Source organism: Gallinula chloropus (assembly GCF_964237585.1).
Source record: "Gallinula chloropus genome assembly, chromosome: 3".
NCBI classification, from domain to species: domain Eukaryota; kingdom Metazoa; phylum Chordata; class Aves; order Gruiformes; family Rallidae; genus Gallinula; species Gallinula chloropus.
Genome location: NC_140087.1, coordinates 53,157,321 through 53,295,520, shown reverse-complemented (window position 1 = coordinate 53,295,520; position 138,200 = coordinate 53,157,321). Strand labels below are relative to the sequence as shown.

General features: G+C 41.6%; 1 protein-coding gene and 1 long non-coding RNA gene across 2 annotated transcripts; both read left to right on the top strand.

Moving 5' to 3' along the window:
• Positions 1–71,195: 71,195 nt before the first annotated feature.
• KCNK5 (potassium two pore domain channel subfamily K member 5) lies at positions 71,196–102,573 on the top strand (the record flags this gene model as incomplete). The annotated part of the gene is made up of 5 exons (XM_084262454.1): positions 71,196–71,381; positions 97,997–98,108; positions 99,444–99,610; positions 100,740–100,908; positions 101,762–102,573. The coding sequence occupies 5 exons, from the start codon at positions 71,196–71,198 to the stop codon at positions 102,571–102,573; spliced, it is 1,446 nt and encodes a 481-aa protein (XP_084118580.1).
• A 10,898-nt stretch (positions 102,574–113,471) lies between these two features.
• Positions 113,472–122,207, top strand: LOC311190412. Its single transcript, XR_014617209.1, has 4 exons — positions 113,472–113,642; positions 117,438–117,522; positions 119,492–119,654; positions 121,555–122,207. It is a non-coding gene; the product is annotated as an uncharacterized lncRNA (long non-coding RNA).
• Positions 122,208–138,200: the final 15,993 nt, after the last annotated feature.

Below are 138,200 nucleotides of genomic sequence, written 5' to 3'. Positions count from 1 at the left end.
TGTGTTCTTGTTATGACACTCAACTAAAACTTCAGCAAGTTTGGAACCTGACAGGGAATTTCTGCATGGTTTCACAAATAAGGACATTTACTACTCTATCTGCATAACCCCTCTATAACCTCTAATTCTCAGGGTAGCAGTAGAATATTCCCTGCTATGCAGGAGTACCTAACAGTGGGATTCACTCAATCCAGTAAATAATTAAAGAGCTAACTGAGTAAGTAAAAAACAAAACAAAACAAAACAAACAAAAAAAAAAAACAACAAAAAAACCCTACTCAAAAAACCTCCAAACAAATGGGTTGGTAGGACCTCAGTCTTACTCAAGCATAGTGAAGTGCCTTTATCTGGACTATATCTGGATGTTAGATGCAAAGCCAATGCTTTTGTCTTGGAAAAATGAGATAAAGTTCTTGTGGCTCATACCTCTGAGAGAGGCACCCGTTTTCATGTCTCTGTTCTGACTCAGATAGGGCAGGCCAGCAGTATGACATAAATGCCATCTCCCTAAGGTTCATGGGCAGGCCATCTGCAGCCACTCTTGAAACTGGTTTCACTCTTCATAAATTATTAACTCGGCCATGGAAGGGAACTATTACCTTCTCTCTCCTTTGCTTGATGAATCACTACCTGTGTAAATCTGCCTGTGGATTTAGCCCTTAGGGAATGACTATAATAGGAAGAGAAATAATCGTCCAGTGCTTGGATAGCAGGAGCCAGCGGTATGAAGAACTGTTGTCACAGATGCCATTGAGGCAGATCTCATGGGTCTAGATGCTTGCTGGTTCTCAAGCACTATAACATCTTGGTATTAGATGGACTTGTCCCATAGTGCAGCCCTTAGCCCTGAGAAAGATGAGCATGTTTCTCATGTGTCTAGAAACGCTTACATAAGTAACTGGGAGACCTCCCTTGTTCTTTAGCAAGGAATTGTTCATGTGAGATTGTGAAAGCAAAAGGAAATGAAAAGAGTGAAGGATAGAGGCAGAAATGTCTGACTGACTCAGACAGGCACCTGTTTCCACACAGCATTCGGCCACGGTTCCTTTAGCAGAGACAGACAACTACACGGTTCCTTTAGCAGAGACAGACAACTACACGTGACTTTTCTGTTTGTGGAAACCCCACAGAGAAACCTCAAAACAGCCAGCAGCCAAATGGTTAGGGAAGTCATTTAGGTCAAATCAACGAACGTTCATGTTTCTGTGTGATTAAAATCAAGGGATTTAAATCTTTATCACAGCAAAGGCCCCAGGCCAAACAAAAGTTAATCTTTCTCAGCCTCCTGAGCTAAGTATTTGTTGCAGGAATAGAGAGGAGAGAGCCAGTGGTTGACTCCATAGCTCACTTGTGAAGGTATGAGGAGATTGAAGATGTGATGGTTAGGATCCATTCCCATGAATGTTAAACAGTTACACAAAGTGGCAGAAGTGTACCTGCAGAGGCTGAAAAAGACTCAACTGAAGGCGCGTAGCAGCTCCAGTTCAGGAGGGGCAGAGGCTTCAAATCCTGGCCCCAAATCCCAAGTGAGGACCTGCTCAGTAGCTAGTAGCAATTTTAAGGTCACCAGTCCCTGTGAAGGGGTGCTGCTCCTACAGAGCAGTTGCCACTGGAGAGCCCTGAGGATGTCAGCTGTGATGCAGAACTGCAGAGCATGGTTCAGCTCTGCTGAGCTTGGTTGAGTTACACCAGACCTGAATTATGTGTTTTAAAGGATATAGGTGTGAATGCAGCTCGAACGACTGTGCAATGCTATTACACAAATAAATGAAACGCAGAAAGAAAGTTAAACTGTGGGTAGGTGAGCAAGTTTCTCACCTATAATCTTCCACACCGTTTGATTTGCAATAAAAGAGAGCTGTCAGAGACTGCCAATAGGAGCTGCAGCTCCCAGCCTTGCCCTCCCTTATCGTGTTTCTGAGCAAAGCCAGCTGATTAAGCGGGGTCTGGTATGACTGACCTTAAATCTGGCTTGAGACTTGCACAGCAATCTTATTGGTTCACTCTTCACAACAAACACAGGTACTAACTTTCAGGTTTGCAGCTCTAGATTCCTTCACTCAGCTCAGCATGGGAGGATTACTTTAGGTCTTGGTTTAGGCGTCTGTTAACTCACTGTACACTTCAGCAAGCTGCTGTGGGTCAGGGTGTTTCTAACCTGAGACAGGACGGATGCTGAAACATGCAGAGATGTACACAGCAATAACACAATAAGGTAGGAAGAGGGTTTTGAATGCAATGTTATGCCTATGAGAAACGCTGAAGTACAGTAGAGGGGAAATATACGATCATGTTGTAGGAGCGTGTGTTTTTGGAGTAATTCAAACCTTATCTGCACAAGGAAGTATTTGCTAGTTGAGTTCAATTGGTATTGCTCTGCCAGGAAACCCTCCTAACAAGTATAAAGCTCGGATTGCTTTCCCTGAGGAAATAAAAGGCTTATCTTGTTGGAATGACTGCTGCATTCACTCTCTGGACCAACAGCTAGGTGGCAAATCTTGGAAGGATGAATAAGACCTCTCTAGCTTTTCACTTGTCTGTGATTCATGTTTGCCAGTGGTAAGATAGAATTAGTGTTCCTTATTCTGTAGCTCACAGGAATACTGAGAGGAGTCACTACCTAAGATTTGTATGATATTTTCAGAACCAAGATCTCTGCATTAGTGGAGTTCTGTTAGCATGCTGTGAGCGCCCACACGGTCCCTTAAACCAGGTGCTGCCTAGCTGGTGGCGGCAGCATCCGTGCCGCTGTTGAGGAAAGTGAGATGTGGTCTGTGTGGCTGCCAGTCTCTCAGAGGTAACCTAGAACCCATTTCTGCAGGAAAACCATGTCTGAGTGCCCCTGAAGCTTCAGCAGGCACATCGTGCTAAGCTCTAGCTAGTGTGTGAGGCTGCAGGCACTCAGGCCCAAACAGCAAACAGAAGGTAGCTTTGGTGAAATCTTTTGGTGTACAGGAAAGCTGAGGAATCACCATCACTACACAGATACCACAGGGAAGTTCCAGCCTTTCTGTATCACATCCATCTGTATAATCTTGCTCTTGTTTCTGCTTCTACTCTGCTTCAAAATACTTAGCCTGCCTGAAAAGGGCACTGTAATGTTGCAGATTGATTTGTGAAAGATTAGGCAAAGAATTAATCTCACCCAATATTAGGCATCTATGTAAGTAGCTGAAAGGCATATGCATTGTTCAAGTGAGAGTCATCTTAAAAGTGGGTCAGAAAAATCATACCCTTCGAGTCCTTTGAATAACTTTTATATGTATTTATAAATTAATGTATAAAATAATATATTCATGTAGAAATTTTTGTGTTCTATATTTATTTATTGTATTTATTTAGACTTAATTTGTATATTACCTATAAAATAATATGTAGATTAATATAATTAATGTATAAAATAATGTATTGATTTGTATAGAATTGAATCAAAGGACTTCAAAGGTATGATTTACCTGTCTTACTTTTAGGATAAGCTGAGCAGTGCCTTTCAGCTGCTTCTATAAGAGGCCTTGGTATTATGTACATTAAGATGCAGGATGAATCACATCCTAGAGGTCTTTACTTGCCCTACATCTAGGCCTCTGATTAGTTGTCTTCTGTGTTGATAGAAATAAAGCAATCACTTTTGCTTTTATTTTAGGTCAGTTTCACATTTTGGTTTTCAGGCACTTGGCAGCTGTGCAATGTTTGGTTTGCAAACACTCCCAGGGAAGGGCTCAATCCCAGCCAATTATTTTCTTTACAAAGAGATAAAAACTCAAACATTTTTCTTTACTCTCACATTTTGTAAAAAGAGTTCTGTGGTTTGAACTTACATTTTGGGGTTGAAAACTACTTGTTCCTATACCCTTTAGATGTTTAAAGACATCTTTCTATGCTTCACCTGGGATTTTTGTGTGGATCTCTGCTTGGTTTTAATAGAGGTAGAAGCTTTTTTAAAACTCTTCTTTAACAGCCCAGTCATTTTGGCAGCTTGAAAGGCATGGACATATCTACCCTGTGCAACACAGTCACAGGAGCTAACGCTGACCTATTCCTACCTAAGCTGGCAGGTCTGAATGATGCATGGCAGCTGTCTGGAGGAGCTAGCTTTGGTTTAAAAGCAGCAGGCTTCCTTGGAAAGACCCTCCCTCCTAGAAAGATCTTCCCTCTACACAGCGGCCCTCTTGCTTGTGCTGCTAGCTCTGAAGCTGCTGGACAAGGTGTGCCGGCGCCCATGCTTTGCTATCTGATGTAGAGATGCCAGCGTCGCATCATACTGCTGTCGTCCCTGCTTCATTACCATGGAACAGACACTGCTGTTCTCAAGGGCCTTAGTGTGTTCTTGGGAGCCTCAGAAGAGGAATCATAGGGAGTGTTTAAAGCCAGCACTGGCTGTCAGTTGTTTATAAGAGCCAAGTCTCACTTCAGCCATTTTCCCACTGAGAAGTTCTCAGCTAAACTGATGACCCAATCTGCATGCTTCCTCTCATAAAAGCCTACAGATAATGGAAAAACACTCAATATACACCAGATACTTAGTGGGATACATGAGCATATTTTGATTAAAGACAGTGGATCGTATCTCTGAACAGTGCAAATTTATACAACCTTATCTCAGCCAAGAATGTAGGCCCATGGTCACATTTTGTGACTATGCAAGCTGGAGCATAGGAAGTTCCATGTGAGTATAAGGAGGAACTTTTTCACTGTGAGGGTGACAGAGTGCTGGGACAGACTGCCCAGAGAGGTTATGAAGTCTCCTTCTCTGGAGACATTCAAAACCCACACAGATGCGTTCCTGAGTGATTTAGTCTAGGTGATCATAATGTTCTGTGGTTCTGTGATTTTCAGCTTGAATTGAATGTTAACTCAAAAATGTAAGAGATTTAGATAGCAAGTCGGTCAGGGTTGTCCACTCTTTCTCGTACTGGAGGCCAAGTAGGAGCTCTGGGTTCCTTCCACTTGAGTCCCAAGTCAAGAATAGTGGTGTCTTATATGTTCTTGGTACAGGAGGGACACCTGTGGTTTCTACATTTTTCCTTCACATTTGTGGATGCAGCAGCTGCTACATCCCTTGAAGCAAAGTAGGTTCCTAATGACGCAAAGCAGGCACTGGATCTGGCCAAGACCATGCACCTGTTAGAAATAGTTTGGTTGGTCTACGCTGTTCTTGGTTGAGAAACATTTTGTGTGGGATGTGCCCATTCTCATTTGTACAGTATAACCTAAACATAGGGGTGCTCGTAGGCAGCCCAAGAGCCACTTCCAACCCAACAGTAAGTCCATCAGTATCCTGAGCAGGTTTTCTTTTTAATCAAATGGGTTTAAATTATATGTCTATCTGACCATAAAATTCAGTACCCAGCTGTTAAGAAGCTGGACAAACTCACTTATAATGTTGGTTTCTCCAATCTCACCGAGGGCAGATATACAAGTTACAAGAAGACATCTGTTCTGATTCTTTCTTAGTTTTCTATGTTCCTCATAGAGACTGTTGGAAGATTTTACTACCATGTATCTTTTGAACATGGACTACTTCTGCATAGAATGATCAAGACTGAGGAAAGTACAGCCTGCTGGATTTCTCCCTATTGATAAGAAAGTCATATCAATTCTAGTGCCACCAGAAATGAAGAAAGTAAGTTAGAAGGAATCAGCTCAAAGATAACACCATCAGACACTTAAAGCAAATATCATCATCCGCAGGGACTTCTTTCTTTTATATAGATGCATTAAATGGTTTAGCTGCTTCTATTTCTTCAGCTAAATTGTTTTCAGTCTTTAAAGATAATTTTCTATGGTGTTGAGAAATGCAGAAATCAACAAGTTGGACTTGTTTGATTGCTACTGCACTTAAAAGGAAAAACCTCTGGCATTAATGGAAAATGGCAATTTAATTGGAAAGATCTCATTTTCCATTTCCTGGATCTGTGAAATGTGATTTTAAATATAAATGAGGGTCAGACCCACAGGGGATGAGCTAGATTGATTCATTTAAATTAACATCAGTGTCTGAGCAGATGCTCTTGTGTCAGTTTCTAAGTGATTTTTAAGGTGGATAGATTGGGAAGCAGACAGATAGATTAGGCTAGTGAGTGAGATGTGAGCATAGCGCAGAAGTCATTGTTCCCTGAACAGAAGAGAGCACAAAAGAAGCGAGCTTCTGGATGCAGGGATGTCAATTAAATCACAGCGGGCAGTGGTGGTTTTAAATCCATCTCTCCTCTCTTTTTCAGCCCTCCAAAATATAAGATGCCCCTGGGGCCTGAGATAGGTTCCCTCTCCATCTCCTGAGGTTTCAGATGTGGGAATTGCTGAGAGCTCACTCACTTGACACTTTGCAGGGGAAGACCTCTCCCTCAGGGCAGCTCAGGGGTCACAAAGCCATGCCTACAGGTCTCAGTAGAGGATGGTCTCTGTAACAGGACTCTGGTAATGGCAGAGTAGCTGGTCAAGAGGGGAGGGAAAGTAACGCCAGTGCACTGAGGTTGATGTGGCAGCGATGAAATCTAATTCATCCTGTCTTCTCACAGAGTTTACGAGTGGTGTGAAGAGAGAATGTGCGGCAGCATTGTCTAGTGTTAAATGAAGTAGGTTATCCAGGCCGTAAAATCCTTCATTTTCCTCTGAATGGCTTCCATACAGCAGACATAAACATGCCCCTCCTCCCTCACTGCTCTGTTTGTTGCTGCCAGGCTTGGGCCTGCTGTTATCCCACTGCTTGTTGTTACTGGTCTCAGCAACCCTGAAACAAGGACCAAACACCCTGCTTATTGAAGCAAGCATCTGGGTAAGGATTTTCCATTACCTTCAGTATTGCTGTCTTCTGTCTCTCTTTAGACATAATCTTTCACAGCCTTGAAGCAGAAACGTTACCTGAGCCAGGCTTTTCCCCATCTTTGGTGTGAATTTCTTGATACTCTGGGATTAGAGGGGTGCTTGTGACAGTCAGGAGTTGCACAAGCTCTCTTGCTGTTGTTGGGGAAGTCATCTGTACTAGGTATTTGGGTTTATTACCTTAAGGTGATTTGTGAGTTCTGGGCTATGCCTGTCCTTTCCTTATTACAGAGCTGCCATCAGGAACTGGCTTGTGTGATGGTTTGTGTTCTACTGTTGTTGATGAACACTAAATTATGCATGTGTTGGTTTATTGTTCCTGTGTCAGTCATCCACACTCGCACAGATAATCCAGGTATCAGTTTGGATCATACTTTCTGTTATAAAAGCATGTGTGCCTATATGTAAACCTACACTAAAAGGATCTGCCTTCATACACTAAACCTTAGTGTTTTCTTTGCCTGTATTACTTGATGCAGAAATGTCTTGTGTTAACCTCAGAGGTGAGCTGTAGGAAGATGAGTGCAAACCAGTGAACTGGATGGTTAGCTGGTGGTTTAGAGGTCTGGATTCTCCTCTCTTTTCACTTTGACCTGCTACTTGGCCCTGGGAGCTTTGTTCATCTTGCCTACTCAGATTGATGTGTTTCACTCACAGTCTGTACTGGACTCAAGTCAAGGGAATCAGGGTTTCAAGATACCATATGTCTACATTGCAGTCTTAAATTGCACTTCTGCCTGTGCCTTTGCCTAAATGACTACTGAGTCTGCAGAAAAATGTTGCTTGTGAGGGTTGGATTAAGTGATAAAGTTCAAGCTGTTCCCAACTGCTAATCAAGGGAATCCGGAGAACGCCTTTTGTTACGTATTCTTGGGCTGACAAGAACTGTTGACTAAAATCCTTTCTATCCCAGAGCTCCCCCACATCACCACCACCCCTGCCTCACAGTACATACACAGTAGCTGCTGGTTGTATCCAATCAGGAGCCACGTAAGCACCACAGACAGCAAAATCATTTGTAGGTTACATAACAATCTCCCATTTCCCTGCAAACCATACAACGTTCCTCATCCAGATTAGACACTGTATCTCACTCATGGACCAAAGTGAAGAGTCTTGATGTGAATGGCTCTGGGAATTTACAAGCTGTGTCCCTTTCTCCTGCCCTTTCTCACTTGCAGGAACGATGGAGGGGCTGCACTGGGGCAGGAAGCCTGCAAAGTCCTTCCAAAACTCTCCCATCACACTGGGACCCACCTCACATTGAGTCTTTTCCTAATTTCTAGCCAACATGTGTTATCTAATACAAATTACTTCAACTGTTAGCAAGGATATCTGTTGGTTCCATATAAAGGCCTTCTATCTCTTAAATTTTGGGACAGGTGAGTACTGTGAGAGTTTCACACTCTGTCTAATCCATCACTGGTGCTGGTTTGAGTTGCTTTTCTTGGCAAGGCAGGACAGGAGTTGCTGTTCTTCTATATATTTCTTAAGACTCCAATGAATAGGCTTAATCACTCCCACTACTATGCAGTTTTTGCTGATAAATATTGATGGAATATATCAAGTATTTCAGGTCTGAAAATTAACATTTTTGCTGCCTCGTATTTCTCAGCTAGTGTATGAGGTTACTCACTATGCCTGCTCCAAACCTGTGGCTGTTGATGAAGGTTCTACTGATGAGCTGGGATGTAGGAAGACCCACCTGAACACTTTTATCTGTCTACAAAGGTTGCAGTTTCCTGACACCATTAAGTAGGGGGCTTGGTAATTCAAGATACAAATCTGACCATTGCTGTGTTCTGTCCATGAAGCAAACATCTGTTATTCACTAAGCAAATCACCCTTTTCAAAGTCAATTGCTCACTGGATTATAATTTAACCCTTATCTGGAAAGTGTAACAGGAACCTGAATGATGATCGGGTGGTTAAGGAAAGTAAGTGTCGTTTCCTCATTCCTCCCAAATGGTCGTGCAGAAAATTGATACTGTAGTTTTCATTCACCTTGGTGTACTCAGAAACCTCTCTCCCTTTCCTGTTCTGAACCAGAGTTGGTGTGATCCTACTACCACCATCAAAAATTACAGCATCTGTGAAGGACTGCCTCTGCAGAAAAGGGTGGGGAGCCAAAATCCTTTACCTTAAAGGCAACGGGCTCCTGAAGGGTGCACGCTTGGAGCATGGCAATTTGCACATGGATTGGGCTGCTAAGTTCTCCCAAGAAAGGAACATACCTATCGAAGTGTCCCTCAGGTGCCTTGCATTTTGGGGGGGCTTGGAATGGCAGATAAAAAGAGTCTGGAGACTCAGATCATCCTTCTGTCTATAACTCTATTGGCCCCGGTGAGATTAGGCCTGATGGTACTATTTCTTGTCTTTTTCAAAGTCACAGAGCCTTCTATGGCTGTGATAATTAAGCCTCAGATCAGTTCTTTGAACTGTTTTTCATTACAGTTATACACTGAGTCTGAGACTTTGTTAAACTCATTTTCAAGATGCTGAGAATTAATTTTATTTCTGTATTGTTTCTGCTGCAAGTACAAATTATTTCCTGGGAGACTGCCTGGATTTAAGTGACCTGAAGGCCACAAAGCCAATGCTACAGGTAAGAGGAAGACTTGGAAGTCCTGTCTTGATGACAGTTCTTCTAGTCTTAAAGTGCTGCTTACTCAGCAATATGGTTTTCAAACACATGTGATCCAGATTTCTTTAAAGACACATCATGACAGTTTTTTTAAAAAACATTAGCCCTCTCCCATGCCTTGAACACCCTTTTCATTCTGCTTTGTAAGTCAGATTGATTCCAATACCCAGACAAGTTCGTCACGGGGAGAAAATTCCTCATTAACCTCAAACTAGAGCTAACTGATGAGATTTTTAGTTGCGATTATGTCAATGAAAACTAAATTACAACCAAATGACATTACAAACACCTGGCAGAGGGCGTCACATGGGGTGAGGTTCACCCAATGTAGGAACTCACATCTGAACAAGATACTGTGTGCCCCTGATAATTAATTGAGAGAGAAAAAAAGACATGGCTAGGGCATGATTCATTTCATTCTCAAGTTGCTGATGAAAAGACAGCAGAATAATCTCACTGTAAAAGTATCTATTTCCTTTAGCTATAAAATGAGATTTACATGACTACCTTAGGTAGTGAGTCACATCATAGATGTCTAAAGTTAATGAGATAAGCTCCCCCAGAGGATGAGACCCCACAGATGTGAGTACAGATGTGGAGGTCACCCTGTGAAGTGAACTCTGTAGCGCCAGAGCCCACAGTCAGAAATTCTGTTTGCAGGATGTTGGGGAACTTGCAAGACCCACAGTCAGAAGCTCTTGTCCTTGCAGGAGACTTGCACTTAAAATGCCAGTAACAAGATTTGTGAGGTACCTGCCAGAAAAGCAAGGTATGGTGTAGGCTGAAGAGGGTCTGTTATTCACCAAGTTGGTTAAACTGAAGGAGAACAAAGGTCAGCAGGATAAGGCCATGCAGGAGCCTAGCAGAAAAAAAGCCCTTTAGTCAGACTAAAGCATGTTTACGAGACTGATACACCCAGCCTGTAAATGCCTCCATGCGAGAGGAGCGGACAGGAAAGCCCCGTGAGCTGTTGCATGTGTAAGGGTGTGATGTTCCCAGTAACAGTGCTATTTGCTCCCTGTTCACATGTGAGTTAGTCTTATTCCAAGGGTACTGGGACAGATTGAATGGAAATTGAGGTTTTCAATGGAAATCAAGGTTCTCATTGATTCTTCTGCTTCATTTCCATCTCTCCATCACCTCCATATCTCAGATTTCCATCTCTGCTCCATACAGTGATTTCTGTGCCCCAGAGGGAACAGATGAGAAGCAAATATTTCATCTAGAAAGAAGCTCCTGGATTTCTCCCTGCAGAACAGAAAGTCCCCATTTGTAGTCACCAAAGCTCTGCAGCCAGTAGTGGCTGTAACACTTGTGAGGCTGAATAGGTGCTGGCATGGCTAGCTTGTGCTGAGCTCTTTCATGCTACGACTACACTGCCAGCATCCGAGCTAGTATCTACCTGCATCCATGTTAACAAGTCTGAAGGTAGTTAAAGCACTGCTACTTGAGTTTGGGTGACTACACCTCAGGTGTGTGCGGAGGTTGCTGCCCATAGATTTGCAGATATTGTCAGCACAGCCCTGGCCTGGTGAAACAGCAGCAGGTAATGTCACAAGAACAAGCCAAGCTGTGCCAGTACAACACAACTCTGCTGCTAAACCTGCATTGACTCCTGCTGGCATGGCCATCTGTTTCAGGGACTGCTGCTCTCTCAGCCCTGCCACACCAGGCAGAGGTGTAGGGCTGAGATCTGGCTGCTAACTCTGGTGGTTCAGTAACCTAAATAATCTTGCCCAATGTCTTCATTGCCAGTGTTAGCTGAGTTTCTCTGATATCTGAGAGAAATTGAGCTACTTTAGCAGGCCTTTTATATACCCATGTAAGGACAAGGAGTAGTTTTAACAGGCCAAGAAACGTCTAAGCCAATAGTTCCCAAATGCCAGACTGGTGGACCACGCCATGCAAGTAAGGTCTGTCACAAGGTCTGCCATGCAAGCAGAGAAGTGTCCACTGAAGCTGTTCTCATGGAGGGAGACAGGCACAGTGCCAAGCACGCTATGTGCGCGCTACGTGACTGGTGAGCCAGCTGCAGACCAGGCACCAGGGGCCCAATCAGCTGGCTTTGATGCCATTTTTGGGGCATCGATGTAATGCTTCCTATCCTCAAGTTTTGACCCCTCTCTCTGATTTTAGCTCACTTCTTTAAGTCATAATTAAGAAAAAAAAGAGCGGAAAGGAAAAAGAAAAGTAGTAGATAAACCCCCATGTGTATTCCTTAAGTACATCATTACTTCAGTGAAAGACTGTTAATGCTATGAGAGACTTCCTGAGCACTGGAGAGATTTGTCTGTTAACAAGAACTTTATGAAATGTTCATTATCACCACCTACCTACCAGGGGAGCTAGCAATTTCACACCCTTTTTATTCTTAGCTGCACATTATACCCTCTTAACAACATTTTAAAAATAACTGCAGGAAGAACTGAATCACACATAATTTGAACAATTAGAAGTGACAAGCTGTTTTTCTCATCTAGTAAAATATGCCCATTTGGCATACTTTACTGTCTAGCAGAGCTCTTTTATTCGCACCACTCTGGTCTCTAAGGAAGACAAGCTATTATTATTATTCCATTGAAGAAATGGACATCTGTGCTTTCAACAAGATTAATAAATTGAATGCACCAGAGTTATTTTATAGACTCTGAATTTATTGTTATGAAGCAGAACCGGAAAACTGAAGACACCAGGCCAATCCTCCTTTTGAAAGGTCTCCCACCTTGGTCCACAAAGTTAGCTGGGCAAAATGAATCATCCCTCTTGCATGTAGCTTCTCCTATTTATAAACTGGGCACTGTAACAACATTTAGTCCTCCATTTAATAAACCTTTTAAGGAGTTTGGGAAGTTAGTCTGCTCCATGTCAGAGGTAGCACAGCTGTTCTCTAGACAAAGCAAGGGTCCTGAGTTGAGGATGTCATGCAGTCATCTTTATACCGCCTAGATATCTTTTCGTTCCACCTGAGAACAGCCAAGTTCAGGTTTCTTGCTGAGAAACTAGCTTGACCTACCAGGAAAGCTGAAAGTCGGGACCCACAAGGGTCTGCAAAGACCTGGATACCTAAGGATGCGTACAGCCTGATTCATATGACCTTTCTCCCTGGAAGTCTAACATAATGCACAGACTTAAGCTTCTATATCGCTTTTTGAAAGGAGTTACTTGTGTCTCATTGTTAAAAGTACATAATGTGCCTAAAAAGGTTGGTGGGTATTTCGGAACTCCTTTCATACCTGAATTCTATTGAATCAAACAACAGTTAGCTGACTTAATACTTTGAAAAATCCTATAAAGTGGATTTCTGTAGCTGAATACATTTACATCTTTAGCCTGTTACCCTGTAACTGCTCATCTCCTTAGAGATGATGACAAGATTTTGCTAGGAAATAAAAAGGAGCCTGAGCATTACTAAAGAAGGTTAAATAAGCTGAGGAAGTTGTGTCTCTTGCTACAGGGAACAGAGGAGTCAGTCAGTTGAAGCATTTCTTTTTACTGGAGCCTTATTTCTTATTTTGGCATACTGGTTAGCTTCTTTCCTTCAAAAATTTCTGATCATCTTTGCTCTACTCTGCTCCTCCCACCTACCACATACACAGCTGATCTCATCCCACCCTTTTTGGTGGTAATGGGAGGTTAATTATCCAGTGAGAAACAGTATGACTCCTTTCTTCTATCTCTGTGGGCACTGACATAGTCCTCATAATTATCATGTCTACTTCAAATCGCATGCTAAGTGCTTCAGGACCTGAAAAGTGTTATCTGATGCTATCAACAAATCCCATCCCTTCCTGCTTGATCCAAATCTTTTTGTTTTCTTCCTCTATTTCTATAAGTAAATCTACATATTTTCATTCTTCACTCTATTAACAGAAAAGCAATGTCTAATTCATAAAAATGTCATGCTGTTTTCCTGTCCCCTCTGTCCCTGGAGGCTAAGTAATCTCTTGTGTAAAATCTGACCCTACTATGACAGAAGTGTAAGCTCAGAAAAAAATCAGTCTGTCCTCTCACTGCTGTGCCAAACAAATCTGGATATCAAAAAGATAAGACTGATTCATTTCTGTGGGCACAAAGGGAGAAAACTTAATGTGTCACTGTGCTTCCTTGCATAAACTGTAGCGACTACAGAATCGGGGATCTGCCTGGTACCCAGAGTTTCTCCTTTCTACATAAGATTAATCTTACTCATCTCATTTTTTCACTGAGGAAATGTCTGTTTGGTAGTCCAGCAAGTAATACTGTATGTACTTTGGTTCCGTCATGTAGTATAGCTGGAGTCATGGAACGGTGCTGATCCTTCACTCTCACTGGGAGCAATGGGGACCGATGGTCCCTACTACTTTGCAGGATCAGACTGCAGAGAATTAATTCCAACAATAATAATTTGCCTCCTTATTATCAAGTGTCGTGGTTTCACCCGGCTGAGGGCCAAGATCCACGCAGCTGCCTGCTCCTTAAAGGAAAAGAGCAGGTTAAAGGGAAGAGGGGGGGGGGGGGGGGGGGAATGAGGAGTAAGGGAAGGGAAAAGGAAGAGAAAGGGGCAAATAACCCCAAGATCAAGAAATTAAGAGGCCCGTGGGTTGGGATAAGGATAGTTTACTAAGATAACAGAAAGATACAATGTAACAATACTAACAGGACTTCAAAGCAAAATATATGAAGCTATTGATACACAATGCAGTTTCTCACCAAACCACACAACTCAGGCTGTGCCACCCAGAGCCGTCCCAGAACCCGACCGTTCCCCAAGAACCGCGCGTCCCGGAGCCGCCCCAGGCCTTCCTCCCATCAGCCCCCGATATCCTGGGCAGGACGTAACTGGCATGGAATACTCTCTTTGGTCAGTTCGGTCACCTGTCCTGGCTTCGCCCCTCCTTTCTCATGAAGAGCTGAGAAAGTCCTTGACTGTCTGACAGCAACTAGAAACATCAGGGTGTTATCAGCACTACTCCCATTTTACTCTCAAACACAGCATTCATCCGCTGTTACAAATGAAATTAACTCCATCCTGACCAGAACCAGGACATCAAGGCATCTTTTTTTCTGGTTTTTGTTTTGTTCTGGTTTGGTTTTGTTGTTGTATTGTCTTTTTTAGTTATGAAAAATTGTATTGAAATGCAGGTAAACTTGAAGTGAGGTTTTTGATTCTGTATGTGGTTTGGAAGAGGAGGGATGCAGGCTTTGCATCCAGTAAGAATTGGCTGCAGGAACAGGGAAGTGAAGGAGGTTACATGCTGCAGTTGTGGAATGGCATAGATCTGGAAAGTGATGCATTGTAAAGCAGTGAAATTCTCAGTCTAGTCCCTGAATGCATGTAAGGAAGCAACCCTGTGCTGGGCAGCCACACTGTGACTGGGTATACCTGCCTCCAGCAAGGCATATATGTTAACAGCACTATTATCATCATTGTAAACAGGAATGATCAAGGCAGTTTGCCTCAGGAACACCATTTTGGACAATAGTTGTCTTCCTGCCCTCTCTTCCCTTGAAGCAAGTCATAATTTAGCAGCTATACCAACAACAGTCACTGCAGCCCTCAGGCAGCTGGGTCACAACTAACTTTCAAAGGATTGAGCAAAAAGCTACACCCATTCTCTACCATGAACATCCTACAAATGGCTTAAACTGGTGACAAACCCTACAAATTCTATTTCCAATTCTAATTAGAAATACCCTATTTCTAACCTAGGTAGCCTGCACAGGGCTGTGAAGCCAGTGTCTACTGCCTGTGTAGTTACAAATGATTTCAGATTTTGTGGGATAACCTAAGCATTGAAACCTGTGGTGCAAACTGTCTCAGGTTCAGTCTCCATTGAATCCTTAGAGCTTGTGTTGGTGGAACTCATGTTTACCTCCTGATCCTTACTGCAGCAGCAGAGTCAGGGCTGCATGGAGAAATCTGCTTGTCACATCCAGAGTAAGGACATCTGCCCTGAGCCATTAATCTGGGTCCCAAAGAGGCAGGAGGGTGCCAAATTCACAAACCTGGAAAAGCTCACCCTACAGCTGTGTTATGAAACATCTGTGTTTTCTTTTTGTGTTGAGCTACAGTCTGGAGAATGAATTAAGAGTTGTTGGGTATGTAATTTTTTTTCCCTTGTATAATGATTTTTTTAATTTTTTTTTTTTACAAACTGAATTTAAGAAATGGGAAATATTTGCCATTATGTGAGGAGTAATATGACCAGTAACAGCCTAGCTGTTTTGTTTGGGTCCATAACTCTCTTTTACTGCAAACATTCACATTCACAACCTTCTGCTTTCTTTTCTCTCACAAAACCTTTTTATTGAAAAAAAAAAAAAAGCCCAGAGTACCAAAAGTGAAAATTTATTATGGAATTCCGACACCCCAACTTCTTCTCTTGAAAGCATCATCAGCTCAGAATAATCCCTAATAGAGCAGGAGACCTGGTTATGGGGACCCAGAAAAGACAGATCTTCTCTCCTTTTCCTCAGTCTTTACTGTCCAAGTCTGCCTTCAGCCTCACAGAGCTGTGTGCCTTGTGGCAAAGCCTGAAGCAGAAAAATACCACTAATGATAAGGGAAGATTAAGTCAGGGACTGCGTAAACAGATGCATCAGCATAAGCATGGGGACGTGTGCAAGTCCTTGGGATGGGATGGCATGGATCCAAGGGTTATGAAGGAGCTGGCTGGTGTCATTGCAAGGCCATGTTCTATCATATTTAAACAATTATGGTAATTGCATGAGGTCCCCAAAGTCAAGAAGAAAGGCAAGTGTCACATCCACCTCCAAGACAGGCAAGAAGGGGGATCTTTCTTAACAGTAAACTTGCCAGCAGGATAAATCCCTCAATTTTGTATTCATGAGGCAGCATTTGGAGAACTGTGTCTAGCTTATGGGAGGGATTCCAGCAGATGACGGGAGAACAAGACATGGGAGGAGACACTGAGACAAGAAGGTTTGCTTAGCCTCACAAAGAGAAGGGGAAGGGGAGAGGGAAGGCTAACTGCTATTTTCTGCTACCTGAAGCAGGGGCTATAGAGGAGACAGAGACAGATTCTTCTCAGAGATGCACCAGGAAAGGTACAAGAGGCAATGGACACATTTTACAGTAAGGCAAACTCTCATTGCATATAAGGAAAGAATATTTAATCCTGAAAGAGATTATGCACTGGAACAATGTCCAGAGAGTCTGTGGAGTCCCTCATCCGGGGAGATTCTCAAAACTCAGCTGGTGAAAAATCAGGTGAAGAACACTGGTACTGTCACTTACTATAAAAGTGTGAGTGTTTTGCGAGGCACTGTCTGGCTAACTTTAATCGCAGTGACTGGAATTTCTTCCAGTGCATCTGAGTGCTTTCAAATGAGGGGAAGTCTGAAGAGATGCTGCTGATGGCTCAGTGAGGAGATCGTGACTTCTAGTGCGTGGAATGCAGTGTCATCTGACACATCTGTGTGCTGGCCTTCTGCTGGGATCTTCTTTTCCTGCAATCCCAACATTGCATTGCATCATCAGTCAAAGCTGTTCTCTTTTAACTCCTAAATTTAACAAGTGTCTAAAACCTCCAAATCCACATGAAAGATGCTAACCTCTGAAGATTCTTCTGACATCTTCTTTTGATGCTGGGGCTCATTCATCTTAGGGTCTTTCTACTATGAAAGTGAATGTGCTGGAGAGAATAAAATCAACACGATAGACAGACAAACACTGATTGATTAAAAACACTGCTTCTTATTGTGTCATCAGTTCGGTATGGACATTTACCAGCAAGCATAATCTTACTAATGTAGTGAATCCAATACCAGTCTATAGTAAAGACTTATGGAAAAACCATCTGTTTGCACAATATTTCTATTACTTTCATGCAGCACACAGTAATTTCACCACTTTCAATTCCACTTTCAAATTTTCATTCTACAAGAATCTGTAGGAACATCTTGTATGCATTCACCACCCACACAAACACATGCATACACATGCACAGCGTAAAATAGTCCGTTAATGATTGTTATTCATGTGCTGTTTGGTCTCGCATTTACAGTCTCGGTTTTTCCAGCTGAGATGAGCAGCCTAGTTAACACAGTGGCAGCACAAGTGTTGCCACACAGGTATGCCCTTGGCCACACTGACATTTGTACCCATGCTAGTGCAAAAGTGAGAAGTTACCTCTCTAGGAGCAGCCTGAGTATCTGAAGGTAAAGCTAACTATCCCTTTCCCTCTGAATGTGAACCGGGACCAAACTTGGGGGTAGACTAGATGATCTTCAGAGGTCCCTTCCAATCTCTATCATTCAGTGATTCTGTGTCTTGGTGTGTTTTGCTTGTGTTTCAGCTCCAATTCCAGACTTAGAGGAATTGGAGAATGGAAGGTACAACAGGGATATTCTTAAGGGTCTTGAATACCCTGAGTCCCTCTCAGCTAGCACTCTGCAAAGCACAGTAATGTCCTTAGGACTCTCTCTTATGATAGGTCAGATCTGTGTGAGGTCCCATGCCAGGTTTGTCTTCTGCATCTTCTGTGGAGCAGTGCCATACACAGAGTCCTTGCAGCAGCCAGCTCATTTCAGCTCCCCCATGATGTCTGAACACCATCCTGTTTGCAAGGCTGATTTTTCCCAACTCCACAGTTCTTCCCCTTGGCCAAATTCATCCCTCACTGAGCAGCCTCAGGTCCCACGCCTTCCCATGAAAAAAATCTGCTCCCAAAATGTTGTTATTCTTTTGTCATATGAAGAGCCACTCCCATGCACCTCCCCTGAGAGCCTTACACACACCCTAACTCATGCCTCGATTCGTCCTGCTTTGCTGGCAGGCCTGATGATATGATGCTGTGTACTCCACCTTATATTAATACCCAGACTTTGTGTCCCAGAAAAGCCCCTTCAGCAGCCTCATGGACTAGTAATGATTAATGTCTCTAACAAAAGGTTAATTCCATTTTTTCTCGTTCATCTTATCTCTTGGCCCAGAAACAAGCTACAAACATTTTTTTTGCATATAAAGTTGCCAAAACCCAGACATCTTACACAAGAACAGCTGCTCAGGACTTTGTCCCTGGCTGGCTGGCAGCGCAATGCTAGAGCAGAGCCCAGTTTCCTCCCCTCCTGGCCACAGCACAGTTTTGATTACACAGGCCCTTGAACCTGCAAGTTCCCACATAGCAGTGAGATCTCTGTTTTGACTCCAATTGGGTCATCAAAGTTTTGGTGATATCATTGCGGTGCACCTAATCTAGGAATGCCCTGCAGCCCTGAAAAGAAAGCTGTTCAGGGGGGATACCTGTATACAGGTACGTCTGCCAACAGGACAGTTTCCTCACACTTAGGGCAGAATATCCCTTCTGTAATTAACTTCGTGCTACAAACAAAAGTTGTCTGTTCACTTACTATGTCCTCACTCTGTTGATTGCCTTGATACTACATGTTCCATAGGTTAGAAGTTTGCATTCTTTGCAAGTTTGTATTGGGTTTTTTTGGCCCCTGATTTATAGAAAACATCATGTCTCACATCCTCTTTCCCCATGTACCTTTCATGCTTTATACTACTTCTTGGCACTTATCAAACCTTCATCAGCCTGTGCATAACTAGGTAACAGCTTCATTGCTCACAAGTGTGAGCACAAATCCCCCAGAGGTAAGTTTGCCTTTGGGCTCAGCTGACAGCCTGCTGTGCAGTCCCCATGGCCAGCCTCTCCAGCCTTGTGCTGCTTTCTCAACTAAAGGACAACAATTCTTTCTTCTGCAGTACTGTACAGAGTTTAATTTAAAACAAGGTAAGGCATCAGCTTACACAGGCTAGGGGACAGATGTAGAAAGCAATATTAAGCCAAACGTTGTTTGGCTTAATGTTGTAGATGTTCGGCTTAATGTTGTATATGTTTGGCTTAATATTGTAGGTGCAGATGTAATCAAACATGTATGTTTCAAGAAACAGAACCAACTGTATATGCAACAATTTCTTCTCTTCAGTGGCATTCACACTTGGGAGTTCTTTGCAAATTGAACATTTGTTATTTGATTACTGTAGGAGCTGTTTATGCAAAAATATATATTTGCTTATCAACGTACTTACACAATCACAGTAACTCTGCTGTGTTCTGTGTGGACATTCTTGTGCTGTAACAAGGCCGTAAGCAACAGGAGCTGTGCTGGACAGCATGTGCCTGTATTCCTTGCATAAACCTGGGAGCATATGAGCTCACAGGGAGCTTTTGTATCCTGAAAGAAGTGAAAGTGCCAGGTCTTACGCATCCCCTATTATCTTATCGTTATTTTCAGTCCTTGATACTACTGTGGATACTCTTCATAACAGACTCTTCAGCAGTTTCTGCACTCTAACACCGGCAGCAAGCCCCTATATCAACTAGAGCCCACAGGCTTGGATGGCTGCAAACATAATACACAAAATTCATCTCTCAGGATTGGAGTGCTAGTAAGAAATGGGTTCTTTGAGCAGGTCCACCCTAATATACATTCCTTATGAGGCACCATGCTGTAGGAAGCCAAGAAACCCTCATAACATTGAGTAGGGATTAAGCCAGTAGTATAAAATTAAGCAGGGTCAATAAAAATTGCTTTTAGAGTAAAGGAGAAAGGAAAGGAGGAAATGGTAGTCATCAAGATGTGAGGTGACTTCAGCTGTGTAACTGGAGATTTTGTGGAAGTTGCAAACAGTATTCAGAGGCAAAGTTTTAAATACCAACAACAAAACCCCTTGCCTTCAAATCAGTCTGTAATTCAACAGCCTGTAAACATGGATGTAGAGCTCTCTGATGGGAGGAAAACTCTGGCAACAGATCTGCAGAAAGAATGCTATGATGTGCACCTTCTCTGTTGCTTAAAACTGTCCCAGCATAAATAGGCGTGTAGCAGGTGCCAATATTCACCCCATGACAACTTATGGAGATGTGTTAAAATGCATGTGGAAAGTGGAGGAAACGGGCGAGTGAGCTGCAGTCACCTTTGCGAGTCGGTGTCACTTGACTGGGAACTTGCACACCAGGCTGGACTGTGCTTATGGTGAGAGCACACACCTGCACCCTGCGGCAGTTGAATAACTCCTCTCCACCAGTAGCCGTAAAAGAAGAGCAAACCTCCCAAAGTGGTCTCTGTTCAGTAGCGGGAATTCTATTTTCTCAGGCTGAATGGTGAGCTCGCACAACTGCACCACTGGCATTGCAAACAAATTGGCAGAGAGTACCTTCTCTGTGAACATTGGCTTAGACTCAGAAGAAGCCATTCAGAATTTGTAGGAATCCTTGATGCAGCAACACCAAATTGTCCTCCAGCATTGATTGGCTTTTTTCTTTTTCTGATGTATGAGTGGGAAGCAAACGGCAGATCTAGTCACAGAAGCATCAGCATTTAAACAACCACACTGATGACCTCTTCTTCTTTCATTCTGAAACAGCAGCATTTACCCCAGGGAGTCGGTTCATTGCCACACTGCTGTGCAAAGCTGCTGCAGACACGCAGTGCCCACCAGGAAGTGACCACTTGAGTGTAGAGGACTGGAACATGATCGAATCCCTGATGATTTCTTTTTTTTTTTTCCAACTGAGCTTTGGCTTTTGATGTCTATCTGGCATTTTAACCTTATTTAATCTTAACTAATATATTGTATCTTTTGCCTTAATTTATAATTGTGTAATATACCATTTGGTCATAGTAGGCATGTAATCTGATCATCATATGAGGCTGGTTAAATACTGTTCGTGGTCCCTTCCGTTGAGGGAGTTCAATTTTCTGTTATAACCTGGTTCGTTTGTTCTGATACATTTTGTGCCTATCATCAAACTCAGGCCATCACTCCCCTTCTTTTTCTGAACAGCCCAGCAAACTTTGCTTCTGGCATTATCTCAGAGTATGACTGCATAGCAGTCATAGTTGACTCCCACTACTATGTTACCCTTTCCAGCACATAACTTGTTTGCTGTTGAGAGGGTGATTTTGATTTTCACTGCCTCATGTGCCAGTGTGCAAGTCTGAAGGGACCTTTATAATTGTAGTTACAACTCTCAACAAAATCAATGGCACTTTCATTACTGGTACGAAGCATTAATTTTCTTTTGCCCTGAAGGAGTGGATGCCTTATTGCAGAATAATGTTACAATAGAGGCTGACAATCAGCAGTTACAGAAGAAAGCCACATCACAAGAAAGCTCTGTCATGAGGCTGCCTTTAATAGGCAGCCAGCAGAATTTGGCTCTCACAGTGAATTCTGTTATCAACAGATTTGGCATCAAAGGAACTACAGTCTTCATCTCAATTTTCTGAGCTTGCCTGAACTTCACTGATCTGGTGGCCTCTTTCCTCATAGCAGCCCTTGCTATGACTTGGAAAGTTAGAAAATTGTTATTGTTGCAATTTGATATGGGCAAAGGAGGTTCTCAAGCAAATGCCTAGCCAAGGTGACACATCAGTCCAAGGATTGAAATTGCTCAACTTAATTTTTAGGCACTTGACTTGGCTTACAATAGATGCCTGTAGATTCAACAACAGGTGCCTCTGCACAATTGCACAGGATCACACCCTTGCTCTGGTCTCAGCTGTGCTTCTGGGTTTCTTTCCCATGTACACAAGGACAACAGGAAGAGAAAGAGAAGAGAGCCTGGTGCATGCTCAGGCTTTACCCTGTTAAGGGCCTTGGCCACATGGGATATGCCCCAGCCCCACTGCAATGTGGATGTGTTTTCCAGAAGCACAGAGGCTGATTAAGATGCTGTGGGACATCATGACTGCCAGTGTTGTTGCTTCCTCCCTCCGCTGCTTTATCCTGTCCCTGACAAGAGTGAAGTAGTTGTGCTGATAAAGCTGCCTGTGTAGTCACTATATGAACCAGATTGGAAGACCCCATCCAAAAAATTATTTCCTTTTTGTTGTTGTCTCACAGGAGTAGTTGCACAAGGCTGTTTTACAGCACAGCTGCATTACTGTGGGATAGAGTGCCACTGGACAGACCGTGAATGAGAGAAGGTGCAGGGTCTGTAAGTAGAGGAAGGAGATATTTTAAACCAGAATAGCTGTGAAGCTCTTTGCAATGTAAAACTGCAGCGGTAGCCAGCTAGTTCATCTTCTTGGGCTTTCTTTGTGGTCACTAGGGAGAGAGATAAGCTCTTTCAGAGTGATGGAGAGCAGGAGTCCTTATCTCCCTTCATTGACTATAGAGGGACCCCAGACAGCAAAATGCTCAGTGTTCCATGATACAAAAACCCCAAAAGCAAACAGTGAAGCCGAACATCCAACGTCTCAGGCATGTCTTCATATTAAGGAAATAACTTTCATTCTTGTGCCAAGAGCCTGCCAAAATAGCAGAACCACGTTCCTCAGTGTAAAACTATTTTGCAAATCTGATCAGCCAACAAACAGGAATCTAAATCCTAAATACAACTATGAGTCCTGACAGTCCTCATCTCCAGGTTTGGGTTGTGGTTTTTTTTATGTTCAAAAGTTATACAACATTTAAGACAGGGCCTATTCCCATTCCTACTTACTACAGACAGTTTGTTAATGTCTGCCTTGACTACTTTTCCTCTGGGTAAGCCTTTCTTGGTCTGAGAGCCACTCTTCACTTCTGCAGTTGCTGACCCATCTTCCCCTCTGCCCCGAATTGTGCTGTGAAATGTTCCTTTATTAATTTAGATGGAGTCTGGGCTAAAAAGGAGGTGCAAATTCTGCACTATACTGTCTTCTACCTGACCTGGAACAAGGAGGCTGCAGTTCCCTGTCCATCAGTACCAGTTTCTGTGCTTTGTAGGATCAGGTGCACGTTTGTTATGGACAAGTCATGAAGTCAGGATGGGCAGATTAATTGCAGAAGAACAGATTTTACCTGCTAAGCTAGTCCTTCAAAACATTTTGAACATCTTTGAGATCTTCCAGCTAGCAAAGAGATTCAAGTATTAGTTCAGCACCTTGCATCCTGAGACTGCAATGGTTTTGATCCATGGCTGTGTACCCTGAAAGTGGAATTACCATCTCAGGGAAACTCAGACTGAAAAATGTCTGCTAGCAAAGCAAGTATCCTGTATTTTCTCTTGTGAGGATGGGATTTATAATCACAGACACTCGGGGCCAGCCATATCAGAATTTGCAGTGTTTATTTATATAAGCTGAAAAAGGACCACCCGGCTATTGCGACCACACAGCTGTCAGCAACCATCAACCAAGAAAAACGATTTTGTGTGTTAATTGACCACTGAGTAGCATGCTGTGACTTTCTGTCTGTCTTTGCTTCACTCATTCTCCCTGTGAATTAGAGACCAAGAAATCTACCATACTGTACACCTATTTTTTGGCATTTTTCAGATGACAGACATGCCATTCCATTCACACACACTGCTCCAAACATGGTTATAGCACAAATCAGATTGCAGATTTATTTTAAGTAAATTATTATGTAGATGTAGATTATACAAGAGCTGCAGTAAGATACAAATACCTGTTTAAAAAGTGCTGCCTAAAAGTTTTTCATGCAAGATCAAGCTATGTCCTAACCTTACCAAGATCTAATCAGAGTCCACAAGAAGATACAGTTTCATGATTTATATGAGAATTAAAGCATGTATTTTTCAAAGGCCTTGCTGTTTTAAATTGAAGTTATGATTGTGTTGTGTCTTAGATCATTCCAACCCACAGTATTGGCACATATAGTTTTAGTTTAGCTCTGTCTTCCGTGGCATACATCCAAATGAAAACAAGACATAAGCCAATGTCAGAATGTCCTTATGCCAAATCGCACTGTTTAAATCTGTGCGGCATCATACTATTTGTTAAACTGATACACCTTCCTGTTTAGAACTTGCTATTCCCTTACACTCTCACACCCAGATAGACTTAATTTCCTTGCGTTTATACTTCAGCCCACGTGTAACCCTCCACATAAGCCCCATGAGCAAAGTCATTCCAAATGCAAAATTATTGTCAACCTGGAGCTTAGGCTATTTATAGTCAGTCAGAAAGAAGTAATTAACAGTATGTAACAGTTCAATAAGTCTTTGGCTCATTCTTACAAATTTGCACATATTGGCAAGATGACCATTAGTAATTTCCTTCCTCCTCTTGTATTTGGAAGAAACAGGAGAGTAAACAGAGGCCATCGTACAGCAGCGTGAGCACTCGGGCAACAAGTCCAGGTGAAGGTGTCCCTGCCCTGTCGTGGTTTAGGGGGCACCATCCCCACACCTCCAGAGACTGGTGCCTCACTCATACTGACATAACCATCTGTGGGGCCATGCCATAAGCTGCACCACTGGACGGAGATGAGCTGCAAATAGGTGCATCTCTCCTTTCCCCCCAAAAAGCTATTTTTATTTGAGGTTCACTTCAGTGCTGTGGTTACCAGCACAGCTCCACAAAAGTTTGTACAGACACAGTATGAATGTATGAATGGGGAGGCAGAGATGAATAGGATGGTGCCAGAAACTCCCCAAGTGTATTAATTGCTAAAAGCCCTGTATCTTAGCTGTGCAGCCTGGGCAGATAATGCCGATTAACCAACACCCAGTCCGAGCTGAAGGCGAGGTCTGGCAGGTCAGTGCTGAATTATTGGCTGACCGTGCTGACTCAGGAGAGATAAGGAAAAGATGTGGACTATTCCTGTGATAGTTAGACCGTCTACCAGTCAAAGGTCTTGAGGGGAAAATATGACTTGTGTTTTAAGGGCAGTACTGTGATACGGAGTCATGTTACCATAGTACTAGAAGAATGTCATTTTGCCAAACAGTTACACATGGAAGGTAAGATGGGCCTGTTTCAAAGGCTTCAGAGATCAGCAAGAGCTTATGAAAAATACTATTTTTTCCCTTTATTCTCCCCATATGTCAAGGAGGTCAGCCATCTCCTGAAGGATGAAACATAATGGCTATTTTTTTCACATTTCTGTCACTTGGCTGGGGGAGGTCTTTGTGTCTACTGGTGACCCTGTTTGGCCAGATGGCTGCTGATATGCACTCTTACTCCCAGCGATACTGGCAGTGGAAAACCCAGCCACCAACTGTCAATTACCAAACACGAGGTCTGGCAGGAAGTTTAATCTGCCAAGAATTATTTTATCTGTCTGTCTGTCTATCTATCTATCTTATCTTCTTCTGTAATGTAGGGCCACACTCCTAAATCTTCTGCATATTGTTTATCTATCTTTCACAGCGCAATATGTCACAGTTTGTATAGAAGTTTGCTGTAGGATACAGTAGAGAGATCTGTGGTCTGCAGCAGGGCTTGGAGCAGATGGTGCGTGGAGGCTTTTGGTGAAGTGGTTTCTTACAAGGTTGCCTGCAACTGCAGCAGTACTGAACTAAGGTTGTCAGCCATGAAACAAGCTTTTACTTTTCTTCTTTTTTTTTTTCACGTTAAAGGAACTGAAAGAGTCCCTCAACATTTCCCCTTGCATTTTCTCTCTTCCGTCCTTACCCCTTCACAACACAGCTATAAGAAATATCTCAGGTTCCTGAATCTTTATTACTGTCTTATCTTCTGGAGTGACAAAGAGCTTTTCATAATTAGCACTGTTGCCTGCCTACAACGATCCTTTTCTTCAGGATCCAATAAAATCCCTTTAGAAAGTCCGCTGGCGCTGACATAACTCACTATTAGACTCTCCCTTCCACGCCTCAGTCTTCTGATAGTGGTGCCCACATGACTACCTCATGGGTAGGCCTGTTGCGTGAGTTACCCCACAACACTGCTTTTCTTTAGTCATGGTCTTCAGATTGTGGGTTGGAGTAAAATATGATCTGCTCCAAAACAAAACATCTCTGTTAGTCTTCCCAGGTCTCTCTGAAACCAAATTTTATTAGTGATGAAACTGAAGCATAGCTTCAGTCCAGTGCAAACTTCCACACATCTGCTATCCCCATGGTCCCTCCCGCCTGCCAGATCCAAACCAGAAACCGTGCAGTCCTGTTAGCATGGTCCTGGTCCTGAGCACATAAGCCTTGCTGAGAAGCAGAGGGTGTCAGCTCAGATCTAAATATGATACGAAGGTTATTACTTCTGTATCAGAACTGTCATGCATCCAGTCAGCTTGGGGAACAAGCAGACCAGCCCTGGGACCACCTGCATCCATCTGTCTAGAGATACCCTCGTTATTGTTAGCAGGCAAGGGGTAAGTCTACAAAGCAGAATGCTACTTTGTACTTCAGTCACTAATGTCCAGCTGTCCCAACACTGAGAACAGCTCCCAGCCCAAGGTCCCCAAGTCTATTTAAGCCAGAAAGCTGAGCAAAGAACCTAATACGTCACTTCTGAGAATCACATTGTGAAGAGGAGAAAACCAAGTTTTACATCTAGTTGTGTGACAAGGAATGTATTCTAAGCAAGGGAAGGAATATAGTCTAGCACAAGATCTTGTCCTAAAGCTAAACACTTACTTTATGTTAGCCTTGTTACCAAAAAAAAGAAAAAAAAAAGTGAAGTAAGAAGAAAAAAAAAAGATGAAGAAGAAGAAGAAAAAAAAGACTATTCAGCAGCTCAGCATCTTCAAATGCTTTAATCTTTGTGATGCGGTTCGGCAGAAAAGTTTCTCTGTGGCCCTGGGATCACAAGACAAGCTTCATCCGTTACCTGTGCAACTTGGCAGCAGTAGAGAGGCCAGTTGAAGCATCAGTGGTGAAATGCTTGCTTACTTAGGGGAAAATTATTAGCATAGTTTTCTTGTTACCTAACAGTGGTCTGAATTCCTGAAAGGGATAAAGGAAGAAGATCATCTTCATTCTTTCCAGCTGCACCAAATAAACAGCATTCCTCTTCCATGTTTGTTATTGCTTACAGAACAGGCAGAGAGACCCATTTCCTTCTCCAGCTTTGATGCTTATGAAAAATTTGAAACTGCAGGGACACACCCTGCAGCTGCCTCCAGCCAGCAAAGGGTTAATTGCGATTGGCCCTCCATTTGGCACTCAAGAGGAGGATGATAAAACCTTATCTACACTGAAGAGAAAAAAAAAAATCTCAGCGGAATAACAAGCAGTGCGTTGAGGAAAAGGAGATTCAGTGAGCAAAGGCTCCTTGGTGCTAGGAAATTTTGCAGCTTTTACCGTGTTTGTATAGTCAAAGCAAGCAACCTTTCCCCACGCTTTATCACAAATATAAAGATACCAACTGAAAGTGCTGCACAGTTAATTTTGGCTTGAGAAGCAATATAGTTTATGTCACTGTCAGGCAACTTTATCTAGGGCTTCTAAAGGAATAAGCATTTGTCTGGTAAAAAACAAGATAATGCTCCTTGGATCGCTCTGTTTATAGCCTGTCTACGGTAGACCAAAAATTTTAAATTTTAGTCTAGAAAAAACTGCAAACACGGCTGACACGGGCATAGCTCCATCTTTACACTGTGCATCCGTAATTACAATGTGCAAATTGCCTTAAGGACATAGTGAATTCTCAAGACAAAGCCCTTAGGAAACTGAGCTAAGTTAAACCTCACACCATGTGATGGGGTTGAATACTTAGTCTTTATCTTCTGTAAACTGCAAATGTATAGAAACAGACATTGGAAACAAACACTGTACTGAGATGAATGAGTATGCCTACTCCGGGTTTTCTGCCTTATAAATGCAATAACCTGAAGCAAATCCAAATAATGTCTGCCTTTGCTAACTCAGATGAGTGTGGATTCACCCCACTGCCTGGTGCCACTTCAGCTCATTCTCTTTTTGAGCTCCTGACCTCTTTGAAGTGGTAATACTTCAACAGGGGTTGTGTCTCTAGAAGCTGAGGTGATATACAAACATCAATAACTTAACTCCTAACACTCCAGACAGCAAGGGAAACATAACCAGGGTCTGTTTCTTAGGGCTTTAGCTCCATGGGATCAACTGAGATAAGATGGTGTTGAGCTGAAGAGAAGAGGTGGTGAGAATCCGCATCTCCTCCTGAAGTGTTATCTATCATATACAGCTGTTCTCAAATTTTCCAGTCAATGGCTCACTTTTTCCTTCCTTTCAGAACTGTTTTCTTCTATTTGCAGTTGTATAACATTCCCTTGCTGTCTTCAAGGACTAACATAAGGAAAGTATTTATTGTATTTTACCTAAGACAAGTACTAAGGCTATTAAAAATTTCTATGATTTAAAAGGTGACAGAAACACTTTTCTATCACATGATGTAAATTGAACTTAGTTATGTTACTTTGGCTGCTTATGCTCTTATAATGCAAAAGCAGACCTGGAGTAGGAGAGGAAATATGTGCTTTGGCTTTTCATTTCAGCATTTAAATTGATTTCGTCCATGGATATAATTATACCAGGATAGCTGTACTGACAGTCTTCCTAATGGAGACATGCCTTATGGGTATAAACTAAGATGAATTAAATAAACTGAATAACCCAAAGGATTAGGGTTTTCCCCCTCCCCCACTTTTTTTTCTTATTTTCTTCTAACTGCATCTGTATAAATAGAGGTGTGATTTGGTGTGATTCCTCCCTTCCTCCCTTCCTCCCTTCCTCCCTTCCTCCCTTCGTGCCTCCTTTCTCTTTTGCTTTCCATCAAAACTCTCACCAGCAAATTCAAGTCATTTAATAGAAACAAAGCCAAAGTGCAGCAAATACCAGATATATCAAAATATATATTTAAATATAGAATGTAGGACTTGAAAATGCAACTCTGTGTTCCCAGAATGACTGCACACAGGGACTGAACAAACTGAACATATCAAATAACAAAAAGTTTCAGCAAAAACAATTTGAAAAGTAGTAGCTGGGTACCTGTAAAACACATTTCAGCTATGGAATACAAAGCGATACTCACAGTATACCAAGGCTGGACACAGAGTAAGGGATTACACTGGCATCACTTCTTCCCATCCCTGTGTACAGAGTAACCTCTCTGGCCTGTACTCTTGGAGGATAATGAGAAAGGAATGAAGTGGGGGCCTGTACTCTTGGAGGATAATGGGAAAGGAATGAAGTGGGGTAGTGGAGATAGAAATCTTGGGTCAAAACTAAGCAGTGAATTTTCATGTTCTAAATATTTTCCACATAATCCTATCCTTCTAAATAAATCTCATCCTGAAGCACCCAACAGATTTCTGTGGGTTTACTTTTTATCATCTGGGGGCAAGAAAGGGGTATGATTCCTCACCAGTATGTGCTGTACCAGCAGATATCCTGTGGCTGACCCAAACGAAGTTAGGGAAATAATCGCAGTTAGTTAATAGGTAGTTCATCATATCTGAATGCAGGACCATTCTACTGCTATAAATATGTCCTTGGTAGGAGTTAGTATGGTATATGGATGCCTTATGCCCTAAGTAATAGCTACAATAACGTAGCCCAAAAGCTGTTTTGCCAGAATCAGGCAGAAGGTTCACCTAAGACCCCACTGCTGCTGAAAGCAGAGGGCACCCCTGCCTTGGCCCATCCTTAAGGCCACAGTGATGCTCACCTGTGGATACTCACATGGGAAATGCCCCTGCTTAAAATGAGTTTTACCAACAAAATGGTTTTGTTTGTCTCTCAGTCAGCCCCCCTGCCCAGCTGACGGCGTGGGTACGCAAGGAGTAGTGGCAGCACATAGGAAGGAATGGAACTACATGAAGTGCAGCATTAAATCAAATTAAGATAATCAAGGAATCATGTCTTAAGTCAATAAATAATGTTGATCAGTGAATGAATAATATGAGCAAATTCCTTTCTATTCATGACAGCTATCCATGCAGAAAGACAAAAATGTGTTAGATATGTTACAGCAAGGAATTGGTTCAGCTCAAGTTAAGAAGCTGCTCATATACAGAATAAGAGAGGAGTGATAAGACATATTAACCCTTGAATTAGTGAACAGAATGTTTCAATTTTAGTTTGGTTGGAGCAGAAACAGAAACACTTGAGCTGGGTTTCTTTTTGGGTTTTTGGTTTTTTGTTGGTTCTTTTTTTTTTTTCTTTTTTTTTTTTTTTTTTGAATGCAGCCCAAGATGTGGGCGGTAACGAAGCATCAAAAAGGTTGCAGTTGATTTGGAGCATATGGCAAAACTCTTTGTCAAGGAACAGGAGGGAAAAAGTTGTTTTGTTTGCTGGAAGAAAAATAAATGAGAAGACCAAAGCAATTCAATCTGCTGAGTGTGAAATGCATTAGGAGGATAGGAGTGTTGCACAGCTGAATGCTGCGCTGTCACTGCCAGACGCTTCTCTGCTGGCTCCTGATCCTGGAGCTCTGAAGTAGGTCTGGCAGCTCCAGCCCTTTCTCTGTCAGAGCCATGGCTCTGGGCTGTGGGGATAGGAGCATATTGCTCCAGCCCAGCATAGACAGAGAAGAGCTGAAGAGAGTTTTATAGGTATTTTGAAACAGAAGGAAAAAAGCTTTTTAAGTATTTTGAAACAGAAATGCAGGCACTCTATACCTTTTTCAGAGATAGATGGCATTCACATCTGGAAACTGCACATCTGTAGTAAAAAATCCAAAACTTCTCCTGTGTTCCCAGAATCCTGGATCACCAACACTGCCTCCACCACTGTGGACATCTTAGCAGTCCCCTTCCCCACTTACCCCATCAATTTAGGTATCAGCTTAACCCTGGTAGGCAGTAAGGACCTGCTTTGTTAAATCCTTCTGTCTTCCAGAGTGAGCCTAGTTTAATCACAGGATCTGTCTTCCTTCTAGTGAAATAATTGCCCTCTTTTCTCTGTTTGGGGGAGAAGGGGGATTGAAAGATATCTAAAAGTGAAAGCTGTGCCATAAAGCTTTCTAAATTTGCCACATGCAATTTACATTTCAGTTAGGAAAATGCTATGCTTTGTGAGAGAAGTTAAAATTTCTTTGCAAGTGAAGGCACAGACGAAGCCACTGACTGCAGAACCCAGAGCAAGTTTAAACTTCAATGCTCTCGATGGACTGCTTTGAACTTCAACCCACTGGGAATGAACAGGGACCAAACTTGCTCTGTCATCTAGGCTCTGTGCTCTTTGATCCAACAGGTACTAGTAATTGAAAGGGTGCTGATGGCCATTCTTGTTTTAGGTGTGCCTCTTTATTGAAAACACAGAATAGATGTAATGAATTTATATGTCATTGATTTTGTGTCTGATGATCCAAGTCTTGATCGAAGTGCCATGAGCAGTAGATTATAGCTTGGACATCAGTGTATGGCTTAATGAAGTAGTATTGGAGGAAACCTGAGGGAAGAGGGACAGCTTATGAAGGGATGCCACCATGACACGTTAGGAAGCCCACATTTATTCCTTTTTGACTCATTCACGAAGGTTTTGTGTTCCAGACAATGTGTTGTAAAGTTATTTCTGCGGACCTTTTGCTGCTTGAATCTTTCTTTGTCCACTTTGCTCACAAAACGCTTCATCTTCTCTTGGATTAAAATGTTTGCTGCTGGAAAATGTTAGACAAAATGTTTTGAGGAATCCATGTTTATAAATTAGTAGATAATGATGACAGAAGAGGTTGTAACATTTCCTTCAACTTCTGTAAAATCCAGCCGAAGAATTTCATCATAGCACAACCAATTTAACTCCCGCTTAAGCCTATGGAGCTGTTTCTATACTGCAATAATGTAAGATGCTGACACACATCATTCATGAAAGAGAATTTTAAATCTTTCCCCAGGCAAATCCAACCCCGTAGGTACTTATTTCTGTAAGATATTACCTCTGCACCTTAGCTGGGGAGCCAAGAAGAACACAGGTATTATAATTCAAAACAGACAAATGGACCTATTTATTTTTTCTTTTAGACTTTGTCTGTTTTGTTAAAAATCTTTCCTTCCTCTCTCCCTCGCCCAGCACCTCACCCCCCACCCCCCCCCCCAAGCTTTCTGCCTTTTTTTTTTCTTTTCTTTTCATTTTGACTGAACAAAAGTTGGACCAATCCAACCTTGAAAAAGGTTTGGGATTGTTTGGCTTCTAGACACACCACAGTAAAAGTTTACAGCGGTCAAGCAGGGTCTCACTGTCCTCTAGTTACCATGGAAAGACCTGAGAAAATAGCTGTACTCTCTTTTCTGATACAAGCTGGAGGGTCCTTAAAATGAAGTCCGTAATCAGCCTTTGTGATACTGAAATGTACTTTAGACAGTTAATATGTAATTATAACTTAACAATTTCAAGTACTTCAGCCACTGACCAACTCGATGCAGTGATTTAAAATGTGATTCTACTTTGAAATGTGAAAAATGAGAAATTGTGAGCGACAATAACCCTACTGTGTGTTCAGGGTTGCCTCGGGTGATTTTAGTGCCTTTAGTGTTCTGTTGTGTTTGCTGCTTCTATATTGTGTTGGAGAGGGAGTGGGCAAAGAAGCAAAGGTGGAGCATGAGCATGTTATTTCTTGTCTAACAATACACTGCATTTGTCCAGTACTTTCCTTCAAATGATGTCATAATACTGTACCAGGATTAATCTAGTCCATGTCTCTGAGGTGTGGCAGAAGAGGGGAAGATGTAAATGCAGGACTCCGCTTTGACGAGTTTTCCCTGGGAGCTTGGCAAAGCAAGGGGTTTGCCCAAGGATGCTCAGCATTAGTAGCAGACCAGAGGACGAAACCCAGGAGGCCTCAGTCTTGGTCTTTTGCTTTAACCTCAAACATATATTTACTGAAAAGGTGTTTGTATTTCTTCATTAGCAGTTTTCACATGCTAATCCTAGTTTTTCCTCACAGTTTTTGTTATACACCCACAAAAGTTGGAAAAAAAATGACAGCTCCTGAATGTTCTCTTATGTGCTAGTGAAAAAATTGAAATGTCAGAACAGCTCAGGAGGGGTATTGCTGCCATAGAGCAGCTTGGAGAAGACAGTGCTGGTTAATGCCCTTTAATGGTAGTTACTTCTCAATATTACCTGCATACCTGACAGACATAAATAAATACAAGCCATTTTAAACTTATATGGTATCTTAGTTGTTCAAGAGGCTGACACCTGCTATAGTAAATAACCAATGTGACCACAGGGAAAACATTGTGTCTGATTGCTTTTATGTATTTATTGAGCACATACCTTAGTGGTATGCAAATATTTGGTTGCATCACGTTGCCTATAACTTAATTTATAACACACATTGCTCACAACACTGCCTAAGCGCTGGTAGATAATTCAGCTGAACAAACTGTCCTGCTCATAGTGACTCATGAAAAAGAGGCCTACAGCAGTCAGCCAGGTGATGGAAACACAGCAGAGCAAGAGCCTATTTTTATTGTCTTGAACAGCTGGATATGATTATTCATTTAGCCCATAGAAATCAGTGCTTGCTGATGTTTGGGGAAACCCAAACTACCATTCAGATGGCTTAAAAGCAATTTCTTCTAAAGCAGGGTGAATTCTAAAATAGTGGACTGTCATAAGTAGAGGTCCACTTCACCCTCTTTTGTATTTCATCCTCTTTGAAATCATAAAACTACTCCAAATGTTCATTTTTTTCTATAAAAAACTCATGCATAATTTTAAGAGGCAAGAGGTTAAACACTTCCAGACAATAGTGCTAAGAAGTGGGTTGCTATAGGCTTATTTGAGGTCAGGTCTTTTCCTTTAAAAAAAAAAAAATAACAGAAAAAGAATCTTTCTGACCTCAGACCTTGTTAATTCAAATTCATGTATACATCTAGTTCAAAGGGTGTTCTGAGTTGCCCATGTTTTCTAATCCTTGCACTACAAGGATGAAGCTTTGATAATTTAGCATCTCCCGGCCCAGCCTTCTGCTTCATTTTAGTAGTTCTAAAGTGGGAGACATGATCTTTGGCCAGCTCCCACATCAGGAAGGCTCATAAATTCATTGGCAGATCTTATATTCACTGCAAGAAAGCATCGTTAATGCAGAGGTAAGGCTGTCCGTGCCCTTCAAGCATGCTTGAAGTCCAACTCCCATATTTAAAAGAATGGGAAATGCAGGATTAAAGGACAGATCTGTGAAACTTTGACACTCACCCTTCCCTGTCAATAGCACTGGAATTACGTGCAAATCATCCAGCTGCCTTGCCTGTGCAAGGTGTGATTAGCCACAGGATTAGTCACAGCAGTTGAGCAGAGCTGTGATTCATGTTAAAAGGTGATCTGTGATTCATGTTAAAAGGTGATCTGGATGGACCATTCCCATCTGTGGATGGGGGAGCAAATTCCTTGACAGGACCTTCAGTTGATCAAAGGAAGGCTGTGTGTATCTTCTAGAGCTCCTACACACCTCACTTACTTGGGCACTGCATTGAATCTGTCCGATAAATATGGATGCCAACATTTGCCCTGTAGCTGTGCATGACAGGTTTAATGGCAGGTGAGCATAGGGTTGGATAGTGTCAAGTGCATAAAGGCAAAGATACTGTAAAAAAAAGCAGAAAAAAGGCTTATCACATGTGAGAGATCTGGTGTTCTGGGCATGAGGTGCGCCCGGAATTTGGCTGCAGGGCAAGTGTAGCCACCCCCCCTGCACAGTTCAAAGACACCCTCCAGTGTGGGAGCTATTCCCCAAGCAAGGGCTGCAGGGTAAAGTTTGCCTGAACACGTACTCTAATTCTTCATTCCTAGTGTTCAGAAACTTTGGGTTTTCTCACTTGGTACTTTCTAAAAAGGCATGGGACCCGATCAGATAGTCCTAGCTACATTTCAAGAAAATTCTTTGAAGCTTAGCTTCCTATCCTTATTTCTTTTCACTAAGCAGAGAGGGAAACACAGTTGACAAAGGTTAGACATTCTTTAGGTAGCCATAGCTATCACATTTTTACAGTAGAGACTGTACAGCAACTAGTTAAATATAAAGGAAGCTATGTGGTCTCTGAGCAGTTCTTCCGTTATTTGTAGGAGTGGGAGCTGAAATATTTGGGATCACTGATACTGATTCCCTTAAAGAGACAGAGATAAGCACTGGCTGGGATAACTATTGCGAAAAACTTGAAAACTGAGCTGCACCTTGCAAGACCCTATGCAAGTGTGTCCCTAGTTCAAACAGGATTACACCAGTGATTGTGGGCCTCCCAGATCTGCTGTGTATCTTTGAGCTTCCGGGCTCCTGTCAGGGATGGGCAGAATTCATCAAGGTTTCCATTTGGGTATGTATCAAACAACCCTAGACTGTCTACTAATACCTTAGATGAAGAATTTAAGCCTGAACATCTTTAAAACAGGCTAATCCATTATATTCTCATACATTAAATCCTAGCCTTCTCTCCCTTCATGCACTTCTTTTGTGCCTGTGTTATTCTGGTCTTCCAATTTTTTCCCAGTAATGTACTGATCACATGCTTCATCCTCGTCCTTCCAACTATGCTTAAATCCTGCATTTCTTTCAAGTGCTCTAAAATCATAGACTTTTCCCATTTGACCCATCTTTCTATACTGGTTAGAGTTAGACTGCATGCAAAAATAGATTGCAAAGCATAACACGTTGCTTTTGGGTTACTCCAGCCCCCACAGCAGTAGGAATTTTCTCTTGGGCACCCAGCATGCTGCCAATGATGCTTTGCTGCTACTGCAGTGTCACTGTGATTTCCAGTAATAACAAGGATAAGCGCCTTCTTCTTCTGGGACTGCAATGCTAAATGTTCCATTTTTATGGTGGCGGAAAGAGAGAGTGTTTTTAAGATTTATCTGGAGGAATAAGGTGAATACTGTGTAGAAAATTATGCTGCAAAAGAGCTTAACTGAAGTAGGGTATTAGAAAACAGGAGAAACTTGATCTAATGTAAATGATAGGTAAATAATATGTGAGGATCACTTAAGTTCAACTTCAGAATGAGAGGTGATGCAGGGCCTTAGTAGATCATGCAGTTTATTTTTCAGAATCAGTGACCTTTACCCAGCTGAGTCTTGAAAGACAATACTTGACTGTGCCAAGGTTCATTAGAGTTGGTTAATTACATTCTCATACATTTGCAGAATATGATAAGCATGTGAATTTAAGACACCCCTATAAAATGGATGACTACTATTATAGAAAAGTTTGTTCCTCTAAATAAACAACAAGGGCAGCCTGGTAGCCTGCATGCCATGAATGAAGTCTGTCTGGCGAAATATCTCTGCTGATCGCACCTCTCTTTTCTTTTCCACCATGAAACACCTTCACTCTCTCTGATACTGAGACTGTTTTTTCTCCTTTCAGAACTCTCCCAGAATCCTGTTTCTGTAACTATATCTACCAAACACAGTCTTTTAAGGTGAAAGAAAAGAATTTGGGTATGCCTTTTTTCTAGCAGTCCAGCTGAAAAATTTCACCTTTGTCCTACCTTTCCTCTATTTACTTAGTTGCTTTCACTGGCTGTCTGATATCCTATTTTAGGCATATCCCTTCCGGACTCACAGCCACACTTGATCTCTTTTGAGAAACATGAACACATCTACTGAATGATGAGTTTTATTTCTAGTAATGCACAAGCAGTGAAATTGCTCTTACATCTTGATTTCAAGAGAGTTTGAAACGTGTCTGATAAGGATGGAAAGGAAAATAAGCATTCATGCAGATACGTCAATGGTGAGTTGTAGATGATGTGTGGCTGACCAACATTTTGACATCACCTGTGAAATGACTATACCTGACAAAGCCAGGACCTCTCTTCTCTACACACCTGACATGGAGGCAACCTGAAGATGATGTGGATCTGAACTGTATTTTACATATGAAGTCATGTAGGATTACTGGGATTCAAAAGTAGCAGATGAACATGATGGTCAGAAGGGAAAGGCTCAGGCAGACACAGCTCAAGAGTGGGGATTCTTATTGCTTGTAAAGCTCAAAGAATTTACTCATGATTTTGCTAAGTTTGTCCCCAGAGGCAGATAAACTCCTGCAACATGACAACGCCCGGATAAATTAAAAAGCCTCGTCCACGATGGGGCTTGTTCACAGTAATTTCTCCCTATACACATGGTTGTTCTTGTGACTTGACTTATAATCACTCAGACTATCACTTCTGCCTTTGACCTTTGCTCCCATCCTGTCTCCACTCTTTAGTTTAACCTCACAGCACTCATGTAGTGAGTGCACTACATCAGCACTCCCTTTTGCAGAGGAGGAACTCAGGCACTGAGACATCATTTGCACATAGTTTTACTGTGCAAGAAACAATAACATGAATCAAGGTTTTCTAAGTCTCTGATTACTAGTCCAGGCATTTCTTCCAGTGCCTTCCATAGTGTTTTCCTGCTTCCCCTGATGATTAAGTACTGCATCTTCTGTGTATTAAAGTTCTCTCTAGGTGGCCTATAACAAAGCAGCATTGTGGGCACCTGAAATACAGTACCTAGTTACCAAGGAATCTCAGAAGACCCTGTATAAAAAGGTTTAGAGAGCTGTGATACTCTACCTAATCTGCATGTGCCCACCTCCAGATAGGGGACCCCTGGTGCTGAGTGAGGTGTCCCACACAACAAACAAGCAAGAGCAGATGTTTACAGTAGGTATCCCAACAGCAAGTATCCCAGTATTCAGAGCACTGAAACAGGCAGCAGGAAATGCTGAAGGGATGTGTCTGAAGTTCTCTTGCCTCTGCTTAGTAGTTTAACTCAGTTATGAAATTAGGTACTTTTGTGAGGCAGAACCCGAAATCAGCTCTTGAGCTTCAACATCTCAGTCATGCACTTGAATGCAGACAAACGAGGTGGAAGAACAGCCCATTCCAGTGGCTTTGTCTTGCGCAGTCACTTTCTGAACCTCCTCAGCCTCAGGGGCACTGAATCAGAGCCCCCTTTCTGCAGGTCAGTCAGCTGCCAGTCATTGGTCATTCCTGGTAGACACTTCGTCCTTTTGAGGATAAGGGGCTAGGACTATAAAACTCAGTGGCAAAGAGAATCAGAACAAGAGTGACAGTGTGTGGGGACTCAGGAAGGAAGGGAATACTCCTAGTCCAAATTTGGTTAGGGAATTTGTGTTGCTGATCTACTCGACAGTTGAATAGTGAAACTCTGCTTCTCAGTCCAAGCCTTGTGTCCCTAGACAGTTTAGATGAGGTTTATTTGCCTCAAGTAGTTGGGAAATTGTCTTAAATTGCTCTTTGTGTGGTTAAATAACGCTGTTATGGATCATACCACCAGCTGCTGTAATTCAGAAACTAATTTAGTGAGAGTTAGGAGATCTGGTTGGGTTGGGCTTTTTGCTTTGCCACAGATTTCCAGCATGACCTTGGCAGTCAAATCAATTCAGGTCAAATAACAGTGAACTCAATGTTTTAAGCATTTGCTATCAAGAAATAGGAATGTATCTGCAGCCAATTTGTGGAGTCTAGCATGTATTCATACACATCAAGCGAACAAGTTTATCCACTTCCTTTTTGTGTGTGTGAATGTGCTGACCAAACAGTTTATCCTGGAAGTAAATTGAGATTATAAGATTTTTACACAATATAAGAAGCCAAATAATATTTGCAAAGCAGTCTGAGATTCTCAGATACATCAAACTGTCTATAGATGCACATGACATAATGCATATAACTTAGCTAATAAATTTTAATCACGATTTTACAAAATTGCCAATCTGTGATATCTGGATGCTACCTGAGGCAACTGAAGTTCGCAGTCAATCTCTGTCTTCTGAATCTGTTTTAGGAAGATGTGGGGCAACCATGACTTCAGATGAATGTTTAGATTATGGAAATTGACTTCAACTCTATGAGGAGCCAAAGACTCATAGACAGTACCACTGCTTAAGACACAGCAATGTATCAACAATATAATTAATGATTAATGTGCTATTTATATTGTGGTAATGTTTACAAACCACACTCATACAGCAAGACCTACTTCTGCTGTACAAACACACAGGAAGATGATTTCTGCCCTAAAGAGCTGCAAATCTACATCAGGAAATAACAGCATTTTTCAGGGTCTAGAAAAGGAAAAAATGTCAAATCAGTGACATTGTGCAAAGCAACTCATCTACACTGTGACCTGAAACTCCTAGTTTCTTTGCAAGGGAAAGATACTCACATGTCACTCAAAGAGATTTAAACCAACATAGAAGGTTACGTAGATGCTCCTGCCTCAGAATATTAGTGACAAATTTAAGTGCAGATAAAGATTTGCCTAAGTGCTTGTCTACATTGTAGATATTTTTTCATTATCTGCATGTAGTTAGCTAATGAAAAACTTGGTACAGTTTTCTCACGTAGGCACCCAGAGAGAGTACGGAGATAGACAGTTGTGCAACCAATGAAGGGAATTAGTATCAGCACACTCAATTATTCTCTGGAGACTTCCTAACAAGGTGTGCATATGCACCTAACTTAGATATTTATGGTTTAGGAGCTCCATGTCTGTATGTCTTCCCAAGTGTGTCCATTCTTTCTTTCTGCCCAGAGGTTGTGTCTAGATGCCCAGTTACAGCAGTAGTACAGATCTGCCTGGACTGTCTGACAAGAAAAAAAACCCAAAGAAATTTCTACTGGTTTTGTGCAGATCAAATCTACAGGGTTTGTGCAGATAGTCCTGTGGGCATTACTGCATTTCATGCTACAGACATATCTGTTAGGCAGCTCTCATGAAGAAAAAAGGGAGCCCTCCTTAAACTATACACCTTCCTTATAGAAGAAAAGTGTCTCTTCAGTTTACAGTAAATTGAATTATTCAAAGAACCCAAAGCTAAACTGGAGAGCAAAAAAACACCATACATCTGCTGCCTGAATGGGGATTATGTCCCTCTTTGGGAGGGGGAATATAAAATAATCCATTGTGGTTTTCTTCATACTGAATAAGGGAATCAAGAGCAAAGGAAATAGCTGGAGTATCAGCCCTGAACTACAGCAGTGAGTTTTGTTGGTGCTCACCTGTCAAAGCTGATATGGCAGTGTTCAAATTGTTTTCCCATACTTATATACATTCATTTCTCAAGTTAAATTAGGATGTTTTTCTCAGGCCATCCTCTTGCTGTCACGTAAAAGCCGTTGCTATCTGGTGGATGAAACTAAGAGAATCTCATACTGCGTAAAGATGCACACAGACATTTTCAAACAGGCAATAAAAGATGTGGCCTCAGCTCACCCTCAAACGAATATTACGAATTCAGATGGATCAAGAGGATGGGCAGACCAGAGCACTGGCAACTGTTCACACAGGATATCACATCAGAGCCAGGGGGCAGGTCCAGCACCGAAGTCATTGCCCTGATGTTGGCACGCCACTACATGCTTCAGATTCCTTGTAGGTAAACAGCATGTACCCTGGACATACCCATCTGAGTGCAGAAGGGCCACGAGCAAATGAAAAAAAAATGTATGCTGTGAATTGAACACACAGGATTAAATTTTGCCTCAGGTGCCTGCAGTTAAGACCACTGGGTTTAGAGCAGTTATCCTGGCATGGTGTCTGCAGAGAGCTGTGAAAGGAACCGGAGCTGTTGTGGCTCGAGGCTGTTGCTGGAAGGCATTCAGCCAAAACAGGCAGCTGCTCAAAGTCTGGACACACACAGACACACAAGGTATTATCCCTCCTTACACTGTGTTTTTCTGAGTCCTCAGCAACCTCTTCCACTGTGTCGCTGTGTGTCTCTGATGTGCCTGTAGTTTGCTCAGCCAGGCTCCAGCTCCTTCACCTTCCCACCTTCAGACCCTCAGCCGAGTCCCGGGTTTCCCAGTCCAGCTCTGCTGCTGCCTTCCTCCTGGGCAGGAGGTAGCAGAGCACCCCTGGGAGCAGCTGCCTCACTGCACGGTGCTTCATGACATGTGACAGCTGATTTGGGGCATCTTGCTTCATCCAAGGTTCAGGGCCCAGGTCCCAGAGATGGTATTTACAAGGAATATCTCATGCACTCTAGACAGCGTGTTCCAAAAGACCATAATAAACATTGTGGAGGGGCAGGGTTTATCAGCCTGTATGTCATACACTTCTATTGCTTCTGGGCCTCAGCAAGTGTCTTGGGTGTTTATCCTCCACACAGAGCTACCTGGGGATGCTAAATTTGGAATCTCTGCACTGCTTTCTATCATTTAGCGTGCACATGCCCTAGGATAAGTGCAAAAGCCCAGACATAGCAATTCTGATGAGACAGGTATCTATCTGAGAATGTCTTTGTTCAGGATCACTGTATACTTTGGCTAGAAGAAATCCAATCTTACTGAGAAATGCAAACATGTGGAACGGAAAACCTGGAGGTATTTGGCAGTTATGGATGTGTGTAAAGATTGATTACAGCTCTAGCTCCTAATCGTGCATTAGAAGTGGCGTATACATGACCAGTACTGTCTATACTGCTTACATCCCTGAGAAACCCCACAACCTCGCCTCGCAAGATAGAAACAATATATTTTGTCATTATCACCCTTCACTTGTTAATTTTCAACAGTTTTAGCCAACGCACCTAATTAATGCATCAGTTGCCTTCCACTGAAAGAATTCAAACATCAAGCCTCAAGCTCTCTGCATGAGGTAAGAAAATACCTTTGTTGTATGCATAACCCAGGATCATGATTAGCTAACACAGTTAACTAACGGGATGATAAATTTCTATTTGCCCCTTTGGGCATTTGGAATGGTGAGGCTGGAGTTGCGTTAACTACTTACGCACCCTGGCTGCCCAGTGGCACTGAGTTCTGTCCTGGAGTTCATCTTCCAAAGTGCACTAACGTTTTTCTGGGCTTTTAAAGGCAATTGCATTTCAGATTCTTAGCATGGAAGAAAATGGTTGTAACAGGGTTAAAATGAGGTGTATGTATTTTCTCCAGCAGTGTCTGGAAATACTTCTGTGTTACTGCTCTGAACCTTAAAACACACTGTTAGGGGAGATACTTCAGGATTTAAGATCAAAAGCACCTGAAAGCACTGATTAATAATAATGAGCTAAGTAGTAAATATTCAGGAAATATTCTCCTCAAACCTAAACAGTGAGACTTCTAAGAAAGAACGGAGATGAGGAAAGATGGAAAACCAAATTTTGAGCTAAAGTATTCTATATAAAGTCAAGCATCCAAAGAAAAAATACATCCCTATTTTTCCCTGCTGCTTTCTTCTGTTCAGTAACTGCATTGGTGTTGTGTGTGGTGCTCTGCAAGCCAAAGAGACACCTCTGTCCCTGCACTAGGTTAAACAAGCTAACGGTGGCCTGCCTTCCTGACCTCACTGTCCCAGAGATGAGTGCTTTGTGCTGCCTGAGCTCCTCTACGTACACAGGTATTCCAGAGAGATGTTTCTGCAGGAGGCATTCAGAAAGCTCCCCATGGCAGACTAGCTGAGGCATCGTTGGCTTTGTGTAAACTAAAGCCACTGAATTGGACTTGGCTTTAGTCCCAGTTTTGTCTCTCTTTAGGTTTGCTTGAGAGCTGGTGACAGCGTGAACAGGAAGAAAACAGGGGTCACTGGCAGGTTAGGAAAATCAAGAGACTGGAAAACCATCTCTGCTTGAAGGAAGGGCTTTGAGCCACCTGATCTAAATCCCTGTTATAACAGAGGTTCTTCATGCAGTGCATTGGCATAGCTGGGCTGAGGCTGGCTCCGTGCAAAAAACTGTCTCGTGATTGCTGGTTATCAGCAAGAGGCGTGCTGTGAGGCCTCCACTTCTGCCGTGTCCCCAGGGGTGTTTTGGGGGCTGGTTGTTGCAAAGGTTAATTGTCTGCTTTCATGAGTGAGGGAGAAGAGGAATGGGGAAACAAGTGGCAAGAATATTTGGGGAAAAGGACCAAGTACAAAACTGAGGGCAGTGGGGAATGTGTGTGGCCTCAGCTTGGAAATATCAGATCCTCTGAGCAGAATGAACTGAGGGATCTAGAGTGGGCTAAGGCAGAAATATGACTTGGAAACAGACTGGAAAAAATAGGATGACTGTGGTGGTCATTTGTGGTGGTCATTTCACAACGATGAAAATGTATGGCTTTTTAATGAAAACAAAAAGAACAAGGCAGGAAGAGCCAGGATCAGGGCATGTGTTAGGTTCAGAGTGGTTTCCAAAAAAAAAGACAAGGAATCAGTTGCCACACACAATTTTGCGCCTACTCAGTGCAACTATTAAACACTAGTACAGATACAAAGCAGGTGAAACACCTAACTGCAGACAACTTGCTTCCTTGGTCCTGGAAGCTCTGAATGTGTGAATTTGGTCTGGATGCCTGAACAGCAATCGGTCTGGACCGTGTGCGTGTAAGTATGTGTGTATAACACGGCAGTGCACCCACCAACCCCACCAGCTGAATCTCACAGTACATTTACGTTAGGGACAGTAATCTATTGGTGTATTTACTGACAAAAATGTTTGTCACAGATAACATCAGGAAAAAAACCAACTCTGAGAGATTGGAGTTTTCCTAGAAGCACAGTGTAACACTAATATCAAAAAGCCCATTCAGACAGGAAAGTAAAGGATTTTATAGATTAAAGACAAGACCTTCAAGTTAGACTGAGTTGCCTTCACAGTGTATTCTAATACCAGTAGGGCTTTGTTTTCTCACTCACACGTCAGTAAACAGCCACAGCTGACTGGAGCAGACCCATTCTGTAGGTAGTCTTCACACTACTTGAAGTTGTGGAAGAAAAGAGAAGCAGCTATGATAAAGATGAAGCAAACACAGTTTAAAAAAACCAACCAAACAACCAAAACAAACTGACTGAATAGTGATATTCAGACTTTTTTTCAATGTTGTCTTGGGGGAATCCTTGCTGACCTCTCAAATGATGTCTACAAGAGTGAAAGAAAGCTCCCTTTGTTGTAAGGTGGTCTGGTATTCCCAGTTATCTTGTTTTCAAGCTGGAAAATTTTAAATCCTTGACTTTTTTTTTTAACTGTGGGCAGTTATGGCTCTGGATGGAACCAGTAATAGTTTTGAGAACTTGAGCTTGATTTTAGGAAACAATGGGAGCTGAAAAGCAACTTTCAGCTCAGAAGTGATTCACCTTACAGGTTTGATCTGAAGCTATATTCCTCAAATCAGTTGATTTGGGTTGGTAGTGTCTCCCTGGGTGTAAGGAGGAACAAGAACAGGCAGACTGTAACAGAAACACCCTCAAACATGAAAGAAAAGAGGGTGCTCAGGACCACAGAATTCCTGGAGGGGCGGGCATGGGGATGAATTTGAGGTTATACCCACTTTTGTTTATTTCCCCTGGAATAGTGCCTTGCACATGTTCCTTGCATCAAGGAATATACCCGGGTCACAGTAATGAACAAAGTCTTCAGCGCACGTTGAATTTGAGTGTCACACAGTGTTAAATATCATTTACTATCTCTTTTCAAATGTTAGTAATTTTGCTGGCAATGATGTCGTATCTGAATATGAGTTGGTTTAAGCTGGAAATGAGATAGCATCATTGGACAGGGTGAAAAAGGTGACAGCATGGTACAGGATGCTCTCTTGATAGTCAACCTGTGAAAAAACTTGGGCTCCTATGTTCAAAACCACACACTCTCAGGTCTAGTCCATGCAGATATTTACTGGAAACTTTGCCAGATGTTTACACATAAAATCAGCCTTGGTTATAACTCCATCTCAGATAGTCATATGGATACCAGTGAAGCAAAAGCAGTTTCTTTTTCTTTTCACAGTATCTTTTTCTTTTCTGTGATACCTTCACACTCAGCACAGTACTTATTAGAAAAAGGGAAAGACTATTTTTTTTAAGAAACGCATGAATACAACTAGGGTTCTTAATCCTTCTTTAGTTCTGCTTTTCAAACTAGTGAAACCTCACGCCTGATGATGTCCTGGATATTTAGCACACTTGGTGTCTACCTATGATCCCATGAGTTTAGGAATCTGTTTCTTAAAGCAGGTGAAGCTTTTCTTTGTGTTTGTGTCCAGCTTGAACTTTTGTTGCATGGCATGCAGGCGAAAGGGCAATGATAGTGAGGTGAAGGCTCTGGCTCAGGCATCAGGAGATCTGGATTCTGTGCCTGGCTCTGCCAAGCCTTCTTTAAATTAATTGCATCATCTTTGTGCTTCCTTCTTTCCCACCTGCAGAACAAGGAAAACAAATCCCAATTGATATTGGCATTGCAAGCATTAATTCATTACTGTGTGTAAAGGAGATCAGTCTTCTGATAAAAGGTGCTACAGGAATGCAAAGTATTTCTATTACATCTATCTCCCCTATGAGGAAAAGCTGGATGAACTGGGGCTGTTCAGCCTTGAGAAAAGAAGACTGAGAGGGGATCTTATTAATGTTATAAATATCTCAAGTGTGGGACACAGGGGGAAATGGCCAGCCTCTTTTCAGTGGTCTGTGGAGACAGGACAAGGGACAATGGCCTCAAGTTGGAGCACAGGAAGTTCCGCACCAATACGCAGAACTTTTACACAGTGAGGGTGACAGAGCCCTGGAACAGGCTGCCCAGGGGGGCTGTGGAGTCTCCTTCTCTGGAGATATTCAAGACCCATCTGGATGCCTACCGGTGTGACCTGTCCTAAGGAAACTGCTTTGGAAGGGGGGTTGGACTCGATGATCTCTTGAGGTGCCTTCCAACCCCTATGATTCTGTGATTCTGTGACTGTGACTGTGACTGTGATTCTGTAAATATGAAATGGGGATACAGTCAAGGTCTGCCTTGGGTAAATCAAAGGCTCCAATACCAACTGCAGACCCTCTGAGAGCTGAAACCTGACTGGCATTTGGAAATGTGGCAGGATTTGTGAATTTGGATCAGGGCAGGAATTATATTTAGCACTAATGAAAATTTTCTTTAAAAGTACAGTTGCTGTTTCTCGCTTGTGACATTTATGTTATTTGTGCTGGGAAGAATGCCTCCTCTCTGCTATATATGCTCACTGACTTCTGTCAGCAGAAAGTACACCAAGTTGCTCAAGAGCCTGTAAGTGATCCATCACAGTTCAGTGGCCCCTTTTATTTCTGACTATCGGGTCCCATAAAGGTCTAGTGGCAGCCATTAAGTCGTTATGACACATTAATGAAGAAGGATCATAAAAGGAACATTTGGAATGATACTGAGTGAAGCAAATGAGAAGATTTCTATTCAATATTCACCCCAAGTGAGGGTCAGCCTAGGACACACAAGTATACAAGTCCAGTGTAAGTAATAATTAAGGGGTTGTTTTGCAAAAATAAAATATCCAACTTGTGAACTGTGGCTGGAGTCAGCTATACCTCTCATATATGTGTACTTGGTGTACTCCTGTTACACATTAAACACACCCTGTATGAAGTCTGTAAATATTAACAAACACATGTCTTTCCCTGTGTTTGCAAGAATGCAAATTTAGAGGCAAAATTTCTCAAGTGCTCTAGTCCCATGGGTAAAAGCAGCCAGTAATGAGAATATGAAGAACAGTAATTTCTTATTTAGTGGAGTACCATTAGCAGGGTAGGCTCCTGTGCATTGTCTGTGACTAGTCTTTTGAGTCCTACTACCATCTACCTTCCAAGTTAGTCCTTCAACATCACGTACGGTATTTCCAGTGTGTATCTTCCTTTTGCCATCTTTGGCATCAGCAATATTTTGTAATGATTCCAGGCCTCAGGCAATGAAGACTATTTAAGCACCACAGACAGAATTGCCTCTTGACCTGATCACAATTTTTCCACCAAAACACGTTTTCCAGAAAATAACTTTTTTTTCCACTGGTATAATTTTTTTTCCTTTCCTTCCCTGGAGACAAAATGGCACTTTAAAAGCTTTTGGCAGAAGCCAGACAAGTTGTCTGCCTGGCTAAAGGTGTGACTGCCTCATGGGCTCACAGTCTGGCTAGCTTCTCAGGGAAATGGCCAACTTCCTTTGATTCCCGGCTTGTAGCTGAGCAGGTAATTTGGCTGTGCAGTGTACTGGGTTGTTCCCATTTGCTGGAAACTTGGCTGCTGGTGTTTTGTCCTGAGTACAGTGTTAGAAGACTGGAATTTTACACAAAGCAGAAGCTGGTTTGATTGATTTTTTTTTCTTCCACTAGTCACTGAGAATATACAGCTATAAATTGTCCCCCAGTTATAAAGCTACTGCATCCAAGTTTTGATATCACTTTTGACCAGAGTTTGTGTTTCAACCTGGGTCTAAAGATGGAGGTAGTAGACTGCAGTCATTTCTGGTGTTGTCTAAAATGTGACTTATTTTCATTAATTGCTCAATTTTTGCAGAAGTAAGAAACAAGATGAAAGCCACTGCGTGCCCTTCTTTTCCTTTCTCACCTTGTGATCTATCAGTATGTTTCAAAAAGTCTCCTGGCATAGATTCTTGATGTTGAGAAAGTATTAGAATTTTTCCTCATTCCCACTACATGTGAATGCATGTGATGGTCTTGTCTATTTTTGTCTTCGAAATGAAACATCAGTGCCCCACAGGCACTGGTCATTCATCTACTTATGCCAGCATTCCTGACGCTGTCTTGGCTTCTTCCAGGCAGTTTTTTTGTGCATCAGCAGCAACACATGAGACAGCATGCCTTCTTAGATCTTTTTCAAGTGACCCCTTAAAAAATTCTTCCATTTGTCTTCTCTACACAGTATCTTGAATTTCAATGTAGCTAATTGATAACTGTTTTGATGAGGAGGAGAGATGTCATATTTAGGAGGCTGAGATCCCTATATTTCAGTGAATTTGTGTTAATATTAGTATGAATTTGAATCTGAAGTGTTTGTCTTGTCCAGCCCAGGAATGTATTTTATATCTAATTCATGTCACTCTTGTATACTCATGCAGACTGTTAAATCCTGTAAACATTTAATGCAGATAAACTGAAAGGTTTTAACCACAGTCCATCTACTTGGATCCTCTAAGCCTTCCAGTGTCAGCCAATACATATAACATGCATTCCTTCCTCAAGAGCTTGCAAAGAAATTACTAGAGGTAGACAAATTTTCAGCACAGTGCATTTAGATTTTTTTTATTCCAATGTTATTTACAAATTCAGTTTGAATTCATTAGGTATCTTTGGCTAGAACATGGTCATCTTTTACCACAAAGATAAGGGAGGATGTGCCAGATTCTGGACTTATCTGACATACTGAGAATACAGTGTTTACCTGGGCTGTGAGTAACCTTGGGTTAGCACCACAACTCAACTTTGCATAAAACATTTAAATATTACAAAAGATAGACCACAAAAAAGCATCCAGCAATGAGCCTCCACCTAACTTATGATAAAGTCCCTGTAAGGCTGGAGCTCCAATCTTAGCTCCTGCAAATGTTTATCCAAAGTGAAAGTGCATCAGCAGATAACTGGAGAGCTGCCCTTTAACCTCTTATGCGACTTTTCTGGGAGGTGCACAATGAAGACAGAGTTGAATCTGGATAGCTTGTATTATATGTAAGTGTTACAGCCCTTGAGATGCTGAAGGAAGGGCAACTGTCTCCCCAGCAGCAGTTCTGAGAATGACTCCTTCCCTACATATTTGTATTTCTGTTTCTGTGACAATTCTTCAAACAAAATGTTTCGTGTCAGCTTGAACATGACATGTCGGAGGGGTCAGGGAGATGGATAGAATTTCCAAGCCCATTTTTGGCACCAAGTGTCATTGTTGCAAGATTTGATTCTGGAAATGATTTGTAGTTAAACATGTACAGGGATTCTGAGTAAAGTGTGCATAAATGATGTATGTAATTTGAAGGGTGCTGGAACACTGGGAAATGAATGAGATTTGGCTCCTCTGATACACTTACTAAAATTGCAGATAGATCAGGTCAACAAACATGTAGAATTTCAGGTCATTTTGCACTGGTCTCAAAGCAAATACCTTTGAGGCCCTGAAAGGCATATACTAAAACTGAGTAGGGTTCTAGGAACCTTGAACTGATTTAATTTGGGGTGCCTTAGTCTTAACTTCTCCTTTCTCTCCTTCCCAGTTTCATATTCCTTCCTTCTTGCAATAGAATTAATATTTGCATGTCTGCAATATGATCAGGTTTGTGAGATTTAAAGGTAATCCCTTTTTTTAGTTATTTTTTTTTTAAACTGCCAAGGCCACTTGCAGGCCCATGGACCATTTACATACTTCTTCCTCAGTAAACAGGACATAAAAACTTCACAGGGTTTGAATTCACCAGGACACGTCTCCCATCTCTTCCACTCAGCTGTGGGAAGATTAACCTTCTAAAATTCGCTGTTCTACTTAGTGGTATGCCTAATGAATTTTCTTTTCGTGCTTGGAGCTGCACTGCATATGGAAGCACTGTGTCTGCAGAGCAAATCCTTAAAGCTGGAATCAGACTATACTTTTGTGAGAGGCCACCAAAGCAGGAGAAGCAACAAACCTATTTATAACAGGCATTTTGTCCATCAGAAGAATGTCAACAGACAAATTACGGTAACCTGCCTGAACCAGCTCGGCCCTCCTGCAAATGAAAGCCCAGATTGTATTGGGAGTGTTTTTTTGTCATTTTTTAAATAAATGAAGAAATCAATGGTGTATTCACAGCAGCCAGTAGAGCAAGTAGTCATTTTAGATGGACAGCCCCAGAACCCTTACTGCTGGCACTAAGTGACTGCAGTTCTGGCGGGTATCAGCATTAATCCTACCTGGGTAAACACAGATTTGCCTGAGTCACAAGTTTAAGCTGTATCAGCTGCCATGCTTTCATCTGCTAGTTTCAGGAATGTGGTTTCTGCACTGGATCCATCTGGAAATTATGAGGCCCCCCCCGTTCCCCCAAGACAGATTGCTTGTCAGTATCTCCTTAGGGCTTGTCTTCAGTGGTAAATGCTTCTTTTTCTACCTTTTTTTTTTTTTTTAACCTTGGGATAGCTGATGTACATCAAGTATCCAAAGATAAAAGGAAAGCTAAACTATACCTGCAGCCACAAGAACAGTAGAGCAGTTACAGTGGGACAGGGGGAAAATGCTGACTGTGGGGTAGAGCCTTAGAACAGTAGGACTTCGTAATCTTAGGGACACCTGGGAACTGTCTACCATGTCATCTTGTTCATGCTGGCACACATGCTGGCATAATGAGACTGTGAGTAAAGGCTGCACAGTGCGCACAGAAACACACAGAAGTTCTTAATAATGATTTTGGAGTCCTGAGTTTTTGTACTTTTCAAACTACTTTACACAATGGGTCGTCTTTGTTTTCACTATATTAAGGCCCTTCCATACCTTCATCTTGGTCATTTTATTGTATGATAGCCCTTTCTGTTGTCAGAGAAGTAGCTTGTTGCTGTTAATATTTTCAAGGCAGTGCACTGGAGAGGAACATTGACCAGAACAGCATTGCCCAGCTGTTCCAGAGCCTCAAACAGAATCCTGAAACTTCGTGGTGCAAATATAAAGAGCTGGTGTGGTCAGACCACCAGGTCCATCTGCATGCCCTGACAAATTTGGTCATGTTCCATTAACAAGACACAGAAAGAGGATATCCTGTAAGTCTTATACAGATATTTAGATATTTTTCTGTTCAAATCATCTTCCCTCCTTGTGGAAAATATTTGCCTCTCACAAAGCTAGGATTAATGATCTAATTATTATTACATTACAAAGTGAGATTTTTATGTTTAGTGAAGAATATATGATGATGATGTACCTCTGTGTCTCAGATTTTGAACTGATACCACCATGTTCAAGGGAGGTAGAAGATGAAAGTATTAAATCTCCTTGGTTATTTTAAATTAATCCAATTAAAGTATAAGGCCGGGAAGGATAATTAAGTTCATTAAGCTGTTTTAAGTCATGCTAACATTTTGCTTTCTCAGGGTATTGACTCTGTTGGAAGATCTCTTCTCATTCCTAATGTTTCCTGAGTCTCCATAACAGTTTAGCAGCCAGCTTTTTGGCTTGTGTGTTTGCAGATCTATCTTTGACTTCAGCTTCACTTTGCAAGCCATGTTTCCTTCTTCCACACCCTGCTCTTTACCCTCAACAAGAGATGCAAATACCAGATAACTGACAGTTTAAGAACTTTTAATCACCACTGGCTTTCATGGCTGGAGATCGTTATTAAATGAGACGTTAGAAATCCCCAGGCATGAAAAATGCGTAGCTAGCTTGAAGTTCAGTGTTCTCCACAGATCTTATGCCTGAACATCTGACATAACTTAAATGTTGAAGTCCGTGTTGCTTCTGACTGTGAAGGCAACCTCTGAGTGGTCACTGTTCCTAACCTGCAGTCAGGCAAGTTTAAACAATCCTAGTCAGAAGTGTGAACTCTCTTTGATCTGTCTGAACTTTTAATTGTTTATTCTCAATTAAATATTTACTTTGGACTTGTTTTCTAATCTAGGGCTTTATGCTGCACCACCCAGGTGCAGACTCTTGCCATTTTAGGACTGCCAATATTATTTTCAAGATAAGCTTAGGTTTTAGTGTCTTGCAAAACCACTGAGGCACCTAGACATGCAAGTCATTTCCAAAAGGACCTTTAGGCTTCTAAATCTCTGAAGTGCATTTGGAGACTTAACCTCTTTACAGAAAATAAAACCGTAATGATTAGACAGAATACAACCTCATACATAGGAAGTTATGAGTGGCTTTAAGGATTTAGCTTAAGTCGGTAGGCAATTAACTGAGGCTAAATCAACATAGAGAATGCTACATCCACTTGGATTACATCAGTTCAACATCAGTTTCTATACAGGTATAAGACTTAATGACTAACACCTTTATAGCTGTGTGAGTGTAACTTTACACAAGGAACTGCTCTGAGAAATGTGAACACCTCTTTCAGTGATACAATAAGATCACCGACCTCTTCTGGGACCCCTGAAGTTCTTACCAGCAAAGGGAGACCTCACTTTACACAGATGCCCACATTCCCAGCAATGGCACTCAGAGACAGTCCTTGAGCAGAGCTGGCCATCAGAGCTTACACTGCTTGACCTGGAAGACAGGAAGCAAGGAAACATTTAGACCACTGGTTTTGAAACAACCCATATGGCAGGGCAGGCTGATGGCTGGGGGACTGAAAGCCCTGATGACTAGGTCTGAGCCACTGTGTTGGCACTGTGGCACTGACATGGAACTATGGACCTGGAAGCTGAAGTTCTTGGTTACTTTCCAGACCTACATGAGGGACTCTGAGCAAACTCCACATCATCAGTGTATAAAGCCTGCATTTCAGTAGAAGTAAACTGAAAATATTTTGGTGAAACATTTTGGGGGTTTATGAGTATAAATTTTCTAATAAAACCCTTTTACATTGCAAATTTCTTACTATTCTCAACAGTTAAATTTTCACAATCACCTTTTTTCATATTCACATGATCTGTCTCAACATAGTTCGTTCATTCAAGTCAGACAGTACATGGAGATCACCTAAAAATTCATTTGCAAGGAAGGACAATAAAAAAGTAAAGGTGACCCTCACAAAGAAGCTCCTCTTTCTCTGCCTTTGAGGTCTGAGTAGATAAAATTATCTTATGTATCATAATGACACATTTCTTCAGCATGACATCACTTTCCAGAGATTTTATGGTTAATCCATATATACTATTTCCCTCTCCATAATTCTTGTTAAGTTTTCTATCTGTTTTTAGAACATTGCTGTCCCAGAACAAGTGTACTTCTTTTCTGAATTCTGTCCATCTAGCATATAGTGGGAGATACTGTAATAATAGCATATCATCATGCAATAAATACTTTTAAACAGCCTTTTATATGTATGGTATAGTTTAATGTATTTCCTGGTAAAAATAGGTATAATAGTCATTGACTGGATTATCGAGAGGTCTTGAGCTTGACAATGTGTTATCTAAAAGGAGAACTTACAAAATCATGTAGGTATTCATTTACTCGCTGGGTTCTGATTCAGCAGAACTCTTAGGCACCTACCTAAATTCCTGTGCAGCAGAGCACCTAACCTGAAATGAACTCAAGGTTTTAAATACATTTTCAAGAAAACACTTAAACTAAATAAATCCATAAATTAACTGAATTGCATTTTCACATGGACCAGGATAGGCAACTGGGTTTAAAAGGAATATTAAAAAAGAAATTTGGGGATGTTTCCATCCAGAAATTGTACCGTTCCAATGGTCTTCCAAAGTACAGAAGAAGATAACATTGACAGTGAAGTGTTCACAGCAGAGCAGTTCTCTACCATGTGAAAAGCAGAACACTGTATCTGCTTTTTTCAGCTGCATTTTTCCTATAGGCTTCAGCTATGTAGTTGTGTTGGTAAAAGTCATGCCACAGACCTAATACTAAATAGTCCACACTGGAAATGACAGAGAAACAAATAACCCCATCTGTCAAAGACATCATGAGGTTATGAAGATAGAGCTGGATGGAAAAATACCTGCTGTGCCTGAAAAAATGTTCCAACTTCTTATTTAACTAAAGGGTTCCCAAATGGTTAGACTTCTTTTGGGTAAACACAAATGCAGTATATGTTTGTAACAAAATAAATATGAGGATAGTAAAGGCTGAAGTAGGGGACTAAAAGAAGATACAATTTTACAGCTCTATCTATAGCATCAATGTCTTTCTTCCCCTGGTTTCCATTTCCATCCAAACATTGCAAATGGCATAAAAATTCCACATGATCTGAAGAAAAGAAAGAGAAGCACACCATTAGGAAGCAGTACTGTAACACAGCAACCTCATAAAGCTATATTCCAGCAGTAGGTAAGAATGAGGGCAGCTAGTAACAGCCAAAAACATGGAACAGAGAGTACCCATAACATCACGTCTTCTGCAATAATCAGTGGACAGGATTAATATTCTTTTTGACACTTTCTTTTTTAGTGTTGAAATTTTCAACTAAAGTAACATACCTTGACCTTAAAGTGATTTACAAAGGGAAAATAATAGTTTTTCTAGTTCTCCTGAGGTTCTGGTACTGAGAAGAATTGTCAATGCTATTTTTTTAAGATTCATCTACCTACATGACTCTTTGAAGATCTTGGATGTTTTATAAGAGGGCTTTTTAATTTCATTTGAAGGGAAGGAAATGTCTTTAAAAACGACTCGCTTTAGCCCCTGCCTCTGTATGGGGAATTAGAAATGGAAACTGGAAAACTAGAAACCAAGTTTTAGGTAAGTGGAAAAGAGTCCCCATCACCTCAGTTAATCAGCATTCCTTTTTCTAATTGGCTAATGTCCTATACCAGTGTCTGCTCACTTGTGCAATACTTTTTCTAAAATTTTATCATTCCTGAATTTATAGTACTGCTTTTTCTTAAAAAATAAACCAACAATATAGAGAATCCATTAATTTTGGGGTACCCTTTTGCTCTTTTTTCTCAAATGAAAAAGTACTGAAATATTGTTTTTCTGTATTGTGACTGAAGAAAAGTATTGCAGGTCCTTCTTCTTTGCCCAAAATTTGCTGAGAATCATTGAAATTAAGATTTTAAAAGCCACGTGTGTGGTAACAGATTTTGAGGTAAATGCATTTACTTTAATCCAAAACCAGATCAATATGAGAGAGATGCCCCTGGAGAATTAGTCAAGTGATTTCATCTATTCTTAACATCTTACACTGACTATTCTTATTTTGTCTGACAGGGAATATTCAAATATATAAACCTCTAAGCCTACAATACAAAACTACACCTGTAAGTCATATAGGCAAAGCCAGAGTCATGGGTCCTAACAGTAGCTCAGTAGTTCTGAAGAGGAATTTGAAAAGCCTAGGTGTGCCATTACCACTTCAGACTTTAACCTGATGACTAAACATGAAATGTAGGATGACTTCTAAAGAGACCTTTCTGGGCATTCTCAGCCCTATAGAAACTGAAAAGCATGCTAGAAAACTGTTCTGTAAACATGTGAGTGAGACGAGTTATATTTTTAACATACGAATATCTGGAATATATTTCTGTTTCTATGAGAAATCTATGAGAGAAATCTAAGGTTAGGTGAAGTATCGGTCATTGTAGCCACCCAGTTTTATACTGGACAAAAATTTTCATGTTTTATTATGCTACAGAAACTGGTAACACTGACTGAGGGTTTGCAGACACAGACCTTAAGCCACCTTATGTTCCTACGTTCATCTGCAAAGCTCAGAACTGTATGTTTGCCTGTTCTCTAAAAAAAAAACCCAAAAAAAGGAAAAAAAAAAGATTGGTGCCAGAAACCCAGCACTCACGCAACCTTTTGCTACAAGTCACTGCCAATAAGTGGCCAGTGGGACTGGTGACACACTTCCTTTCTGAGCACTGACAATACAGTTTGAATAGTGCATTGCATAACCTGAAGATTTGAATCCAGAAAAATAGAGTAAAAGTTGCAACGATGAGCAAACTGAACTCCAGACACCCAGAGAATGAAATCAGCTGTTCTCACAAGCAACTCCAGTTTGAACAAATTGCCAGTCTTTCTGTCCCACTCACTTTCCCAAAATGTGACAAGCAACGGGGAGAGCTCCACCATCCTGTTCTCAATTGGCTGAGCAGTTACACCTCCAGAAATAAAGCACAGTTCTGTGTGTCTTTTTATTTATATACATATATAAAACCACAAACATATAGGGTTATAATTTAATGAAATTTCAGCGTAATAAAATTCCATTATGTGCAGTGAATGCTATAGAACAGTTTTCAGGTTCTCCTCTTTAACTGTCCATAATACAGATATGAGTCTATCTGTGAATGCAAAATTCATTTACACACACAAATTGCATAGCTGATTGAACAGTTACCAGACTTGGGTGCTCAGGTGGGGGATTATTTTAACATCGACATTGAATTGAGTGGATGCAGTGTAGGCATTCTTCTGAGTTTATGACTAATATACCTCAGGGGAGAGCTATGAAAGGAAGAAAATAATCTGTCAAGAACACACTTAAATTGATTAGTTTGAGCCTAAACATTTGAGCAGCCTTTGAACCTGAGCCGAGATCGTTCCAGGAATTAAGAGTGCCCCTGGACAATCTGCTCAGCTTGATGGCAGTGCTACGAAAGGAGGTAGAAAGGTTAAGGAGCATCAGGAAAGCTGAGAAACAGATAGACTGGTGGAGCCAAGCTCTGCCCTCCCTGAGACAGAAACAGACATCAGACAAAAACCAAGATGAAGGGGACCCTGTATCCTTCCCTCCACCCAGAGGCCTGTAGCTTAAAAGGAAGGAATGAATAGAAGCAAGGCTCTGCTTGGGGTGGCAAGTGAACCTCCTCCTTGCCCACCTCACCCTCCCAGGCACCTCTGTATAACAGGTATGAGGCTCTGTCTGTGGAAGGCCAGTTAAAGGAGGACAGTCAATCTATACAGACAAGCCCACAGCCTGTATTGTGACCACCTCGACAAAAAATAAAAGGTGGGATCAGGGTCTTGTGATGGTTACTTGAGGGAGTCTGGTGCACAGATGTCTTTCATTGACAGAGCTTTAAACTAGACTTGAAGAGGGAGAGGGATAATATTCGGCTTGCCTGCAAGTAGTTGTGGGCTGACATGCCAAGGTTGGAGGGATGGAGTGCCAGCAAGGGCCCACAGCCTCTTGGAGTCCAGCTTGGAGATGTGCTGGACATTGCTGCAGCACACTCGAAGTCTAGCAGCGATGAGCCAGAGGCTCCTGAGGTAACAAGAACCAACAGGAAGACACTGGTAAAGTACATCAAAGGGATTCCAACCACTCTAGCCAGTAAGTCAGCCTCATTGGGGGCACCACTGAAGTTCCAATGTGCACATGCCTGCAGGACTATGATCTTATTGACATCACTGAGAAGTGGTGGGATGTCTGCTACGACTGGAGTGCTGGGTTGGACGGATAAAAGTTCTTTAGGGAGGACAAGTAGGAGACTCGAGAAGGGTGTGTGAAGTCAATGACCAGGTGAAGTGCATGGAGCTCCACCTGGGGATGAGTGAGCGGATGACTGAGAGTTTATGGGTCAGGATTAAAGGGAGGGCAGGGACAGGGGACATTATAGCAGAGGTGTGCTACAAACCACTTGACCAGGCAGACTGAGTGGATGAGACCCTCTATAGACAGATAGGAGCAGCCTCACATTCACAAGCCTTGGTCCTCATGGGGGACTTCAACCACTCCAATATATCTGTTGGAGGGACAACACAGCAGGGCACAAGCAATCCAGAAAGTTCCTGGAATGCATTGACAACAACTTCCTTCTCCAGGTGATAGAGGAGCCAACAAGGCAAGTTGCCATGCTGGACTTTGTTCTTACCAACAAGGAGGGGTTGGTAGAAGACAAAGCTCAAGGGCAGCCTTGGCTGCAATGACCATGAAATGGTTGAGTTCAAGATCCTCAGGGCAGCGAGGAGGGCACACAGCAAGCTCACTACCCTGGACTTGAGGAGAGCAGACGTCGGTCTCTTCAGGAATATGCTGGGTAGAGTACTGTGGGACAAAGCCCTGGAGGAAAGAGGGGCCCAAGAAAGCTGACTAATATTCAAGGATCACCTCCTCCAAACTCAGGATTGACACATCCCAACAAAGAAAAAGTAAGGCAAAAAGTCAGGAAGTCTGCATAGATGAATAAGGGCAAACTCAGACACAAAAAGGAAGCCTACAGAAGATGGAAGCAAGGGCAGGTAGCCTGAACAGTCAGGGATCAGGTTAGGAAAGCTAAAGCCCTGATTGAATTAAATCTGATAAGGGATGGCAAGGACAAGAAGAAGGGTTTTATACGTATGTTGGTGATAAAAGGGAAAGTGTGGGCCCCCTCCGGAATGTAATGGTGAAGTTACCCAGGATATGGAGAAGGTTGATGAACTTAAAGAATTTTTTGCAGACCCTCCTGGAAACTATGCTTAGGTACATGGAAAGTAAGGAAGTAATTGGTGACAACCAACACAGCTTCACTAAGGGCAAGTCATGTCTGGCAAATTTGGTGGCATTCTATGATGGGGCTATGGCATTGGTGGATAAGGGAAGAATGACAGATGCCATCTACGTCGACGTTGTACAAAGCATCTGTGATGTTGTCCAAAGCATTTGACACTGTCCCACATGACATAATACATGCACTACTTCCAGGGAGTATTGTATCTTTAAAACATGACCCTGACTCGAGAGGCTACATACAGCAGGGTTAGTTCCTTTGGTTTTAATTTCCATCGCTTTTTACATTTCTAGTGACCAATATCATGTTCAGTTGTTCCTCTTGCTTTACACATCCACTGATTGCATGCTTCTTCTAAGAGAATGCAGACAGACCATCTGTATGCAAAAGAAGGGACAAACAGCTTTGTGTTTTTTTTTAAATAAAGCGCTGTTTCTCCTCATATGCTGGACCTTGAGAGGGGAATGTACCTTCAGAAGTGACCAGCGCCCTTCAAATTCTTATCTAAAGGAATCCCACAGGAAACCTTGGAGCTCTTACAAAAATTTGGAGTGACTGTTATTTATCAGACTTACAAGGACACTAGTCTTTGGCTATTGAGCCATCTTGGAGCTACTAAATGTCCTCTCTCCTTCTCCTTGCTTTTTAACAGTAGAGGTAGACATTGACTTAAGCTTGCTTTGTGCTATCAATAGTACAAACAGGTTAACTATAAATGCTGGCAAGATCTTAGCTCAGTATTAGCCCTGAAGCCCTGACATCAGTGCCTGGTTGTGTCAAGTTACAGGCTCTCTAGCAACTGACAACAAATATTTGGACGCAGCCTTTACTGGGTGGGGAAACTTTAAAAGCATCTTTCTCACAGTAACCAGTGGCCTGCTATCGTTTCCCTAATTTGTTAGTCAAAGCCTTTAATAATCACACATCTCTCAACATCTTCTTAGTTAGAAAGTTCCTGGTATTTATTTCTCTCCTGTATGAAAAGACCCATGCATGGCCTATAAGGCTGCTTCTTGTGACGTCAGAAACTGAAGCAACCTCTCTTGAGTAACAACCCAGCAGCTTGTTATAAAACTACCCTCTTTTTAAGCATATTTCAGTTGTGTCATTGTAATTAAATATGCATGTAAAGCACTGCACAGACATCCAGTGCTTGGGAAAGATAAAAAGGATGGCCTGACAGATACGGCCTATTCTAGTCTCTAAGGAGCAACTGAGTTCAGAACCTATTCCTAGACTATGATAATACAATTTGGGCTTCTTTGAGGGGTGACATTAGTATCCCCCTTGAGTGAACCTTGGAAGTATTCAGAAAGAAGGCCAATAAAAATCTCAAAAATAACATTATACAGTGTCATGACTATGCAACCTGACATTATGTTGGCCAAATAAATCAGTGACGATGGTGACACAGAACATTGTCTGGCCAGAATAGGAGGCAAAATTTTTATGTTCCAGTCATGATGGGTACCCTGGGCCTTTGCTCACTGTCTGTTTCTTGTTTCCTTATCCCACCCACTTTTGTTTTACAGTTCTTTGTTGTTCTTGTTCTTGTTCTTTTTTCTGCCTTGGTTTTGTGACCTAGGGTAATTCACACAACCATATCCGAGCTGCCTGAGAAAACATCCCCACAACTTAAAGCTGTAGTTAGTGTTAATTCATTTGGAACCACTGGATTAAAAGTATAAACCCACCATATTTCTATTATTACAATAATTTAAAGTCCTTCTGATGTTAAAATTTTGGGCCAAATCCTGCTCTCTTTGCAACTCAGATCAAGGTAAAAGCTTTTTCAGCCCAGGATCATATTGTACCGCTCCTGAATTGCCAAAATACTTTCGTTCTGTCCACAGCTGAAGACTTCCTGGAGAATCTGTCCTGTTTTAACCTAAGAGTACTTGAGTTTATGACGTGGTTATCTCTAGAAATGCGCAGACCTACACGGTTAAAGTTCACTGTTTTAAACAGTGTATCTTCACATGTACTTGTCCCCAGCTTTCTTAAGTGTATTATTTAAATCCTTTTTTAACAATGAAATTATTGCAGCCACTGCACTCACACTCTACATTTTTACCTTGAGTGCTGTCTTGCGTGCACTATTCTATCATAAACAATCCATGACAACAGAGGTTAAATGAGTTGACAACAGAGATGGGTCTGCTCCAAAACTCCAGTTCTAAATGTAGCTGAATTTCAGCAAGTTCAAAGTGCAGTGCAGGGCAGCAAAACTCGGCCCTTTCTCAGGTCCTTATTTTCCTGACTTCGTGAGTTCCTTTCATTTTCTGTGATACAATTTAGTCCTCACCTGTGACATTTGCAAACACCTCTGAAATACAAGTTTAAAACAAAGCTGGGGCTGGGAGGAGTGTCCTGCTAGCACAGAAAAGAGCTGGTAGTTCAGAAACAGAGCTGATGCTTCCTCTTTTTCTTGCTGGTTGAAGGGATACTGTTCATATCACTGCCTCTCCTTCCTTCTGCTGGCACCACAAGATTTCCTCCTCCATGGTTTTGCAATTGCTGACGCTCTTCTGAGAGCACAGAAAGCTATAGTTTCTGTGTTTGAATAGAAGTGCTTTTCAGTACTTTGGCTGTGAAACAGGAATCTGAAGAACTCGAGTATTCTCTGACCTTCTAGCCTTTTCTTTTTAAATTATTTAATTTATACTAATCCCTTGACAATTTCAATGTTTTTTTAGGGAAAAGGGAACAACATTTACTTTATGTGGAAGCCACAAGAAGCTTAGTAACCTGTACAGCAACAGATTCTCATAAAAAAGCCTCTCTAGCCTAGCATGAACAAATGGATCTTTCAGAATAAGATACAAGGCATGGCATTTTCAGGAGATTAGAGCTGATCTGGTAAAAAGAAAGTGAAGGCTGACAGATTGCAGCCGTTTGCCAAGCCAAATAACAATGTGTGGTTCACTATATGAAATTTCTCCATCTTTAAAAGAAAAAGTTAACCTTGGTCATTATTTCAGTGGCAGTGATGGCAGTGACATGATCCATCAGTAGATACCAATAGAAGCCCTGCTAAACCTAAGGCGTTTTGAGTGAGATTCACTCTGCTGCTGCTCCTCCGCTGCACCCATCCCTCCCAGTGGCACTCCCAAGGTAAGAGCTGTTGCTCTCACCGTGCCTGAAGAGAGGAAGAGCTCAAGCCTGGAGCTGGAGCAGGTGGAGAAGACCTCGCAGAGGCCTGCATTCAAAGCAGTCTTGTTAAGCAGCACGCGTCTGCCGGCAGTGGCATGCCCTATGCGCCTCCTCCATGCGTGATCTGACATGCCCAGTGTCAGTTCACACATAGGAGCCGAGATGTGGGTATGCATTCTCAAGTGATGATTCCCTCCGACCTCCTCCCCTCTCCTGTGATGCAATTACCCGGAACCTCGCTGTTCCAGACTTTTGACAGTTCAGAGGTCTGCAAAGGGTTGAGCCAGACTCATTTTGTTTTAAGGATGAAATACGTCTGGGAGGACAGTCAAGTCAAATAAGTCCTATCTGTCTATAACACCTGGAGGATTTTAGAGGTATGGAAGGCTTGTATCCATCCCCTGCTTAAGCAGAATTTCTTCCAATAGATAGAACATGTTCCTTTTTAGATGAACAGGAGAGGAAAAATCCGAAAGAATTAATGGGCTGTTTGTTTTTCAATGAGATGCTTGTTGGTTTTTGCTTGTCTCATTCTGAGGCACTATTTTTGGAGAAATACATTTCCTTTGGCAAGGGCACTCGTGAGCCTTGACCCACATCATCACAGCCACTGTACTCAGCTGAGCCTTTACGCAGCAGGTTCGTGGAGGCACCATATACAGCACAACGTTCTGTTAACTATCGCTGCATGTAGCAAATGCTCAAGTAGGAACATTTCTGAACAGAAACTGCACCATCCAAGCATGAAGGATGTATGGTGGTGGACCACTCAAACAGGAGAGACAGGTGATGTAAAAGCTTCCCCCTGCCATAGTAGTTGCAACTTTCATTCTTTGTCTTCAAAGTTCAATAGGCACAAGGGCTTTGGTGGTACTTTCCAGATGGAGAAGGAAAAAAAGATGCCCACACCTTCCAAATAACCTTTATTTCTCTTTAATCAAAATTTTTCCATGTGGAGAAGTGTAACACAAGAGTTATATCCCACTTACAGCCAGCCAGCCAGAAGATTGAGTAGAACTCAGGTGATACACAAACCATACGCTGGCCCTGCACACAGGGCTGAAATTCACTCACCATTGTGCCATGCACAGTCCTTCAGTGAGAAAGTCGCTACAAAAAATCAAGGATATACCAGTATTACCATTCTTATCCTATATATATATCTGGTTCCACTGCCTTCCTATTGGCCCAAAGTGTTGATATTACAGCAGAGGCAGCTTATCCAGCTAGAAGACGAGCTGCCTGCAGGACTGGCCATAGGGAAGGTACTGTAAGAAGAAACAGAACATGAAAAAGGATCAGAGCTCCATGGGAATAAGCCATGTGTCTGAAATTTCCGCCAGAAGAGCAATACATCATTCTAGTTTGGAGGACTTTTTAGTATAGAGGACTTTAGCTCAGCTTTGTGAATGTGACTGTTTCAGTTGAGGGTTTTGCACATTGCAGGTTTCAGTGGCTTTTCACAGGTGCCTGAAAAATGACGTGTGGCTTCTTGGCCTGGGAAGTGGTCTCCCATATGTGAGATAATACTTAGTGTTAGGGAGAGATAGATATTTTTGTGTTCTACACTCCAGTTCTTGTGTAACCTACCACTCTCATTTTTACCTACTTTATTAATGTATCATTTGGATAGCTTTAAGACATACAAATGTGCTGGGAGCAGGGAAAGTTCTACTGACTTTTTCCTCTATGACTGCATAACGTCTGTCTTTCTGTGGAGCTGAGTTTAAAAGTTGGATCAGGTGAGCTGGAATCTCTTCTCCTACCCAGTCTGTTTAAAAACAGGCATAAATGGTGTAAGGAGACTGACCAAAAAAGGCAGAGAACTGGATAGGCAGCTTGGAAGTTAGTTGAGGAGAATATCGGAGTCATTCTTTCCATTGTTGTTTGAACGCTCTCATTACTGCATGGTACGGTGTATTCTTTGGAAAAGGAGTGCATATGGGGGAACAGATTGGACAGTGTTATAGTCTAAAGTTATTTGCTATTCACTCTGCAAGGCACAACTGAAAACATAATTCACTGCCGTGACTAACTGGAAGGCGCGTATTGCTGCTGTATGTATTGGCAAACTGTAAGGCTGCTAGTGTCAGCTCTTCCTTACCGCTGCAGCCTGGTCCTGGTGTGGGGTACTCGACTCTTGTGAAGTGCCTGTGTGGAACTGCAAAAGTCACATGTGGAAAAGAAGGGGTGGTTATTTGGTCTGTCTCTTTAGCAGTGCCAGATTGCACCTTTTATGTTATTCAAGGCATTTTTATTCTTCTTTTCTTTCTCTCTCTCTCTCTCTGTCACCGCTTGAAGTTACTAAAGCTGCTATCCGCACAGAACTGAATTTGGGCTTCATGTCTAAACCACAATCAATGTAACAGTAGTAGATCTCTGATATGGAAGACTGCTGGACCAAGTGGAGAACAGAAGGAAAGAAAAAATTCAGGTTTGTACAGGATCCTAACATGTGGCGTCTCCCTTCAGAAACAGATAGGAGTTTGCATCAAGATTAAATGGAGAGAAGGCATTTGAGTTTAGTCATTCTAGATAGAAAAGCCAACTTTTTTCCTGGAAAATACAAATGGTCGCTGTCAGTGTTTGTTCTTCGTGTGCTCTGTTGCCTACAACGTGTTCAGCCAGCCTGCACAACCCTTCCTGTAGGCTCCAGTGCCTGACTTAACTGCAACAGCAGCCTGTCCACCGTGCCTTGCCAGTGGAGGGCCACATCAGCTTTTCCCGCTCATGTGTACTAGTGACATTAGGTATGAAGCCCCCACCCCCCCAACCCCTCAGCTTTACCTATGAGCCCCAGTAATGTCCTTCCCTCACTGCTCTGTTAACGGGTGCCAGATTTCCACACATTATCATGATAATGGATATTCCAATTGTAATCTTTCCACATTGCTCTCCAAGCAGATCCAGATGCCAGCATTGCAGCATGCCCTTGCAAGCTGTCCAACTATAAAGAAAGGCAAAGGAATTTAACCTCTCTTGATTTCATACAAGGCATCCGAACACTCCAATAGAGAGCTACAAAATAACTTGCTTCCCACTGCTGAGAATAATTATTTGTTAGTTAATATATAATTGTGTAACTAGGGCCTTTCCCAGCATTAGAAGGAAATTTGAGAGGCAGGTCTTCGGCTAATACATTCAGATTTAATGATCTTGTCCCAAGTGCTTGTAAAAGACTAGTGTTGAGACAAGCCCAGAACTAAATGAGGCCTTGCTTATTAAGCAAGGCTGCTGTATTTGCACTAGACAGCACAGCAGAAGAAAGATGTTTCTGACAGTTCTTTTATTCAACTGGCTTAGGCATCGCTTATTTGTCACGTTTTAATAGCTCTGTGTCAATTATCAGTTCCTTCAGTCAAAATGAAAGTTGCATTGTCATCTGTTTATAATAGACCCACGTTGAAATAACATACAACGCAGTTAATGTCAGCTGTCAGGTTCTGGCCACGTCTGTTTAGTGAAAGCAGCACGGTTTGTTCAACCCAGCTAAGGAAAATGGTGGTTTTGGTAGGGTAGCAGCAGCTGTCACGTGGTCTGTTGTACACGTAATACAATAACTTCAGGAAGGCAGCCCAGCCTGAGCCTGTCCACGTGCCTGTGACACAGTGGCAGTAATGCAAGACTGTACAGTCCAGACTACTTTTAGACACCACTGAAGTGGTGTGGTGGAGGTGATGGAGAGGTGGTGGGGTGTAGTTTCTGCAGGACACCTTTCTGCACTCAAAGATGGACTGCAGTAATCAGATCTCTCATATGAAAATTAAGGGCTTCAGGCTTCTTGGCATATTGCCAGGACAACCTTAACTTGGGCAAAATGTGGCTGCTCCTCCTTTCCCTGTGAAAATTTCATCACAAAAGATGATGATGCAAATTGCTTTATAGAATCACTGACACACCTTTTATTAACTCTGATTGTCACTGAATTGCAAAAGATGGGGGGGAGAGTAAGAAGTGAAGATGAGGCAGACCTAAGAAGCAGGCTTCCCAGCCTGGGATATCTTTATGGTTACAAGTATTCCCATCAGTGAGAGTTCTTCAGCAAAGGCTGCTGACCTGTGTGTTTGCAGATTGGTCCCATTATTTACATACAAATCTTAAACATGTGCAAGGAAAGCACTGAATTTTCTGTCCTGACTGAAGCAATGCCATCTGCCAAGTACACCCATCTTCGTACTGACACAATCTTTTTAAATAAATTAACCACCCCATGTAGTTTTTATTTCCTCTGCCTCATCCATTTTTCTCCTTCTCTCTTTGGCAAAAGAAATATCTAATATTCAAAGGAAATGAGTTGTGAAACCTCTAACAGCCTGCTAGCCATTAGTTTCTATAACTCATGTTGGCAATTCAGTATCCATGGGGGACCTCTGGCTAGCTCAGATGGCCCTCTTGAGTGAATGAAGCATCTAGGGATGTTCACCTCTGTTTAGATGCCCTTAGAAAGCATCACATCACTTCGTCATGATGGAATCAGTGTTTCCTTCCATGTCTCTCTTCTTTTCTTCTCCCCACCAACTGCTCCAGAGATTTTTGAAGCTATACCAGAGCACCAGCATGGTGATCACTGGGTTTTGGCATGTGGGAGGTACCCCTGGAAGACAACACTGGAATCCAAGTTCCCTTCAAACCCTCCTAATATCTCTCCTGATAACAGTCTAGGAGGGTGCAAACTGTTAGTTAAAAGCTGCAAACAGCTTGCAAGCGCTTCACTTGCAGGGCAGCTGTGGGTGTTATGGCTCAGCCTTTGCTGTCTTCTTTCCCAATACCACACATAATGAAGGAGGGACCACAAAGGACCTGTGGAGGTAGTCTATGCCGGGAACTCTTGTCTTCTTACAAAACTGCTTTAAGTATACAAGGAAGAGGCACATGCCTGGAAACAGGATGGGCCACAACCCTTATTTTACTCTAGGACACAAAGCACAAAAGCAATATCACAAAAAAAATCTGAAATTAGTCCTTCTTTAACTGACTGTAGCCAGTTCTCTTGCTTGCTTACTTGATCTTTTTTCCCGCAGATAAGACCCAAGCTAACCTGCAAGCTGTTGCTGCAGGATGTGGAACAGGAGAATAGGTTATAAGAATATGATCTTTTTCAATGTTTTTAGGATCTACAGCTATCCTCATTTGTTATCCACAAGACTCTATCCACCCAAGAGGGGGGAAAAAAAAACCAAACACATCAACACTCTCTCTGCCTTTCCTCTGCCAAAATTAATGCGGTGACTTTGTTTCTATAAAGGGAAAGGTAGGTGGGAACAGCTCTTCAGGCATGTTGACTAACAAAACATGAGCACTACATGTTGGGCATGGAAGGAAGCCTGATGTGGATGTGGGAACTGCTCAGTCACACACAAAGCCCTCCATTGCACAACCTGGCACACAATCATGCAGCTGCGCAACCCAACCAGGAGACGGGGGAGGCCAAATGCTCCTTGAGTTCTCCTCTGTAATCTGCTTGTCACACTCAAGCAGATGCTGTAACACCAGAGAAACTTTTGCACTGTGTGACATGTGGTAGGCAAAACTTAATTTAAACTGGTTTGGGAAACAAGTCTCAGAGCAATGTGCAGACATTCATCCATATTACTGTACACAAATAGAATTTAACTTCTTAATGACACAAAAATAAGACTCGACAGTGATGTTTTACATAACAACATAACAGATTGTTGCATTATTCACTGCCTCTGTTACCATGGTGCTCAGCTCGTCTTAAGCATATTATCTAGAATAGTAATGTGCTCCAGGTATCATGATGGTAAAACGCTGACCAGGACTGACATTGTCTAAGTTGGGGGCTTTTGTGCAGCTGTACACTGAACTGCCTAGATCACTGACGTGAATGTCAGTGTGAAGGACTACAGTGTTTCATGCTACCAGTGCTTGTCTGAAAGGCAGAGGCCATGGCGAGGCACAAAGAGGAGGAGTCTGTCTTTGTAAAATATTTTGAAGGAAACCAGGTTTCATCATCCAGTTCTGAAGATCCAGTGACAGCGGTGGATGGCTGAGGAGCAAGGCCATCAAGGAAATACACGGAGAAAAAATGTTGAAATACCTGGACTTCCTGATGAAGATATTTCTCTTGAACACTGCAGGTATCTCAATGAAAAACAGATGATCCAAATGCATATTTTTCCTTGAACACATTACAGCCATTCCACACAGGTATTGTATTCATCACCAGTTATTCATTAAGCGGCATGACTAACATCTGTCATGTGGTGTTTGTTCACTCATTATCTGTCCATGGGTGAAGTCTGTTGCAGTGGTATGCAGATTGTTTTGGTAAAGGTTTTTATTCTTTTTTTTACTATTAATATTTAGTATCTGTTACTGTACATTCAGGACACAAAATATGCTATGTGTAAATACTTAGGCCAAGAAGTGTGAACAATCCCATGGAGAGTTTTGGCACTCTTTACAAATGTCTCATATAAAATTTTGCATCATCTTACCTTTTCTCTGCGCACCGGAAAGTACAAAGAAACCAAACTGCTTAATCAGGATAGCATACCACCTCAACTTACTTAAAACCATGGCTGGATGTATAACACTTGAAAGCAACGTTGGAAGTGTCCAAATTTCAATGGATAAAGAAAAGTGGAAGATGAAGAGTTGAGAGACATCACCCGAACAGAGCCATCAACCAGCCAAAACCAGACTTCCAAGTGAAAAATGGCACAGGCTTGAAGAGAGGCACATGGTTCATACTCAGTACAACATGTGGTCTTTGCCACTACATGACAGGTTTCCTTTACCCAAGTAACGTCTTTTATTTGCTCCATTTAACAATTTTTCTGACATTTATCATTCATTTCGGGCTGTTCTAGGAAACATCTGTACAGCAAATGTGTCTTAGACATACAGCTTGGATGAAAGGGATTTCCTTTTGGACCGGACTGCCTGAAATAATGACCTATGCAAATAATACAAATGATTGATACTTGTGTTATAGCTCACTGGAGTGCTATCTGCTGTTTCTCCCCTGATTTTTTAATGAGATCTTAAAGTCTTTGAGTGTATAACCCCAGCCTTTTCATTAACTTCGCTAGCCTGAAAAACTGTGGGGCCTATGTGGCAGGTGCTGTGGGTTAACAATAGGGGTACTGTTTAATCCAAGGGAAACAGAGACTAGAAAAGGGCTGTGAATAAAAGGATATGGGATCTTTTGATGAGGTCAGGAGAGGCATTTTAGATCAGGAGGTGCACAGAGAGGACAGCTACAGAAAACATTCCTTCTTGCCTCACTCACTTGGACAGCAGCATGAAATTATGCCTTGTAATTTGTTCTGCAAAAGACAAAGGAATCAAAGTGAAGTATCTAAATGCAAGAAGTCTGTTGATACTCAGAGGATCACCTTTACTTGTAGGAGCGGTTGGCGATGGTTCCCTGAGGAATAAGCTATCCCTCTGCGTGGTGTTCCTTATCAGGCTCCCCTCTTCGAAACTCAGAGAAACACAAGGAGACAGTGTAACAAGTGCAATGGCATTTCAACACAGGGGAAAATGATATGTGATTTACAGGTTGGTTTGTTTTTAAACACTGACTGACTCAGTTACTGAGAACACTAATTATGCAGTTAGGGATTGGGAGTTGGAAAGTAGAAATGTTGAATCAAAGTTGCAAACAAACTTTCTGTAAAACACTTGAATGTGGTTTTGCTCTCATCTGCACTTTATAATTGTTGTAGGTTCAGGGTCATTCGTGTCCCTCCTTTAGCCTTTAAGATAGTGTTTCAGTGGTATAAATGGGCCTTTAGAGACCTAGAGACAGATGGAGAAGAGTACAGTTTCAAAATTTAATCAAATACCTTCCAGTTACGAAGCACAGATGTTCAGGGTCAGGATCACACAAGTGTGATATTGCTACAACGTGTCAGGCTACTGATGCTGCTGTTGGAATAACCTAACCATTTGCAGGTGACTCAGAAGAAGGTGCGAGAGCACCAAAAGGAAAATTATATCATAGTTTGCCTATGGGAAGAGATCTTCCTCAATAGTTTCAGTCACTTGTCATAAGTGTTTACATACCTTAGTTTTTAACTTTAATTTTAAATTGGTGAGGCAATGATGGATGCTTATATTATTCATTTATGTAGCCAATGGCTTTTCAAGTTTTGCAAAGCTCTTGGGCCAAGTGATAACACCTGGGAATAATTTTCATGTGGTAATTATGCATCATGTAATTCTTCTTTACCTTTTAATTAAAAGTTCTGCCTTACAACTTCATGAAACTTCACCCATTTTTGACTTAAAGTTACTGTAGTTTCTCTATGACACTCATTATTTTTAAAATGTTTATTATGATGCCTTCTACTTGATCTCTCCTCTAGCACATATAAATGTTTTTCCTTTTTTTTACTACTACAGTTTGGAAATTTTTTTTCTTTTCTTAATGTTCCCTTTACATAAGTGGGAAATCCCATGCAAAGACAGCAGTGCTGATCACGTAACATGCTTGTGGATTTTGTGGTTTCTCCAGTCCTGCTTTTAGGCTGCCAGGAACGTCTTGCAGACATATTTTCACTGAGCACTATACACAATAGTAGGAAGGACTGGATAAGGGTCATGTAATTTTCTGTGGGCAATCTCACAAGAGCATCCATTCGGCATAATTCAAAATTTTACAGGTAGGCGTCTGGATATCTTCTAACCAAAGCAGTTCCTTTGGCTTCTACATTCTCTCTTTGTTTTCCCATTTTCTGCAGCGTCATTTCTAGTTGTTTCCATTCTCCTCTGTTCTTCCTCCTCCCATGTCTGCATGAGAAATTTCAGCTGGCTCCTATCAGCTGTTTGGTGTGTGGACTCCAGCTGACATACCCACGCATCCCCAAAACCTTAGTGTTGATGCAGTTGATATAGACAACCCTGTATTTTTGGGTGTTTTCTTCCTGTTGTGGGAGGAGGGAGGGCTGGAAAAGGTAGAAAATGTTATCCCCACAAAAACAGTGTTTTTAAGACAAATCATGCCCGTACCATGGGCCCCTTTGCCATGGTGCATTCCAGGTCGCCATCACCAACTGACTCTTTCCCCAACCCGTTTAACCCCATTTCCAGCCCATTTGTTCAAATCAGTCAGGTTCCCTTTCTTCTGCCTTGAAGTGTGAGCATGGAGAAACATGCACTTGTGACTTGTAAGCCACTCCTGGGAAGGGCTTTGATAACAGAGTGAGCTTTGAGAGCTTCTGCCCCAATAGGGTTTTTGAGCATCTTGTGGGGTCTCTCCCTCACTCCCAAACCATGCAGGGACATGCACAGGTGTGTATAGAAAACTTTATTTATTGAACATACAAAATGAATGGAGACAGAGTTCCTGCTGTGAAGGATCTGTAATGTACACGTGTGGCCAACATTTTGGGGAAAGAGGGAAACCTGCCAACAGCCCTCTTTCCTCCTCAGAGCCCCTGCTCTTCCCCGTGCGTTTCTCTGGAGCCAGGAAAACGAGAAACTCGCCCTGAGCCTGGCTGCACGAGGGAAAAAATGAACTAAAATTGAGAGATGTTACACCTTCTTCCCTTGACTCAAGGAAAAACACGGCTCCAGGAGCAGGGACCACCCCGGTCGGGGATAAGGCGCCCGGAACCGGGCTCACCTCAGCGGCCCCTACCCCAGCTCCCAATGGCCGCGCGGGCAGGGCGGGAAGAGGGGAGGTCGCGGCCCCCCTCCCCTTCCCCCAGGCGGCCCTCACGGGTGGGCTATGCCCAGATCCAACCCCCGCTCTCCCGCCCCACCGGGACCGGGCGCCCCACACCGTGGCTGCAGGGTCAGACCAGCCCGCGGCGGTGCCAGGAGCACCCCGGGGCACCCCGCCGCCTTTCCCCCAGCGATAGCCCCGCATGCGCGGGCGGGTGGAGGGAGGAAGCGGGAGGGCACCAAATTCAAATCGCTGCTGAGGAGGGTGGGGAGAAAACCGGGGGAAGGAGGTAGCTGGGGTGAGCGGAGCGGAGGAGGGAGGAGGAGAAGAAGGGAGTGGGAGGGGAGTGTGGACGGCTCTAAGGGAAGCTGCAGAGGCCGGGAGAGGAGGCACGGAGGACGGCGGGGGAAGGCAGAGGTGTCAGGGAAAGGACAGGGCAGCTTCAGGCACCCACGGCCGCTGCGCGGGGCAGCCGCCCCGGCCCGCCCGCCGCGCTCCGCCCGCCTTCCCTCCCTCCCGCCGGCACCATGGTGGACAGGGGCCCCTTGCTGACCTCGGCCATCATTTTCTACCTGTCCATCGGGGCGGCGATCTTCGAGGTACTGGAGGAGCCGCATTGGCGCTCGGCTACCGACGACTACAAACGGCAGAAGACGGAGCTGCTCAAGCAGTTCCCTTGCCTGGGCCAAGAAGGGCTGGACAAGATCCTGCAGGTACAGCGGGTACCGGCGGGGCTGGGGCTAGTGCCGGGGGCGGGGGGGCGGGTGCCGGGCGGCGGCAGGTGCTGCCGGGCGCCTCGGCGCGGAAAATACCGCGTCTCTGGGCGGGCGGGAGGAGCGCTGCTGGGGCTGGAAAGCCAGTCGGTTCCCCGGGACAACTCGACCTCACAAAGCGCGGTGCTTAAAAGCCGCCCTTCGAGCGGGAGCGCGGGGAAAGCTCTTAATCGTTCTTAACTACTTAATGATAAAGTGATTAAATGGATCCGCGTTCCCTTCTTCCCCCCCCCCCCCCCCCCGAAGTGATGAAGGAACTGGAGGGTGATTTCGGTTTTAGCTGGCTGGTGCTGGGGACTCCGGAGGAGTTACTGCAGGGAGTGTGCTCCCACGAGCGCGTCTGCCGTCCTGCTGCTCAACCCAGTAGCCCTGAATGCAACTCTTGTTTTAGCACCCAGAGTGGTTCCTTCTGCCTCAATGGATGTTGTGTTATGAAGTGGGGAAGGGGAAGCCAAGCGTCTTGACCCTTTACATTTTGGTCCGACTTCCTTCCCTCCTCCCTTTTTCTTTTTTCCTTTTTTCCCCCCTTTCCCTCCCCGTACTGAGCATACCCCGGTTGTGAGCAAAACGTGGCTGGGGGTCCGGGTGCGGGTCCCGGAGGTCAGCCGGGGTAAGCGAGGGCAAGGCTCAATGCCTCGCACGGAGGGATGCTTGCAGCGGTTAGGCTGTTATTTTTACTTGGGGAGAATATCTTCTTTCCGGGCCATAAGGAGTTGATAATCGTCCTATCTCGCTCATCTGGCAGAATGCCTCTTGAAAACTGATTGCTAATCAATAGCGTGTATTAAATCATGGAGTGGTATGAGCTTGGTTAGTGCCTTTTTATGGAAGCAGTGTCCATTAAAATGTGGTGGCAAGCAATGGTGAGCCATGAAAAAATAGGCTGCTCAGATGTTTGGGGCTCCAGTGGCGAGAATGAGTCATTTGGGTGTTTATTTCAGAAATGTTTATATTGACTAGATCTGCTGGTAATTGTTTTGGATTTTTTTTTTAATTTTGTTTTTAAATTTACTGAAAGTCTACTAAAATACAGAAGACTGGGAAAATGGCTTATTAATTGTGTTGGTGTAATCGATACCGTGCAAGCTTAAAAGAGGGAGGATATGGTGCTTAATCCTAAAACTTTGTGGTTTAAATTCTCTTTCTTCAGTTAGTGGCTGCTTTCTGTCTGCTTCAGATAGCAGAGCTTTCTGGTGGTAGTGGTCTTATTGTTACCATCTTAGCACTCCATTAAATGTGTGTTTGTGGTATACAGTGGAATGGGCAGATAGAGGCAAACTACAAAAGGATGTTGAAAATGAAAGACAAGTTATGTTTTTTGAGTACATACTCTGCTGTTCAGGAAATTTACTCTAGGTTATATCCCAAACCTGTTTTAACATCCCCAAGAAAAAAACCCACACCCTTATTCGGACTTGGATGCATGCACATTAAGCCTGGCATGTTTACCTTGTTGCAGACTTAATGCAGAATCTAGATTGTGTCTCAGGGATGAAGTTTATGTTGGTGTGAGGGAATCTGTAGTTTGGTTTTTCTCCAATGATTCTTTCCACAATCCTGAAGTGGCAGAAAAATTTTTCTTAAAATGCAAAATGACAGTGAAAAACCACAACATCTAGAATAGGGAGGGATGCAGAAGCAATAAGGATGGAAAAAAGGTAGTATAAGGTGAACTATGGACGGATCAAAACTTGGTTTTAGTATCTCTCCCCAGCACAATGTGGAGGGCCTTCCCTCTTCAGAGCGTGTTAGTTCCTGGTGATGTTATCTTATTCATGTGATTTCAGTTTGCCTCTGTACTACTTCCAATCATACTTTACTTTCCATGTCCAGTCTTGCTGGCCTGATGATCCTTCATAGATATTCTGTTGTCATCTTAAGCTCAGGTTAGCTAAAATATAAGTCTTGGTTTGCTCTTATTTCACTCTGACTGGTAACTGGAAAATTCACTGTCTGCTTTCTTCCAGACTTATAGTTTTGTTCCTGTTCTTATTCAACTTCTACATAAGAAGTGATGAGAAGGGGAGTGGCACTCCTTACAGAGGAGGATGACCTGGTGAAATCTAGCCCAGCTGAAGCTTGTTGGGGTGGGGGCAATAATGTAAGGGCATCAGCATTTCATCCTGAATAAGCTATAAAGTGTATCAGAAATTGTCTTCATAGTTGCCCTTTCTCGACTGCTACTCATGCTGCTTCTGTTGGGTTCTGTTGAACCTTTTAAAACATTACTACATGTGTTCTTTCAGCGAATCCTGATCATCATGTTTAACATGAAAACTCCCACATTTTTTCTCTTAAAATACATCCAGAATGTTGTTGATTTGAAAATACACATTCCCACCCACGCCCACCTCTGTTTTGGTCCTCTTGAGTCTCTTCCGTGCGTTCCCTGACCTTGTTCTTGAGATTATGCAAAATCTGATTAATTGCTCCTCTCTTGTGTCTCTCTTTTAATGCCTTCAAGTCTTCATCTTGGAACCTTTCCTCTCACTCTGCTTGCAGTGCCCGCTGACGCTTAGGGGACGCTGTAGAGCTACATTGATCTATGTTACTAGTTCAGTGATACCTTTTTGAAATACTGCCATTTAAAACACACCAGATAAAGTTCTTCAACAAATATCACCAACTATTGAATTTTAAGTGGCTGTTGGTAAAATGCAAGGATGCCAAGAAACGTTCAAATTGAACTAACAATCCAACTTTTGTTTCCAGAAGCATCCTGAAAGGTGACAAGGACTGACAGACACAGAGGCAGAGCTTGCTGCTGCTGTTGTCCCCCACCAGGGTTAGCTCTTGTGTTCATCTGGTCCTAATGTTAGCTATAAGTTCAATGGAAACTCTCTGTAGAATGGCTACAAAGTTAGAGCTGTAGTACAATCTTAACCACTTAAAACCAAGTAGGTTATCAGAACAGATTTTTCAATTCACATATGAACAGGTATCTCTACCAACAGTTTAAGTGACTATTAAGTGGGTTGTATTTAGGTCAAGTACTGTCTAAAGTTTATAGTCTGTAATAAAGATTTCAGAACACATTACAGTAAATGTTTATCCAAACGTGTTTAGTGCACTTTCAGAAAACTCACAAGCTGAGTTTTGGAGGATATGGTAGAAGGAAATCCTTCTTCTCCAGTCCTGGGACATGCCTAAAAATAAATGTGTTTAAAGGCAATTTTTAGAAGTCTTACGTGAAGAATCCGTTTACTCTTGATTATTGGAAGTACCGTAGTACTTGTCATAACTGTAATGGGTAAAGAAAATACCTAAACTCTTATTGGAATAATGCTACTTAGACTCTGATCTTAAAGGTGACTCACTGTGGACAGTATACAGGCTGCTTGCTGTCTGCCCCTGCTCTTCTGGTTAAAGTCGATTGTTTAAATGAAAATGTGGCTGAGATGCTTCATATGACAATTCAAGTAGGCTTCCGAAGACACAGAGCCACAAGGAACTGTGTAACCTCTTTTTGCTATGTACAATTACCTTGGAATAGAAATATCTCATAACACTGTGGAATATCAGCAAAAATAAACATTTTTAATAGTGATATAACAGTGCCATGTTTATTTGCACCATAGAATCTTAATAGCGTAATACCTCTGTCTGTTGATAAAAGTTTATGGTTTGTCCTTGCCACTTGCTGTTGTGGCCTGAAGTCCTGGGACTCTTTAGGAAGAGGCTGAGAACCACAGTTATGACAACCTTCACCTACCCTGCAGTGGGAGTGAGCTTTGGAGATAGAAGCAAATGTAAGGCAATTTAGTCATTTCCCTCTTCTCCAGTTCCTTACTTTTACTCTTTATTGCTCCATCCTGATTGTGAAACATCAGCTTAATGATAAAGGAGCTTTTCATGCAAGGAGGAGCCCTCTTGACCCTCTCATGTCACTATTCACATGAGCAAAGGTTTGCAACACTGAGCTGTGTCTTATTTACTGGGAAATCTCTTTTGATGACTCTGGTGGGCCAGTAAAAAATTAAATGCTTCCCACTGATAAACATCAAGGGTAGTGAAGAATTTGAAGATGAGTGAAAATGGTTACTCTCAAAGCAGAGCAATAAAATGAAAAGAGAAACTGCTAGGTCCATTTAGGAGAAGCAGACAAACACACTGAGTATGAGAACAAACAGTTGAGAGGTCTTTATTTGAAAAGCATACAAGACACTAAATGAGCCTGAGAGAGAACTTTAGGAACCTAAATGTTTAGACTTAAAGCCCAGTGCTGTGAACAAACATTTAGAAAACTTTTAAGGAGAGCTTCTGCTAGTGTATACATGACACACAGGAGGATTATGCTAAAAGAAATAGCAGTTAAGTGGTTTAATAGTTTTTCCCCTCCTTCTTATTTTTCTTTTTTTAAAATTATTTATTTTTTCTTAAAGCCAAGATGTCTTCTCTGCTCACAAACACAGACAGGTGCACTTACAGGTTTTTGGTTTGTGTTTGAGGATGCAAAATTTGCTTCTAGTTTTGTTTATTCTTGGACATTTTGAGGTTTCATAATAAAACTGACAAGTATTCTGATTATGAGCACTGTTTCCCACAGTCCTTTATTTCCAAGCTGGTACCTCAAGGCTTAAATCTGTGCAATGCTCAAGAGTTTACCAACACTAGTACCTTAAAAATTCGGCTAGGTTTCAAATGTTTCTCATGAGTTCAACACTCAACAAAGAGATTATGGCTTTTGCTTCTGTTTTGTAGAGTGATTTGTTTTCCAATGTAAAGTTAACTGGGGTGTATTTTTCATAACCTTTCCCTTCCCCCTTGTTCTAAACAAGGTTCTAGACTACTAGGGTCCGGTTGGTTTTCAACTTCCTGATCCTTTCCATCTAAGGCTTTGAAGGTGAGGGAGACAAATTGGAGGCTAAATTCCTTGATCAGAATACCAGATGACTTGTCCTTTTCAAGACTAATACTTTTGCATGGACTGAACAAAGTAAAACTGAAAAGCTATCAGTCAAGGACAAATGACTATCAATGGAAAGTTTTTAACTGCAAAATTAACTACATCTAATACCTGTCATTAGAAACTTGACAGTGCAGATTAAGGCTTATGCCTAAGAAGTAGGTATTGCTAGATTTTTCAGATGAATACCTGTAGTTATGTACCCTCTAAGTTCAGCAGGCATGATGCGAGAGGAAAATGCAGAACCACTGTCCACAGTGCTCTGAGGCATCACAGACTGTGAGTTATGCATATTGCCACTGCAACATTAGGAGAGAAAAAAAGACAGCACTATATTACTCCACAGCTTTTCTCTGTGTTGCTACATGCAAAATTGTGTGTAAGGAGGCATACTTTTCTGTTGTGTTGTGGGGTTTTTTTTTCTTCTTTTTCCCTGTTTAACCATTAAATTGTTTAAAGTTTCTTGGAACACAGTTAAACAAAGCTGGTAGTGCATACACTGCAACTCTCTGTTGATGGAGCAATAGCAATCGATCAGAAGTTATAATTTTCCTGCTACGGACTTAATCCTTGAGCACTTCTAGTATGTTGTCCTTTAGGACAGAATGTTCATATTACCCAATATGTTACCTTCTGCTACCAGGTGTGTTTTCTGGCAAACTGTGCTCTGGAGACCATGGTATGAAAGAAGATTTGCAGTTTATTAACAGATTGTTGACCCAAAAGATCTCAGAACCCTTGCTTTGGTTCACATAGTACATATTGTTATTGTAATATATTTTTTGTTAGCCAGTCAAAATACAGTGTAATGAAGACTTTGTACAGATTTCCTTTTTAAAAAATAAGTTGTTGGTTTCTCTCTTAATACTAATTAAGCAAAACTAATTGTTTTGCTTTTTTCTGCTGTTGACCTTCAGAGCAATAACATTTCATGCTGGTACTGCCAGTATATGTCAACATATGATACAACCAGAAACAGGCTGGATTGCAAGTAGCAATCAACAGTCTGATTTGTACAGAAGAAGGTGAGAATGCTTTTGCGCTTTGGTGCTTTACACCTGGTGCTCACAATGCCTCTATTTGTAGGGATTTTATTTTGTGCTAACTCTGCTATCATTCTGTAGATTGAAGGCCTGTGACCAAGTAGTTAAATGTCTTTGAGCATGTGTTTAGGTGTTGTTTCACCTACAAGCTCAGCTCTTAAAATCAATCCGTTGTGTAGTACAAAAAAAAATCCCCAACCTATGTTAACAGCAGACAATTGGAAGAGTTGTGTTAAATTAAAATACCACTGTGGTCACATCTGGAGCTCTTGATGGTGCTGCAGACATCCTCAGGAGATCTAGACTTAGAGGCATGCTGTACCCTAAAATATGGCATGCAATAGACTCCTCATTTTTACTGGCTCTATTTATTGAAGGGATGGTGCAGGCTTGAGGACATAACTTTGTCTTTCTTTAGTTTCTGTATTTGTTCTATCCAGGTTCCTCAACATCACTGCTGGTTCTACATGCAGTGCTACTAGATCTTTTCTTAAAGCATCATGTTCTTTAGCAGGGAACTTCAGATTGACACTTGTTTTCAGTGTCCACCCTGTATTTTATTACTACTTTGTATTAGTGTCTTAGATATTACTGTGTTAATTAAGTACTTAACACTCTGATTGTAGGTAGGAGAGATCCCTCCTAGGCATGCCTTGTCTTAGCAGCTCTATTTACAGTCAAATCAGTAAAGAAGTTCGTTTTTTTGCATTGTGTTTTGTGAATCAAAGGCACTGTTAGGTGCAAAGCAGCTTCAGAAATGTTTTAGTCAAACCTGTATGCTGTTATTGGGTTGGATTTTTTTTTTTAAAAGAAAGAAACTAGTGATGAAAAGGGAGTAGGAAACTTTTAATAGGTAGTGTATCATAGCCTCTGTTGAATCTAAAATCAAGTTCCTTTTCTAACAATGTGTATCTGAAATGTTTCTTATGATGGACAGGATTTTAAACACCTGTTGTAGGATCACTTGCTACAGATTAGCCCATCGTGTAGGACTATGTTTCTGCCTTAATGAGAAGGCAGATACAGATTGTGATTGAGCAAAGAGGCAAACACTGAATTGACTTTGTTCTCTGCTGGCATCTTACAAATATTGCGTAAGCAGGTTCCAACTGCTGAGAAACAAAACCCAGACCTATGTGTCTTGGAGGTTGCAACAGGTGCTTTAAAAAAAAAAAAAAGACTCAGTTGATTCTCTGAACTCTGATCCTCCTCAACAACAATGATGTCAGTTATTTAACATCAGTTTGGACTCCAAATAAGTTATAAGATTGTCATATAATTGCAGCTAATGACAGAAAGCTAATGAAAGTTGAAGATAACTCTGAAAAAGGTTATGAAGGTCCTGATGTGGAAAGCATAGTTAAATATGATACAGGTTTTTTTAGTGGCTGGGCTAAAATACCGAATTCATTAGTGACTACTTCTGTGTGTGACCTCAAATGCTCATGTTGCTGTTACTCTTTTTACTCTCAACCCACTCCAAGGGAGTAAAGAAGCTTTGTAGGAAAAATGGTCAAGAATTATGTACGATCCCTTGCTAGAGAAACAGCAGCTGTAAGTACATTTCTGCTGGCCTATGAGGAAGTGCCTGGTTTCCTCCAGGCACCAAAGAAATGGGAGATATTTGGAGGCAGGCACCTGTACAAAGAGAAGGGGTCTAATCAAAGTCACTGGTGGTCCCAACTTCTGCAGGGGCTTTTCCTGCAGTAGTCTGGCTGGAACTCTCACCCTACTACATGCTCAGTTGCTACAGTTGCTGTTGACCAGCTTCACAGGCTGTAACGCAAATATGTTAAAATCAAGTTAAATACTTGAACTATGATAACTGGCCAGTTAAATTAGAATTTCAACCTTCAGGGCTGTGTGAGCGAATGGTGTGTACGTGACTGCAGAATGACAGAGGGCAATTCTGTAATCAACACTTGCCTTGTTGGCACTGGGGTTTTTAAAGGGCACTGGAGTTCATGCTTAGAAAATCACTGTTTCTTATTGGTATCAGTGTACTCTGAAAGCTTTTCACCTGTGTCACTATCAATTTGCCCTTTAAAAATAATCCTTGTATGTTTCTGACTTTTTTATGGCTTTTGGGGTGGATGGGAAGGGAGAAGGAGCATGAAAAACTTTTTGAAACTGCTTCTGTTATAGCAGCAAAACTAGTACCTAACTTATTGTGTGACTATGTCATTTATTACACCAGTACTGGATTTTGAAGGTAGTATCTTAGCTGGATTGTGACTGATAACTGCTTTTTCATGAGTTGTTACATAGTCTCTGCAGGGTCCTAAAGCTGTCAACTTCATTAATGAAATGACCGTAGATGTTTTTACTTCTCCTAAATGTAAGATAAAATATAGCTCACACTCTGAAAGTCCCTTGGCTTTATTTGCATATGTTTTAAGTCTGCTTGCTCAGCTCTGCCTCAGACAGTTGGTTATTCGGACAGATGTCCCCACAGCTGCTTGCTGCTGCTCCTTGTTTCTGAGTGGAGAAATACAGCAGTTAATGTAGTTTCACACTAGGCATTGACTAGGTGGTTTCTGTTTTGCTGAATTCTGTGCATCTTTCTTCAAAGAACAACTTCAAGCTGCAGTTACCTCAAGCCAGCCTCACTTGAAGTAACTGCAGGTTTTCTGTTGTTTTGATGACTTTGTGCATCTTGTATGCCAAGCAGCTTTTAAGCTTGAGGTTCTCTAGCAACCTGCAAGTGCTTCCTCTGTCTCTGCTTCTAAGAAGGTGCCTGCTGAAGGACTAGAGATGTCAGTTGCAGGAAATCTAGACTAGGAAGGAAAACAGTGTAAGAAACAAGGCAGCAACTACAGTGCTTCTGCCAGCTGAACCCTCTTCCCTTTAATACAGTAGGAAGAAGATAGTGGAAAGGTTTGGCTTTCGCATGACCACGGAGATGGCACAGTTGAAAAGTATCAGGGTACAGAGTCTAAGTACCTGCCACATATGTGCTGTACATTACTCTTGCCTTCAGCTCGTCTTGTGTCAGATGTTTAGGAGTGATCTGTAAATATATGGGAAACTTTATGAATGTGGAAGTGTGCATAGTTTGGTAGTCTTAAAGTTGAAACATTTTTCAGTGGACTAAATTAAATTTACTCTTTCACTTACTCAAAACATTTTTCTACAGGATATATGTGATGACTTGTTTACCTTTGGTTTTTGACCAGGAACTAAATGTGATACGGGACTGAAAAAGTTATGGAAGAATTATTGAAGCAGCATCTGCTCTACTTCTTGACTAAGTTATTGTTTGGAAGCTCTTGGGAAGAAAACTTCTTCTATGTATTTAGTAATATAGTGCTGAACATAATGTAATAGCAGAAGATTGTGTTTTAGTGTACATGTTGCATGTGTGTAGTTTTAAATGTTATACTATATCTGCAAAAATGGGGTTTGTATGCTGATGCAACTGTGTTTAAGAAATGTTCTAATGCATAGCCAGCTCTTACCAGTGAATTTGATGCCATGATGCTGAGACATCAGACTGTTTCCCAGTGTGCTTATCTTGGTCACTGATCACACATCTTTCTATCCTGCCTCTTTCTATCCTGGCATAACTGTGCTGACAGATCTCTGTATTTAAAAGCATTTGTCCAGAGCAGTCTTTTCTTACCTGGTTCCTCCTCAAAGTCTTGAGCTAATTTAATGTTAAAGGGATTTGTAGTAGGTAACACCACCAACGACAAAAAAAATCACCTTAAGCCCTGGATAAAGCTAAATACATAGTAACAGAAATCTCAAAAACAAATAGTGTGCCTGTGACAGATTTTTCCCCCTTGTTACTCCTCTTAATATAAAGCCATCACCTTGCTATTCACACAAAGCATCCTGTTCATGTTGACATTGGAAGCCTGCCTTTCTTCGTCTCCTCCTCCTGCTGTCTGATGGACCGACACAGGGAGACCAGTGTGGTTGGGGTTATGTAAAGTTTTTGGTTGGCCATGGAAACATTGTTTGTTTGGTCTAACAAGGTGACTTAGTAAAGGTTCTGTCCCAAAGAGTTAATAGGCGACTATGTGACTCTCTCTTGTTCATGTTATGCAGTTGAAAAGTCTACCTGATTAGAAATGTTTTTGTATTTAGTAATCTGCTCCACCCAAATCTAATCACTTTCAGTTTTGTTTCATTTATTTGATGCCGTTGGGATAAATAAGACTTTTTAATCTAGCATGTGTAAGCTCAGAGAACTGCCAGAAAAGGAATGGTTATTTTACCAGGACTTGCCTCTTGTTTCTCCTGAAGAGAGTTTGTTAAATGCAAAATGAGATGTGTGATGCTACTAGCACACTTTGGCAGCAGCTTCTAGTTTGTCTTCAGAGAAGCAAGAGAAGCAATTTGTCTTGAAATTTGGGGATGAAATGCAAAAATGCTTGTGAAATAAAAAAAGGTCTTGGTTCGAAAAAACAAGCTCAAACAGTGTGTCTCTAAGTTTCTTAATCTGAAGTACGGTTTTATGCATGTATATAAATGGAGAGAGCATAATACACTTCTCAATGTGGTGTTACTTTATGCTGCAATTCATTCGCTGATTTGAAAAGCTTACTGAGGCCTCTAAGTTGTCAAGCTTGGATCTCCTGTGATTTGACTTGTCCTAATGAAGTATTCTCATTCTCTGAAAGCATGGAGCAGGGAGTGGGAAACTCAGTTTTCCTTTTTATTTCTCCTGTGTAGTATGAAGGGTCTTCCATCCAAATATTCCACTTTTTCACCCACCCATAAAATGGTATAATCTGCAAAGGCTAACTAGATTGCTGGGTTGCTGGTCGAGGTTTTGAGGCCCTGCATAAAGGAAGAAAAAGTTACAACACTTCCAAGTCTTTGTCTAATCCTTCCCTGTCTAGTAAAGTAATTTCAGTAAACTGTTTTTATTTACACTATAATTGTTTTGGTTTAATTTAAATGCACTTACACCAATTGCAGCTAACCTGAAATACATTATTTTGGAAACTCAGGCTGCCGCATGGATTAGCATCCACTTGTGCAATCGGTACCAACTCTGTTGCAATAGTCTCATGTAAACACTGTCTAGTTCTAACTCTAACATAGGTCACCAACTGGTGTGAGGGCTTGATTAAGCTCTTCACTCTTCTGCTTCCACTTTCTTATCTCTAAAATGGGGACAACAGCATTTTCCAAAGCCCTTTTAAAGGGGAGTTGGCTACATTAGTGACTGTGTATGTATTCAGATAGGAAGGAAGCCTAATCTGCTATTATAGATTATTCCAATTTCTTAATTTCAGCTGATGCAATGTGAAAGTTGTTGAAATACTTTCCCCCACCCCAACCAAGGAAGTGTGTTATAACCATGTTGGCACAGAAGCCCTCAAAACTAAGATGTATTAACAAAAGCTATGAAATTGTCTGATAGGTTTTATTTCTGAATGAGAGTAATTGGAGGCCAAAGAAAAGTTGCGGCGCTCCGCATCTGCAGAACAGCTGCAGTTCTCATGCAGCAGTAACCTTTAGTTAATTTGTCTTCAAAACATGTCTGTGTGGAACTTGGGAAAGTGAAAAGGAAACAGTTCTATAATTGCATTAATCACAAGAGCAAGGGAATGCTGGTAAAGCACTGAGTATGCTTTTCATCAAAATAGTTTATTAACTAGTTCATTAAATTGGAATCTAATCCTGAAATTAATAGAGGAAAAAAAATCCATATCAACTGTTAAATTCTGTAGTCATGATCTGTCAAAGAAGCCAGCTGCCTTTTCAAAGCTGTTAGTGTTTATGGCCATTGCACATAACTGGAAAGGAGAAATAAATTTAAGCAGCATTAGTTCAAGCATAGCTTCTGCAAGTATCACAAATAGGTAAGCTTCAGCATTTGATTCTGCGATGACAAAATAGTTCCAGTTTTAAATAATTTGCTGAACTATGCATTTCACTTATTATTTAACTCCGCAGAAAGCCACAAAAAGGAAATAACCTTGTTGATCCCCTACCATTAATATCCCTCACATTGTCCTATGAATTATGACTTATAGGAAAATTAACCATCCATGCTATACATCATACAGAAGGAAGACTTAAACAGAGCATGCTGTAAAAATATTGACATGCCTCCAAGAGGTTAATATCCCTGCAAATTAGAACTTTTTTTCCAGAGGAAACAGTAACACCTATTTGTGCTGCAGAATGAAAGTAGAGGTTCTTCATTTTTTCAAATTACTACTTTTTTTTTTTTTTTAAATGGGGTCTTACCACCCAAGTCTGTCTTGACTGCATTTCATCCTAAAATAGAAACTATTACAAAACTTGGGAGTTTATTGCCGAATTAATTTTCTTATTGCAATAGTTTGCCTTTAGTTGTCTTTTTTCATGCATCTGTGCTGAGAGGTCACCAATAAAGCATGCTGTTAACTAGCTATTATGAGAAACAGAAGGTTAGCAACAGGACAGCAAAGGCTGGTAATGAGGGAAAGCTTAATCGTTCAACTGTAATGGTTCAATTTACCAAAACCCCCCTCAAAAGTCACTATGTAGAAATCTAGGACAGTTGCTTTAATTTCTTCCGTACTTTCTCTTCAGGGCTTGATCTCGTTTGTAAGAATGAAAACTGCTGATGTAGCCATGGGAGAGTTTGTTATTACATATTTAATGTACAAAACTTGCAATAAATTTTCCAAAGACCTACCTACTCATTGCTTTTTGGTCAAGTCACGTGAGCAGTGCTGGCTTGGCCTCAACTTGCCTTGGTAAGGAAGAAGGGGTATGTGCTTAGGTCCAACATTATTTGGGCTGAAACATCCTTCTTGAATTTGCTGCATGAAAACTGAAGTCTCAGACTTGGGCATTTCCTTCAGTACAGGTAGTTTGGGAAAGCAGTGGGGAGCTTCAGCAAAGATGGGGGAAAAAGGCAAAACACAGAACTTGTTGCGGGCTGTCTAATCAATAAGCATTATCCAAATCCCAGCTGGGCAGAGTACAACAGGTTTCCAAAACAACATGTACATAATGCAAGGACTTTTCAGAAAACACTTGTGTCCTTTGAATTTCTCTAACTGCTTGTTTTGAAAATACTGTTTTGTAAAATAGAGGTTTATGATGGAAAGCTGCAAAGATAAGTGTTACTCTTGCTTTGCCTTTTACAAAACAAAAGAACAAAGACCTACCCTTCTTCACTCCCAGCCCCCTCCCTCAACTGAGTAGTGTTTCTGCTGCAATCCTTGATTAGTGTTCTGTTTTCATTATCAGCTGGAATATTTTAATGCAAAATTTGCTTAATCTGAAGAGGACAGCTCTTGTGTTATGTCTGTAGCTGTAACAGCCATCTGCAAACCTTCAATAGAACTGCACTTCCTACCAGTAATGAGTGCAAATTATCATTACAAAATCACTAATCTTGACTTGTACTTCTCTTAATGTGGCTTTAAGACGAGGCTTCACAATCCAAGCCGGGCAATGTGTCCACTCTCTAGAATCACTAGTGTATTTAGTAAAGAAAAAGATGCTTATTTTATGATGCTCAAGCCCTATTGAAAGACCTTATAAGCTCTTGTTAGAAGTCTGCCAGGAAAAAATATAAATCAAGTTTGTGCTGAAAAAGTTTTGGTGTTCCATTTATCAGCACAGTTGTTTCTTTCCAAGTAATTTGTTTTACTCTAGCATTTTTCTCTTGCCTACTCTGCATCGTGTCAATCCTTGAGGAAGAACTCCCGCATGCCTTTGAACAGTACCACAGAAAATAGTGAATTGTTTACTTTTTCTCACAACTTCTGTCTGAAGGACTCTTCTCTTACCAAGGTGACTTTATTGTAGGGCAATAATGTGCTCCTTCATGCATCATAATTAGAGCAAGGATTTCAGATCCAAAATCTTGCCTGTAACACCACATTGTAAAAATACTTAGATTAACAGTGCTTGGTTTATTTTAAGCTCATCCTTCATTTAAAAAACGTTCATCTACACTACCCTTGCTCTTATATCAATGCTTGGTTATGGTTTAAAAGGCTTTTATGGTCCTGTGCTGTTTTTGATGTAGTACAAAAGAAAGCAATGCTATACCTTCTTAGCCTTTATTTTTGCAGTATGAATTGCTTTGGTTGATGCATAATAATCTCCCACTCCTTCTAGCCCTCATCTGCCTCTCTTCCCACTTCTTGAAAATATTTGACCAGAATAGTAGAAAATATACCAGCTAAGTTTCACTAGTGTTTTGCAGAATGACAGAAAGACCTCAGGAAATGGATTTCATGCATGTAGCTGTTCCTTGAAGTTCCTCCACTTTTATTTTTATGTGCTTCTGTTATTGAGATGCCTAAACTGTATTACTGGACTATGTAATGGAAAAAACCTTATTCCTTTGCATTTACTGCTCTGGGTTATGACAGCACTTTTATGTCACACAATGGGAATGAAGAGGCAGAATAAATTTCAGTGAGTGACTAGGACATCTTAAAGTTAGCTTTAAAAACATCCAATTTTGTAATGTGGTTCTTTATTAAGATATGTTATCCTTGAAACTAAAGCAGTAATGATTTAGTGTACAATTGGCTAGGACTGTTTGCAGGCCTCTCAAATCAGCTGAGCAATGAATGTTTGAAAAAAATACTTGTATGTTGAAAGTATGTCAAAGTCTATAATGTCACCAGATTTACAGGGTGCCCAATTACATGAGTAATAAGAATGAAAGATCTGGTGCCACCCTTGCTAATGACTGAAGTGATGCCCATAAATGTCTCAAAGATGCAGCCAGTGTGCCCTCTGATTGCTTTGTCATTACTATTTTTAAGCTTATAGCACTGCTGGGGCTTATCACAACCCATGTACTACCTGTGTAAGACCTTATCTTTTCTAAATAAAATTGATGACAGAATGTATATTGCTTTCAAGGGCAATAAGGTCAAGTCTCAACATGTCTCAACATGCAGAAGTTCTGGAACTCTCCCCTTAATCCAGCCTAATTGCAGGAGGAAGATATGGAAAGTAGATAAATTTTAAGCTGTACTTTGCTAGTCTGCTCACTCTCTTGGAAGGGTGTAATCCAACTAAGTCAAATGGCATTTCAGTAGTTCCCTTCTGTAGGCTGGCTTTTGTTGTTACATCAACTCCTTTTCCTGGAACTACCAATTTTCTATTAAGTTTCAGATAATGTAGAAGTTGGAAAACTAGGATGGTTAAGCAGTACACTTGTTCCCCGCCCACGTGTTTGTCCCACAGAAGATAATTCTCGTAATGTCAGTGGTAATTACTTCCCAGGATGTTTTCCATCAGCTCTTGTTCTCGGTGCCAAGGGACCAAACTGCCCTCCCTACCCCCCCAAAAAACCCCGAAAACAAACAATCAAAAAAGCAAAACAAGAGTTCACTTGCATCTTGGGAAGCATCGTGTCCTCGGGCAAGCTCTCTCAATTATGTTCACTCCACTGTAACTTTCCATGCAAAACCCCAAAATATCCATGCATCTTGCAAAGCATATGTTCACCCTGGTGGGAATGAAGCGGAGGTGGTGCCTAGTTGCCAGTGCTGACCAGGTGCTTACCAGTGCTGACCGAGCAGGCAATCGTGCAGTATGTGACAGCAATACTAAGACCCTGTTTCTCCAAGCAGCAGCAACCTTGAGGGCTTGTTGTAACTGGAGTAGAATTCGTTGCAGTGATCAGCATTTACATTGTGTTTATGAATTAATAAAATGGTCAGCATGTGCATGTCTGGTTTTATTGGGGGGAGAGAAGAATATTATACGTATCTACTACTGGCGCTGCAGAAGTGCCCAAGATATTTATCCTCAATCCTTCTGTATCCTGTCTCATCCTGCTCCTGCTTTGTCTAATTCTGATCATCTTTCCAAGCCTGGAATAGCTGGCAAAATTATTTACCTTCTTCGTTCCCAAGCAATAAGATGGAGTTAATTTGACTGCAGACTCACAAATTGTTTCCACTGGACTGTGTCCTGAGGCTTCCAGACTCGTAAATATTAGCCACAATTAAAATTTTTATGTGTCTGTCAGGTGCAAGCAAGAACAAAGATGGTTCTTTAGGTCTCTTCTAAATTCTTGATTTATTGCTTGCCCTTCAGATAACAAGCTAAATCCAGGGTAGAGGATGTGTCTTCTAATTTTGTATGTAAAAACCTTTCCCCTCCTTTCTTTTCTCTGACTAGAACTATTTCTGGTTAATAATTTGAGATTGTGCTTCAATAACAGGATTTGTTCTGCCCAATACGGGTTAATTAACAGATTGTCTTTCTAAAGGATCACTTAGTCTGGTTAAATTGCAATTGGGAAAACAAGAAAACAAGTGAGCACCTTAAGAGCACTTCTTGTTTTGTTCTTCTACCTGTGACAAATGTACATGCTGGTTCTTTTGGCCCTCTAGGAAGCATATAGAGTACCACAGTGGCAAGAATAGATGCATGTGCCTTAGTGAGAATACCCACCACAGGTTAAACAAATTATTTCCTATCCACTGGGTTGTCAGTATGAGCAGACCAAGAAAGCTTGATGCTTGGTCCCTGTTAAAAATTTTAGTGTTTTAATATGGTTCCCACACACAAATCACACCTGCATCAAGGTAAAACAAAATGCAGGACAGAAAACCCTGGAGTACTTAGACTCATTCAACTCTCCACTCTATTCCTATTAAGACTCACTCCACTGAAGGACTTCCCATTTTGTTTAACATGCATAATTGCTGATGTGTTAAAATAATGATGCTCGAGGGAGGGAGGGAAAAGTGGTGTCATCAATGCGTGGGAGAAGGTGGGGGAAAACTCTTTTGACTTAGCAGAACAGATAGAATGAAGATCTGCTCTGCAGGATGAGCATGGATTTTAAGGCCACTAACCTAATAAAGGTAGGAACCTGTGACCAAATTATCTCTTTGGTTTTATTGTATCCAGATGTAAGCACTTTTGAAACACTTTGCTCATAATGTTTTTGGAAAGTCCTGGAGTCTGTATGCAGCTGTATATTAATCCGGGGCAAGGATGCTCTTGTTTAAACCCTCTCTGTACATACAGTATTAATTTAAAAAACAACTAACCTGCTATAACTTCAGATGCAAATAGGAATTCATTGGCTTCTCCAACAAACTGTCTCTTTTGCAGAGTTATCCTAGAGCTCACTGTTGAGCAAATCCAGTTTGCTTTGGGATATTTCTGTGTTCTTCCTCAGTTCTGAGCATCTAAATAAACCTTGGGTGAAGCTTCCTCAGAAGCATGCTAAATGGTGAATATTTTCCAGCACAAAAGTATGTGTGTAGGTTAAGATGACAATGCTTCTAGTCCTCCTTTGAGCTCAGTCGCATTCTTTGAAGGACAGGCTTTCTTTACAGTGGAGTGATGGAACCTGGTTTCATACAAGCTGTTGGAACTAGGTGATCTTTAGGGTACCTTTCAACCCAAATTGTTCTATGAGTCTATGATTCTGTTTAGTCGAGCATATTTTCCCTCTGCTGAACACTGCTTCTGTGTTTATCTGTTTTGTAGTATCTTCTATGGCTAACTCTTTAGTGCTGTGATCTTCCAGGTGTTCTTACTAGGCGTTCGTGTTCTGCTTTCCTGGGCAATCAGTGAATTTAAAGGAATCCTCGGCACTAACCTGAGCCTTTCCTCATAGCATGTACTTCATTTCTTTGGAATTGGGTTTCAAAGTCCAGTACAAGACAATATATCTTACTCTGCTGTCTCCAATAAAACTAGCGAGGCTGCTTAAAAAAATTGCTAGGCAGGTTGAAGTCTGTGAACAGGAGTTTGCCCAATACTTTCTACAAAAAAATAAAAATCAATAAAGAACAGTGACAGAACAGCATAATTAAGGGATCAAGATGCAACTGTATGTAAAAAGCCCTCTGGGTGTGCTGTATTCTAAATTAACAGATACAAACGATGTCTAGTTTGCTGTCCTGTTATGTAACAAAACTATGCAAAGTGAAAATCAGGCATGTATTTACGTGCATTCTTTAAATATCAGCCTTAGATGTAGGGACAGCTCTGTATGAAGTGGCATTTGCTGGAGGCTCTATTAGGTAAGAAAAGGTATGCTTAGATGGAAGTCCAAGTTGCTGACAGACCAGAGTTTAGTAATGAAGGGAAAGCAATAGTGTTCTGGTTCTGTAATTCACTTACACATCAAGAAGCACTGCTTCATGGCTAGAATGAAATGCTGAGAAGTTGCCTGGGTAAATGAAGAATCAAGAAGATTATCTAGACTTTCTCTGCAGAGCAAGTTTAATCTTGCTTTAAAATTACCTTTTAATAAAATGTGGCATCTACAGTGCATTTGGGCCTATATGTGTACTGTTATATTTTATATGCTAAGATACTGGTGGATCATTTAAAGTCACTTTTAGCAAATTTAAAATAAATTTTATACTTGCCTTGTTTAAAAAAACCCCACCAAACTACTGATATGTTGAAGCGATTGAAAATACAAGTTCATGAGAACACCAAGTTCTACTTTCTTTGAAGACTGTGGAAAACTGACAAGATAAAACATTATCTGTTATATTGGTAGCAGTGTGAAAATACCATCTCATTCTGGATTAAATCTTGCTGTTGCTGGAAAGAAAGCTCTCCCTTAAAATATGTAAACTCATATTTTGCCAGGATTTTTTTTTTCCCCCAGTGGGAATTTTCAAAAGTTTGCCTTTTGATGGGATCTGTATTTTAAGATTAAACTGTTGATTGAAAAATGCAAAATATGTTTTTCCTTGCAATAACACTTAATCAACCATTTTATAAATGCAGTGTATGGCAGCAAGAGGAAGAATTGTCTCCTGCTATTTGTAGTTGATCTATGTAGGAATGTAAACATTGGGACTGAGCGTTGGGACTAATACTTGCTTTCCAAGGCTTGCTTCTTATTTTTGTTCTAATTTGTTTTATAGATAAAGGGGAAACAATCCTATATACAAATATAGATCTCTCTAGCTTTTCAGGTAGTGTCTTTTTGTATGTTTTGGTTAGACTTACTACACTCATTTATTAAGGCCAAATGTGAGGTTGTGGGGGTTTATTATTTAGTGGAAAAATAAAACATTAATCCCATAATGCCTACTTACCTTTTTTTGTCTCACTTCAATTTTGGCCTTGTAATAGATGGCTACTGACTGTAACACCATTGTGCTATTGAAAGCAGGTTGTTTCTGCCTTGGATTTTATGTTTGCTAAAACAGACTGTACAAGTTCTGGGGTTACCGACACTATTGGAGAACCTAGCAACTCCTGCTACAGCTCAGCTGGGAAGAAATGCCATGCACAGCAGCGGAATTAACTTCGGATTCACACCTATAGGCTCAGCTGATCCTGAATCAGTCAGCTGATGTCCTCTTTAACAGATGTGGAGTTTGTTAAATCCCGCCATCCTTCTCTAATGCAGGTGCAGCTGACTCATATCCTGCACCTCTTGCCCCAACCACCTTCCAACATGACTCTCTGCATAGGTCAGTAAAGGACAGTAAAACTTTCACAGGTTAGCAAGACACAAGGGTGTTGCCTGTTAGACTGAGACAATATGGTTCACTCGTCTTATTTTTCTTTCTACAAAAAAGGTCGCAAACCATTCCCCACAGAAGCGAAGTAGGAAATCCAGGACTCAGCTAAAAGACTTCTTTTTACATCTGGCGTGGTTCTTGTCCTGACAAACATGGAATTCATCTTGCCAACACAGATAATGCTGAGAGGGAAATGAAAGGTCAGCTATCCTAAGCCCTGCTGGTTAGCATAGTCCTGCAGAGACTATCAAGTGGCTAAAGGCTTGTCCACTTGGCCTGGTGCTCTGGCTCTGGTCGTATGCCAGTGTGTTTCAGTCAGCTGGGAACTCAGAGTCCAATCAAGCAGTCAGGATAAGCCTGTTGTTATACTAGAGACAGGGTGAAAAAAGGATGGCAGGAACCAGAAGCATATGCTTTTCTGGTGACTCTGAGCTCCTCGGGGTGGCTGGAGAGTTACTTGCTGTCCTTCCCTGAGAACTCTTGCTTGGAGCAGTCTGCATCCTAAATATGCTAGGTGCCAATTGGCTGGCAGAAATACAAGTCCAAATAGGGTGCTGCTGTTTCTTACTCTAGGTTGTGTACTTTTGTGTTCCAGTCCTCAAAGGATTTCTTTTTTTTCACCCCTCTCCAAGAAGCAATGAGCTTTGACTTCTCTGTGCACAGACATGTGTATAGCAGGCCCTCCCAAAGATGACATTGGAACAGCGGCTCTTTCTGCTGCCGTGATCAAATCATTTCACCTTATGTGTATTTTCTCATCTTTCTCCAGTTCTGCCACGTTGCATCTCTGGCCCCCAAAGTGAGCATCGTGGTATAGCAAGATGTTCTTAGCAGTAGTGCAGCTGTCTTTGGAAGTGAAGGCTGGGAACAGAGGTGAAATATTTTAGTCTCAAGAATATGTAAGTTAATATGAAAGTTTGGAAAACTCAGAAGAATTTGATAAATCATTATGTGTATACACCTCATATCTAGGCATGAAAAGTAACTGGGGGGACAAGAGTTTATTTGAGTTCTACTCATTGGTGAAACTGTTAGTTTTGTAGCTGGCTTCTCTTTCCCTTTTCTTATCCAAATACCAAGCTGCCAAGATACTTGAGTGAGGAAAATACTTTCTCTGATGCACGGTATCCTCCATTCAGTCAGGACACATCAAGGAGGCAGGGAGAAGGCAGTTTCTTTAAATACACTTTTTTTTTTTCCCTCCTTTCTTTTCCTTCTCCAACAAGTGTAACCCAAAACAATAGATTAAGGTAAATTATTATTTGTTGCTTAAAAACTAGATACACAAACATATTCAATATATGAGCTATGACAGCTGTCAGGCAGGATTAGCATATTCCTAGTTTAACTGTGAATCTACAACTTTTGATCTAGCAATAAAGTACATAAAAATCCAGACTGTGCCTGTGAAATAGCTTTTTCTGCTTTTAATATGCAAGTAGATGTCAAAGTGCAATATGCCAACAGGGCAGGAAATTTCTGGCCATGGCCACTGTGATGCCTGTCTGCATGAGTCTGAGGAAATGGTTCTGTCAGTCTAGCTGTGACCACCCACAAGCTTTTTCTTTATAAAAAGGTACTGACTGACAGGCTTTTTTTTTTCTTTTTCTTTACATGTAATCCTGAGACAATATTATACATTACATAGTTCCGATGACCCATATATCTGACCTGGGAGTTTTAACATGTGACTAATTTATTTTTTTAATTGAAAATATAAATATTAACAATTTTATATGTTTCAATTTAATTTAAACACCTGATTAAACATCTTAAAAATCATGGGGGACGAGTAGAAGGGTGTGCGATTTACAAGGCATGGATTTTTATTTTTCAAGTAGTTTAGATGTTATTTTAAACACTTTCTTGATTTTTAAAAGCTATGAAAAAATTGTCCATGCAGCTTCTTGTACCACTTCACCTGTTTGTTTTGCTCTGCTATTGCTGGATTTCATAAAAAATAAAATGTGCTTGAAGATAAACAGCAATACAGAGTTTCATCAGATATTAGAAATTTAAGCCTTATTACCCTGGATGTTATAAGCTAAATTGTTCCTATTGTATGTACCCATGATTAGATAATTACTGCCCAGTTTTCTGTTTTCTTCACATTGTTAAAAAGATTAGGATGTCAGTGCGAAAAGTGATTGCTGTTGAAGCTTTATTCCTTGTAGGAAGGTCCTAGAGTACTTGATAGACTTGTAATTCTCAGTGTTTTTCTGTGCGTTTAATCTTTACATCCTTGACAAAACAACTTGATAAATAAGCAAAATTACTCCATGTGCCTTCAGAGTCAGAAGTGGGGACACAGCCTAGGACTCCTGAAAGGATGCATCACTTACTGTTTTAATGGACTCTGCTTTCAGATGCAGCAGCCAGCTGTGATTGTCTTTTATGTACATGGTAATACTCTTGAGAGTAGAATGAAAGCCACTGGTTCTTATTTCAGGCTTAATAGTTCAATTACCTCTCCTTTCTTATGAGGAAACACATAGCTTTGGAAAAAAGGATCCTTTACCACTGGGAGAAGCTTAAAACTACCATTAGACTTGTGTGTCAGATCTCCAAGGAATGCTTTGAATAACATGGGAGGCTTCAGCCTCTTCAGAAGAAACCTGGCGCTGAGCAATATCTGGCTGTTCTTGTATGCAATAGGGTGCCTGTGGGGCAGGATCTGTTGCTTTAGTTTATATAGCCTGTTTATTTTCTTGTGTCTTTAGTCTGGCATATCTGCCTATCTGTCCATAAGTACCCCAGAAGCCCTTTTTCCTTCCTACTGCTCATTGTTATCAGACCCAGCTAATCCTTATTAAAGTGTCAAGGATTTCATGCCAGATATGCAATTATTCCTCCTCTATATGCAAAACCTGTCTTACTGCTTTCTTGCAGTCCTTAACTCTTAGAATAAAATCACTAACCACAGGTGGATCCATGTATGTACCGGTACATGTTGAGGGCCACCCAGCTGGAAAGCAGCTTTGTAGAAAATGACCCGGGGTCCTGGTGGACTTCAAGTTAATATGAGTTAACCCTTACGGCAAAGCTGGCTAAAGGTGTCCTGGGCTGCATTAGGCAAAGCATTGCCAGTAGGTTGAGGGAGGTGATCCTTCCCCTATACTCTGTACTGGTGAGGCCCCGTGGACCTGGAGTACTGTGTCCAGTTTTGGACACCCCAATACAAGAGAGACATGGGACATGCTGGAGAGAGTCCAGCAGAGCCACTAAAGTGATCAAGGGGCTGGAAGGCTGGGACTCTTCAACCTGGAGAAGAGGAGGCATGGGCAATCTCATCCTTCAACCTGAAGTGAGTGTGTAGAAGTGTGGTGTTCTTTTTCTAGAAGGAATGCAAAGCCTTGTGCACTTGTTTATGCTTACAGAAGCAGAATGTGATGGTTTTGTCTGCTTTCTTTTTTTCTTTTTCCTCCTCCTGAAGGCCAAGAAGCCAAAGTAAAATATTCAACATACCAAGTCATGATAAAGCTTGCTTGGAAGCGGTCTCCAATGTGCTTGTTTTCTCAGTCACATTGCTTCTACAGGGACTAAAAGTCATTCTGTTGTGAACCATTTAACCTTGCACTGTTACTGATCAAATCTCAAATCTAACCATCTCTCTTGCTAATGCAAAGACAAGGATAGCTAAGGTAGGTCTGCTGGCTAGTGCAGTCTTTTGTTCTGAGAACTTTTCAGCCGTACTCATGGTGGGGGGTGTTGGGTGCAAGTGGCCTGTGCCAAAGCATCTGAGAGAAATGCCTTTCATTTGTCCCATTTAACTAGTTCTTGAGATATTTAATAAATCTTGAGTGAACCTGGTTTGTCAGAGGGTTAATAAAAACATCACCAAGCCCAGGAAGCACAAGGCTGTATTGCAGCAGTACTGGGGTTTGAGGTGAGGTACCTACAAATGGACCAAGCTGTCTGCTCGACTATGTTCAAATGGCATCCCGCTTTCTACTTGCAAGAAATTCTAGTCTTATGTGTGTCTTAAATCTCCTTTGCAGTTGCAAGACTATTTACTTACACCAATAGCTCCAGGGACTCTAGATCTTCTTTTCCTTTTTCACTTGCCAAAGTGCAGAATTGAACTGGTGGGGAGCAAGGGAGAAGTGGAGGTTTGATTCCTGGGAGGCAAAAGTTGTTTGACTTGAAAGTCCTGCCTTTATCAGTACAAACAGTCACGAGGTGGGCTCTTACTAAGGGGATGTGTAAATTTTGAGATAAATGGTTAACTATTTTCCGTTTTTGAATTTGAGCATATTTGAAAAGGTATTTTTATATGACATCCTTTTGAGATATTGAGAACACTTGTACCATCTACCTTCTCCATCCTCTCCCTTCCTGCCCCCTATTTTCCCATCCAAAGGCTTTTTAGAGCAAATTTTCTTTAGTTTAAGATACCTAGTGCAGGCAGGCTGCTGCATTCTGTAACCTAGCATATGAAAATAAAGGCATTTCTGATAACTGCCTAACAGATTTACCAAGCAGAAAAAAAACATATTTGCTGTTCAGTTGTATAGTGTCCACTTACAATGTTTGTTGAAGCCAAAATATTTAATTATTTCAGTATGGGCAAAAGTTATGTTGCTTGGAAAGCAGCTACATATTTCCCACAGCACCAAAGCTATCTAAGCATGTTTTGTGACCTCCTCTGTTCCTGCAGCTGGGATGCATATAGTATGTTCAGGCTTATTGCAGGCATAAAGTAACTTAAGTCTAGACTGTAGATTGTAGATAATTGTGTGCTAATAGCAGATAGCTGTGTGTAAATAGGAACAGGAAGAGGGTGGCAGCTTTGGCCAGAGAGTAGCGGTGATTCACTAGATGGTTTATATAACTCAGAGCTGTCCATCTCCTCTAAAACGTTAACTGGGTGTGAAGGGCAGCTGTGTACTACTCAGTCCAGCAGCTTCTTACCCTTGGGTCTGGGCCCCCTTCACACCTCCAGACCTCAAGTACTGGCGGACCTTAACGTAACTCTACATACTGGGAAACTGAGCTCATTAGCTCAGACTGAAGGTGGAGTAACACAATGAGATAATGGCCCAGTGAAAATGGAAACAGATACTTCAGCGTGTCTCTTGTGATCAGGATGAAATCCTCTGTGAGGAAATAATGAAACAAAAAAAAATTATCCAAGCATGCTAATAGCATGGAAAAATGACTGGAAAACTGGTGTTTGAAGAAACATTTAGTGCAGTGTTGCTGGGCAGTAGAAGAAGTCGAGGTATCTTTTCAGGGCTAATAGATCACAGACTGTGTCTATCAGGTACTTTGGATGTGTGTTGGGACTCTTCGTAAGTTCATTTGCAGACCGTAACAGAAATGAAGTTACTTTGGTCTCTACTCACATTAACACTTGTGATCCATTATAGCTGCTTCAAATATTTTTTATTTTATTTTGGAAGGGGGGTGCATTGTGTGTTTATTTGTTGGCTCACAACTTGTCATTTCAAGGCAACTTCTCATTTCAACACTACTTTCTGATGAGAAATGGTGCCTTGGTGAGAACTCTGTTTACCCTTTTCTATGCAGAGCCCGAAGGCTATGGAAAGACACTGCATGTAGTTTTGCTCATACATTGAGTTTACCAGGAGAAAAGTTACCTTCATTCACTTTCAATGCTTCTCTTTTTAACTTTTGTAATAGCTTGTGTGTAGAAAGTGAATTTTTAATTAAATGGTTTGCATCTTGTATATCCACAATGCATTCACTTTGAGGGGGTTTTTTATTACAGTAGTAGGGTGGTGATATGTAATAAGTCTCAAGAATAATTAAAACCTGTGTTAACTTGTGTATGTTTTCAGTAGCAATTGAACTTTGTGTTGAGTCTCTGCTGTGCTGGGTCCAAGATCAGATATTAATCAAGTAGGAAGGAAGGAAGGGGTGGCAAGGGAAGGAAGAGTTGGTTTGTAGCTACCTCTAAGTTCTTACCAGCTTAAGATAAACCTCACCTCTCATGTTTATTTAAAAAGTATATTACCTCCAGTTTTAGGTATTTAGCTCAAGATAGTTTTTGTGTTCAGTGTTGGGATAATGTTATGAATCAACTTTTGGAAATTCCTTCACCTCTCTTTCATATGTATGTAGCCTCAGAATTTTGTTCAGCCAGCCTTTGTTTACACTGAAGGGAAAAAGGCAAAGTAATCTGAGATGGCTTTAAGTGCAGCATGGCATGACAGAGGAAGATTTAAATAACTAGGGATTTCTAGGAGAGAATATGATACATCACTTTTACTTTGGGGATGTAGAAATACGTGCTAGAATCGGCAAGATGCATGATTTTTGATCTGAAACTTTGACCTTCTGCACTAAATAGTCAAATTAGGGTTTTATCAATGTTTTCTACAGTCCAGTTCTGGAAAGGCAGGGAAGGCTGGGTTTCCCAAGTGCCTTGCTACAAAAAATAAAGATAGCTAATAGATCTTGAGCATCTGAAGACCTAATGTTAAAAAATTGACTTGCTGAATCTGTGGAAATGCCAATAGCTATACTTGCTTCCCCCAAATTTGTGAATGAGTGCTTTGCATTCATTATGGCGTACTAGAGTCAAAGATGGGATAAGAAAGAGGCCTGATTTAAAGACAATTATTAGAGTGCTTTTGCATTAAATACTTTGGAAAACTGTTAATTTGTCTGCCTTTGCTGAAACATACAGTTTTATGTTTACTTGGAGATGGTTTGACTTTGCCAGGAACAGCAGGTGAATTAACATTAATCACACTAGCTTTGCCAAGGGTTCTATGACGTCCTGCTCATACCCGAGTCAAGCTGAGGCATGTCACAGTGTTTTGAAATGGATAGTAGTTCTCAAGATGTCCCTAATATTAAACCTAATTCAAGAACTGCACTGGAGGTTAAATGCTAGTTCAGCCTGGAGGAGCGTGTTTGGTCTCTGGAAGAGATCCATTTGGGTTAAACTGGTAAATCAAGTCAAAGCTTATCTAATTAACCCCCCTATTTAAATGTTGGAGCATTCTTTCTTAGGTGAGGCAAGTTCTTAACATTTCATAAAATCATTGTTAGCAAATATACTAGGCTAGCCTTCACATAAAAAGCCTTGAATGGGTATTTTCTAAGTATGAACAAAGGGGGAAATTCTGAAAGGGACAGACACGTTTCTTTTCAGTCTGCCAGGAGTTTTCAAGGCTGTAAACTGTTTTGTTACAGGTTGTGTCAAATGCTGCTGGACAGGGGGTTGCCATTACTGGGAACAATACTTTCAACAACTGGAACTGGCCTAATGCTGTGATCTTTGCTGCTACTGTGATCACTACAATCGGTAAGTATTTGTCAACTTTCCTGACTGTAGTTTTCTGTATGCTGTAGTGTTTGTACACTTGGAGTTGTGTGATCATCTGCAGGTTCAGAGAGGAAAAATCCCAGTATTTTGGTGCTCTCTCCGAATGTCTGCCTTTCTAATAAGTCTCAGATTCGCGGTGCTGTTGGAGATGACTGGTGTCATTCCTTTTCCTTTAATTCATACACTTAAATTTCCAAATCATAAAATCCTAAAACAAAGGTGTTAGAAAACACTCCATTAAACCAATATTCTAAGCATGTGCATATGCTGGTTTTGTATAGCTATCCTCTAACTCGCATGCATCCTCTTAAGCTACTGAATTACTAGAGATCTTGGCTTGCAGAACAATTTAGATTTTTTATCTATCTCTAAAAGTTATCTGTCTCTTAAGGCAAAGTAGAGCAAGTGTTGTCTTCTAAATCTCGCTACTGATTTGTGCTTGTAAAACCCTCTGTGTGGAAAGACTTTCTCCTATGATATCTAGATTTTCAGAGCTCAATATCATCTGCCTTCTGCACAGAAAAGTCTTTGATATGTGGTGTTGCTACACCTACAATGCAAAAAGACCAGAGAAGGCTGGATTTATACAGAAATTGAAATCTTACTGTTAAACAACGCGCAGTACTATGGTGGTCTTGAATATCCGAACTTGCAATATTCAGCTTATATTATAACTTAAAACAAGAAGATCGTGTCAGGGACACACTTAAACGAGAAATACCCAGCAAAAGTTCAGAAAATAGGCTTCTGATTTTAGAGCCTTAATTTGAAATGTCCTGTTGAGCTCTGTGACCACCAAATAACTAAATGTAGTTGAAATACCTTGCTATGTCATGCCTTACCTTGCCCTTAACTCTCAAGGTTTTGTCCTGGAAAGTCACGAGTTAAATGTGTGCAGTGAATCTTTCACATGGAAGCTAGCTTCAGGATGAATTTTGATCTTTTTTCAATGGAATTGATTGTCAAGTTTTTAACAGTGTCGCTTAAGGTTGGGAAATTGTATTATAAGTTTTAAGATTAGCTTTATTTGGTATTTGTCTCATCTTGTCAAGAAAAAGATGCATCAAACCTAGCAAACCCTTAAACTATAGCAATCCTCTCAGCCTGCATTAATGGAATACACATTTGCTAGAGCAGAACTGGAAGGCATCCAGATTCAGGAGATCAGCAGATGGAATAGACTGAAGCTCTTCTAGGTGGTGAAGTAAGGAGTGCCTGATATAGCAGAAGCCCACGCAATGTTTTGTGCATAGGTAGAATTGCCTTGAATTCTCTGTAACAAAGACAGACCATGCACATACTTATCTCTCTCAGGTTACGGAAATGTTTCTCCAAAGACACCCTCTGGGCGTCTCTTCTGCATATTTTATGGGCTCTTCGGAGTTCCTCTCTGCTTGACATGGATCAGTGCTCTGGGGAAGTTCTTTGGAGGACGTGCCAAGAGGCTGGGCCAGTTTCTGACGAAAAGAGGAGTAAGCCTGGTAAGGCCCTCTCTTGTTTACCTTTGTGCTATGCGGTTTTGATGCATAAATTAAGCTTACACTTCTTAACTTACCTGCTAATCTTGGTGGTAAAGGGACACTTGCACAAATATGAATCTTCCTAAATGCTATTGCATACAACTAACTGAAAGGAAGATTGGGTCTGATATGATGGTTCTGCAAAATGTTTTAGCAAAATGAGAACCTGTAGAAACCTTTGATACTATATATACATCTAAGCAGCTTCTGTGGAGACATGTATCTCCTTACTTTAGAAATCTGTAGGACATATACAAGAGATACAATTTCACAGACATTGTGTGCAAGATCCTCTGTCAAGGAAATAAGCTGTTCTGCTTTTTCCCCCACCTGCTTTATGCTAGAATGAGTAGTTCCTGCTGTGCAGTGAACCAACTCAAAAATAACGTTTTGTTCTCAGTTACTGGCTTACGGGTTGGAGGGGGGCATGGAATGTTGGGCGCTTTTTTGATGCTGGTGGCTTAGCGTCAATGTATCCCATGTCCAACCACTCCTCCCCCACCTCCCCTCTCCCCCAGGTGAGTGCTATCTCAGATCTAACTTTGCACAGACATGGGAGGCAATGCAGAGCCTGGAGGATAGTGGGACTGGTTAGGCCCTGGTTTCAGAAACAATAAGAACTTTCTTGCTTCAACACCTGAAAATACAGAAAGTAGTGAAATTCACGTATGCGTGCAGCTTTGTGCAGAGGTCACATCAGTGGCAAAGGGTAGGGGGCATAAATAGGAGAGAAGCGTCTTAAACACTTCTGGTCCTCTATACTCAGATGAACAAAAGGAAAATCAGTGGTACTGACTGCTTTTTAGACTAGAGTGTTATGTTTGTATCCTACACCTATCTGTGAAATACAAGGAAGTCTTTGAACTTCAAGACAGTAAGAGAAGATATAAACCAGTTTGAGCAAGTAATTCTAAAAATAGTGATTTCTGCATGAAGGAAAAAGTTGTGTGTTTACTTCTGTCAGTGACTTTTACGTACTTTTAGCGCAGAACTCAAATGTCTGATACTGTCAGATGAATGAGGCCATGGGTTGGGTTGGAAAAGAAAAGTTGGATGTCTTTCCCTGACTCTTTTTCTTCTTTCTTTACAGAGGAAAGCACAAATTACATGCACAGCTATCTTCATTGTTTGGGGAGTCTTGGTCCACCTGGTTATACCTCCCTTTGTCTTTATGGTGACTGAAGGATGGGATTACATTGAAGGCCTCTATTTCTCATTTATCACTATTACCACCATAGGATTTGGAGATTTTGTTGCTGGTCAGTAACTGTATTATATGTATTTATTGTTCACTATATGCACAGTATGGCAATTGTTTCCAGACTCTGCTTTGAAAAGGTGACTTCTAAGGTTTTCCAAAGCATTTTGCTGAATAGATGATTCAGTTAAAACTAGGTACTAATCCAATGGATTAGATCTGTTTCTTCAGTTTTAGCTTAGATACCAATGGCTAAGTCTGAAGCTAAGTCTGGAGCTAAGTCTGAAGCCAAGTTCTGGAGTTTGTAACTCTTCTGGGTGCCCCAGGTCCCTATTTTGGGCAAGGAGTTATGCTATCCACCGTGATTAGTGAAGCACTTTTGAATGGGATCCAGTGTACAAAGCAGGGCGCAGAAGTACTGGACAAAGCTTTCCATGTAGCTGCCTAAAACTAGTCAACACGAAATGTGTGTACTGGTGCCTCCCTCTTAAAGCCTGTCTTTTCCTAAAATCCACTGTCTTGTTCAGGACTTTGAGACAGTCCTTGTAAGTGGAATTCTGAATCCTTTTCTCAGGGAAGGTACACCTATATGCATACCTCAATGGCAGAGAGAGAGTTTATAGTTTTCAAACAGGAAAAAAGATTCACTTTCCTAGCTTATGAGGAGAGGATAAATACGCTACCGTCTTCAGTTGTAGTCCAGGGGCCTGGACTACAGACCAAGTAGACAAGTGAAGGTTCTAGAATCAACGTTTGCTGAGAGAGGTTTGAGATCCCCACTTACTGCCTCTGAGCAGTGTTCAAACAGCTAGGGTCTGTTTGTGCAGAAGAGAGAAGTTCTCAGGGATGTAACTTAAAGGTTTATCATTTGCAAGTCCATTTTCATTAATGTTCTTGTCTTTAATTCCTTGTAGGTGTAAATCCAGATGCAAACTATCATGCCCTCTACAGATACTTTGTGGAGTTATGGATCTATCTGGGACTAGCTTGGCTTTCGCTCTTTGTTAACTGGAAGGTCAGTATGTTTGTGGAAGTCCACAAAGCAATAAAGAAAAGGAGAAAAAAAAGAAAAGAGTCATTTGACAACCATCCTCGGTCTAAAAAACCCCTTCAAATGGGTACTTCAAAGGATGTCAACATTTTCAGCTTCCTTTCAAAGAAGGAAGAGACCTACAATGATCTTATTAAGCAAATTGGGAAGAAGGCCCTGAAGACAAACAATGACAAAATGATTAAAGTAGAAAATTCCAAACAAAATATGCAGAATGCCAGTATAGATGCCCAGGTAACTTACACAAAGACAGAGTCGTTTGAGGCTTCCCTGGACATTCAGAACGGTCATGTACTGAGACCTCTGCATGATAAACACATTGGAGACAGCCCTCTAGAAGGAAACATGTTTGTAAACCAGCTAGACAGGATTAGTGAAGAAGAAGGTGAAGTATGGGATTCCAGAGACTATCGACCCTTAATATTTGAGAATGCCAATATAACATTTGTAAATGAAGATGATGATGAAGAGGAAGGTATCTCGGATGATGAGGAAACATCAAAATCCTCCATGGATGATAATCTTGCAGAGGAATCTGAAACTGCAAAAAAACTGGTAAAATTCCCATCCTCTGATGAATCTACCTTTACCAATAACGAGCTCGAACTTTCTGTGCCTTATGAACAACTGATGAACGAGTATAATACAGTAAGCAATGTGAAGGCTGCAACGTGAAGCATGTTAGACAGTGGTTTTCTGGAAGTGGTCAGTGCATATTGAACAAATTAACAGAGCAAGGAGAAAAGCATGCTTTTGCAGTTTCTTCTGTCTCTTTGAAAACAAAAGCAAGTCCCAAACTAATCAACTCCAGTGTCCTTTTCCCTGTTCTAAGTTGGTTTCTGAGCCCATCAGCTTTGCTTATCTGAAGAACTTGTAAAATAACAGTTGAATTTAGAGTCCTGCTCCTTCTTAGGATTTTACGGTTCTTGAACAAAGTAGAAAAGAACAGACTAGTTAATACACTGGACCTGCTCGGCATTTATCATCGAGGAATTAGTTTGGGAGTGTAACTATACTGTTGCAAAGAGACTGTTTTGGGTATCTAATGTGTTCAGTTACTCCATTAGCCTTTCACCTCTGAAAACCTGGATTTGAATCCTGCTTTGATCACAAACAAAAGCAAGGGAGTTGCTTTTTGGTTTAAGTTGCCCATTGTTGTTACCGCAAAAAACGATGCAACCACTAGTTGATCTTAGTGAGAAACTGTAGATGGTATGCTGGGACACACGGTCTGAGCGGAGGTGGGCTGACAGACCAAGGAGGAAGCATCTGAAACATCTGTTTAGAATATGTCAGTGCTTGTCAAATTACAGTGAATTGTAATTTCATAAATAAAAAAAAATAAAATTCCAAAGGAATGGATTGAGAAGGAGCCCTCTAACAAGGAAGAGTCATCTTGGATGAAGCTCACCAATTGCGCTGCTAAACTGCACATCAGGCCCAGAACTGTTAAAGAGTGAAGTGACTGGAAGACCTATTGATCAAATCACATATGAGCACAAGCAGGATGCAATGAACTTTTTTTGTTGTTGAAAGTGTCCTTCCACTGTCCGTTTCCCAGAGGAAATACTTGAATGAACCTTATACAGTATCTATGTACAGGTGAAGTTTTATTGACACTGTTCTTCTGAGGAAAAAAATCACCTTGGGAGGCACAGATATTCTCTAAATGCCCTAATGCCTGTCAGAGGGGACCTGTAGCACTGCTGCTGATCTGTGCAGTGTCTTAGTCAGTATTGTTATTCGGTGTTCCTCCCTGCCTTGGTACTTCAGACTAGACTTGAATGAGAGATGTTATTTGAAACAGTTGATTACAACTTGCTTATTTGTTTTGGTTTAAAGTTTGACCTGTGTGAATATACAATGGTTATTCTGCCCCACTTTCAAGAGGTCTGGGCAATGCCAAATCTTGGGCAAACTGAGATGTGATCAAGTGACTTAAGGCCATGAGGCACTTTTTAAAAGGAACTTTGGCTCCAAGCTCCTGAAAGTATTATCTTTTGGCTTGGAGATGGGGTTCTCATTGAGAAGGAAGGATGTCTCTTCAAAACATTTATGCCCAAATTGTTTGGCTATGAAGAAAATCATACTATGGTTTCATTTTTCTTGCTTTTTCCATATCTATGTGTTAACCCTGACAGTTATTTCAAATGAGGCTTTTGATTACATGTTGGCAAAAGGTACTGACTTCAGTTGTATCTAACATACTTGGAACAGAAAATAGTGAAGACCTTTGAACCTTAACATGTCAAGGTCTGTTGTTCTGTTTAGTTTTACAATATTTAAGTCATTTCAGTATGTCCAAAAGTTTCCAAAGTTCAGTAAACAGTTAAGATGTCTCATTCTTGTTTTCGGTTTAATGCTGGCAGACTTGCTCACTCTGTAAGAAGAGTGTATGGAATCTTGCAATGCTAATCTTGAATTACTAGATATTTCTAATAACTGCAAATATTGGCTGCAACTTCAGTTGCTGGCCTCTTCCACAGGAGGAGGAGGACGTGTGGGAAACTGGCACTCTAGTTAGATGGTTTGTTGATGGAAAGTTTTGAAGTCATCTACTGTGTGAAACATGGGGGACTGTCTTTACTAGTCTTCTTCCCAGAATTTTCCATGTATATGATTTTTTTTTCCTTTTTTTTTTTTTTTTTGATGGAAAGTGAACACAAGGCTAGGACCAACTCTTATAGTGGCAAAAAATGTGGAATCAGCATCACTGGATTTGGTAGTTTTATGATAGTATCACTGAAGAGAGATGCTAATTTTAAATCAAGTTTTATTATTGCTGCTATCTGGAGCAGAGGAGTGGCTGGATGAATTTGACTTGTATCTGACAGGAAAGAAGCAGAGGCCCTATTGAGAAGATTCTGATTTACCTCTAATAGACACCCACACCCTCATTTTAAAATGACTCCAAGCCCTTCAAGTATTTTGTATATCTGAGGGGTTGTGGTTGACAGCTATACCTTGTAACTGTAAGAAACGGTAGATAAGACTACATGCATGATACACAAGATGCTTGTGTAACAAGTTTAGCCTTCTCTATTTTTTCTTTAAAGTACATGTTGGCTTAAAAGAAAATGAGAAAGCACTCCATGTAACTTTTGTTGTCCTCCAACTTGTCTTCCATTATTGATGCAAAGATCAAAGTTTTAGTGACAGTTAGAAAGCTACAGGACAGTGACAAGAGGCTTGCTGAAAGTGCATGAAATGGAACAGCATAGTCCAGTCTTCATTTGAAGTGAAACATTTTCTTTTTTTAATACAAAAATAATACAACCCAGACACTTGGCTGGGCTGCTTTGATTGGGGAGGGGGGGAGGGAGGGGGGAATGTTGCACACTGGAACCCAGACTCCCCGTTCTCCATAGCAAAGTGCACTTGTACACCAGAGCCGAGAGTGGATGGAATCTGGTTCATATTATCGAGTTAGATGCAGCGCTCTGGGCTTTCCCAGTGTAGTCAGCATAGACTGTAAGTGTGTATAATAAGTATCATGGGATCTAAAGTAATAGTTCAAATTTATTAAAACAAAGTACAGTATTCCTGCTTTTTTGGGGAAACATGATCACACCTCACAAAACTGTTCTCAAGACATCCCACCATGTGCCTTAATGTAATCCTAACACTGGGAAAAAATTCCTCTTTACACAGGGGCCAACAGGATTGGTCTCGTTAAACCCTAGTTGTTTTGGAGGGGTTTAGTTGGCGCGTAGTTTTTACACTGGTTCTCTCCAAAAAGTTGAACCATTTCCCAGGGCTTTTAAAATTATGGTGCATCTCAGAACTTCCAAAGTGCTAAACAAGACAGCTTTTTGCATGCCAGTCTTCCACATCTTGAGAAAAGCAGCTGCCTGGGGGATCTAAATTAATATCTTACTGCCTTCAGATTTACATGTAGTGACTTGGAGCAGTGTCCAGGCTCGATTTTGAGGTATCCAACCCCAAAAGTACCTCTGAGTGAACTTCCTAGTGCTAGTTGGTAAGGTCTTGTAGTTATTTCAATTATCTGGTCAATCTGGGAATGCTTTCTTTGGATGCCATGTAAGATTTCATTTAACTAACGAATAATGTTAACAGCTCTCTTAATGCTATGGAGTTAGTTTTATGGGTGAGCCAGATCTGTTCCTGGAAAGAGAGGGAAGGGGATTTTTTTTTTTTTTTTTTTAAGGAGGGGAAAAAATCCTCAAAAGCACATATAAAAAAAGAATGGAATAGAAGTAGAAAATCTTCTTTCTAGCTGTTGCCTACAAGTAGATTGTATTTCCAGTCACATCACGTGAAGCATGGCTCCACTTTCACAATATAAATTTACTAATTTTGCCAAGATGAGCCAATATTTTAAAATACTTTAAAACCATAATTAAATCCTGAAATGTGACAACAAAAATCTGTTCCTTTAAAAGCCTTTTTAAATGTTATAGACTATGTGACCCCACCCTTCATGACATCATTGTGACACTTCTTAGTTTTGTCTGTTGCTATTGAAGCATATTTACCAGAAGGGCATCATTTCAGATACATATCTCACTGCAGGCAAGCTAACACATCTGATACACTGGTACGAAGTAACTGAGGAAAAGCAAGAAGTGGTGTGTTAAATTTTTTTCTGAGCTAATGATTTGTGAATCTGTTGCTGGCAATGGATGTCACAAGACATGCAGAAGTAAAACCATCGACTGATAACAGATCCATGGTGACATAGCTGTATATGTTGAGATATTTTTTTCCCCTCCAGTTGATCTGGGAGAGTATGTGTAGAGACAGACAAGCATCACTGATGAGGAGAGCAAAAAGCAATATACAAGTCTGTTGACATAATAAAAAAAAAACCCCAAGAACTCTGTTGTAGACTTGTAATTTTTGTGCCTCGTGGGATACATTCCATTTGTGATGGATTTACCTTTTAAAAACTTAGCTTGTCTTTCATATGGCTTTTGAAGTTTGTGTAGTTATGACTCTTATCACTCCATAATATGCCTGTCTGTCTGTTCTTTGTTGCTGATTGTCACTGGAATCACACTGTATGTAAATATTTGCTAAGTCTTTGTAAAATAATTTATTTTAATATTTTGCAATAAAAGTTTTACAACTTATCCTCTCTGTCATGAGGAGAATGGCAATCAAGATCTGTGAATTCTTTTTACAATTCCCTACTCTTGTAATGCACCTCGTGGATGAGACTAGTGCTTGAAGGTGAGGAGCTGATAAGGCGAGTTGTTTTATGTGAGCAGATGCCTGTACTTGTAGGAGTACTTATTACTTCAGTTCAACAGTGTCTGATCTTCACTTAGAGCATAGCAAGTATTAATCAATGTGGATTTTGAACAGCTGTTGAAAGATAAAAGCTTATTCTAGGGGCAGTGTTTTTTTCAGGAGGCTGTTTTTAAAGAAGATGGCCTGAGACAGGAAGTGTTAGACTTGGTCGGTGCTACAATAAAATAAATCAAGCTGCTATATGAATCTTATGCCAGAGCTATTAAAATACCTGAGTAACTATTTTATGAATTTTCACAGTATTTCTAGCAGCAGTGCTTACCATTTTGTGGTCCAGAAGTATTTGCAGTCCTTGAACTCCAGCAGTTTCCTTAAAACACCTTGGATAATAGATAACTACCTACCTTAATGAGTAACAAAATGTGACGCCCATGATAGACACAGCCATCCGCAGAATCCGGGGCCACCTCAGCCTGAGGGTGAAGAGACTGAACCGTAGCTTTGGGGCAGTGAAACGGCTGAGGTGTGACCTAGGAGAGGTAGGGAGATGCATAGGCACGGGAGGGAAGGCTGGATGTTATAAGGGTAGCCAATCTCTCTGTTTTCCCTCTAGCCTCAAAATAAGGGAGTAGTGGAGGAGGAAGAGGTGCATGACTGGTGTCTGATGCCAAGAACGAAGAGGGAGGTGGGGTCCGCTCTTGGAGCTGAGGGCAGGACATAACACAGTCTGGTAAGCACCTGATAACATTTCTATCGGCTCCCAGCAGGTTGGAGCCCACAGACTATTGTTCACCTTCTGCCCTCAGTATTTTAGTGGAGCGTTAGCAATTTACTAGGGAGTAGGGTAACAAGAAGTAGGAAAACAGGATAAACCTGTATCTGTTAAGCGCCTGTTCTTACGGTCCGTGCCTGGTTGCGGGTTCCTCTGAACACAATAGCCTAATAGATAAAATCGGGGACCAGCTGACACTTAAACTGATATCTCTTTCACTCAACGATTATCGTGGGTCTTTACAATGCATAGTGCAATGTGATACAGCTACCTGCAGTTCATGGAAATGGAGAACTCAACCCTTTAATTCTGGGAGATGAAGGCTGCTGATATAGGTAGAGTTGCTGTTCAGGACCATTTCTAACAAAAAATTCCACCCTATTTCAGTCCCTTCAGGGCAATTTCCTGTAGCTGGACTGAAGTACTGAAGAGCTCATAACAACTCTAAAACCCTGCAAGGACCAGCAGGGAGGTGGGGGAGGTCTGTTGCCCTACAGTTTGAGCAGGAAGAGTTTCGTTTTCAAATTCATGACTTGTGCCTTTCAGTGAGAGTCGCCTCGTGTCTGTTGGGTTTGGGGGTTTAAAATTGGTTTTTTAGCCTCAGCCTTCTGCATGAACAAAAAGCTTTGAAGAGTTCCCCTGACCTGCATATAGACAGGGGGTCTCCTCCATGTGATCTGGCTTCATAAGTGTGATTAGGGGCTGGGGCTTTACTTCAACTCCATGCCTGAGAAACAAGGCTAAGCCATGGGAGGGAGCAAACCTAGCCCTGCTGTGGCCACGCATCTGGCTGAAAGAAATCCATGGCACTGCCTGGCAGGCTCTTACCTTCTTTAGTGCTGTGCTTAAATATGGTGTCACGGTCTGGAGTACCCAGAGGGCTTGCTGAAGGATTGCTTTTCCCTTCCATGGCTGCAATGCAGCTACTGCGACTCATGCTGACTCACAGCACACGGGCAAAGCCTTGCAGGAGGTGGTGTGTGCTACTTGACTTCTTCTGCCTTGGGTTCCACCCTGGCTCCCAAGAAAACCAGACTCAAAGGATGAGGTATTTTTAGGGTTTTTTTGGGGGGAGTGGGGCTTATAATGTTTTATGGAAGCAAAGACACATCCCAAGACACAACAAATTCAAGCAGAGGTTATCTTAGACTGTGCAGCCACCCTAATGCAGGGAGTGGTACCAGAACTGATAGCAGCACAGAGGTCCAAAATGAAATGCCCACAACAATTCAGTTCTCTGCCCAAGGACATTCCGTGTTGCATATCAGAAGGGCTTATTTGGAAAGAGAGACTTAAGGTGGAATGGGATTCTGGAGGCATTATCCTGCAGAGGCGCCAAGAAATGAAAGGAGAGTAACACTCTAGTTGGGAGGGCTTCCTCTGATGGCCATGTTTCCAAGTGCAACTATAGATGGAACTCCTGGTTAAAGAAAAACTCCACAACTTAATGACATATGAGAAATACATATAAATATTTTTAAATCACTTTGAATTTATAAGCCCAACCCAAACAATGAGTAAGAGTTTTAATTTTTTATTTTTAGACATTTTTTGAGGTGCCAGAATCTGCCTCTCTTGTTTCTCCTTGCTAGTCTTAGGAAAGAGCAGAAGAGAGATGGTGACAACATGCTCTTCATGTTCTGATAGTTATGTTGTTTTCTACGTGGAGGAAGTCGTGGGAAATGTGCTCTCTTCCCACTCCTTTTCTCTTTACTAGGGTGGGGCTGTGAATGATAGAGAAAGCGGAACTGAATAACCCCAAAAATATAAATTCTGAAACTGGGGCAAGGGGGTTACAACACAGGATATCTGAAGTCAAATTTAACATTTTTCCCATAGATGTTCTTTGTAATTTCCCATGCTAACCCTTTAATAACATTCTTTTGGATACTTTCCTAAATATGCTAAGTGAAAGTACTTGTCTCTTCAAATTAGCTCTATGCATTATTTATTCAGAAAAAACCAAAGTGCTTTGGCACACTTTAAATTGAATAAAAGAGTAGTGTGTGGCACTATGATATGCCTTTGAATTGTAAAGAGACTGAAGGCACTCAGTACGAAGTACCATAGTCCCACACAGATCAAAAATCCTGCTCGAGGCCTATCAACAGCTTTGCACTGTTCTGTGGACTTATGGCTTTGGGCACTTGTTGATCACATTTGTGTTTATCTAGTTAAGTTTCTGGGTGTATAAGGAAGTATCATAATTCCTAATGCTGTTAAGATCAGAGACAAAAATCCTCTTGTGTGCTTATTTGTGGGTTGGGCCCTATCCATACTGATCAAAATAAACTGGGTGCAGAGGAGCACTTGTTCCTACACACTCCTGGTTGCTGGGCAGAACTGAAAAATATGTGCATGCAAATGTGCAATAAATCTGTGTTCATGTTGAAATAGAAGTCATAAGCTTCTGAAGCTAGAGGATAAGTGTTTATTCATAAAGCTGTGTTGTTCTTCTCTGGCAGCCTTCATATTTACTGCTTATCTGTTGCATGTTGGCAGTTAGTGAAAGGTAAAGGAACAAATCAAGACTTGAGACGCATACAGCCTCTCTGATATTTTCTGTTCCTCTCAGCCTGGGACTTTTGCCAATTCCATCTCTGGCACAGCTGGAAAGGAAGGAAAAATAGTAAGCTCTTTGGCCTGCTTTTTAATTGCTGATTAGAATGGGAAATGAATACAAGAGCAGGAATAAGCAATACGCCTTGGATATCTAAGGGGGATGCTGCTGTCTTTGGCTGGTTTTGTGGCTGTCAATTTTTAATAATGATAGAGAATTGGAGACTTAACTCAGAATGCGAAAGTCTTGCAAGGGGGGGGTTCATTTAAGGAAGGCACCCCTGACTTAAGGATTTTCTTTGGTGCTGTGTTTCTGCAGAAACTGAAGCTGTTTAAAATATCAGACTGGACTCTGTCAAGTGCAATAAGGATCAGATGAAGGCAAGAAGGTAAAGTGAATACCTGTATTTAAAGTTTAACCTCCAAGTTCGCTGTAACTCAGTGATGCAAATTCTCCATCCTTTACAGCCACTTAAATTGAGGAGAGAGCTTGACTCAGCACTCACTTTGCTAACCCCAGCATGTCACTCAAGCAAAGGTAAAGGGATGGGTTATTGAATTGAGAACATTTGGGGGCGGGGGTGGTGGCAAGAGATGCAATTTGTACCAAGTACAGGAAGAAATCAGAGACCCAAAACTATGGCAACTGAGGAATCTTATTTGTGGGGAGATTTGCTCTAAAACACTAGGGAATAAGTTTTCTGGCAAATAATTTGAAGCAGTTTTCTGAAAATATTTTCTGGCCAAGTGGTATTGACTTTTCTGAGGGAATTAAATTCCATGATGTTTATCAATAAGCAGAAAGTGTAATCTTATGGGGGGCATGAATAGCAGGAAGCTGCCAAATCTGCAAGAAAGAACTGGCAGCCTGTTAAAATGTGTGGGCTTGAGACAGACATTTTCTTTCTGTGAACGCGATAAAAATAAAGAAAAAGAGGTGGAAAGTGATTGAAGCTCAAACTGGCTTTTATTTAAAAGTTTCTGGCCCCTTATATATTACCGTGTCTTCAAATGCAATGCAGTTTTGGAAATGCCTGGGATAAACTTATCTTCCTGTGGCACAGAGAGGGAGGAAAAGGCTTTGGGGTTATCACAGTTTATTTACTGTAAAATTACCGTTCTTTAAAACAACAACAAGGTTCAGGATGAGGAGAGCAGTGACTGATTTCAAACAGCATTCTACTCAGATCTACACAGTAATGACCCAACTCATTTTTCACAGAAGGATACTTTTGTCTGTCTCTGGCTCCTACCACTTTTCTCCTTGCTTGCACGCCTTAATTTTCCCTTTCCTCCACTGTACTGCATCTGTCCTGTCACAATTCCTGTGACCCCTTGGGAGTGTCACCTGCCCGCAGGCAGGACACAGCAGCCACTTGGCATTTCAGTCTGACAGCCAGAAGATAAATTTGGCTTCCCAAAAGAGTGCCAACTCAAGGAGTTCCAGCCTGAACCGCTTCAGCTAAAGGAAGCAGAGGGTGAACAACCAAGCATGCAGGTGAGTGGTCATGGCTTCCTTCAGTGGAAAAGTTCAAGCTTTTGCTAATTTTCAGCCATGGAATTGATATCTGCTGTGGATTTAGTCTGGCAGGGATAATGTTCAGTAAGGGCAAGGGTAGAGCCTTCATATACTGAACTACATGGGCCCAAGTGGGCAAAGCCTGTCTAAATATTCATAGCGATTTGTTAGCAAGGCTGGGGTTCAAAATAGGTTTTGAAGGAGGCTGTGCCTGTTGTGAGTTGTAGTTGTACTCTTTCCAGTTCTATATTCCTCTTCTTCTTCCCACACCAGTTCCTTTTTACCACCACTCCTGCATTTCCCAATCCCCTTTTATGACCACAGTAGTCCCTACTGTTCCAGCCTCTGAACTGGGAAGATAAAGCTTAGCTCTCTTTGGTTTGGAACTCTCCAGAAGCCTTCCAAAGCCTTAGAAACAATTTTGCTTGTTGCTGTGTGTTCAGATTGCTTGACATGACTACATTTGTCATGTAGATGTGACCTAAAACTGTATTCCAGTTGCACCAAGTAAGCAGTAAAGTTATCACCTGTTTAAATAAACCTTTGGCTCCTAATCAACAATTCAACAGAAGAAAAGAAATTGAATAGAACAAAATATGTTTGATTATTTACTAAAGACATAATGGCCTGGAGACTGAAAACAAAGAGTGGGACTGAGAGCCAGATGGCAACCAATATAACCTGGACAGGCTACATGTCGAGTCTTTAGCGTACAGCAAACTCCCACAGTATAATTTTTTAAGCACTAGAGAAATCTATATGTGCTACTTTTCCAGTTACTGTCATTCCCAACGAATGCCAAAACTGTGACTTTAAAAAATATCATAGATCAATGTCAGGGACTGTTTGTGTATTTCATAACACTTGAATGGCCCCAGAACACCAATGAGAGGGCAGGACCATGAATGAGGTCTCAAACCACATTAGTGCAGAAGCCTCCAATGAGAGATTTACCATCTGTCTTGGTGGGGAGTATATAGAAAGCTAGTCATGCTTGAGACTGCCAGTTCATACCATGGCTATAGCTGGTACCATGTGCCATAGTTGAATTTTAATGTGTTATGGAGCATAAAGGGAATGTTTTAGATGGGTACAATCAGCCGATGATAGACCATGAGCAGCAGGTGCCATGGGCCCCAGGCAGAGTTTTCAGTGGCATTCATATAGTTTGCTGGCTAGTCACAAACTGAAGTAGAGGAGTCATCTTCAAGTACCAGGGATAGCTAGCACCAACAAAGTAATTGTATGCAAAAACATAACCCCAGGAGTAAGAAATAGGGCTGGAGAGTCATCATCTGGAGCTTTGGGAAGGAGGACAACAATGGAATGACCTTCCCTCCAGAACATCTACAGGCAATAGATACTCTACACAAGGAGTCATAAGAAGCCATGTTAACTATGGGTAAGAAAAGATTCTTTTACATACCCATGCCCTGCTAAACAGATCTTTGCTTTGGCTTTGGTTTAGACCTGGCAGATATTTGAAATGGGAAGGGTAAGAACATGAGTTTGGGTGAATGCAAGAGCTTTCTGACACTTTCTCTTGTTTCTTTTGTTGAAGCCAAAGGCCCTTTCTTCAGGTGTCCCTGTGCAGAGCCTTAAGAGGAGTCCACAAGGGAGGAGGGCAGAGCTTGTGCTGCCAGATGCCACCTGCTGGGAAGGGAGTTTGAGTAAGCAAAAGTTAGTATCTACTCAAAAGAAGCAAACAGTAGAGAAAGATGTTTTCTCTCTTCCACTCAATCAGCACAGTGATATTCAAGGGTTAAAAGGCACTCAGCTTACATCTCCATACTGAAAGTCTCCGTTAGATGAAATTTAAACAGAAGCTGATGCATGTATGCTTCATGAGAAGTGTGCAGCCTTCTCTTGTGGAGAAGACTCTTCAGGAGGGCAGCTGACAGTTACTGAGGAGATGGAACTGAGGGTACAAGGTTGTCTCATGTCTTGCCACTGCTTCGTCGTTCACCCATCTTCTCACAGGGAAGACAATGGTACTATTTCCCTCAGGATCAGACCAGAACCTAGCTAGGTCTTCTTCACAGGATCCTTAACCCAAGCTTAGTTTTCCCTCAGGTGTTCAATACTACTTATAGCCTTGGAAGGCAGAAGAACATGAGCAGACCTCTTTCCTCCCTAATTTACAACTCCTTGCAGCAAGCAAACCTGTACAACTCCATGCTGACAATGAGTAGCTTTGGCAAGACCTACTAGTGGTGTTTCCACCATCACCTCTCATGGGACTTTTTTTTTTCAGGTAGCCTAATTTTTCTTCTGTGTAACATGCAACTCTCTGAAGTTTAATCTCATGATTGTTTTCTGCTCTCATTAGCAAGTAGAAATAATTAGTTCCTGTTCTCATCTTAATTTTAATTTTTAGCTGCCCTGGGTGCAGAGGTCTCTGGGCAGTGAAATAGGAAGAAGCTAAAAACAGAATTCATGAGAAAAAAAGACAACCCAGCATGCATCTGTACAGAGCCCATATTAGGAAATTCTTAAATTCCCACTTCCCATCTCAAGAAAGTCACCCAAAACATTTTAAAGATAATTAAAAGATCTGGAATAGTGTCAGAATTACTACTGCATAAAAGAACCTAGGAGGTATAAAAGCTCCCCCATCCAACAAGTGTGATGGCTTCCAAAAGGATGCGTTATCCCAGGATGTATGAGCAAAAGTAGCATGTAAGAGAGACTGGAGGTATTATTCCACTCTCATGCAGAATGGTACTCAGATCATCAGAATTTTAAGGAAGCTTTAGCTAAACTGAGAGTAGTCTGTATCACAGAGTCAAGAAAACATTTTAAGAAAGCATGATGTTTGAGAAAAATATCAGAAAAGGCTGGGGGGGATAAAAGGCTTTATTCAGACTAGAACAAAAACCTAGAACAGCCACTATACATAAGTTTTCTGATGGGTAAGACTGCTGAAGAGTGCTGAGTGGATGGGTAAGCTATTTCTTGAAGAGCTTGGAGAAAATAAAAAAAGAAACCTGTCCCTGTTCTGATAAAGAGGACAGAGTCTGATGCTACAAAATGTTTTCCAACTGTAAGAGCAATAAAGTGGACATAGACTTCTGACTATTTGAGAGTCTGACAATGGTTTGGCCAAACAGCTCTCGGGGATGGTCTTGCTACATTTAGTGGCCCCCAGGGCAGAAGGGTGGATGTGGTAGTCTCTTGAGGTCCCTTTCAGCTTTACATGTCTATGGTTTGTGTCAATTATCTAACAAGTCTGATATATTTTTATTGCTCCCTAAAATGATTCCTATATTGTATAATTAGGGTTGTTCAGTATACTGAGTGTTTCCTAGGAATCAGATGCAATATCTCATGCATATCCTTTTCTTCTACTTACCAAGATGAACTGTCTGTTCTAACATGCTTCAAAGGTACTAACATAAAAAAAAAAGAATGAAACCATGTAAATAATAAAACAAGGAGATTTAATATCGTTTCTGTTTTCCTGAGGAGTTGAGGTCATTGAAGAACAACATTGTATGGGATCTTCTACTTCGTTGTCTGGCTTCCCTTTCCAGTGCTGACTGTTTGGATGTAATAGATATAATAGCGTTAAGGCAAAGTTTGCTGTGCCTAGGCCAGTGTATTCTGTCTTCCTGAAAAGGAACAAGGATTTTCTTTTCTTTTCAAGCAGCTTCTCCTTGAACAGTATGTACTCCTTGCGTAGGTTTTTCTCCCACTTCTTATTCACCTCCCTTTGCTTTTCAACCACGTGTATGGATTTTTGTGACTCGGATGAAGTAGTTGTCTTGTACATCAGTTGCCATGCATGTAAAGTTATGGAAGTCATCTCTTGATTATTGTCCTCTGGATTCTGAATTTGGTGGCCTTTCACTGCTGTGTAGCAGGTCCCTACACATTTCTCCCACTGTTTAATAGAAGGGATGGAAAAAGAGGTAAGAAATTATTTGACAGCCTTTGCCTTTCAGAATAGCACAGATGCTTTGCACAGCCACAGCTAAAAAGTAGCAACTGCTATCTCAGAGGAATGTCATTCCCTTCGTGGGTGAGAGAACTGGCAAAACCTCTGACTGTTGGGAAGTTTTATAAAAACAGCTCTCTCAGGAAAAAGAACAAGAACCTTATTTACAATTCACTTCCAATTTTATCCCTGGGGTGGGTTTTTTTGGTGGTTTTGGGTTTGATATTTTTGTTTTGGTTTGGTTTTTTGGGGTTGTTTTTTGGGGGGTTTCTTTTTTTGTGTGTGCCTGTGTGTGAAAGGTTTTGCATCAGCTCCTGAGACAGACTCCTGCAATTTACAAAACATTAAGCTATTTATGTTTCTGGAGCAGAGAAATGAGCAATCTTCTCAGACACTTAGAATTTGCTTGTATTGGATAGAAGGACATTATAATAAACCGATAAATCTACTGGACATGTGATTTGAAATTGTAGTGAGGAGAGGAAAAAAGTCACTTTGCTAAGGTATGTTAGAGACCATCTGAAATGCTGATGTAAATCATATTTTATTCAGCTCAGGGAAAGAATCTAAATAAGATCTGTATTTCTGAGTCTTAATCTCTTGTGTTGTTTGGATTACAAGGCCTTTAAAGATTGTTTATATTACAGCTAATTACATTTCCCCAGACTAGAGCCAAAAAACGCTTATTCGCTTTTATTTAAGCTTTCCTGGTAAAGAAATAGGAAATACTCAGCTGCCATGAGGTCCCATTGTGATACTGATGGAAGATCCTGCCTCGTAGCCTGCAGGAGAGATGGAGGAAAAACTGAGGGTTGGACCAGCATAACAGTGGTCTCTGTTTACAACAGATGCTGCAGCCAGGCCTGTCCCTTTCCTAGGCATGATGGGGACCAGGACAGGGCCTCAGCCAGGCAGGGACACATCTGTCCTGCTAAGGACAGACAGACCCTTCTGGGTCTCAGGCTGACTGCCCCTTGAGTCTTGCAAGGATTTGGGTCACTTCCAGGATTTGCAACGCTTTGCTGTGTCACATGGAAACCTGTGCTCACAAGACTAACGAAAGCAGACTTGGGACAGCTCTTTTTTTCCCCAAATGCCCATTTATTTTTGTGTTTTCCCCTAACTGAAGCAATTTTTCGGCTCTGCGGGGCACTTTGTGTCATTTCTCACATCAAGCCCAGAGTCATTTTTGCCCTCTACTGGCATCCTGTAGAAATACAGGAGCACATCAGGCCATAGCTCCATCCCTTCAGCTATTCAAAATCACCAGGCAGGAGGAGAGGGTATGCAAAGACTACATGCTGTCAGTGGTGGGACCGCGCTCTTGCAGGGGGAGCAAACACTTTGTGAAAGCTCAGTGAGCACCTTCCTACACACATCTGGCCAGACATGGCATGGCAACCCCTTCCCCTCACTCTATCCAGATGCTGGCAAGGGAAAAATTAGTCACTTTAAAACATGTTGTCTGATTTCAGGCTTTTATGAAGAAGCCAGTCTAGAAAATAAGAAGTAGTGATGTTTCTTTCCTTCCTTTCTAGGTATAATGCACTCCAGCTAGTTTGCAAGCTCAGGAAATGGGAGCAAGAGTGGCCTAAGAAAACTACTTGAATAGCTACCATGGATGTAAGAACAGGCTGGTAATCTTAGATGATCACTAAAGGATCACACAGTGCTTGAACATAGCGTGGGCTTGAAATGTTGCACTGAAACCTGCTGGAGAGCCAGCTTTGGAGCTGGATGCAGTGGCTGCTCAACAGTATGTGGACATTTGGGGCAAAGTAGAAAAAGCATTTCATTCATAGAATAGTTTGGGTTGGAAGGCACCTTAAAGATTATCTAGCTACAACCTCCTACATGGAGGTGGACACCCTCCACTAGCCTAGGTTGCCCAAAGCCCCATCCAACCTGGCCTTGAACACTGCCAGGGAGGGGGCAGCCACAGCTTCCCTAGGAAACCTGTGCCAGGGCCTCAACACCCTCACGGGGAAGAATTTCTTCCTAACATCTCATCTAAATCAACTTTCTTTTAGTTTAAACCTATTATCCCATTGCCCTTGTAAACAGCCCCTCTCTAGCTTTCCTGTAGCCTTCCCTTGGGTACTGGAAGGCTGCTAGAAGTTCTCCCTGGAACCACCTCTTCTTCAGGCTGAACAAGCCCAACTCTCTCAGACTGCATTCATAGGAGAGGCACTCCAGCCCTCTGGTCATCTTTGTGGCCCTCTTCCTGGACTCACTCCAGCAACTCAGTATCTTTCTTGTACTGGGGATGCCAGAGCTGGACACAGTTCTTCAGGTGGGGTCTCAAGAGAGGTCTTGAGTAGCTCATCATGCTTCTTTTGTTGCAATACAGGATATAGTTGGCTTTGTGGGCTGCAAACATGCATTGCTGGTTCATATTAGCTTGGCAACAGATTACCAGATAAAAGGAGTCAGCACACCAACACTCCTGAAAAATCAGCCCACAGTTTCACGATTCAGGCCAACCTAATCTTGCAAGGTTTGGAGGGATCTTGCACATCAGCCCCATCTGTAAAGTCCAATAGATTCTGGTTTCTGGTAAAATATACTATAAAAAGGCTCATAGATGAGCTTGTTAATATAAAACAGCTTGCAATAGTTATGTAGCTGGTACTAAATAAGATATTGTTAGTAATTTTTATTTTTATTACAATTTTTAAAATCCAATATATCAGAAATAAATATGAAACTCAATAGGAGTAGTAAGTTTTTAGAAAATAATTGTTCTCTTCCCTTAATTTGTTCTTCATAAGGAGCTTTCCACTTTGGCCTTTACCAGCAGTGGCTGCCATTGTGGTAGAATATCACCCTGAGCCAGAGAGAGGCACAAAGGTGCTATTGGATCCTGCCTCAGCACTAAGTCAACTTGCTTTTTGCTCTGCTCAGCCTGGGAGGAGGTCTTTGTTCTCTGTCTGTCCACAGTGACTTAACTGCAGCACAAATATTTACCTTGAAACTGTCTGATCTATCAACACCCGATTCTCCAACCCATCCCATCATTTTACCATCCAAATTTGTGTCTAAGACAGATGTGACCAGAACTTCACCAGATCCTACCAGCAGCAGTTCAAATATACTGTGTTCTTCATCTTCATTGAAACGGCATCAGTCTTTATAGTAGCAGCTAGTGGTCTTTGGAACATGTTCTGACAGAGCCAGCATTTTTATCTTTGCATCTCAGATATCGTTCCCATGAGACTGCACCCTTGAATATTCTAGTGCTCTGGTGGCTCACAGGAAGACCATATACCTCAAAAAGACTTGGAGACCTTGCCATAAGCTTCAAACTCTGTTTCTTTTCTGTCATTGGTTTTCCCTCTCCAGATCATGAGGAATTTGTGGAACTGATTTACTACCAAAATCAAGCCATTACAGCTTTTGTGTCCTGCACTAAAAAGACAAGTGTGAGATAATCCATCAACTTACTCCAAAGACCATGCCTTCCTTTTCTTTATGCAGACATTCAGAAATGTCTCCAATGTCCCTAACAGTGAGCTAGTGCAGGTGCTCAGCTATTTACATCACTCTGATCCTTATTTCTGGCTTCTGATCTCCCACTCTTTTCAACCTACAGATCTCAGGATCCTTGATCTTCTCTCAAGATCTTGCTGCACTGAGATGTTCATTTGCTGTTAAATTCTCTGCAGCGTTAAGGAAGCAGTGGAGAAGCTCTGTTTTGGAATGGGAATGTTCACATTAGCATCAAGCTTCACCACAGGAAAGATCTACTGCTTTTGGTAAGCTTGGATTAATTATCAGGGCTGTCATGGGAGAGACAGCCCACTGTCCACCACATTACATAGTGAGGTAGTGCAATAGACTACAATGAGTCACAATATCATCTTGTTTATCAATAGATAGCTTATTTGCTTGTCTGTAATAATTTCCAAATGTGCCCTGCTTCCATAGGATCTAAGAAATGACATCTTAGGTAATTAAATTTTTGTAACAGCTGATAAACCGCGATTTCCCCCCCTGGTTTTATGTATAGGGTAACAATTTCTTTCAAACTGACCTTTTGGTCACCAATTTCTTTAATTACAAAGGAAGAGAACGGTTTTTTCCTCTGTAATTCACAAGCGAGGATTTTATTCACCAGTAGCAGGAGTTCTTGAGAGGAGATGAAAGCGAGAGGCATCTGGTCTATTGAAGTTTTTAGCAGAACTCCCACTGCCTACAGCATCGTCAGAATTTCACACAAAGGATTAGGCATATCCTAATCTGTCCCAATCTTTCATACAAAAGACTGGTAAAACAGCATTTAAAGTTTTATCAGATTAGACCCACACATACTTAACAAATCTAGGGCCTTTTAAAGATAAATCTTGGGCCTTTTAAGAATCCTGAGTCATGATGTCTGAATGTTTGGAGACTGTGACTTAATTCGGCTGAGAGGAATACCTTGTCCAGGCTAATGATTTCACTGGAGCTGATGCCTGAGGAATCATGTTGGCAGCAGAAAAACAGAAGAGCATTTTCACCGCAACAGTCTGCTGTAGCAGAGATTTGGCACGCCTGATTCCCCATGGGCTCTCCTGCTCATCTGATACACCAGCCCCGATCAAGTTAGGTGTTTTGCTTCCTCTCTCCTGTTGATGCCTAGGCACACCAGGGAGGATATCTTACGCTCCTAGAAAGATGTATTAATAACTTCATCTTTGCAGTCGATAAAACAACACTGTCTTGGAGGAACCCAGCAAGGTCATTTCCGAGCTGATAAAAGTTTCTCCCTTTCATCCTCTCTCAAGGGAATACATTCCTGGCTTCTTTCCTCTCAGGACAAAATACAGTGTGGAGAGAAACAAGGAAAACACAGCATGGGGAGAAACAAGTAACTTTTTATACTTGCTGAAGATTTGGGTTTGCTTAGTTTGACTGATAACAACACTGAGCTTCAGTAAGGCCATGTTTCAACTCCTACTGACAGATGCACAAGAAGCATACACATGCTGCCCTGTAATTGTATGGCTAAGGAATCCCAAGGTGTTTGACCTGTGTATTTCATGAGATCTATTTTTTTTTTAATGCTCCATCCAAAAGGAAGGGCTGAAAGTAAAAATGTCAGAGCAGAGAGTCTCTCTTGTGCAATCAGACATATTTCGTGGTCATTGCATGTATCGCTTTCACAAATACATCCAGCTTCCTTTCAAAATTCTCATATCTACGGGATCTGAAAACCTATTTCCTCTTTGCAGATTTATTCTTGATCAGTTCTTACGTATTTTTTGTAAACTAATGTGGTCCTTCAGCTTAAGCATCCTCTTCCTTTCCTAGTGTTATGTCCCGGTGTATTTACGTACAGTAATTGTATCCCCACTCCACTGTTTTCTCCTTAGTTTGCGAGTCTAAACAAGCTGAAGTCCTTTATCTTCCCCTTAACTAGCATATTTGCCTTTCTCTGTTCCACTTCAGTGTGCACAGGAATAGTAAGGTATTTTTACAGATTAAAACTCATCCAATAAAGATTGTTTTTTCACTCCTGAGCAATTCAATAAGGAAAGCTGTATTGTAGCAATAAACTCTTGGTGCTTTTGCTATTAATGCTATTGCTATTTTATCAATAGCAATAAACTATACTGTATCCCCTGTTCACACTATAATCAACTGATCCATTTTTTTTTTCTTTTCCCCTCTCAGGGCACCCTGAAAATACATCAAGGTTGAAGAATTATTCTGAGGCCTTAGTTTACTCGCTCATGCTTTTTCCAGAACCATAATCCTGGAATCAAAGCAACTTGCTGCTTAATGACTGACACTGTATTTTAAAAACATTTCAGCATATGAGAGATGGCATCACATTTTAGGTCAGCTTTAACCAGAATCTAGCTGAAATATCCTGAGCTTCTCTAGGGTAACCAACTCAAGCCCTGCATGTTACAGGGAACAGCCCCAAAAGAGAGAGAAGATTGAAAGCAAGACTTGATTTTGTCTGCAAAAAACTTTGTTTCACATCTCAACTAGGAAGGTGAGAGGGGAAAACCACAGTGACTACAGCAGCAAAACTTGACGTGGACAGACTAATAGCAAAAGTGTCTCTCTTTTTCATGTATAGCCTACGTTGCATGTTGTTTACCATCCCCATCCCACGCTGCCTCTTGTTCCCTCGCAGCTGAAGTAAGCAGCTGTCCTCATTCCAGCTCTATCTCCTTGTGATAGTTCTGCTACACCGTCACACATTTTCCACCTAGTTTTGCATCACACTGAAGTTTTGAAAGTGTGCACTTATGCATAGAAATATTGTTTTGCCAGCTTTCTCTGATGAATGCTTGGTTCAGTAAATAAATACACATCTAACTGACTGGCAGCTGAATTTTGCCTCATTCAATTTTGGCATTTTTGAATGTATGTGTCAAAATATCTACAGGAAGAGAATGCAAGAGGTAGAAATATTGGGATATACTCTATAGAGCTTGGAAGGAGATGTTGGCTCACGCAGAGTCCTTCCTAATGCATATGTGACCCTTGAACAGACTGTGTTTGCTGTCTTGAATGTATCTCCAGGCTCGAAGTTACCCACCCTACGTTATTTTAATTAGTAGAAAAAGCAAGTGCTCTTTGGATTGCATCGAGTCCTGGCTCAGGACTTGTGCGTGTCTCACCGTGTAACTTGGAACATGTTCTGGTACATCTCTGTGCCCTAGTTGTCCCAGGGGAAAAAGGAGCAGAGCACTCCAATTTCACCCTGGCGTGAAGCGCTTTGAAATCAGCAAGATCAAAAGAGCTTCAAAGCAAAGGACAATATTATTACCTTGCAATGTAGGCAGACTCCTTGTATACATTTCTCATTTCTGCTTGCTTCTTGTCCCCACCTCCTACAGAAAATGCAAGGCAGGTACCATATCTCTCATCAGTGGCTTTAGATGAAGACAGAAGGAGATAGAAGGAGGAGAGACAAAGAGGGGAAAGACACCCATCAGTTTGCATCCCCACTTCAGATGGGAGTCATCTTTGCTGGTCCCTGGCCTGCCTCTAATCCGGACATTACCCAGAGGTTGGTTTTCCACTGATGAAAGCGCTACAGCCCATTGTACCACAGCGTGGGCTCCCACCTGGTTGTCAGTGTAACTGACTGGCAGAGACAGTGAATTACAACTCCCCGATTCAGCCTGAGCTTGCTGGTTCTTGCCGTTTGCAGGAACACATCCTGAGTGCTAAGTGATTTAGAACAATGCTCTGAATAATCAAAGGACTAGTGTGTGCACCAAGTGGTATATTATACTGATGAGTATGATAAATTAATTGAGCTGCAATTTCCTGAAACATTAGCTAGAACAAGTATTTCCTTTTGCAGATCGTATTTATGGAAATCTAACTGTAGCAGGTCAGAGTGACTTGATACATGGCTGAGGCAAGCAAAGATCTTCTTATAGTCAGGCAGGCTGGGGAGAAGCTTTCCTCCCATCAGGCTCAAAAATGGCTCTGTTACTTGTCTGCTGCAGCTCTCAGAAACCCAGGTACCTGGTGGCTGTCAGTCACAACAATTATGCAAGGCTTGTCACACCTCCTGCCCAGAGAGGTGGTGGATGCCCTGTCCCTGGAAGTGTTCAAGGCCAGGTTGGGTGGGGCCCTCGGCAACCTTGTGTGGATCCAGGCCTGGAGGTTGGTGGCCGTGCCTGTGGCAGGGGGGTTGGAACTCTATGATCCTTGGGATTCCTTCCAACCCAGACCATTCTATAAACTGAATTATCTGCAGCACACATGAGGTCCCTTTTCAGAAAGATCTTTGAGAGGATGACTCCAAGTCAGTCATGGTAAAACACTGACACCAGGACCCAGGTTCAGTTTAGCATAGGCAGAAATTGGACCAGCCGTAAGATCCAGTAATTTTTTAGAAGAAATTTGATACCACACATCAGATTTTATCTAAATAATGATTTCTAAACACACAGAACACAGAAATGTGACTGTGTCTAAGGAGATCCTACTCTCATATATTTGGGAAAAGAGAGGCAAAAATTCACATAAGAAAAAATACCATGCTAAAGTCAACTATCAGCTACCAGCTACTGTCTCCATGCAGCTAAAATAACTTAATCATCTTCCTGATTGCAGACAGTCTTTTAAAAAAAACCCCAGGCATTCAGTATCACTTTTCCTGATTCATAACAAAGCCGATTTAAAATCCCGGATGGCCTTACTGAGCCAGCCACAAGCTTCCAGGCACCTCCTTTTCCACATCTGTGCCCCAGCAGGATCCAGCTGTGCGATCAGGTGCCTGTCCTGGACAGTCTCTAGGAAGCAGGCAGCAAGAATAAGCATTACCTGAGCAAACTTCCGTGCCATTATTGTTAGTTAAACAAACAGTTTACTATAGCAGCAGTAATTACCCCCCACCCCTTATTTGCCTTGCAAGCGGGGGCTGGGGAAAACATTCCCCACCCTCAGACACAAGTCATTTTTTGCGTGTGAGTTGTACATATTTCAAAACTTTGTATTATGAGTAACGCTCCAGAGCACCGTCACTTTCCAGCCCTACTGACCAATTACAGCGAGTTTCTTATATGCCACCCTATGTCCCCTGTGCTTCCCTTTGGTTGCTTTTTTCTTCCCTACTCTCCCACCCTGGCTGGGCTATTGGATGGTTCTATTAGCTGATGGGAGAGAAATGGAGAGCCAGAACCCTCACTCTGAACCCTGACCTTCCTCCTCTTCCTTCCTCCCTTCCTGCTTTTTATATCGGGGCATAAGGAAGTGGCATCCAGCTGCAAAGTATTCTGCTTGACCTTCTCTAGAACAGGGTAAAATAAGCCTCTTCATGCTCAAATCCCGTTCCCTTGCACATGACAGGCAGCTTCACCACCTTCCACCTCCCACGGTTTCCTTCTGCTACGATGGGCTGTTGCCTGTAGTAGGCGAACAGTCACAATCAGGCTGACTGTTGGTGTGTCCTGGTGCTGCTGCATCTCCAGAACCATTTAAAAAAAAAAAAAAAAAGCAAATGAGTGCTTTGACAGAAGAATGTCATAGTTAGAAAGTGAGGCAGTGCACAGGCAGCGTGTCTGGAAAAGACTGAGATGCTTCCATTCCTTTGCTACAGCCGGGACCTGCCAGATGTTTTTGGCAAAGTACACAGTACCCCTTATACTGATGCTCCTTCCCTCTCCCTCTGTAACTCTGCACTAGAGAATGAAGGCATGCTAAACTGCTGCTGTGATCTTAGCAGTGCAATGACAAAAGCTTACCAGCATGTATGCAGTAAGTCTCCTTTCCTCTGTCTCCTCAATATAAACTAGCCCACTTCGGCTTACTAAATATTATCAAGAACTTTTGGACTGAGATCACCACTCCCTTAGCAAGAAATATACTATCTCCACCCAAATGGAAAGAAAGGGTGATTGTTCCTTGGGGAGGGTGACTCAGGGTTTGGTGGCAATACAATGTGCCTTTTGATCACTACGTTAAACAAACAAAGCCTAACACGGAGAATGCCAATAGCTGCATGAGAAGACGGTTAAGGCAGTGTTGCCAAACACTTACACAAGATTTTCGACTGACAGATGCCCAAATGCTGTGTAAGAACAAGGATAAAAAGCCCGCTCAAAATCATTAGCAAATCTTTGCGACATGCCTGTGTTATTAATCCCATTTTGCTGCGTGTTAGCTGGAGGTATGCGAACTCAAGGCACTGCCCCTCCTCCTGCAGACAGCAATTTAATGACGCAACCCCAAACATCGCACAAACACCCAGTCCGCTGATGTACAGCTTAGACACCTTAAATGATGGAAACATTAATCTGTGGTGCATTTCCATTGACTTTTGTTCTGTTGGTCAAACACAATTGAAGGGAAGTTCAATGAATCAACATGTTGCTAGACAGAGATATTATATAAGCCTGTCAGCACAGATAGCTATTTATCTTGTTAGGAAGAAAAACAATTTAAACATTAAGTAATGGGAGTAACTATGTTGTTATAAAGAAGCTAAAATCTTCAGTTAGAGGGGAAACAGTTTTTCTGGTCTATGAACAGAGCCTCCCAAAATTTCAAAGTCTTAATTTTTTACAAAGTGAAGTTGATGTAAAAGTGCATCCTCAGTGGCATAGGCCTTCAAAAATCTTTTGACAGAGGCACCACACTTCATGGTGGATATCACAAATTGCAATGATCGAGAAGGATGGTAAAAGCTATGTGGAAGGTGAAGGAAATCTGAATGCATTGAGTCCTGATGAAAGACATCACGTTGCCTGATAACAGCTTTCAAATGTATAAAAAAACTGTTGTAAAGATTATAGTGATCAATTGTTCTCCATGCCCTGTACAGGCAGGACATAAAAATGAAGACATCAGCACTTGTCTGCAGAAATGGTAAGAACTTTCTGAGTTCAGGAATAAGCTAGATAACACATTTTGGAGACTGTGATATCAGAGAGATATACTGGGGAACATCTAGGTCCAGTTATTCTTATCTGGATCAAACAAGCTGTAGGTAATATCTTGAGGTCCTTAGAGATTTAAACTTCTGTGATTCCAAGATAGTTTCCTGAAGTTTGAACATTTGGCATTTTCTGACATTTTTTCCCCAATACCCTTTATTCTCTCTCTCCTCCAATAATTAAATAAAGCTATTTAAACTGATCTCTTACTGTCTTTGTGTTGTCTTGGCCTGAAGGCAATAGTTTCATAGTCATCTAATGCACACAAGCATCTCAAAGCTATGAGGAGGAGGAACCTGAGTGACCCAGTTGATCGCTCGGCAGACATGTCCAAATCACTGTCTTCTCTAGATGATAAATCCCCTGTCCATGCCAAACTGTGCACACCCTGCCCTTCATCCTCCCAGACCAGTCCTGTGAACACAGACCAGAAAGCTGATGGGAACTGAGGGAGGAGCAACACTAGGTGATGAGCATCATGGTCCAGGAAATGGGCTAAATTTTAGGGATTTGACTTAGAAGTAATACTTGGTGAGGGGATTGGTTGGGTAAGGGAGTCTGACTCAAATCCTATGCGAGGAAGGGTGCATCATATCCTGCACTCATATTGTTCTTACTTCAGAAACACTGCTGCTGGTGTCTGTACAAAGCCTGGGAGAGAAAGATTTAGGTCACTTCAGTTCCCATAGGTCACAGAGCTGATAGCACAGCTCCAATGAATAAGGCTAGGGCCAAACAATGAGCACAATAGTTCTCCTCAGTGAGCAATGCCGGACACAAAAATTACTGAAGAATTGGCTTTCAGGTCTGCGTACAGTGGCAGGGTCTGAGCTGTTTCACCACAGCCTTTCCCCTGTCTTACACTATATGCATCATTGAGAGACACCACAAAGAAGTTGGAAAATAAGCTAAGAATTATTCTCTATTGAGTCACAGCACTGAAACAACAAGGACGTAAGTGAAAACCCAAGTCTGCAATAATGTGGTTATATAATATGTTCATGATGAATGCAGCAGTTTAAAACCATTCATTAATTGCATTTATATAGCTATGATTAGCCACTAGAATGCGGTAGTCTTTAAGCTGTTTTACTTCAGGTTCAGACAGCTTTGTGCTCCACAAAAAGATGCAGCCCAAGGACAGAGCTACAAGGTTGGTTTGTGCTACCCTGCAGATCCACTCGCCCACTCACTCTTGTGTAAATTACACGAACTCCAGGTGAGTTGTTTCAATTTCCATATGGCTTGTCAGCATTAAATGTTGGCAACACAAATTCCACTCATGCCCTGGCCCTGCTTCCATACCTGGGTGGGTGGGTGGCAGCTGGCTGGTCCTGGACTGAGTCAGTTCTCTCTGTTCCTTGTCAGTATCATCGGACCTGCATCTGGATGGAGAGAAAAGGACCCCAAATTAGTGCCTTAAATCACCTCTGAAGCAATTCCAAATCAGGCAATATGTATATAAAAAAGAGACCATTTCAAATCTGCACCTTCATGTTTGGCAAGCATGGGAATATACACTCCAAAAAGGGTATGTCCTTACTGCAGTTTGAAAGTGTTAAAGGTAATAATGTAGCACAAACGTTTCTTCTTCTTTCCAACACCTCCTGACTTTCAGTAAAGGTTTGAAATGTATTAGTTTTTCTTTCCCAAGCATGTTTAGATGAGACACATCTTTTCTCCTATGAAGGCTTCTTTATTTTCAGTCTACACTGGGTAAAATCTGCAACCATTCTTTTCCCCACAGAGATTTTAGTGGTCTTGGTTCAGGTATTGTGTTTTCTTTTTCATTCATTTTGCCCATTATATTTTATTTTAGCACATCATGTTGACATAGTTTTCTGATTCCTCCCTGGCAGAAGTATACAGTCTTCCTATCAAACAAATAATTGCGACTTCCTGCATACTGCTGAGAAGGCGGAACCATGATGTCCCTTCAGAAGAGGGGATATGTGTCATTCATTGGCACATAATTGTAGAATATTTATGCAAAGACTCTGGCTAATGTTTTCTCCTGAAATCACAAGTAGTTAATATTTATGCAAACTGCATGAAATATTTCTTTGTTGCACATAATAACAACATTATGAAAGATGGAGAAAAAAACCCAAGCCATTGAGACAGACTGAGGGGCTTTTATGATTAAACCTAGCTCCTTGTGTTGACTTTGGCCTCAGCTCTTGATTGGACCAGACATAAAGAACATTTCTTGAACTTGGCGCTTACCTGCCCTTCTCACTCATGTTTCAGTGCAATTTACAAGACATGAAAGAAAGCGTGTAAAACCCCCAGTCCAGTGAGTTTCCTGCCCTGTTCTCATTGCAAACAGTGTTTGCAGCTGCTCTTGTTTGCAAAGAGTTTTATTTGCTCTTGTTGCCTCCCAGAATAAGTTCCCTCACAGTGATCCAAGTTACTTCTTCATGTACAAGTTTTTGGTAAGAGCAGTGTCCCTCAGGATGAGAGACAAAAAACCAAACCCAAACCACCTGTTCCTCTTCTTGGCTTTGCAGAAGAACAAGGTGTGAACCACAGTATATTTTGGAAAGTAGACACTACCATTACATGTTGCATGTAATGCTGCACACAGCAAGCTTGAAAGGGCTGGTGTGCTCAGTCTCTTTTACGCACCGAGCAACTCTAGCTTTAATGATGTCCAAGTTAAAACTTTTATCATAAATACTTTGAACAAAGGAAGTTCATATTTCTTAAGTGGTCCGATGCTATAAACAACTCAACATTAGCTCCTCTGACATCTAAGCTCCCAGTAAGTGGATCCAAGATTCAAGGGGAAGTAGAGGAATAAGAGAGCTTTGTGGTTTTCATAGCAGTGAGTCACCGAGTGACAAGAAATTATATTTGGTGGCAGTCTTGTGGTTGGGACATTGTGTGTCTCAGATTGCTCAAATAGTCTTCATCCACTACTGACAAAGTTATCACTGAACTCGCTTATTCCTTTAGAAGTTGCTTGTAGGGTCATTTGTCATTGCTGAGTCAAAAAGCAGAATAATGTCTAACGTTCGTGCAACATCAGTACACCATTGTATGACAAAATGCCATGTCACTTTTATACCACAAAACCTCAAATGCTTTTACCAAGCAATTATGTGTTACGGATTTGACCTTTATCCTTTCCCATCTTGGTGCTTTGCCTCTGCTCCAAAGGGAATTTTTGCGCATGTAGGTGGTTTATGGGGAATCTTTTTTTCCCAAAGCAGCAGCAGCATTAAAAATGTTGGTAATAATCCGGGTCAGTTTACCGCTTTGGAAATGGCACCATCCAACCACAGGACAGTAAACAATAATTAAAAATGTCAAAACTATACTTATTGTAAATGTGGAAGTGAAAGGAGGCAGAGGCAGGGAGAAAGCCTCTCCTTTAGTCCCTGTGGACCATTTCTTTTGTATTACACCTCACAGGCTATTGCTAACCAAGGATTGTGTTTGTTTTATTGTATTGAGCTACAAAAATAATGTAGCTGAATTTCCAAACCAAAGCCAGATGAGAAAAAGTAAGCTGGGTAAAGTATTACCAATTTTTAATGGCATTTAACACATGATAGGAAGCAACCTATTCTTACAAATCCTTAAAGACATAGTGATAAGTTGTGCATTCCTTTCAGCACTATCAAGCCTACCAAACTTATCATAGAATCATAAAATCATAGAATGGTCTGGGTTGGAAGGGACCCCAAGGATCATAGAGCTCCAACCACCCTGCCACAGGCAGGGACACCAACCTCCAGGCCTGGAGCTACACAAGGCTGCCCAGGGCCCCATCCAACCTGGCCTTGAACACCTCCAGGGACAGGGAATCTACTACTTCTCTGGGCAGCCTGTTCCAGCACCTCACCACTCTTTCTGTAAAAAACTTCCCCCTAATATCTAATCTAAACCTTCCCTCCTTTAGCTTTAGTCCATTCCCCCTTGTCCTGCCATTATCTGCTCTTTTAAAAAGTTGAATCCCCTCCTGCTTATAAGCTCCCTTCAGGTACTGGAAGGCTGCAATGAGGTCCCCCCGCAGCCTTCTCTTCTCCAGGCTGAACAAGCCCAGTTCCCTCAGCCTCTCTTTGTAGGGCAGGTGCTCCAGCCCTCTAATCATCCTTGTGGCCCTCCTCTGAACCCTCTCCAACAGTTCCACATCCTTCTTGTATTGGGGGCCCCAGATCTGGACACAGTACTCCAGATGGGGCCTCACCAGGGCAGAGTAGAGAGGGACAATCACCTCCCTGTCCCTGCTGGCCACTCCTCTCCTGATGGAGCCCAGGATACCATTGGCCCTACGAGCTGCAAGAGCACACTGCTGGCTCATGTCAAGCTTCTCATCCACCAACATTTTTCAGTTTTTACTACTTTTACCTCCTGAGGACACTGCACAAATGCAGATAGCCCTGTGGTGCCTCTGATTCTGCAGTGGCCTTCTGTGTCCAAGGTAAACCTATCTGGGACCTCTGATCAATGCTATGTCTTCTTAATAGCTGTTGCGAATAGGCTTCATGAATAAATTTACACCTAAATACAGATTGACTCATAAGTTCTGACTTCATAGTGTAGAAAAAGGAGGAGCACTAATTTAAAAACTTGTGGGTGTCAGTTTTTTCCTGGGTGAGTGGGAGTGGGATTTTGGGGAAGGGAGTGGGATTTGGGGGAAGGTTTTAGGGTAAGTTGCAATCTGTTTTGTAAGTAGTGTGGGCTGGGTAAAGGAAGTGGCTAGTCTGAAAGCCATAAGCATCACTTGCGGAGAGAGCTTAAACACCCCTACCACAAGCAGGTATCAGTGGGCAGACACCAGAGGTGCTGCCAGAAGATAATGAAAAGAATAATGGACATAAAAAAAGTGTGTCAGTAGACATACTGACATCCTAAAAAAAACCAAAAAAAAAAAATCTTGTCTTTGTATTTCTTTATTTAAATTCAGAACATCACCTTCTTGCTCAAACTTCTGGTAGCTCCAGGAATTGTAAGTTTCACCAAATCCATGGCCAGCTGTCCATCCATTTTGTTCAACAGGACCCCCTTCCCAGCAGCTCTCTGGGAACACTCCCAGCCTCCAAATGCAGTGCAGGGAAAAGCTCTCTATGCAGTCTCAGGGATTATCTGTTTTGAAAGGAGTGGGACCTGAAGGTGGGACAGTGAAGCCTTTACCAAGAGCCTCCTCTCCCTGCTGTCCCAATACAATTTTGCTCTTTTCGAAGGGAGCACAAATGCAGAAAGGACCCTGCAATTAAGAGAAGCTTTCCCCTCCCTGTATGAGGTTTTCTATTCACCATAAAGCCGTATTGTCTCAAGTGTGTACGGCTTATTAAAACTCTTTCACAGTTAACACACAGGAGAGAAGACTGCTAGCTGTCAGTAAATAAAATGTAAGGAACTTATAGTGGCATTTAAATTATTTTAAATACATGTCTCTATCATATATGTCTCAGATTTTCGCAGAGGTAGGGAAGTCTTGACAGTTGTGGTTTTGGTTTTTTTGGGGGGTTTTTTTTGTTTGTTTGTTTTTTACAGGATGCATAAAATAAGAGAACGCAAAGATGAAAATAGGAATGGGGATTAAAAAAAAAAAATCACTTTACCCATTTAGAAGTAAGCTGCATTTGTTTTTGTAATGCTTATGGATAAATCCAGAGAAAGATATGGTACATTTCTCTAGAATTGCTTAAAGTATCTGGCATTATCAGGCATTGACTGTAGCTAGTTAAAAGGAAGCCATGTGCTGTGTTGCTTTTTGCTGCAAATCTAAGCAAGGTTTTCTTGATGATTTACTTTATTCATAACGTTATGCACTGGAACTGTGCGTAGGGCTGTCAGGTTTGAGAGGACAAGAAGGACTGAATGAAAAACATGCAAATATGATGGAGGGAACAAATAATAAAAACACTCTCAGACATATTGCTGGCAATAGTTCACTGAGGCTATACAAACATATGAAGGACCTCAGGTCATAGGAGCAGACACTTAATAAGATAAGATATATGTTACCTCACATGCACCCTGTGACTTTGCCAAAGCTACAACAGAATAAGCCATGAACAGGTGGGGTAGGCTGGATGCAGAAAGACCATCTGACACATGAATACTATAGTTTTACTATAGTCCCAACAAAATCTGACTTTGGAAAGAAAATGGACAACTCATTATTAAATAGATGAGTGTGAATACTGGTCAGTGGGAAGGATAATTTGGGGGACTAAAATTGTTTTGTCGTGCCAGGACACTCACAAACAAGATTGCCTAGATGCATTGCAAAATCAGACCTTCCTGTCCTTTTACACAGCCTCTCAGATTAAACATGGAAGATAAAGTATTTTCCCAGCCCTGAAGTAGCTCAAGCTTCAGCTGGTTAAAATGCTTCACCCAACTTCAGACCATCTATAAAATTCTATAGTTTAAATAAACAAGTTCTTCCTTGTTTGCCTCTCCTATGGGAGATAAAGAGCCCTCAGCTGCTTGTTTAAAAATGAAAGAAGAGTTACAAATACGCCTTTCCCTTGATACAGACAGAAGGATTCTTTTATATTCTTTATTTTGTGGCCCAGATTAATTCATCTGTGCCCTCGGAAATACTCACCCTGAGAATAGCACAGAGGTTCATCTCATTGTGAAGTGTTCCTAAGGAGGACAACTTCATTTTCCGTGGATGTTACACAATGTCAGCGCCAACAAAAAGAGCCTGAAGAGCCTCTCTTTCCAGCAGATAGAATTACTGTTATTGTCCTCTACTGAGCAACATCCCTGGGCTGCTCCTTATAGATGTGCTGTCGTTGCTGGTTTGCTCGTTTCTAGGAGGGATTGAGCATGAGGTCAGAGGGACTTTTCCCCTTTCAGAAAAGCCAGACGTAAGAGTCCCTACAAACATGGCAGGAACTTCTGCTGCCCTTTGCTGTGGCAGTCCCTCTTTCCCCATCCAGACCTTGAGGAATGAAAACTAGCAGTATTTCCTTGGAAATACCAGTCATATCTATAACCCATGCTTTTGTATAGATGTTGCACAGGCTGGGTAGAATTCATCCCAGCTGAGTCTGTTTTGCAAAACTAGCTCTTCCCTTGTATCAAAACCGATCAGAGGAACAAGCTCTTCAGGGCCTGTTTGTCTGGGCAGGTCAGAACAAGGAGGAGTTGCACAAAGGCAGCTTCAGCCCAAGCTGGTCTCAATTTGGAACTGTTCTGCTATGACAGGGGGATCTGGGATGTGAGAGTACCCGTAGTACAGGTGCTTCTGGGGGCATGCGATGGAGTTACTCCATTTGAGGGCTGCAGAGAAGATGGCCTTCGCCACAGCTTTAGGTGTGTCTGGCAAAAATGCACTACGGCTGAGAACTAAGCACAGATGTGGGGGCTTGTTGTGTTTTCTTGTTTTATTTTGGCTTGTTTTGTTGCAGATTGTAGAATTGGTCAGTGAGTTACTGCATTCATCTCCTCCTGCTTTCAGACACCGAGTTGTGTAACCGAAAAATCTGTGGGAGTCTGTAGTTTGTACAGGGAGAAGCTGTGCTGCAGCAGCGTGAGGTGAGGGAGACTTAAACGCGAACCGTGGATGGGTGCCAGGGTTGCTCCTTATATGGCCACTAAAGTTCTGTAGTGCGTTTCTCAGTATGTGGCTTTATGGTAAGAAGCTTCAGGTGCTTCTTGCACTGCAGTATGTCAGATGCTATTGCTGAGGTGTGCTGAGTCTGGGCTAGAAGGAGGTAGGTAGATAGGAGTCCTTCAAACGCCAAGGCATTTGATGAGCCAGCCCTGGTATGATCTGCAAATCTGCTGGCCAAAATCCCTCCCTTCTCGGTGACAGACAAAGGGAGAAAATGTTGATGGGGAAGACTCATCCAGCAGATGGCTGCACATCCCCTCACAGGGGGGGTTTGTCATCCCCCTCCATAGGTAGTGGCAGCAAACAGGGCAGGGTGCCCTCAGGATGTGGTACCCAGAAGAGATTAAACTTAGCCAAGGTCACCCCACATTTTATGTCAGGCTCCAATTTGGGTTTTGTTACTTTGGCTGAGAACATTTAATAGGAGTGTTCCCACTTGCCAGGAGGAACCTTAGGCTATGTCTGGACTACGGTGTAATGCTGGCTGCTGGTCTGTGAATGGTATTTATCCACAACTTGTTTTAAACTGCACCTATTTAGGTCTTCAGGGCTTGTTTTTAACCTTCCTCGTCTACACTACTACTGGCGATCATCCACTAGCTCTGCTTCTTTGGGGGCTTAGCTGCAGTGAATCACGCTCGGAGAATGGGCCATGTTCTCGATTGCTGAAACATTGCTTCCCTGCAAAACGGGATTTGTAAAGTGCAAATATTTGCAGCATTCCCAAACCCACAAAAATACTGTTTATCAGTGCCCTGGAGATCAATGTTTAAACAAAACAGTTTAGTGAAGAGGGTGTTTTGACTTATGAGAAAAACATTTTAAAGGCAAACTGCTTTATAGATACGTATATACCTACACATATGCAGAGACACAAGCACACATATATACATATGAGACAGAGATGTAGATGGTTCAGGCAACTCTGATACCCCAAAGTCATGTCTTAAAATGTACATTTTACAGCTGTGATAGTATGAAGTTTTCGTGGAAGTTTACTATGAGTTGACGTTTTTATAAATAATGTTTCAGGCCTCAAATAAAATTATTTGTTTCCTGTCTCAAGAGTTTGCCAAATACTTCTGATTCTTGGGAGACCAAAGAAGTGATAGGCTTCCTCTAGCCCGTCGGTACCTCTGCTACCCGATTGTACAGTTGGATTGGGTTTTTTTTTGTTTCTCACTCTTATCTGAAACATTTGATTCTCTCTCATCCGTTCTTGAGCTCTGCCCGTGCAGGGTATTCTTACATCCCTGTTACCACTGTAAGCTTTGCTGTAAATCATCCCTGGAAAATATCAAAGCTGTCTCAGCACTGGTTTTGAAAAAATTGGCTTTTATTTCATGGCACAGCTCGAGTTGGATTTGTTTTACTTGGAGGTCCCAGGCTCTTATGATGAGGATAAGTGCAGTCTCTGGTCTTTTCATGCTTGTTAAAGCTTAAATGTTTGTAAGTTATGGGATCAGCTTAACGAAGAAAAAGAGGCTGCTGCATGATGCATCCAGAAATGAACCCACTTAGGGATATGTACTGAGCACCCAGGCTCCTCTACGAATGACCATCCGCTTTGAAGTTGTGGTAATAAAGCAGCGAAAGCATGTTCAAATTACTTCTTAAATTGTCCGGCTAAGAGGAGATTAATTAAAACATCATAAAGCATGGTTCTTGAAAAGGAAACAGAGAAGGCTCTGACATCTTGTTTTTACAGCAAATGTAGTACAGCGAATTTGTAATGAAGAATTCTGACCACAGCAAATACCCAAAGGGAAGAGTCTTTAAACAACAGCAAAATGACAGAAAGAAGGGATTTTCTAGTCTGTACTGTAAAATAGCCTCCAGAAGTTAATGGTCCCATTTAAATCAGATGTTAGTGTGTCCTAGTTCTGGCCAGGCCAGAGCTAACCTCCCCAAGCAACCAGCACAGGAGAGCTGAGTTAGCCCAGGCTGTTTCCACACCACCTGACATCACTCCCTATAAAAGGGGCTTGTCAGGGAGAGGGGCTCCCAGGTGTTTCCAGGACAGTCTGAGTGTCGCTGGGCTGTTGGATTGGTCCTTGCAGGTCCTTATGCAATACTCTGTGTTATCACCAGGTGTGAGTATAACTATTGTTTCCCTTTCACAGTGCGTTTGTCAGTAAACTGTCCTTATCTTAACCCGTGGGCACTCTGTTTCTCCTTCAGGAGCTAGTGGTGCATGGGGCTCAGCCACTGCTTGGGGCTGAACCATCACAGTGTAAAAGCAACCAAATATTATATTCTTGGATAAATGTGTAGACTTGTTTGGAAAATATTCAGTGTATCTCTTATTTTTTATTTTTACTTTTACTGGAACTTGATGATGCTCTAATGAGGAGTGCACTTATCTGTCCAAGCTCTTCCTGAACTGCTGCAATGTTCACTAGCTGGAGGTGGCCAGGGCTGCTGTGAGAAGCAGGCAGCATTTGCAATTAAAATTTTTCTCTTGTGTTTCTCTTGTAGCTTTTACCCGTTCTGCAGAATGAAAGCAACTTTATGTAATTCCCCATTTTATGGGGACTGCCTTAGGTTTAGGGAAATCACAGTGTAGGATTCATGTTGCATTAACAGCAATTTTAAAAGTAGGTTGCCCACTGTGATAAATTGTCTGTCCCTGCAGAGGCATGGAGATAGAGGGGTATAGAGTTCAAACAGCTGTATAAAGTCATCCTAACTTTCTTTCCTGTGCTGTAACAAGTATGTGACAGTTGGGATAATGAAAAGCAGGTTGTGTAGAAAATAAGGCATAAAAGGTTAAGGAAAATCTGCAACTATATCAAAACTAAGCACCTTTAAACCAACCTGCCTTTCCCACAGGCTGCAGGTGCAATATCTGAGGCTTAGGGGTGAATAGATTTTTTTTGTTTGTTTTATTTATATTGTCTTGTGGGGCTTTTCTTTGTGCGAAGCTTTTATTTTTTAGGGGTGGGGGCTGGGTTGTTGTTTTCGTTGTTTTGATTTGGGTTTGGGGTTTTTTGCTTTATTCCCCCTCCATAACAGGTCTCCCCCCTTAGTAGAAGCATGCTTTTACAGGTCTACACAAGACCATTTTTTAAAATGCACTGTGTTCTCCTCCAGGACAGCTCTTGTTACATTTCTAAACCACTTGGCAAGTTCTCGAGCTATATCAGACAAAATATTAATCAGTGTAGGAAAGGTAGCAGTCATGCACTCCTCCCAGGGAGAAGAAATAAAGTTGAAATATTTTGTGATGCCTGATAAAGAAGGTGCATGTATATGTTTACTGCATCCCAACAGAATTGCAAAGGAGCAGAAAAGAGGGTGATGGCAGCTGCTTCAGAAGAAGGTGGTTCTTGCACTTTTAACAGACAAATTTGATGTCTGCTCTGCCAGAAAAATGAGCTGCTGAAAACTATTTTAATTTCTTGTGCTGAACACTTCATCTATGTTTTAGACTTTCCACTGGTACCTCCTTGACTATGGCATATGATTTACACTTCTTGTTCCTGCTTGCTTTCTATACAAGTCTGACCAGCCAGTACCTCAGGGCACATCTCTAATGGCAGCTTTCCAAAGGGATGATGAGAAATGACCCTGTGCAAGGTACAAATGGTAAACCCTTTGCAATTCATGATCCTTGTAGACTGTTCTGGGAGCCCTGGCAAATGGATGACATGGAAACACCTAGTACTTGTAGACTGCTATTCTTAGCTTATTGTTGGAATATGAGTATGCTTTTAAAATACTCATACTTTTCAACTAAGCACGTGTGCCTATTGCAACAGGACAGAGCAAGATAACCTTGCATGTGGTTTGTATGTCACCCTGCTCTTAAGCTGTAAATTCTTTTATTATGATCCGTTATTTCTCATAGTCATCATGAGGATTCATATATTTATGATATTAACTAATAAGTCTTATTTATGCATGATACTAAGGGCTGAGCCGAAGTAGTCTCATCCCTTCTAAATTTCTCCACTTGCCTCTGTTGTGAGATTAACAATTTCAAGGGACATTCAAAGGTTATAGAACAGTTCTTTACTTTACAGGAACAAAATGTCACGGAAACGCCACCTCTCAGCTCCCTCCCCAGCAGCCGCAGTAAATATTTGATCAGCGCGTACTTTCCATTCAGCTCAGCATCCTCGGGCTGGCTTGGCACATCTGTTCTTTAGGAGAAGGCTTACATTTGTGATAACACAATCACAGAACAGTCAAGTGAACCTTCCTTGCGTAATTCAGGGACATCAGTATCGGAAATAGAAGAAGGAGAAGGCATAGAAAGTTTTCAGTGAGGTGCATGAAAACAAGGGACCATTAGTCCTCTTGAATCCCTGCATCATTAAGGT